General features: G+C 38.1%; 5 protein-coding genes and 1 long non-coding RNA gene across 13 annotated transcripts; 2 read left to right on the plus strand and 4 right to left on the minus strand.

Moving 5' to 3' along the window:
- The first annotated feature begins 345 nt into the window (after positions 1-345).
- LOC127503313 (uncharacterized) lies at positions 346-7,797 on the plus strand. 3 transcript variants are annotated; one of them, XR_007927068.1, is made up of 5 exons: positions 360-477; positions 1,118-1,142; positions 5,770-5,850; positions 6,158-6,241; positions 7,649-7,797. It is a non-coding gene; the product is annotated as an uncharacterized LOC127503313 (long non-coding RNA). The 3 variants fall into 3 exon arrangements; XR_007927067.1 differs by lacking the exon at positions 5,770-5,850 and having other exon boundaries at positions 351-477; XR_007927066.1 differs by lacking the exons at positions 1,118-1,142; positions 5,770-5,850 and having other exon boundaries at positions 346-477.
- Positions 1,144-42,495, minus strand: mylk4a (myosin light chain kinase family, member 4a). Of its 4 annotated transcripts, XM_051876353.1 has the most exons (15): positions 42,381-42,495; positions 32,838-33,063; positions 9,356-9,443; positions 8,830-9,271; positions 7,605-7,861; positions 6,448-6,553; positions 5,750-5,843; positions 5,548-5,657; positions 4,980-5,121; positions 4,766-4,836; positions 4,534-4,662; positions 4,179-4,331; positions 2,737-2,815; positions 2,566-2,620; positions 1,144-2,439 (listed from the first exon to the last, which is right to left on the minus strand). In XM_051876353.1, the coding sequence occupies exons 1-14, from the start codon at positions 42,431-42,433 to the stop codon at positions 2,567-2,569; spliced, it is 2,004 nt and encodes a 667-aa protein (XP_051732313.1). In that variant the 5' UTR covers positions 42,434-42,495; the 3' UTR covers positions 1,144-2,439; position 2,566. The 4 variants fall into 4 exon arrangements, with proteins under 4 accessions (XP_051732313.1, XP_051732323.1, XP_051732303.1 ...); XM_051876363.1 differs by lacking the exons at positions 32,838-33,063; positions 42,381-42,495 and adding an exon at positions 20,121-20,356; XM_051876343.1 differs by lacking the exons at positions 32,838-33,063; positions 42,381-42,495 and adding an exon at positions 10,603-11,457 and having other exon boundaries at positions 7,605-7,858.
- On the plus strand, positions 35,382-63,481 carry wrnip1 (WRN helicase interacting protein 1). Of its 2 annotated transcripts, none has more exons than XR_007926966.1 (7): positions 35,382-36,029; positions 37,848-38,042; positions 42,475-42,707; positions 57,929-58,152; positions 59,232-59,387; positions 59,529-59,636; positions 62,548-62,563. XR_007926966.1 is itself a non-coding variant. In XM_051876410.1 (7 exons), the coding sequence occupies exons 1-7, from the start codon at positions 35,496-35,498 to the stop codon at positions 62,827-62,829; spliced, it is 1,704 nt and encodes a 567-aa protein (XP_051732370.1). In that variant the 5' UTR covers positions 35,382-35,495; the 3' UTR covers positions 62,830-63,481. The 2 variants fall into 2 exon arrangements, 1 of the variants encoding a protein (XP_051732370.1); XM_051876410.1 differs by having other exon boundaries at positions 59,557-59,636; positions 62,548-63,481.
- Positions 63,482-66,577: 3,096 nt separating this feature from the next.
- LOC127502927 (gastrula zinc finger protein XlCGF57.1-like) lies at positions 66,578-78,195 on the minus strand. The gene is made up of 4 exons (XM_051876396.1): positions 75,298-78,195; positions 72,797-72,870; positions 72,141-72,345; positions 66,578-69,738 (listed from the first exon to the last, which is right to left on the minus strand). Exons 3-4 carry the CDS (start codon positions 72,223-72,225, stop codon positions 68,111-68,113), a joined length of 1,713 nt encoding a protein of 570 aa, XP_051732356.1. The 5' UTR covers positions 72,226-72,345; positions 72,797-72,870; positions 75,298-78,195; the 3' UTR covers positions 66,578-68,110.
- Positions 78,196-82,962: 4,767 nt separating this feature from the next.
- LOC127503212 (gastrula zinc finger protein XlCGF8.2DB-like) lies at positions 82,963-85,282 on the minus strand. The gene is made up of 2 exons (XM_051876745.1): positions 85,109-85,282; positions 82,963-84,464 (listed from the first exon to the last, which is right to left on the minus strand). Exons 1-2 carry the CDS (start codon positions 85,137-85,139, stop codon positions 83,344-83,346), a joined length of 1,152 nt encoding a protein of 383 aa, XP_051732705.1. The 5' UTR covers positions 85,140-85,282; the 3' UTR covers positions 82,963-83,343.
- A 6,822-nt stretch (positions 85,283-92,104) lies between these two features.
- Positions 92,105-107,806, minus strand: si:ch211-241e1.3 (laminin subunit alpha-3). 2 transcript variants are annotated; one of them, XM_051876245.1, is made up of 31 exons: positions 107,464-107,806; positions 105,402-105,512; positions 105,187-105,305; positions 103,886-103,966; positions 103,602-103,696; positions 102,947-103,000; positions 102,689-102,840; positions 101,628-101,738; positions 101,346-101,457; positions 100,682-100,849; positions 100,360-100,553; positions 100,156-100,272; positions 99,801-99,955; positions 99,406-99,547; positions 98,969-99,068; positions 98,747-98,863; positions 98,267-98,437; positions 98,005-98,147; positions 97,201-97,404; positions 96,936-97,084; positions 95,493-95,664; positions 95,257-95,384; positions 94,882-95,035; positions 94,688-94,798; positions 94,460-94,602; positions 94,232-94,349; positions 93,948-94,085; positions 93,251-93,390; positions 92,859-92,990; positions 92,574-92,694; positions 92,105-92,478 (listed from the first exon to the last, which is right to left on the minus strand). In XM_051876245.1, exons 1-30 carry the CDS (start codon positions 107,797-107,799, stop codon positions 92,601-92,603), a joined length of 4,161 nt encoding a protein of 1,386 aa, XP_051732205.1. In that variant the 5' UTR covers positions 107,800-107,806; the 3' UTR covers positions 92,105-92,478; positions 92,574-92,600. The 2 variants fall into 2 exon arrangements, with proteins under 2 accessions (XP_051732205.1, XP_051732199.1); XM_051876239.1 differs by having other exon boundaries at positions 92,570-92,694; positions 107,464-107,805.
- Positions 107,807-134,129: the final 26,323 nt, after the last annotated feature.

The raw sequence follows: 134,129 nt of genomic DNA on the forward strand, positions 1-134,129 counted from the left end.
CAGGCTCCCATGGCCCATATTATAAACATTCTCTTACTAATCTGAATACATGACCACTTCTGTATGACCTGTCAACAGAGGAACAGACTTTTGCACACAGAAAGGTGCAGCATCTAACTGGGCTATTATTCATGCTAACCAGCCAAACCTTAATCCATCAGGACTGAGGTATGAATTTTGATGTTTGAAGAGCAACTGATTATTTGTATCGTTTTGATTGAAACTATAACTTTAAAGGAAGAACATTCTGCATACAGCTCTGTAATAAATGACAAAACAAACCACATAACTATGGTGGAAAAGTGTCTTCTGTCCTGCCCTCTGCTGGACACAAATGAGCGCTGTGAAATGGGTTGTGGAGTGACTGCTTCATTATGGAGTCAGTGCCTCTGAAAGCTTCGGTTACAATCCGACATGGAAGCAACTCACATTAGACCATCCAGATGTCTTCACTGGAAGTCCATGTTCAGCTCTTTGGTAGGTCTTGCTTTTATTTAGCATGCTTTCGTATGCTGTATTACATTCTTAAAACACCTAATGTAATACCTCAGTTCATGGAGAATTTTTGTCTCATTGTAAAAGTAAGTGTCAAATCCAAATCTCAGTCATTCAGCATGTTTCTACATTGGGCCTATTAACAAATATACAGACATTAAACATATAGGTACTATACATGAACTAACCATGAGCAATACATTTGTTACTGTATTTGCTAATCTTTGTTAATGTTAGTTAATGAAAATACGGTTGTTCATTATTTGTTCATGTTAGTTTACAGTGCATTAACTAATGTTAACAAGATTTTAATAATGTATTAGTAAATGTTGAAATTAACATTAACAAAGATTAACAAAAACTGTAGAAGTGCAGTTTATTATTAGTTCATGTTAACTAATGTAGTGAACTAATGTTAACTAATGAACCTTGAAAGTAAAAAATAAATAAATAATTCATTTAAATTATTTTATTCCCTGACTGTACAGTCTAAGGTTTGAATAATTTAATCAGCAAACAAAATACAATTTTAATTGAGATTTAAATCCAAAATAAGTTCACTGCCTAACCTGAAAGAGACGTAATCTTAATTAAATTATATTTGTCTCATCTCATTTACAAGATCAGCTGAATAAAGGACAAGAAAGGTAAGATTTGTTTTTTTATTTTATTCTTTTTTTATTCTATGATATTTTTCATTTATGTTTACATGAAAAATACATTGTTATAAAATAAATTCTCTAAAACTAGACTTGCTTTTAAGATTGTTTTCATGTTATTTTCAAAATAAATAATGTTCTAAAGTGCATATAATGCAATATTACATACTCCACATTCAAAACATAAAGTGAAAAAAAAAACTATATTCATATATTTTAGCTTTAGCATGATCAGTTTTCCATCAAAACTCAGCTTGTATCCCTTTGCATTCCTGTAGAACATGTAAAACCTAAAAACAACATTTGTGACAACAATATTGAGTCAATAATCTCTCATATTCCCTTATAATTCAGGTATATTCCAATTATAATATTACGTATATTCAAAAATCAGCATACCACCAAGGAGACTTGAAAACTATAATGTTCTAGAGACAGAACTTATTGAAGCACTATTGTGTTTTTTTTTTTTGGGGGGGGGAAGAGGAGGTAAAGTGTGCTGGTCATAGAATGTTTACGTAAACTGCTGAAATTCACAAGGTATGAACACCATAATAAACAATTGCGTGTTGTTGAACTTAGGCTACATTTATAATAGTCAAAAGCCCATGTTGTCTTTATATGTCCTTTATCAAACTTTCCTCTGGTTTCACAGAAAAGGCTTAAGCTAACCTTAGACTAATATGCATGTTTGAGCTGTTTTAACTGAAAGCAACTTGTACTGACATATCTTAAAATATGTCAGTGCCATTGTTTTGTCTCAAGATGCACATCAATAATGTTATTTTCAAGTGTACATTTATAAAAGTTACTTAAATATCCTAATTGAACTAAGGCCTAATCCTGGCTAAACCCTGTCTGTGAAACCTGGCCTTTATGATTTAGATTGCTTTATATATATATATATATATATATATATATATACATATATATTATGAGGGCTTTTGAACTTAACTGCCCAGTGCCTTAAAACAAGTGAATGGGCAAATTTTGCTTTCTACATCATTTTAAAATCTGCATATGAACTTGGAATCAAGGTTCAGTAAGATTCAAGTAAGATTATGAAGCCTGATTAAGATCTGCAAAATTCCACAAGGTAATTCCACCTTCTCTTCATTTCAAATTCTGGGGTAGCATCAATTTTATGTGACACATAGTTTAAGAATTTCCTTCAACTAACAACAAGGTAATGTGAAACATATAGTCAAATGACAGTTTATGAAATACATCTGTATATAATATAACATCTAGTAATCCTCATGGTTCTACAGCAGGCTTGGTCCCTCTAAAAGGGGAAACAGAAAAAAAATGGTCAAATATCATAATGTCGCTTGCGGACACAAAAATAGCAAACAAAGTTCCTTAGATGCTATTTATTCTCTAGACTACGGCATAATGACAGTGTACTCACATTAATTTTCTGGTGGAGGCAGACAAGAGTTTCTGCGCGAACGGCACATATTTTTCTGTTAAGAAAACCAAGTCACTCTTAGAAGCCCAAAGAAATCCCATAATTCACAGATCTTGGTGTACAACAGAACAATGTGACATTACAATGTCTTCAATGAAACACAGACTGTACCTTCTGATGCAAGCGGAAATGGACGGCTGGATCAGACAGCCAGGGGTGCTTCAACGCTTCTGTTGCTCCTATCCTCCAACTACACAAACACACAGAAAGAACATCCATGGAACATAAAAACAAGGGTTTAGGTTTCAATCCATGAACTACTGTCATTATCTTATGAGAGAGTAATTCTAAACTAGCTGAATGCAATCCAAAATGGGTCACATGTATGTTCTATGTTCATGTTCTAACATGATTGGAGGGAATACCGATGCAACTGAATGCAACTAACCTAATAATCACGCATAGTTAAGATGTGGTCACATGTAGCGAAACTAGAAAAAAGTTCAGTTCTAGTTTTGCTAGTGTTCAAGTTGGTCATACAAATATTGTACGCTGCCCAACAGAAAGCTTCTAGGTTTGTAAGTGACGTCTGTGTGAGCAGTGCTTCATACATCCCTATGCTATGCAAATATTGCTAATGTGAAAACACCATTAGGATAGAAAAACAATGCAAATCCAGTTGACTGTCTCTTTAAAGGGGCAACATGTAGAATTCATAAACCCTTGTAATTAGCGACACCAGTGGCCATTAAGTGAACTGCAGCCAGCAACTTCTTACTCTCATGCTCATATTTGAGCACATGTAACATACAAGAGACTGATTCAATGCCCTGATATACTCACGGCAAAGTTCTTTTTCATTATTTTCTTAGAGATAAAAAAGAAGTTGGAAATACCTTTGCAGTGATATAGCCTACTGTACTGTTAACCCATTTAAGCCCACGGGCAACTATAGTTGCCACAGTCTATAGTTGTCTTTTTTTATATATATATATGTTATTCATGTTTTATGTCTCAATGACATGCAAGCAAACAACCAAATAAAGGATTTCAAGAAAAAAACAAAAAAAACAAAAAGGTATTCACTTCCTTCCTGTCACATGAGGCTGTCAACTTCCTACCCCAAATTCCAGGAAGCATGGCGAAGGCAAACCCTCTCAAAGAAAGGCAATTTTCATGTTACTAATAATGCAGCTTTTTTGGGTTCTCATTGAATGTTCTTCGACTTTTATACATTATAAATTTGTTTATGAATAAAGATTGTTCTGCTAAAAGCAGTTATTTTGAGTTAGATGCCAAATGTTCTCTTCCTATTCAAATTTGACATTGAAGGGGTGCATACAAAATAAAAATAAATGCAGAACATTTTCACATTGAACGGAAAAGAGACTCTTGAGTCAGGAGTGTGCATAACTGTCACATCCTTTGAATTTTCCTGGTGAAACCGAGTCCTTCACAGGCTTTTATAGACAACCTAGGAAGTCGGGAAAGGAAGTCGGGTCTCGTTTTTTAAGTTTCGTTGCAAGCTGTTCACACATTGACAATACAAAATTTATTGATACATGAAAATTCTTACATATAGCCCCTTTAATACATCTGTTACTCTCTTGTACCTTTTATCTACAACGAGCAGTTTGGAAATGAAATCCTTTGCTTCTTTCGAGACTTCTGAGAATTCATCCTCCTCAAAGTTCCACTGGCAGGACAAAATGTTATTTAGCGTCTCGTTCTCATCGTCCCCGAGGAAAGGTGACAAACCACTGAGCCTATAAAACATAATTTATACACTGAAAAAAGAAAAATGGTCTAGGATGTACTTTGAGACACTTTACACTTAATTTACTTTTTTTTTTTTTTTTTTTTTTTTTTTACAACTTACTTATTTACAACTTACTTTTTTTGTTAAAATGCTAATTTTAATTGCGCTAGAATATTTTCAAAGTGTACCTGACAACACATGCAACTTACAGCATGTATGTGATAACACCCAGACTCCACATGTCTGTGTTGAATGACACAAAGTCATAGTTGACCACCTCAGGCGAGAGAAACTCCGGCGTACCGAAATTCACTCGTAACTTCTCCCTGGGCTGATACCTAAAGAGAATGAAGGTTTCCCAATTCAAATGCACTCTACATACTATCCATGATGTTGCAGATATTTTTGTAACAAAGACAACAGTGCCGTGACCATACTTACTTCCTTGCAAGTCCAAAGTCGATGATCTTGACTTTATTAGTTACTCTGCTGACACAAAGAATGTTCTCTGGCTGCCGGCCACAAGAAACAACAAGGTTACTGTGGTTATTTGTTTTAAAACTAAGAGGAATGTCGGCTGGTTCCCTCCTGCGAGGGCCATATTTTAAGATTTAAGTGTTTTTATTGTTGTATTGCTTTGGATCTCTGGTTGTACCTTTAGGTCTAGATGGAGGATGTACATTTTGTGCATGTAGCGCAAGCCTTCACAGATCTGCCTGATGAACATCACTGTGTCGAGCTCCGTCAACTTGTAGTTCTCGTCAATGATTCTGTCAAAGAGTTCTCCTCCATCAACACTGTTCAGGAGAAGGATCAACACAGAATTAACTTTCCAGTACTTACTTTTCTAAACAACTGTAGTTTGCCGAGCTACTCAGCATTAGTTAAAGTATTAAGCTATTCATTCTTCATCATTACAACAGTACATTACATTAAAAAGTGATTAAAACTCTAAATAACACAAATGAAAGTGGATGAAGATGAAACTAAGTAGGATCTCTACTTTTAGTAGGTCACTCTACAACACTGGTAACACTATATATGTGTAATTACCCACAGCTCAAAATCATATTACAGACTAGCAAAGGTCTCCAGCTGATACTGTCTTATGATTGACACATAGCATTCAGACCAGGGAAAATAAAACAAAAACAATTGCATTCTGTTTTAATTACATTTAATGAGAACCAGCCAATAAGAATGCACCAATAAAAAGTACATACTATTCAAGTACAAGGATAATGTCGTTCCTGGACTCATAGGCTGCGTAAAGCTGGATCAAGTTGGCGTGGTCAAGCTGGTTCATAACCTGAATCTCATTCTTCACCACATCCTGTCAGATAAAGCACATTAACCTATTATTTTACAACTGAGCCTTTACATTACCTTTACATTTGGAAAAAAATGCTGGTTGGTTTATTGTACCTTTTCTTTTTGACTCCTAGCTTTGATTATCTTGGCAGCCAAAGTAAGTCCAGAAGAATTTTCAATGCATCTATGCACCTGACCGAATCGACCTCTGCAAGGTGATAAAAGCAGTTATAAATGACAATTAACACACCTAGAAAAGTCCAAATTATCCCTCCATTTATATATATATATATATATATATATATATATATATTTTTTATATATATATATATATATATATATATATATATGTTCAAATATACCTCTGCAATGACATTTGCACATGTATAAGTGTGGCTTAAGTGTCCAAATACTTTTTGGAGCCACTATATATGCAAAACGACATTTTAAAAGACTTAGAGGCGCAGACCAGTAAAGACTTCAGGGACACTGTTTTAATGCAGCAGGTGTCATATTTTTCAGATACTATTCCATTAACAACAAGAAGAACATTCCCTTTGAAGAGATGGATTAACACCTAGTGATTAGTGTCCAGCTGGTGTGGAGGTACAATTTCACATACTCTGAAATTGCTATGTAAAAATAACTGTCTTGACTCTGAAGTTATGAATCGGGTGAGTGGAGAATGACTGTGATGTTACGCAATTAGCCTTTGAGGGGATTAGCAGACTACACTGTCTGAATTTACACCGTCTCTAAAACATTCTGTTCTGAGAAATTGGTTCCAACTGCAAGAAAATACTTCCACAGACCCTCCGAGAACCTCCTGTCGGTTGATAGTGTAGAAGTTGTTAATCTGGTTGGGTTTGGCAGACACAACACGGTGTTTGAAGGGTGCTGGTGGAGGTGGGGTGCAATCTGCAGGACAATAGAAGATGGAGAAGGATGAATAAAAATTTTTCAAAAAGCATGGAGGTTAAACAGTTGGCATGCCTGTTGACCAGACACATATGTTGTGTTTTTGGAAGCAGCTCCCCAACATGAGATGCTCAACTGCTTAACTAGTTTTCAAGACTTTCTTGGTCAAACAGTGCTAACCGTTATTTGTGATTATTACCGATTGACAGAAATGTTGGGACCCCTTTGTGACAGACTTATGTATATACATACAGTCAAAGGTTTAGACATACTTAACTCAAAATGTTTCACTGAGAAGTGTTTAAATTAGGGCTGCCCCTAATAGTCGACTAAATGTTAATCGATGAGTAAAGCCTTAGTCGACTAAAATTTTATTAGTCGGTTAGTCACAGGAAAAAAAATTCCAGAGGAAGTGGCGAAGTCACGGAGTCCATAAGGGACAGAACGTTAACCTAGATAAATGTGCACTATTATTAGCCGCATATCCAAGTATTTGTGCGGAGTGTGGAAGCTAAAGTATTAGCGTGCTTACTGCATGACATGGAGGTGACAGCACAATCACATTTTTTCCTGATAATAGCAGAAACAACTTAAAATACTCAATCATTTTTCAGTCAAATTCATATACATGTGAATTTCCTTAAAATCTGGATGCTTGAAAGATGGTTGAAAATGTGGAAAAAAATTGGAAAATAGTCAGCATAAAGAATGTGTGTCCAAGCATTTGAATGTCATTAACCATTGAAAAAGCCATATTGGTTGACCACAGCTAGTTGCAGTTAGTATTTTCGGTAGAGATATTACTATGATTTCTTAAATCATTAAAACATGATATGACAGTGTGTTTTATATATATCAACCCAATATTGTTAATTGCAGGGTAATTTTAGTATCATTGATATACTATTATAATTTTAGTTAATGATAATAACCATGGTAATTGTTTTAGCAAACCGGTTAATAGGAAATGAATGGTGGATTATGTGATTATAAGATATATATTCCATTATTATTTTTATCAATTATACAAATGAACCACTGAGAATCTTACCAATGAAGAAGTTATCATTGTGATCTTCATCTTCATCCTCATAGGTCTCCTTCTTCAGTTTGCTGAAATCCAACTTGATTTCCACACCATCAGCTTTGAAAACACCACGGAGATCTTCGGGTTCCTGTAGCTCCTGCTCGCCCTGGTCTTGCCCCTCCTCAACCCTGCTCTTCTTGTGGTCCTCCAAACCCAGATCTTCTTCTGTTACGTGTCGTTTACTGATGGTAGTCACCTCATCCACCTGCTCAGACTCACTGCTGAAACAACAGAAACATAAAAGAGGGTGAAGACATCAGGTCTCACTAATTATAGCCGTGCAGTGTGTGCCTAAAACCTGTATGAATGTTTTTACACAGAAATAATTCTTAAACACTTTTTCTCAATCAAAGACTGGTAATCTTAGGAACATGTTCCCCCGGTTTCACAGACAAGACTTAAGATGGTCCCAGACTAAAATGCAAGTTTGAGCTGTTTTAACTGAAAGCAACTCACACTGACATATCTTAAGATAATTCAGTGTCATTGTTTTGTCTCAAGATGCACACCAGTAATGTTTTTTCTGGAGTACGTTTATAAAAGCTACTTAAATATCCTAATTGAACAAAGGCCTAATCCTGGTTTAGGCTAAGCCCTGTCTGTGAAACTGGGCCCTAATGTGTTCATTTTTATTTTTTTTTATTTTATTTAAATACTAATATCAACTAAATAAGTGACCAACACTTTGAGAGTAACACTGCATAAACATACAGTACAGCCAATCACATGTAGCCTACTGTATATTAAAGGTGTTTTGAGAATGGCACCATTAAAAAAATCTTCTTGTTGTCAGAACCATAGTCTCGTAGGCAATGCTTTGACACTCTTATTTGCAAGAACATCACTGACGTTGGGTGATGGAGTCTGACTCACAGTAAGTTTTCTAATTCATCTAAAAAGGTGTTCGATAAAGGTTCAGGCCTGGGACATGTGCAGGCCAATCAATTTCTGAGTAAACCATATATGGACCTCCCCTCGTACACAGAGGCATAGTCATGCCAAGATAGAAAAGGGTTCCCTTAAAACTGGAAGCACACAATTCTCTAGAATGCAGTAGGATTGAGGTTTGTAATTATTGGAATAGCCAAACCTCTTACGTAGAAGTGGGGTTTCACATACTTTTGGTCATGTGGTGTATGACATAAAAAAAAATAAAAAATAAAAAAAACCCACCAGATTCACAACTCACTTTTGTGCTGAGGTTTCAGTTGGTGTAGTAATGTCAGATTCTGAAGGACCCTCAATAGTTGTCTGGTCATCCGTACCCACATCCTCCTGATCTTTGAGTATGTCAGTGGCCTTTAGAGGCATCTCCTTAGTCTCTTCTTCTGCTAATTTTTGTGTTTCACCTTGGATCTCCTCTATCTTTGGCTCTGTGTCTTTCATCTCATCTTCTTTCAGGTCCAGAGTGACCTCCGTCTCTTCTTTTGAGATCTTCTCTTGTTCAGGTTCAAGCATCTTGGCTTCCTCCAGGATAAGGTCCTGCAGAATGGGAGTAACCGAGCCATCCTCTGATATGTGCATGCCATTTTCCTGATGTTGGGACGCTTCAGAGCGTTCTACATTCTCTTGATTCAGTTTCTGAACCTCTTCAAGCAACAGTGTCTGTTTACTCAAAGAGACTGTAACAACTGCAATAAGAACATAATAAAGAAAGAGTGAAAATGGTGTTAAATGTGTCACATTATTTTACTTGTTTTTTCTGCTGTATTTACCAGTTGAATCAGGTGGTTTCTTCTTCTGTGCCTTGAGGCCTTTAAAGCTCAGATGAAACTTCCCATCTTTACTTTTGTGATCTTTTTGCTTTGGAGCAAAATGAAAATATAGCAAAGAAATAAGATGAGAGAGTTAGTTTGAAGTGAAAAAGTATTTGTTTTTCTCTTCAACAAAATAAACTTAAAAACATTAATGTGTACCGAATTTGTGCAATTCTTTCAGGGTTGCTAATAATTTGTGTAAAATGCATGGTTCATGAACCTACAAAGTTAGTACATTTGAAGCAAATATTTTTAAAATAAGAAATAATTTGATCCAAGATGCTTGAGCTTGTAAGTAAACTCAGGATGTTGGGCTCACATTCCAGAGCCCCTTTAGAGCCTTTAGTAGATGTAGTTTACTGTTACAGACACAATATAAGTGAGATGGGTTGTTAGGAAGCACAGTTAGCCTGGGATAGCGAAATGTTACATGACAATAAACTTTTGGCTTCTCTTCTCGCAGTGATGCAGGAAGCAACTATACAGCTATGAATACAACAAAACACAGTGGGTAAATGAACGCTAAAATTAATTTATGATGAAACAATCAATAAATATATTATTCGAAATAATTCGAAATGTAACATTTATGCACAACATGTCATTTAAACAGTAGTTATTCTAAAAGTGTTAGGGCATAAAAGTGCCACATGATCTCACTTGACTGTCATATTAAATACTAATAAGGAATGCATAAATGACATGGTTCCCCTAATGTGGCACCATCAGTTGAAGTCTTTCCCTTACATAGCTTATGTAGGCTGATGATGTGTGGGATATCTACAATAACACAACACATGGTATGTTGAAGGCCAAACAGTTGGGGGTGGGGGAGTAATGCAGATTCTAGTTGAAATTATAGCCCAACAAACAATTCCAACTGACTGTACATCATTTACATCGTGAAGACCAATTTAGTCATGTGCTTCAAAGTTAATCTAACTTCAGTGACTGGTATAATGGCCATATGAGTGTCTACGTTTTAAAGACCTTTCAAAATGGCACCATATCTTCTATGTCTACTTGAGAAAGCTTCCATGTAATAAATTGAAATGTTTGAATCACAACAAATGCTTCTTTCACTATAATGATGATGATGATGATTATGATGACATTTTCTTCATGGAACACAACTATTTTACCTCTTTGCTTATAGCCAGACAATCAAGCATTGTCTAACCTTCTTTACTGGAGATTTAACTCACCTTGGTAAGGACAGGCTCACTGTTATCTGAGGCCTGGTATTTAGAGATCAGTTTGATTTTACTATCCTTGGATTTGAGGGCTGAAGCCATTTTGCTTTTTCGAGAAGCTGGCCCTTTGAACATAATATCCATGATTTTGGAAGTTTTCACTGTTTCTCCAATAAAGCTTACAACCTGCTGAATGCTCATCACCAGTCTCTCCATTCCTTCCAGCTTTTGGGTTTGCTGTTCTGAGCGTTGATTTACTGCCAACATGATGCTGTTCATTTCTTGACACATTTCCTTCATCTCATTGGCTGGTCTTTTATGGATAACTGGAGGAAAATGGATCTCCTCCTTTTCCACTTTCAGAGTTTCTACATCTTTCTCAATTCCATCAATGTCCTGAGACATGCCATCGAGTCGGCTAAGCACTTTTTCCTGGATACTTATGAGCCTGTCCACTTTGCTGCTCAAGGACTCAATCCTGACATGGAGCAGGTCAATACCTGTGCTAGAGTCAGCAGAACTCATGGTAGCATTAAGAATCTCAACTAAAACCAACCAAGGAAAACCTAACAAAGATTCACTTCCAGTAGATGAAGATAGCTCAGTCTGGGTATTCAAAAAGACATCAATAATCCAACAATAAACCAAGTAGAATATTCAGATGAGACCAAGGCCGGACAAAAACAACACATTTTAAATCCCCCAATAACAAATTGATCCTTCCATCTCTTCCTTTCCATTGAACACTCTATGTACCTCTGCAAAGTGGAGGTCACATTAAGAATGGAATGAGCCGGTCTCAGTAAATGTAACTGGTGTGGGGGCTTTTACGTCAGCAGTTCCCGAGGAGGGGCTATGTTTGGCTCAGGAATTGCTGTGTGACATCTTAGAAGCTTTGAGTGCTAAAGCCATGTCAGATTCCTCCCTGCCAGGTGTCAAAGGGGCCCCAGAGACACTCAGTTTCCAGAAAGGGCTGCTCAGAAAATGAATGGAAAGAAACTTGAGAACTGACTTCTCTTTCACCTTGAGAGGTTCGATCAGAGACGTCATGTTATTTAAGATTTCACGTTGATGGAACTTCCCAGAAATTCCAGGGGCTCGTATTCTGCAATCTGCAGGAATGAAGCCAGGAGTTGGGGAAGCCAAGAGCACATGAAGAGGTCAATCAAAAAATGATGGGAAAAACTGAACAAAAATACAGAGCTCCTAAGGGGACATAGTTATGGAAAAAATATGAGATGGGAGGTAAAAATGCTTTTGCATTCTCTCGCAAAAGTATTGCGTTCTGAGAAACTTTTTTTTCTCGCAAAAGAGTTCCTCCGAGAAATTTTGCAGTCTCTCTCAAAAGTATTGCAATCCCCCAATTGCGTTTGCATACATTTGCATTCTCTCACAAAAGTATTGCGTTCCTCTGAGAAATGTTGTGTTCCCTCACAAAAGCACTGAAATATAGTTTTTCCTCCCACATCATATTATTTCAGTCACAAAAGTTTTGTGAGAGAATTTCTTGGGGAAAGCAAAAGTTTTCCAAAAGAGCACAAAACCACTGAAATAATAAATATATATGTATGTATGTATGTATATATGTATGTATGTATGTATATATATATATATGACCCTCTTTTTATTGAATAAGATCATGTATCCTCTTATGTACAGACAAACTGGTGAATGTTGACACTATTGGAAAAGAAGAGTCTGTGGAAGACTTTTAACCCTCTCTCAACTGAAATTAGAGCTAGTGCCAGTGTTCTGACTCTCTGACTCTGATACACCCTCTCTCAAGCTAGCCAGGTCTGTGCAACAAAACTAGCCCAATGGCCAATCAAAAATAGCCCAAAAATAGTGCAAATCAATAGTGAATTTTCTCCGTCAGTGGGTGGGTCGGAGCGCCAAATTTGTACGGAAACCCCAGGGTTTTAAAAAAGTAACTCATCCACAGTTAAGACAGTTACAGATCAATTTTAACTTAGATGATGAAATATGAAGCCCCTCTCCACCCTCCCAAACTCTGCCCCATAATACAGTTCACTTGACCTAGTTGTAGCGTAGTAGTCCCGTGTGTATTTCAAATCAGTGTTCATTTTCTATATTTCTCAAATGCCAATCTTACCAGACTAAAATGTCTCTTCCCAGAATAGCATTAGAACACTCAGAGGTGCCGCTCCAACACCAGAGTCATCGTCTCATAGCGACAGGCATCATTTGACCCAATGCCCCCTAATAGATGCCGCCATAGGACATCCAAAAGCCTAACAAGCACAATTAAATTTGTAGTCTATGAGGCATACACAAATATGCTGAAATTAACAGATATTTACACACTATTTACTCAAAATTCAATAAATATTTGATAAAAGAAAATATGCATTGGCCATTGACAAGTCTGTTGTTATTTTGGAACTAATACAAGGGGAGTCAACATTTTTGTTAAGCGGCAAAGCAGCCACAGTTATTGATAAATTATATTTCTGATATTTGACTACTCTTTATAGTTCACTTTGCAACTCTCCAGGGTGTATGTTTGAACCAGGGTTGGGCAAGTCTCAAGAGAAGGAGACTTCTGTTGTCTTTTTCATAATATACTGGCAGTGGACATCTGACACTGACGGTGCTGTGAAAAATGGGATCAAAGTGAGACCTCATTTGCAACAGGGTGTGCATCACCTGTCCTTGGACGCCAACAGATGATAGAGTAGAAATGCAGACGGCAGTCATTCCATGTTGTCTAAGACAAAATAGACTCTGTGTGACAAGGCAGCACAAATGTGTTCAAGGACAAATTGAGGAATCAAAATGCAATCAGTCAACATCTGCTTTATAAAAATGATTAGATTAATGCATCCTTGTATAGGAACATGGAAACATTGTTAGGGCCAGCTATCTCACCACTGAATTAAAAGGGGAAAAAATATGTTTAGCATAATTAGTAGACTGACTCCATAATTAAATGACAGACTGCTCATTGAATCATGGGAAAGACAAACATGGCAAGGGATAAGTCACCCACAGTTTTCAAAAATATTTATTGACAAATTTGATCATTACTGACTTTCTGTACATGATTCAGAAATGATACAGAATTTAAATCTAAATGTTGGTGCTGTCAGGGTACGTAATGTGTGTGAGTTAGATTGACAGCAAAGTATTTGATATGTCCAGTCTATCAGCACATCCAAGAAAAAAACGCATCAGCTATCTTAGCCAGAATATAAATTTGGACAGTCGGAGTCAGAGTAACACAACACTGCAGAGGCCCATACCATTTCAAGACAACAAACCGTGAGGCTGAGGAGTAAACAGGAACTAGTACAAGACCTCTCTTGAGTTTATATTACTAGCAGTTTACAATGAAACCTGATAGATGGGAGGTAATACAGCCATACTGAGAATTAAGCCAAGTCTTACTGTGCTGTGCTGCGGTGAGCAAGTGACGAACACGGCTGCGCTGCTAGTTATGGCAGCATGGAAAAAAAGCTGCACAGCTGCCCAAGCTGACATAAACTACATTCAGGCCATTCATTTACTGATATGAAAGCTAAATAACACATGTTGTGCAGTAATGAATACGCAGCTACATAAATTGAGGCGTACTGTGTCACCTCTTGGACAAGGTGAGCCAATTATTTTGAAGCCTGAACTAGTTCAACGAATGGGCTGAAATCCCCAATGTCCAAGCACAAATTGTTCTTTTGGCAAGAGGAAAAGTTGAAGTTGGGTAAATAGATACACACAAGAGGGCTATCGCTACAGGACGTTGGAAGCACATGAAGACCCTGTGTTGGGGAAAAAAAAACAAAAAAAACAATCCCATGCAAACTTGGATTTGAGTATCTGTTTTGTATGTCACCCATTAGACAACGTCTATGTTAAATATCTATCTGTTAAAAACCTGATTAAGATGACCATTAATGTTTTGACCATTAACGTTATTGTACAGACTATGCACTAATTTGGTATACTGTAAAACAAAAAGAATACTGTACACAATAAAACACCAATTACAATATATTTACAATGAAAGCTTCCAAGGTATACCAAGGCAGGTGCAGTCCTGAAATACAGATTAAAATAATAGTGAACCGATATTTGATCTTAACTTGTTACAGACAACTTAAAGGTGCAGTGCGTATCTAGCGGTGAGGTTGCGAACTGCAACTAACGGCGCACACCCCTCACACTCCTCCCTTTCGGAGAAGGTACGGTGGCTGTCTGGCCGACATGTCGTTGTCTGAGAGAGCAGAGAGTAGCTTGTGTGAAGCAATGAGGTTTCTTCTTACTTCTAACAAAGAACAGTCTCTGCTTCTAATAAACCAGATGACTACTACTACTACTCTGTGCGTATTCAATGTAGTGACGATGCAAGCTGCCTCTAAAAACACAATTTATAGGAAGAAAAACATAGTGACGAAACACGCTCTGTAGAGTGTTTGTCCGTTTAGGGCTGCTGTAGAAACATGCCAGCGCATAATGGTGACCTGACATGGAGGGTGGACCCGCGGTGTATGTGATAGAAATGCACTCTATACCCAAAACCTATTGCTAAGTTAGACAGTACTTTGTCGATGTCAATTAGTGGTACATGTTAATTGTGGAGTGGGCATGTTTGGCTAGAAACCCTAGTGTTCCTACACCATATAATGATGTTCTTTCTTCTGTAAAATACAAAATATTTTCAGTTGTTTTGTCCATACAATGAAAATCAATGGGGTACAAATGTTTCTAGCTCCAAAAGGTACATAAAAGTAGAAAAAAAAAATTAATTATACAACTCCAGTGGTTTAATCTTAGTCTTCTGAAGTCATACAATCACTTTTCACGATGAAAACAGGTAAATTTAAGTGGTTATCCACTCTAAAATGTAATATTCACTCTCAAATCTGAATACTAATCTAGCTTATACTTCAAACGTATAAGCTAGATTAAAAAAGTGTGACGTCACGACACCCATTCAGCAGGGGTGCCTTGGCAGGGCAGCGCCCTCCATCCAGCCAGAACACTTTGTCCCAGGACATTTGGGGGTGGTTTGCAACCCCCTGGCCCTCGGTTCCAATATCAATTTGCCTGGAAACCACCCAACTTTCCAGTGACAGAACCAAGACATGACACGTGCTTAGAGGATATGTAACATATGAGCTGTGCTCAGTGCTAGTGTAGTGCTCTGAAGCTCATGTGGATATAGTACACATACAACCTCTGTATGCTTTTCTACAGTATAGAAGAATGGAATTTAATATCAAATAAGGGAAGAAGAACTGTCTTTGCATATCATCACATCCTTTAAATAGCACAGGAGTTAAACAGCTTGAGCAATGGTTGACTTTTAGTGCCTCAGCACATTTGTGCTGTCGTGATTTCGAGTGTACTTTTTTTCAGCAGAAAATATCTAAAATTTGGATGCAAACCCCCAAGATTTGATGAGTAGCTAATATAAGGACCACAAATGGCTTGTAACTGCTGTGCCTACGAACAGTATGTAATGATTCTGAATATTAAATTTTATTAGACTGTTCAGTTATTGCTTCAACTGTCCAGTTTATAATAGTTTTATTTTAGCTAAAGCTTAACTAATCCTTTATCTAAGCAAAATCTGAAACAGATGCTACCACATATGAACAACACCACATAAAATTTTACTATTGTGTTTAATCTATATTAAAGTGCCCCTATTATGCTATTTTAAAGGTTCATATTTTTGTTTTGGAGGTCTCCTAGAACAGGTTTACATGCATCAAGGTCAAAAACTTTAATTTTCTCATAATATACATTGTACATCGCCACATTTTTCAATGATTCTCAAACGACTCGTCAGATGATTCAGTCTCTCTAAATCTCTCCTTTTCGCGAGCCTACTCTATTGCAATTTGTGATTGGTCTACCACTACAGCGCCTGTCAGAAATGAAATTCCCATTACCATAGCTGAACTTAAGCTCCGGAGGCTTCCTAAATCTCAGCGATTGTACACGCTGTAAAGACAGTAATGATGGTATCGATTTTACCATATCAATCCAATGATGAAACATTGGAAGAACTAGTCATTCAACCCGAGCATCCATCACAAGGAGGATTTGAGCAGGACATTTCTTTTGAGTCGGTTTCAGTGATTTCGTGTGTACGCAGATATTTCTTGAGACGACGCTGTGTTTACGGAATTTTTTTTTTAGAATGAGGAAAAAAAAATGATTGGATAGGTAAAGCTCTGGCTTCGTGTGGATGTGGCCTTAGTTTGTCTTAGAATACTTGAAGGCACATAATGTAATATTGTTATGTTACATTTGAGTTTTGTTTTCACTCTGTTTGCTGCTGTTTTCCTTAGTTCCCTAGTTAGTCTCCTTGGCTGTTAATTAGTTCGATCACACCTGTTCTGTTTCATGCTAATTAATCCCCATGTATTTAAGCTTTGAGTTTTCCTTAGTTCTTGTTTGTATTAAAGTGGTTGTTCTATTTATCTCCTGAGTATTCTGTTTAGAGTTATTAAAGACTATTCTGATTTCCATTTCTTCATCATGCACATTCTCTACAAGATCAACAGTTACAATTTCATTTCTGACAGACTGGAAATAATAGGCTTGTTTGAGATGAGCAAAATCTGCGCAGAACCAATCACCGGTGATCACCGCGAGATGCATGCCGGTTAGAAATGTGTCCGAGTGTGGACTGCCTTGCTCTGATGTCATGCCAATGTGTGTCAAAAAACTCTCGCGACAGCGAAGCAGCCCCATCGGTTTCTGCAGTCAGACGCAGACTGTGCTGATCAAAAGCATGATGGGAAATGACTTGCTGACGACACAGCTTAATGCTTATTGGTTTAAACAGCTGTGATGCATTGTCCTGAAGACCTTGATTAGCTGGATCAGGTGTGTTTGATTAGGGTTGGAGCAAAACTGTGCAGAACTGTGGCCCTGCAGGAATTGAGTTTGAGACCACTGCTCTAAGGGTTACGTGATTGTTGTCATATTTATAAAATACATATAAAAACATCTGTAATTCAAAGTAAAAATGATTGATAAACATGTTTTTCGAATGGAAATAAATAACAAGTACTTTGGGCTTCTTGTTCAATATATTTATTTTCATATGAAAGCAACAGAACTTAAATTACATCCAGTTTATCAGCAACACAGCGCATGAGTGTGAATCCAGCGATATCCACATTTGATCTCGTAGGTGTCTGATTCACTATGAGAAGAGAGAACTGTCCATCTTGCCTGCACTTTTTTTCACTCCTCCCCTCACTGCAGCTGCCTACTATCGCCTACATTTCAGACGAGGCGCATCTCAAACGAGCCTAATGTCAAATGTGAGAAAAATAATGTATTTTTTGACCATTCAAGCATGAAAACCTACTTTAGTAGAGCCCAAAAACAAAATCAAGACTTTGAAAAAGGGCATAATAGGTCCCCTTTAAGGATATAAGCCATTTAACTGCTATTGGTTGCCTCAAACACAACTCTTGAATATCTTTCAAAGATTCACAGACCCGAACCAGGCAAACTTTAGACAATCCAATGACTGGTTCAATCTGAGGAGAGTTAATCATAGTAGCCATGTAATTGGTAACAAAACTTCCTGGTGCCTAATACAAACTTACATACTCTGACTCCTGCAAACTGCATAAAGCCATCCATGAACCTGTTGTTTTTTGCCAGCTGTTTCCATTTTTGTGTGCAATATGTTTTATATTCCAAGTATTATTGCGAGCACAAGTTATATTACAAAAGAGGGTTTTAAAGACATTCCGTTGTTATTTCTTATTTACTTACACACTTGTGCCATCAAACTGTTGTATAAACGCAATATCACACTCGTAGCCGTGCGATATGGCTGTATATCAGCATGCTGTGATTACCTACGGCCGAGCCACAGCCGTGCTGATTTACAGCCATATCGCACAGCTTTATATATATATATATATATATATATATATATATATATATATATAAAATAAAGGATGATTGATGGTGCAACTATTTGTGAACATATAGGGGACTATTTCAAATTCAGCCTCATGACAATATAGGGTGGTCATTCCATTTATCCTAGTTGCAGACAATGAGCATACCAACTGTTTGGCAGCACTAAATCACCTGACACTACATAGTTCAGCCTCCCTTTGGTGGCCCTGGGAGAAAAAATACAATGGCATTCGCCATGCAAGCTAAATATGACAACTCAACAAAATTAGTTTAGAACAAACTGATAAATAATTAAAAAACTATTCAAACACTATTCATATAGCAACAATAAGTGGCAAATGAAACATGGAACAGCACTGTTCTTCAAAATAACATAACAGAAGTGTTTATGGCTTAATTCTTGGAGCACAGGTTGAGTTTCCAGTAAAAAAGCAGAACTTTTAATTTAGGTTTTTTGACATTAAAAATAAAATTAAATCTAAGAAAGTAATATATTTACAGACAAATATGTTTACATAAGTCATATGATGCTGTGTGATGTGTAACTACCGTGAGTAACTGATTGAGTAATCATACCAAACAATAGTTTGCAAATCCACTTTTCGTGTAAGTAAGGTACATTCAGGAAATTAACTCAAATTTTGACTTCAGTAAGCAAAGAAAGTCTTCATTTGTACTGTAACTGTTTACTGATTGAGGCAGATGTTAACTGATGAATGTACATGAAAAAAGTCACTAACAAATGGACTATCAGATACTCAGATCTCAAGGATCAATGGATTACACACGACAGTTCATGCTCATATGAAACGAGAGACTATTCCAACCTCATTATATGGCATCTGTCAACATGTTGTAAAGTCTTAAGGCTACGTGACTCACTGCATCAGGTGCTGATAATGTCTTTACGTCACTGCTGTTCAACTCTGAATCTATCTGTAGAACAGGTGAATGAGTTTATGTGACTATTACGCATCTAGTCTGTGATGAATTGACATATAGCATTACATCAGGTTGGTGTGCACTGCCAAATGCTTACATTGTTTCCAGAGGCATGACTACACTTGATATGTTTAAATATAGCATTGTATAATTTAGAATTATTTAGAATTTTGTACTTCTGTTAATAAATCAAATACTGTAAAAATTAATGAAAAAAAGTCTGTACTTGAAAAATTAAGTCTTTGAATGACATGCATTAAAAACTGTGTATCTGCACTCACTGTTTATCGCTCACTCAATTATCACTGCATCACACTGAATAAGCATTAAGTTTTTTTTTTTTGTTTTTTTTTTAAGGTACTATTCTCATCTGCCCAATGGCACAATGTTTATAAAGCAGAGTTATGAACTCCTTGAAAGGAACATATCAGTTCCTAACTTGAGCAACCGTTGAATCTATAAAAATCCAGCTGGCAGATTGAATTGTCCACCTTACTTACCCTGATAATGATTTGCTTAAGCAGCTGCAAATACATCAGATTGCAAATTGAAGGTATAAAATGAACAGAAAACATAGTTGTTCTTCTTACCACTTTTCAGCTTTTAGAGATTGACATCAATGGTAAACATACATACATACATATGTAGTACGTACATAAACAAAAATGTACCTGTTCGTTGATGGAAGAGGAAGATCTGGCTTTTCTCCGGTATGAGAGAAAGTCCCAGATTTTATGCCAAATATACGATGCCATAAAACACACACTGCCAACAATCCAAATGTCTCTGCCCTTGAAGAAACAATCCATTGTCACTGACTACTTGTTATTTCTTCTCATATGACTACAATGGGAAACTCTGGGTGGCTAGGATAAACACAGAATGTTCACATGCCTTTGCATTCTCTAAGCCCCTACCTTTTGTGACTACTGGAAGGACCAAAGGAACAAACCCATCTGTCTCTAGTGACATTGGAGTGACAGGTGTAGAGATAAGGCTATTTGAATGGTCTGCTCTCTTTTCACTCTCACTCACCATCCTTGTGATATCTAAACAACTGTTATGCAATGAGATCATGCTCGACAAGGCAGCCATTTTTCCTCTACTTGAGACACCAATGCACTTAATAAAAACAGTGCCTATGAAATGATAAAATATGATAAAAATATGTTTCTGTTGAAGGAGCATCGTATTTTAGCTCCTTCAACAGAAGCATATTTTTATCATTCACATAGTATGCTCTCAATATCATTCTGTGAACGCCAAATATATACAGAATGCAGTTCTTTGTTTGGACACCTGTCTGGCCATGATATTTTAATGTCATAAAGATACAAATAGTACATAGACATCCTTCAGGTTGAGCTATAATAAGTTGTTTTTATCTTTTGGTTGTTTGTGGGCAACACTTATTACATAAAACAGACATATAGTCCCAATCAGACTCTCAAATTAAGCTCATAGACCATCTAATGCATTTTGGACACTGGTGTCTTTACTGAACATTAGGGAATTCAGTGGTGCACAGGGATTTATTAGTCTTCACAGGTGTTTATAAACCCCCAGCTGGACTGGAAGGGGGTAAGAGGTGTCAGGCTGAGTTTTGTGCATACTCAGACCAAGGAAAGTAATGACTTCAGTGATGTTGATGACGCTGAATATATTGATGGTGTTGAGGATGCAGCCGATCTCCTGGAACTTTATTTCTGCCTGTCTGTTTGTCTGCAGGTAATATCTTTATAAGAAGCTGACAGATGCACCAGGGAGTGAGAAGACTTTCCACCTACGAAATAAACTGGGGGCCACAGACACTAAGTTTTCAGGGAGGCCAAATTTCCTGAAAACATGGTGGTACTGTGTCTCCACAGTCTCAAAAGCAATGATTAATAAGATAAAATAAGATAATTAATAAAAAATAATTAAGTAGATATATTACTACATTCATTGAACTGTAAGATTAAGTTGTGGGAGTCTTTGAGGTCCATCCAAGATTGAACAGTAGAGTGCAGGTAGACGTACTGTCCATCTGGGAGCAGCAGCAATTCATCCTCGGTTATGCAAGATAGAAGAGACACAGACATTTAATCACTGAGATGCCCCATGCTGGTTGCATGGCACAGATTGTGATTTGTAGACCCATCAGATAACAGAGTGCCTGGCATCAGCTCAATCGCACAATCCCAGGGACGGTGGGGAGGAAGCTGAGCAGCATTTTGTGAACTGAATACATCATGGAAGTTCTCATGTTTTGGAGGAATGGAGACAGAGCAATCACTGTAAGGACTTCCCACAGAAGTGGCATAGATGGAAACATTGGCTGGTAAAGAAGAAACAAGACTAGGAGGAAAAAAATGGTGTGGCAGGGCCAGACATCCTTTCAGCACTGCTCTCCCCATGCTAAGATCTCACCAGAAGATCAGGATACAGTGGAAATACAGGCGAATGCAGAACCGGCCAAGGTCTACATTGGACGTGGATGCTTCAAGAACAAGGAGTCGGAGGCTCTCAGTATGGTAGGTAGGCACCCACCCACAGGATTACAGGGTTGGTCTGGTGCAGGTTTTTCTATAATCCTGAAGACCTTGAATAGCTGGTTTAGGTGTGTTTAATTAGGGCTGGAGCTTAATTCTGCTTGAAGGTGGCCCTCCAAAAACAGGATTGGACCCCCCTGGTCTGGTGAGTTACGATGCATTTACCAAGTAGTTATCTCATGAATTATCATTGTGTGATTTATCTGCAGGCCTTGGCAAAGGAAGTCATGGACTTTTCTCACATAGTGACACTGGTGGTCAAACTGATAAACTCGATGTGAGTAAAAGCACTTCAGAATTGCCTTTTCAAGTCATTACTGGATGACTTCGATGCAGCGTACGGAGACCTACTAATTCATGTTGATGTCTGGTGTTTTTGGTGAGTTAGACATTATGGAATGTATTGTTGCATTTGTCTCAAACCCATTCATGCTCATTAATATAGAACAGGTTGCAGCCAAAAATCCAAGTTTTTGCTTTGTCAAGTGGAGTTGACATGGAGATAGTTGATTTGCAAAATGAAATAGAGCTGAAAGCCAGATAAAGGGACAATGACTTTTGGGATCTTTTCAACAGAGAAAAGTTTCCTCTCCTCACCGCATGTGCAATAAAAGTGAGTACCTACTTTGGATTCACTTACCTCTGTAAAATGGTGTTTTCACAGATGAAAATAATCAAATCAAAGTACAGGAGCCGCCTTACTGACAGACACCTCACAGACTGCCTCAGACTGTCTGTCTCTAGCCATGAGCCAGACAGACAGTATTCAGTCACAGCCATCACACTGACTTGAGTGAGTAACATTACTGCAGCAGGCATATTGTGCTAAAATAAGCATTTTACTGTTAACAATGGCACTTTTTACAGTTAACAATGACACTTCATATGATCTGCTCACTGCACTGTTATAGTGTTGTTACATTGTTTTCTTGGTTGCATCAGATTTAAAGAATAAAACCAAAGAATTTAATGTAATTCAAACAGGGCCGGCCCTGATCAATTTGCTGCCCTAGGCAAGATTCTGTCTGGTGTTCCTTGCACTGCAGCCAATTCCACCACTGATAATTGTGTTCATACACTCACACAGAAACTGCATATACTGGATTATATGTGACCATTGGATTATATTATATTATATTATATTATTAAAAAAAAATAAAAATGATGATGATGGTGAAACTATACAAAATAGCACCTAAGCCACATTATAGCCTAAATTCAAGAGTAATTACATCCAGTATTGGGTGTAATGCATTACTAAGTAATTAGTTACTGTAATTTAATTACTTTCCTTTGAAAAAGTAAAATATTACTCCTAATTTTTCTGTATTTAATTAGTTTACTTCTGATCAAATTGCATTAAATACTATATACACTATAGAACAATTCTTTATATATAAAATAATAATAATGAATTTAAGATCAAAATTTTACATCTAATGTTGTTTATAATGCAACCTCCCTTTAAATACTTTGGTCACTTCAATATATGCAATTTTATATTACTTTCATATTATTAAAAGAGCAGTTTCATGTCTATCCTTGTATTGTTCAACTGATCAAGGTTGATATGGGATTTAGAAAGTAATTAGTAATAAGTAATGCAATACTTTTTAGAGAGAGTAATTAGTACAGTAATCTAATTACACTGTTAAATATGTAATTAGTAGATAGCAATTGATTACTTTTTTAGAGTAACTTACCCAACACTGCTTACATCTAGCATTCATGCACAAAACATGCATTCACTGAGCACTTCTCTAGCATAATTTTCAAAATTAATTTTAAAAGTGTTTGTTTTCCAGTAGATGGAAGCAATCTTTCACTAAACTATGGCACATTTTACATGTTATCACCATGAATGAAAATGAGAAATGTATATCTTTTTTAAACTGAACTTTACATAAAGTGTAGCTATTTTAAGAACTGTTAAAACTGTTGTTGTAGTATTCCTATCGTTGTGTGCTTTATTCACCACAGTCACACGTGACAGAAGAACTAATTAAAAGATGTACCTACCGGCAGTCCAACTGCTGTGCCAGGACCAGAAGCAGCAGACCCTCGAGGCCCACACCCGGAAATTTCAACAACTGGCGTGCCTCACAAACTTCCTAGACTGATCGCTATGCACTTTCTATCTGACCAGCCTAAACACAGAAATGCCCGGCGTGGGTCCTTAGGGGATTTCACGAGTTTGTGGAGTAGGGTAGGTGCTGGGAAACAGTAGAGCAGCCAACACTGTCTGCCCAGAGGAGGATTCCAGCCCCACTCCCACAGATCCAGAGCCCAGCCAGCAATCATCCTACCGCACGGATAAGATGCCTGAGCCTGCCACAATGCACGAGCCAGCACCAGGAAAAGGGAATGAGCTGAACATCACCGCAGAGCATGAGCCTCCACAAACATCTGACCATGCGTGTGAGCTGGCAACACCGTGTGATGTCTTGGGAGCATTAGTGAAGTTCAAGGGAATGGAAGAAGATCCCGCCCACACTCCCACCGGTGAGGGTGATATGCTGCTGACCACTGCAATTAATTTTTGTGATGAACTAGAAGTAGATTTTACCTTGATTTCACAACCCCGATAGTCATATTTAGTAGGAAATCTCCTGTGTTAATGCTGTTTCCACCCAGTTCAGAGTCTCCTGTGCCCACACTAGTTCTGCTCAGCATGAATTCTCCAGAGTTCCCACCCAGCCTCCCTTTACCACCTCCTCTTCAAACTTCAGCCAGTTCCTCTGCCCAATTTCCCTTTGGTCACTTGGCTCCTCCTCCTCTGCCTCCCCTCTGTAGCATGGATCCACCTCTGGCCTTCCGGCATCCAGCTGCTCCTGGACAAAGATGTCCCCTGGCTCCGCCTCCAACCACTGATCCTGTCACTCCACCTCAGCCCGTAGTCCAGACTCCTCCACCTTGGCTCCTCCCTCCTTTGGATCCACCTGGGACCATCAGCTTTATGGCTCCACCGGGCTCCCTCGATCCTCCGGCTCCACCTCGGTCAGATGTCGCCTCACCTGTGCCATGGACTTGTAAGCCGTCCGCTGCGCTCCATCTCTCCACCCCTAAGGCTCCGTCTGGCTCCGAGAGTTCTCTCTCTCAACGATGGCCCAACGGTTCAAACACACTGGAAAAATGCCTCAGGTTACGACTGTATCCCTTGTTCCCTGAGAAGGGAACAAAACACTGCATGTAACGACACTTTGGGGAACGCCCTCAGCATAGCGTGTCTGAAGCATGAATGAAACTATTCCAATCCTGATTGGTGTTGCGTCGTGACGTAACATGTGACGGCATACACGGAAGCTACAAAGGGACGCTGGCACACAACAGAGTCAGCTTTTGCGATGAAGCAAGTCGCTCCCAGACATGAGGAGGTGTGGCAAAAGGACGCAGTGTCTCGTTCCTTTCTCAGGGAACAAGGGTTACAGTCGTAACCCGAGACGTTCCCTTTCGAGGGAACTCGCACTGTGTCGGTAACGACACTTTGGGGAATGAATACCCACTATGCCACACTGAAACACATCTGTCCTAGTGTAAGACAGAGACCGGGCACAACTTAGGACGAGAGCACGTGTGCGCCTGGCGTTGAAGGGAGGTGCAGACTAAAAAATCTAATGAAAGTGTGATTTCATCATAGATCTTCTGAAGGGGGACTCCTGAGAGGAGGGCTCTAGAGGATGCCATGCTTCTAGTAGAATGAGCCCTCAAGGCCAAAGGTGAAGGCAGATTGTGCATCTGATAGGCTGAGGCAATAGCCTGAACGATCCAATTACTAATCGTCTGCTTAGAAGCAGTAAGCCCTTTCTTAGGTGACCCAAAGCACACCAACATCTGATCTGATTCCCTCCATTGAGAAGACCTCTGTATATACACTTTCAATGCTCTGACAGGGCAGAGCAGATGAAGCCTCTCTGCTTCCGCCGACACATGTGGTGGAGGATGGAAGGCCTGCAGAACCGTAGACCGTGCTAAATTGTACGGCACCTTAGGCATGTAGCCCGGCCTAGGATACAGGATGGCTTAAACTCCCCCAGGGGCAAACTCCAGGCACAAAAGAGATATAGGTAGGGCCTGGAGATCTCCCACTCTCTTAAGAGGCATAATAGCGAGGAGAAAAGCCATCTTAAGCGTCAGGTTCTTTACTGATGCTGACTCAAGAGGTTCAGAGGGGGGCAGCGACAACCCATCGAGCACCGGGCAGTTAACTGGGTCCAACCCACGCTCTCTACACCAAGTGGCAAACACATTTTACTTTAGGCTGTACAATCACCTTGTGGAAGGAGCCCTGGAGTATGGTCTTGACAACTCCAGCTGACAAGCCAGCCTCTAGGTACTGAGCCCCCTCAGGAGCCAGACCCACAATTTCCAAAGCTCTGGTTGAGGGTGAAATAGCATGCCCCCTGCCTGAGACAGCAGGTTCCTCCTCAGAGGGATCTGCCATGGCTGGCCTGCCAGGAGTGACATAATGTCTGAGAACCATACTCAGGCCGGCCAGAATGGGGCTACCAGCAATAGACTGACCCCTTCTTTCCGGACCCTCTTCAGAACTCCTGGGAGCAGAGCGATCAGGGGGAAAAGCATACAGGCGTAGCCTCGGCCACGTCTGTACCATGGCATCCAACCCCACTGCCATGAGCTCCAGCAGTCTTTGAAACTGCTTTACAGTGATGTTGTGGCCTAGCTTCACCCTGGAGACCAGGCCAATATGGACTTGAAACGTGCAGGAGACATTTGTGCCCACATCGTAGTCGAGTCCCATACCAGTCCCAGGAACGTAGTTTTCTGTGTTGCATCTCAACCCCAAGTTTGAATGTGGCCAAGGACAACATCTTGATGCCGAACTGCCATTTCTCAAGACTGGGCCAGTATAAGCCAGTCGTTGATATAATTTAGCACATGAATGCCCTGAAGCGTCAGCGGTGCCAGGGCTGCATCCATGCACTTGGTAAATGTGCGAGGGGAGAGTGCTAGGCCGAACAGAAGAACCCGATTTTGGAATGCTTCACCCCCCGATAGCGAACCTCAGGAACTCCCTGTGAGAAGGAAGGATGGATATGAGGAAGTATGCGTCCTTTAGATCTATCGTGACAAACCAGTCCTCAGACCTAATTTGACTCACAATAATGGGAATAGTGAGAATCTTGAACCTGAAACTCCTCAGAGAACGGTTGTGCCTCATCTAAAATCGGACACAACCCCCCATCCTTCTTGGAACAATGAAGTACCGCCTGTAGAACCCAGACTCCCAGTCTGGAGGAGCAACACATTCTATGGCCTCCATTACCAGCAGGGAGTGAACTTCCTGTTCCGACACCCGACCCTGCAGTACGCAGGACCCCTGGAGATATATTCAGGAGGCATTGCCATGCCCTGAAAACATCTACTAAGGGAACCAGCCTCTCGAGGCTGATCTTAGGTGTTCTTGGAGTGTCATTCTCGACACCCTGAAGCGGATGACTGGCAGGGATTAATCGAAAGCAACTTTTGGGTGTGCGTGCGGACGCAAGTACTGCTTGGCCGCAAGCCTTTGGGGCAGACACTGCATTGTGCATTCGCTGGAAACCGATGCGTCCCGAAGTGTGTTGAACGGTGGGAAGCAAACATCGATTTCCTGGGGGCTTCCTGAAGGGAAACTTTTGTTCTCGATCCCCTGAAGCAGAATACTGGCAGGAAGAAATCAAAAACAATTTCCGTTGTGCAGATGCGAGCACTGCTTGGCCAGAAGCCTTTGGGGCGGACACTGCAGCGTGAGTTCGCTGGAAACCTTCCTGAAGGCCCCGTGAGGAAACAGATCTCAATCCCTCTCTCCCAGAGGGGACGGCCCTCAGAGGCCCAACCAGAGTTAGGACCTCTTTTCCGAAGCTTTCTTAGCCTGAAGTATGGTCCTCAGAATCGTCTTCCGGTCTGCAGGCTTCGGGCGAAAACGCTGCTTATGCTCCCAAGCTTTCTGAGGGGGAGGTCTAGAGGCAACGCTCTCCTGAATGCCAGCTGCACACAATGCACGCAGGCAGCCGCCTCAAGAACTGCCCGTGCATGCTTTCCAGCCACCTTTTTTAATTCATAAGAATTAAATACAGCCATAAAAACACCATACAAGTGAAGCACTGTCTGAATGATAGGCTGAATATAGTATATTAATTAGACATCTGAACTTCTCAAAGTAAGATGATAATTCCACATTTTTATTCATCAAAATTAAATGCAGCCATTGAATATAATATATTAGTATTTATTTATTTATTTATTTATTTATAAGCACTCGTAATCTACACGTTGCCTCTACAACATGAGATTCGAGCCATTCACATTACATAAGGCTTTTTTTTCCTTCAACAGCGTCAACAGAAAAGTCAACAGGCACAAGGCTGAAACACCCGAAAGCGCATGGCTGTACGCGTTGAGATATTTCTGAATGAACACAGCGAGCCCCCTCAAGAGCAGACTGTGCATGCCCCGCACCTAAACAGTAATATACACCGATCACGTGTGTCACCTCCTGCAATTTCATATGCGAGGTTTCCCCCGTGGCAACACTGAGCATATCCACATCCTCAGATGCAAACAGCTCAGCATCGGGCTCCCACACCTGCCGGAACGGAAGCGTAGGAGTCGGCCGATGAGGGCTGAGAAAGCACCGAAGCGGTCTCAAGCTCCTCTGCGATCCCCATAGCAACAGACGCCGCACTGCCTCGGAGGACATGGGACTGAGCCTTGGGGAGCACGAGCAGGAAGACACACACTTTCAAATGTGCTTATTACTAACATTTCAAGTTAATACAGGACAAACAACACCAAATAGGACAGACACAGAGCGCTTGCTGAAGAGCAAAAAGCTGACTCTGTTGTGTGCCGACATCCCTTTGTATCTTCCGTGTATACCGTCACGTTATGTCATGACGCAACACCAATCAGGATTGGAATAGTTTCGTTCATGCTTCAGACGCGCTACGCTAAGGGCGTTCCCCAAAGTGTCGTTACTGATGCAGTGCGATCAAGTCATTTGACGCTCAAAAATGGCCCGACATTGCCTGACGACTGACCATCAACTTGGGGTGTCCATGGCTTAATACGTGTGCCTTGATAACCAATCACAATACAGCCTTGATGTCACTGAATTTCGTTCAGAGTTGTGCGACAGTTAATAACTGTTTGCGGTTATCATAGAAATGAATAAGAAGTGCCGTAACTGAACCATGCCTATTGTGCAATTGTCCGTGGCTTCTCTTATAAAACAGCATTTTTTTCGGTGTAAACTTAATGAATGTTTAAGAGCAAACATGTTGAAGATTAGTCTATTGGTTATCGATTCATTAAATGATAAGCTATTTCTTTAGAAAAGTGGCTAGCTCCTTGTGGCTAAGCGAGGAAAGATTGATCCCTCTGACCGGGTGAGTCGGGTGAATAAGCAATGTAGTTATGTTTTATTAAAGTTTTTCACTTTTTTTTAAATATTTAGAATAAATAGTATTAAAATAGTATTAGTAAAAAAAAAAATAATAATAATAATAATAATTAAAAAAAACACTTATTTGGGCACCGATAGCATTTGCCTAGTCCACCTATGAGATGGTGCATCACTCACACTGGATTGCAGATGGTGATTCTGCAACAAAGGGACAAACAAAGGAGTTCAGTAAAGTGCGTCATCATATATAGCATGTTAAGGAGAGCAGTGAGGAGAGCAGTTTTGTTCCAACCACCGACTGCAGCCAGAGTGCGGAAAGTAGTGGCACATTTGGAAATGGAGCACTTTCCCTGTCACAGGTGGTGAAGCAGTCCCTAGCGGGATGTGAGAAGACCTATTTAAAATGAAAGACGAAGCACTGGTGGAATGAGAAACAGGGCCGTTTTAACTTTAATTGTGGTGGTCCATTGTAGAGCTCTGTGAAAAATTGTGATTAATGCGATTTTTGATCTTTATATGGAAAACTGCATTGCAGAAGGAACACACTTCACTCCTCTGCCGAACCAGAGTAGGCTGCTGGAGTCACCAGAGGACAAGAGGGGTGGTTAATGAGCTTTGAGGAAGTGACCAGAGAGAAGGAAGTACATACTGGCATGGAAGCAGGTGTTGGTGGTGTCAAGGATTTCTGCTGAGTTTGGGTTGGGGTGGCAATGAGGGTAAAGGATAAGGTTGAAGTGAGAGAACAGAGTTGAACGAGTGCCTTGAGTATGTCAGTGGCGCCTGAGAGGTCCATGTCATTGAAATGCAGAAATGCACACAAGGATGGAGTTAAGGACTCAGATGCAGGGATCTTTTTTGAGACGCAGGCATATGGCAGAGAAATATGACAGTGATGAATAACGCATTCAGTGAAAGACAGACAGTGATGAATAACGCATCAACGAATGAACAGGATGATTGTTTGCAGGTGCGGACGATTGTAATTTAGGGAATGTAAGCAGAACTTGGATGGCGGTGGTGAGCCTGATGGAGGAACGACAGCTGTTGTATCACAATTATTCATGAGACTGCTTGGCCTTATCCTATAAGAAAGATGTGGCACTTTTTTATGATAGATGCTTCAAACTGAAGTTAGAAATTGGTTTGCTGGATTGTTTGTTGCTGTGGTTTAAAGGCTTATTTACATTGCACTGACAGACGCTGACCAACGCTGACAATCACCAGATTACAATACATCATTTGTCATATATTACACAACCTGACAAATGCAGACTGAACATGTTCAGTGATGAAAACAAGCACTGACCAATGGCAACAGATTCTGATGGGACAAAACAATGAAACACTGATCTGACAAAACAATGAAAGTCTCTGTTGTCATTGCAGTGTGAATTAGATGCATAGCTCATTCCTATGTAATGATTTGATTTTAGCTTGCATTTCTGCACTTCAACTTTGTTTTAACAAGATACATATAAATCAGTTGAAATTACTTTATTCATTTATTACTTGTTAATCTATTAATTCATTTCTCATATATTTTATATATTTTTTAAGGATGGAATATTAACTATTTGTTCATAATTATTGATTAAAAATTACATGAATTGATTAAATAAAACTAAACAACTGGGTTATTCTCTTTCATTTGGCCTTTTTAGGTGGGTAAGCCACTGTGCCTCAGTGTCCCTCTGAACGACTTCCTTTATAGGTCAGATGGATGAGAGCTGGGATAAATAAAAAAGTTATGAACAACAGAAATACTCATTTTAAGCATAAAAGGCAGTGCTAAATATTTTGTCCAGTGCAGATGTTCAATTCAGGTAGGAATATGGAGGGTAAATAAACACATTATTGCAGGAACTTTAAGTTGTTGTTTTTTTTTAGACAAAAAGCAGCTACTGTAATACTGGGACTTATATGGCCTATATAGAAAGTGGGACAGGTAAAATGGCTTTTTCACTAGAGATTAGTATGGATTTAAAAGTTAGCCAGAAAGTTAAAAGGTTTTAAATTTGAAATAGTTTTACGTTTTAGTTTAGTAGCTAGCTAGCTAGCTAGCTAGATAGATAGATAGATAGATCTGCATTTGTGCATTTGAAGTGATTGTCTCACAGATTTAACCTTATAGAACCAAGTCAGAGTTCGACTTTGTAGATAGAACCTTTTTGTTTTTTAAATAAAAAGTCCAAAAATTTACACAACTTAAAAAAACAAAACAAAACAAAACAAAAAAAAAACACATCACATAATGTAAACAAGTTGTCACAGAATACAAATATGTGAATAACTCAATTTTGACAAAAATGTCATAAAAAACCTCTATAATTCCAAGGTGACGATTTGTGCAGATGTCCTACAATGCATTAGTGCAGTCTACAAAGTTAATTTAAACAATTATTTAATTTTCTCTCATTATTACAAAACATTTAGCTTAATGTGCTTAATGTAAGGCCCTGTTTACACCTGGTATTAAGATGAATTTTGGTCACTTGGATCACAAGTGGACGACACTAACTACAGGTTTAAATGGGATCTAAAACGTTTTAAGCTTGTCTACTTTCGACCACTTCCAAAGGTAGTCGAAAACGCATTCGTAGCTTTCGTAGTGTAAACGCTCACGTTGATGAATGTGTTCGAGCAGCCACAAAAGACTGCCTACTCTCCGCCTACTGACCTAATGTGTAAACATTATGGGAAGCGTGCTAGGCAGACGGGATTTAAACTTTGTCGGCTGAAGACCCAAGTTTGATTTGAAGATGAAAAATGTACCAAGCACAATGTTCTCTCAACATTTCTGATTTCTAACACACACTCACCGCATTCGGCGTGTTCTTGCGGCTATCAGAATAGAATCGAAAGCTGATGCTCTCCATATGTTTTTCCATCGTCTCTGTGTGCATTCATATGTAAATTGCATTAGCTTATTTCGTCCATTATATCAAAAGATCTGAAAAACCCTATACATTTACCCGCCCATAGACCCTCCCCTGAAATAAATCAGCACAGAAGTGGATGAAAGTGGACAAAAGAGACAAATTAAAACACCAGGTGTTAACGGGTGTGTCTCCCTTGGTTACTTGACCCAATCGACCAAAATGCATCTTAATACCAGGTGTAAACAGGGCCTAAGTATAGTCATTAAAGTTGCACAAGCCACTCCACTAGATGGCAGCCGTGTACCTGCCATCTAGTGGAGTATACACATTACACATTTATGAATGGGCAGATGCTTGTATCTGAAGCTAATTGCATTGAAGCTAAACATTTTATAAGATTCAAACCAGTAATCTTACTGTTAATAGTGCCATGCTATAGCAGTTCTGTGAGTATTGCTACAGGAACACAGGGCATGACTGGCATGGAATTCAAAAGCTTAAACCACATATAAATAATATGTATTTCAACTTTGTCTGAGGTAAACAGTCTTTGTGTGTGCATAGTATGTATACCTGTTCACCCTTGTGCTCAGTATGTTTTAGCTCCCAGAAGCGGCGCATGGTCTCTACCCTCTCCAAATAGTGGAAAAAGGCCAGTTTTCCCAAACTTATGCTTTGGCACTGATGCACAACTTTCAGTCTGGCCTGTTTGAATCGAGGAGATTCATCTGGAGTCTCTGTGTTTTTGAGCAGGGTTACTTCAATCACTGGCCTTTCATGGCTTGGTTTCTTTTTAGGGCTCGATGTGTGAAGAAAAAAAAAAGTGAAATGAATTAGTCCATCAGTAAAATTCTGCAGCAGAAAGTAAAGAAATTAAGAAAGTAAGAAATTAAATAGTATTATGAATGTTCTTAGGCCCAGTTGTTAGACACGAGCCATGTTATATATGAAAACAGTTAACACTTTGGAATGGACTGACTTGCATTCAGTTGTTTTAAATCAGTGCACAGCATAAGAACTTATAGTTGATTGACAGGCCAGTTTACGGTGACAGGATGCGACAGAGAGCAAAGACGCAATTGTATGACGTGATAGTATATCCCAAAGCTTCGGTGCGTTCCAAACGGGATATATCGCCCTCCGAAGGGCACGAATTCGGAGTGAAAATATGGCCGCCAAATTGAAGGGTCGTTCCAAACCGAAGTGCTCAAAACTGGCCACTTCAAAGGGCCCTTTGGAATGAAGGATTTCGAAGGGTACAACGGATGTACACTTCAGGTCCCCATGATCCTTTGCACAGGGAAGTTGTTTGTTGTCACAGAATGGGTACAGGAGCCTCGGAGTTCGATTTTATGTTATGTTCGAAATGTATGTATAGTATTTTTCTATACTACCGTAATATATATACGAGTTAGATTTGGTACAATATTATGGTCAAAACGACATTGTACAAAAATACTTTAGCTCCCTTTATCAGTCCATTCAAATGTTTCAAATACATAGACACAATATACAATATGGTGTGATAAACCAAAAATAAATAAATAAATAAACTAACGTTAAACAAAAGGCGCAGCTTTTACGATCTACTCCTTGATTGTCTCATTAAAATGACGCAGAAGTGCATTCCAAAAAAAGAGTTTTTTTGACCCCTAACATTACACCCTTCATCCCTTCGAAGCTCTCACTCCGGAGGGTAAAGACTTTAAAGGGATTAGGGCGTAGGGATGAGCCCTTCCGAATGGCACGCAGGGTATGTCTACTCTTTTGCTACACACTCAAAAGCATGTACTTTTTGTTCACAAAAAGAGTACATACTTTTAGGGCGTAGTAAAAGTAGGCGAATTGGGACGCAGCATATGCTCCCTTAACGGAAGTTCTGAAGCGCGAAACTTGAATCACGTGAGCCAACTTACCACACATAACGACGCACGATAGATGTTTTTAAAAACACAAACCATTATTTTATTATATTTCAGCATAAACATGCATCGCTAGACAGGCAATGAACATAATCTAGCTAACATTTATAAATTATTTACGGCTGAAATGTTCCACGTATATGTACCAAGCAAATAATTTATCAGAATGTACTTTAAATAACATTACAAGTAATGTCAGAAAATATCAGCTCTGCTGTTGTTCATAAATACCAGTAATGATGTTGTACATGTTGTCGCGTCGCCGGAAATAGAGTCATAAGTGTCCCAACGTGTAGTGAACCAGCATCCTTTACTGTCCTTACCAGTGCCCGAATTCGTGTAACGTTACACGATATACTGATTCACGAGCTCGGGAGCTAGGGAGCTGATTGAGACACACCCTTTGAAACACACCCGGATTCTACTGTTGCTATAGTAACGAACACAACTTTCACGCGCATCAGATCGACGGATAAATCATGCGCTCTTATATCTTGTGGATATTTCAGCAAAATGTTTACTTCGCTTAATAATAAAGTTTACAATAAATAACTACATATAGGCTAATCAATCACTGTTTAATAAATGTACGCTAAACATTTTGTTTGTGTAATTAACATGTTTAATGATAAGCATTCAACATCTCAAGTGCAGACGGAGTGCCTTCAGAAAGATGACAGATTATTCTATAATTCTAAAAACTTTTAAAGCTGCTTGGATGCCATTGAAAAAAAGTCTATCTCACAGCCTCCTTTTCATACCTGTCATGGTGTTGCTAGTTCTGGGGACCTCCCTGACATCAAAGAAAGTCAATGTGCAGTCGAAAATGCAATAATACAAATATACACAGAAGAACATAAAGCCAGGGTGGGAAGGCTAAACACGTAAAAAGGACTCACAAACGTGATAATTGCTTTCTTATAAGGCTATGTGAATGAAACATTGATGTATATATTTGAATTTCTTTTTCAAGAACCAAAACAAAGGTTGGGATTTACTGTACTTACCTTACATTTATGTAGTATATGATATTTAACAAAAATACAATTATAACATAATATTATTTCCTTTTATTTGAGGGGATATTAGTAAACCCAAATATAACGTTTTCTAAATACAAAGAGAAAATGGGCGTGGAACTCAACTTTGCTGTCACTAAAGAATCTCGCGAGACGAGATTACCATTCTCCCGCGTCATAACCTCTCGGAAAAGCGCTTTTTTTTCTACACGTGGGTAAATGTCAACAAGACGCGACAGGCGATTTTTTACACCCGTGTCGGGAAATAAGCAAAGGAATTTAGTGTGGACATGGCGGAGAATGTATCAGATACAGTAAAGTGTCCGGTTTGCGCGGGTGACTTTGAACCGGGCAGAATTAATGCGCACTTGGATGAGTGTTTACAAAGCAATGATGTTCATCATCACACAGCTGATCAGGAACCATCTGGACCACCCTCCAAAAAACCTCGCACTAGCACTACTAACACCCGTCCTTCTACTGTATTCTCCGTGTTTCAAACCAGATCTAAAGCGACTGATCAGAAACAGAAGCTCGCATCATTGGTCACATGTAAAGAGAGTACAGAAGTTAACGTCAGTCCAGACATGAAAGTTACGAGGAAACTTGAGTGTCCAGATGTACCAGCTGCATCTGCTGCGTCTTCACCAAAAGCATTAAGACTGAATAATGACAAACCCCTGGCAGAAGTCATGAGACCCAGCACTCTGGAGGAGTATTTCGGCCAGAATAAACTGATTGGAGAGCAGACCCTGCTGAGATCCCTGCTGCAGTCACAGGAGATCCCTTCTCTGATACTCTGGGGACCCCCAGGCTGTGGAAAGGTCTCTGGTTTGTAGTTAATTCACTCATTTGCACTAGATACCTTCAAACCGCTATATTAAAGTCACCATGAAATCAAAATTGACAATTCTTCTTCTTCTTCTTCTTCTTTTTTTTTTTTTTTTTATGAAATATTGAGGTATTTATCCTTGTTTGGTGCTTTTGTTGTGAAAATACTGTATACTGCCTAGTTGTGATGGTCTTGTTATGTTTAAGAATACTGCACACGTGATAGTCACTATACAAATGTGTACCTGTCTCAGGAAGTAATATTCAGATATTATACAACATATGTGGGTAAATCTCACAGAGGAATTAAAATGAAAATAAAAGGAAAATTTTATTCAGTTATAAATAATAAATAAGCACTATTCCCCCCCAATCCTCATTCCAGTTAGAAAAGAAATAATGTATGTGCATTAATATTTTGGCCATAATAGACCATTTAATGTCTTCTGTACAGATCTTTTCATTGTAGACAATTGATGCGAGCCTATTTCAGTAATGTTACGATTAGAAAAATTGATTTTGGTCAAAAGTAATAACAACTGTGACCCTGGACCACAAAACCAGTCATAAGGGTCAATTTTCAATTTCAAATTGAGATTTATACATCATCTGAAAGCTGAATAAATACGCTTTCCATTGATGTATGATTTGTTAGGACAATATTTGGCTGAGATACAACTATTTGAAAATCTGGAATCTGAGGGTGCAAAAAAATACAAAATATTGAGAAAATTGCCTTTAAAGTTGTCCAAATGAAGTCCTTAGCAGTGCGTATCCACTCACAAAAATACATTTTTGATATATTTACGGTAGGAAATATCTTCATGGAACATGATCTTTACTTAATATTCTAATGATTTTTGGCATAAAAGGTAAATCGATAATTTAGTATTGTTGGCTATAGCTACAAATATACCCGTGCGACTTAAGACTGAAAGTTTTGTGGTCCAGGGTCACAATTGAGATATGAAAAAATGAAAAGTTGTTGGTTTGTTTTTAGCTAGTTGACCCAATTGTATGCTGTTCTAAAGTATCTTGTTAAGCCGTGTAAAAATGGTCAAATTAACTGTTGACGGGCATGTGCTAGAACAATGTCCCTAAAGGTCATTAAATGATCCTACTATTTTAAAAAAGATAGTGGTGGGACAAGATGGTTTTCAGTACGGCATTACAGTAATGTGAATGTAATGTGCTTAACTGCCATGGAAATAATGGCACAGTGCAAGCAAGCGTAATGGTCCTGAAATAGGCTTTGGTTTTCTTTTTGCAAAATGTATTTTCTTTTTTTTTTCCCCCTTTTGATTTTTGAGTGTCTCAGACATTTCTTTATGACATTCACCCTGTTATCATCTTGCCTTCAATACTTTTACTTTTTAGATGTACTCTTTTCAGTGTAAACTAGAAGCTTATTTTCGATTGCTGTGATGGATAGTTCACTTTGTGATGTGTTAGTAACCCACTGTAATGGAACAGGGGACAAACTAACCAGGAGGATTCAGAAAAGTATCTGGTTTCACTCATTTATTTTGGTATTTTATAAATTGTCACATGGATCTACAGCAGAGGAGTATCACATGTTTGGGGGTCTGCTTCCCTCTACATGAGTTCACTCATATCGAATTTTGCCTTTCTCACTTTTTCAAATGGAAGCAATAAGTTGCAAACAACAAACATGTATTGAACTTGAACTTGAGTCAAAAGTGATCACATTTGATGAGCCACTTAGGAAAAAAGAAGAAAAAAAATCAAGAAGATCTAAAGATTCTCGTAAATATCACCATCCCATTTTGTTTTTCTGTTTTTGTTTACAGACCACCTTGGCCCATATTATTGCCAGTTCCATTAAGAAGAAAGGTACAGGACGCTTCATCACACTCTCCGCCACCAGTGCGTCAACCAGTGATGTGCGTGAGGTGATCAAACAGGCCCAGAATGAGCTTCGTCTGTGCAAAAGAAAGACTGTTCTGTTCATCGATGAGATACACCGTTTTAACAAATCCCAGCAGGTCAGTTACATTACGTTAGACGTACAGTGACCCCAAAGTATTTAGATGTCAGCTCATTAGGTGAACATTAGAAACACTAGAAAATCAAAAACAATAGATTAGTGTTGTCAAAAGTACCAGTACTTCGGTACCAAGTCGGTACTGAAATTTTGAAAATGTGACGATACCAGCATTTCTGTAGTACTGGGAGTACCGAGTATCCGGGTATATTCGGTACCCACTGATAGGGCTGTGCCAGTATTTACGTGAATATGACACAAAGCTTTGTTTACAAAAGAAATAATAAGTTAGCAATTAAATGTGACATCGCAGCCATGGAAACATTTTGGTTCATGCCGAATGAGAGGTACGTGAGTCTATAAATTTTAGCTTTGTCGGCTTTGTATTCTGTTTTATGAATCGTGATCTGGCCACCCGATTATCAGAGAATTTAACAATATTCCATTAGTTATTCCACTGAACATGGAATCTCTGTTTATTTTCCCAAATCTTCACTCACGCAGGGGATTATAAAAGTTTCTTCCTTTCGTTCGCTTTTAGGCCTATTATATTCGCAAATTTCACATTCTTTACTGTGGTAAAGTAGAAAAAGCACTGTAGGACAGAAACCTTTTTGCTTGCACGTCAATTTTTATTTAACACAGTTTGTGCTTGTTGTTAGACTTTATAAGGCGTGTCAAGTTTATTTGTATAGCGCGTTTCACACACGCCGGTGATTTTTAACTTCACTTTCTCTGGCAGCGCAAAATCAAACATAGCCTAAATGTCTTGCCCCTGCTGACGATAAAACTAGCTCTTCAGACATTTTAAAACAAGTGTCAGTTGCTTGTAACATCAGGAGATAACATGAAGATATTATAAAAGAGATGCTCTCTTTCCTGCTCATGCACATCCCTCTCAAAATGCAGAGCAGTAGGCTATATGATGCATCTTTGTGTGGAAATAAACTAATGTTTTTTTTTTTTAATAATATTTAACTTTCTTATTATTTAGGTTACCATTATTTACTGATATTTATTTCATAGTTTTACTGGCTGTAGTGTGTTGTTTCATTGACGGAATAGCTAAAATAAACACGCACGTCTGTTACAAAATGGATTGAGCATTTGTTTATTTATTTATTTATATTTCAAAATTTATTTCATTGAGGTATATATACACCCACAAACATATACACACTGTGTGAACTTGAGGAGAACTGACTTCATACGGTATATCAAAAAAACAAACAAACAAACAAACAAAACAGCTGATTCTTATAGCATTTTAGATATAGACACTTAATTTAAAAATTCAGATGTTTTTGTATGCAACTTTGGTCTCCAAATATTTTTTGCAACCACTGTATGTCAGTAAATGAAAATGTATTTTTATAAAATTAGTTGTGTAGGTACAGCTGGCACAAGATCACCCTGGAAGCATGTTTATTTGTGTATGCCAGGCAGCCAGTATAGTTTATCCTTAACAACAGTTCCAGTGGCCTTAAAATACACCGACAATTATATTTGTAAATGCAGTGGACAATAGGCCAGCCAAGAGGATACCATTCTCATTCTTTCTCATTTAGCTTGGATTCAAAGAACCTGAACCATATTTCGAGACAGAGAGAGAGAGAGAGAGAGAGAGAGAGAGATATTTATACTGGAATTTATTGTGCCCCTTTAATCTTTGCTGCCAAAATACCAAAGTGTCCTCATTGAGGCTCTTTAGCTCTTAAGCTGGAAACTATTAGACAGAAAACATGTGGTATAAAGATGGTCAACAGGAAGATAAAAATACTTTTGTACCCCAACTGCAGCACTCTGCCAAGTGCAAATGTCCAATTAATCAAACAAACAGCTCCTTTAAATACAACTCTCTTTCTTTAAAGCATTTTTTTATTTATTCATTGACTCAAATTAAGTGTGTAATACCTATATCCATTTATTTCCATTTATCTCAAATGGCTGGCAAAGACACCCCTCAATGGACCAAAGTTCCAGAAACATCCAGAGCCATTAATATCACAAGCAACTGTCTTGAAGCAATTTTGGATGCCCGTTAAGGGACATTCAGACTTTTTGCCCGCACACCACTTCAGAATCTATCAGCAAGGCTTAACTGACGAACATATGTACTCATAAATAATCATCAAAAGCTGTTCTTATTCCTATTCTGATAATAAAAATGTCAAATGCATGATTTCTAAATGTACGGTTCATTGTCAATTAGGGCTGGTTAAAAAACATTGATTTCTCGATTTTAATTGATTCTCTTATTGAAGAACCGATATTGATTCTTAAATCCCAAGAATCGATCTTTCAGTCTATGTCGTTTTTTGAATGAACATCTTAAGCACCTGAACTTTGTAGTGTGCCTCCCATCCAATAAATCGCAAATAAGCTTTGTGCTTTATTACTTCTGATAGGAAACAACACTTTAGCTTTCAAATTCTGTCAATTTTATAACGAAATTCAAACAATAAATACAGTTTTGGCGCTCTTTAATGTTAAGATCAGCAATCTTCAGTTCAAGCAAAGTGGTAGCGTGAAGTGCACGTGAACCGATCATCTCTTCTGTGCTTTATTGCTAGTTACAGCATGAAATAAACTTGAATGAACATCAGAAGATATGTTGAAAGATACAGTATAACTTACTGAAATCCCTAACATGTCTCATGTAATCACTCAATCAGTGTTTCAACCCCGGAAAGACATCTTGTAAACAATTATATTTACCACAGAAAAGCCAGTGTCCTTGTTAGGACACTGGCTAACAAAAACTTGTTAGTCAGCTAGAAAAAATTAACTTAGAGAGCAGCATTTTGATAAATATAAACTATATTGCATATTCATTGTATTTCTACTCAACCTGTTCTTCAATATTTAATGTATTTTTGAATAAATCGTCCTGTTTTAAGACAGTCACCATTTAAATGTTTGTATTTAAAAAAAACAAAAAAAAAACAACAAACGAGTAGGAACGTAATTGTCATTAAAAATGTATTACAACATTATTTTTTATTATAAAAACTTCCTTATGTGTAATTTAAATGTGAGTAGCCTACAAATTATAACCTTTAATATCATAGTGATGTACCAATTGGGGTTCCATGTAAAGTTTAGCTTTAGTTAAGAGATTTTTTTTTTTTTTTTTTTTTTTTTTTTTTTTTTTTTTTGCTTTGTGCTGATAGTCTCCAATTAATCAATATCAAATCGAATCGCAAGCTTGTGAATCAAGATTCAATCGAATCGTGAAATTTGTGTCAATGCCCAGCCCTATTGTCAATGTTCATTGTGTATGGTCAATAGTGTAGCGATGTATGAAGCAAAACTCACACAGAAGTCACTTTCAAATCAAGTAGCCTTCAGTGAATGTGCATGACTAACTCGAATCCAATACGAAATCTGCATGGGCAAATCTATTGCGCTAAAATTCCCGAACGACCAGAAATGACTGGATTTCGACCACGAAAATGAGCTGAAAAACACTAAATGTGACTTCACCTTGATGCAGTGTTGAGTTCTGCATAATTCTTTTAGGACGTTTTCTTACCTGGCTAGTTTGGAACATTTGTTTTTGGAAAATGGCACATTTTCTCCCTTAGTTTGCATCATTTAGGCATAAAAGAACAAGGCAATCACACTCTGATTTGCACCATAACAATCACTCCGAGATTTACTGAACAAGGTGGTCTCGGCCTGATTGAAACCAAACTCTGGAGCGGTTCGCTTGTGGTGAGAGAGCAATCCGACCCAACACACCAGTGAACCAAGTGGTATTATAATTCATAATTCAGAAATGTGTTATGTAAAAAGCAGCAGTCTCTGATTTTGTGGGTGAGCATATTAGTTATCACAGTTGAAAACCAAAGAGCACCTCTTCATCTTAAATGTCATGTAATTGCAATTCTCCGAAACCATTGCATTATAATAATGCTGTCCAGACAAAGCCTTGATTCCTGCAGATACATCAGGTTGAGAAGGAGTGAAGGCTTATACTGTACATTTGTATAAGTGAGTGTAACGACAGCTACAGATAAAGCCACAATAAAACCTACAGCTAACTTGTCAATCCATCTTGACGGATGATGCTATAAGGAACATAAACAGGTGCACTCTGACCGATGATAGCGCAGTTTTACTCACATCACCTGCATAAACCCATGTTGGTGCTCTTTGAAATGTTGCCTTGTAAAATCGAAACAAACCAAGAAAAAAAATGCAACATTGCAAAAATGTAAGTCCTGGTTTCGGAACAAAGCAAACAATCAACAAATCTGAAAACACCCTTAGCCTATTATGCTTTTCCAAGACAGAGATATCAACACTGTCATTCTTACTTCTAGAACATACTCACCTTTGATATTTAGCCATTTTTGGAATGCTTGGTATCTTCTCTTTCCCCCCCATGTTACCTTACTTCAATATTTCTCTTCCCGTTCTTGTGTCAGGACACCTTTCTGCCTCACGTGGAGTGTGGGACGATCACTCTTATTGGGGCAACCACAGAAAACCCGTCCTTCCAGGTCAACAGCGCGTTGCTCAGTCGGTGCAGGGTTCTGGTCCTGGAAAGGTTGTCGGTGGAAGCGATGGGCTTGATTCTGCGTCGGGCTGTAGACTTTCTCGGACTGCAGGTGTTGAATGGGGATGCAGTGGAACAGGACTCTTCTGAGAACTGCTCAGAGTAAGTGTCAGTTGTGCCCTTTTTATCACAGCGTATCACCCGAACAGAAGTGGCTCTTCCACCCACCTTAACGCCTCATTTTGATAATTTATTAGCTTGTTAGTCATTCAGATTGGTAAGTTGGACAAACAGTTGTCTCTAACCCTGAGCTAAACTGGACCAGCTGTGAACTGCTCCGGATCAGATTTTAGGGCCCTCAAGAGTCATGGAAGCATCTGCAGTAAATCCAAAATGCTTGGAGCTGGTGTTGAGTTTCAATGAACCGAATGTTCTCATTGTTTTATGAGACTCCGTCTGTAGAACAGCCTGTGACTTGGATCTTACTGATGAGTATAAAACATAGTTGATGAGTAGCACCACTAGTAGGGATGGAAAAGAAAGATGTGAGGGTATTTTATGACAGCTACACTATATTGCCAAAAGTATTGGGACACCCCTCCAAAGCATTGAGTTCTGGTGTTCCAATCACTTCCATGGCCACAGGTGTATAAAATCAAGCACCTAGGCATGCAGACTGCTTCTACAAACATTTATGAAAGAATGGGTCGCTCTCAGGAGCTCAGTGAATTCAAGTGTGGTACCGTGATAGGTTGCCACCTGTGCAATAAGTCCATTTGTGAAATTTCCTCACTACTAAATATTCCACGGTCAACTGTTAGTGGTATCATAACAAAGTGGAAGCAATTGGGAACAACAGCAACCCAGCCACAAAGTGGTAGGCCACGTAAAATCACAGAGCGGGGTCAGCGCATGCTGAGACGCACAGTGCGCAGAAGTCGCCAACTTTACAACAGACCACCAAAATTTGTGCAGCCTTCAGATTAGCTCAAGAACAGTGCGTAGAGAGCTTCATGGAATGGGTTTCCATGGCCAAGCAGCTACATCCAAGCCTTACATCACCAAGTGCAATGCAAAGCGTCGGATGCAGTGGTGTAAAGCACGCCACCACTGGACTCTAGAGCAGTGGAGACGTGTTCTCTGGAGTGACGAATCACGCTTCTCTGTCTGGCAATCCAATGGATGAGTCTGGGTTTGGCGGTTGCCAGGAGAATGGTACTTGCCTGACTGCATTGTGCCAAGTATAAAGATTGGTGGAGGGAGGACCATGGTGTGATGTTGTTTTTCATGGGTTGTTTTTCAGGGGTTGGGCTTGGCCCCTTAGTTCCAGTGAAAGGAACACTTAATGCTTCAGCATACCAAGACATTTTGGACAATATTATGCTCCCAACTTTGTGGGAACAGTTTGGGGATGGCCCCTTCCTGTTCCAACATGACTGCACACCAGTGCACAAAGCAAGGTCCATAAAGACATGGATGAGCGAGTTTGATGTGGAGGAACTTGACTGGCCTGCACAGAGTCCTGACCTCAATTAAACCTTGGGATGAATTAGAGCGGAGACTGCGAGCCAGGCTTTCTCGCCAACATCACTACCTGACCTCACAAATGCACTTCTAGAAGCATGGTCAAAAATTCCCATAAACACACTCCTAAACCTTGTGGAAAGCCTTCCCAGAAGAGTTGAGGCTGTTATAGCTGTAATGGGTGGGCCAACTCCATATTAAACCCTACGGATTAAGAATGGAATGTCATTAAAGTTCATGTGCACGTAAAGGCAGGCATCCCAAAACTTTTGGCAATATAGTGTATGCAGTATTGTTTAATCGCTGTTATATCACATGAAAACACTCCAGATTCAGCTGGTTTCTACTCCCCGTCAAGCCTAAGAACAACCCCTTCTAGTATTTTCACAAAAAAAAAAAAAGTTTTAAGCCAGTTATATCTTTTGCTGTAGTGTGTCAGTAAGAAATATCAGTTTACATTTCCAAACTTTCCTTTTGCCATTATGGATTAGTTCACTTTCAAATGAAAATTAGCCCAAGCTTTACTCACCCTCAAGCCCTCCTAGGTGTATATGACTTTCTTCTTTCTGATGAACACAATCGCAGAAATATTAATAAATATCCTGACGCATCTGAGCTTTATGATGGCAGTGATAGGGTTCAATGAGTATGAGCTGAAGAAAGTGCTTCCATCCACATCCACTCATCATAAATATTTGCTCCACATGGCCCTAGATGGTTAATAAAGGCCTTCTGAAGCGAAACGATGCGTTTGTCTAAAAAAAATATGTGTATATAACAAGTTATAAAGTAAAATATCTCGCTTCTGCACGAGCCGCCTTCCGTATTACGAAGAAAGTGTAAACTGGCGTCACGTCGGTTACACATTTTCCGTATGTTGAATAGGGAAGGCGCATGACGTAGCGTAAGCTTTGCGAACTGCAAGAGTTTTATACTTTCTGCGTACGTTGAATACGGAAGGCGGCTCATGCGGAAGCAAAATATTTTGCTTTGTAACATGTTCGGATGCGTAAGGATATTTATTAATATTTCTGCGATTATGTTCATCAGAAAGAAGAAAGTCATATACACATAGGATGGCTTGAGGGTGAGTAAAACTTAAGCTAATTTTCATTTCAAAGTGAACTAATCCTTTAATTGTATTAATCCAGTGACATTTTTGTATGCACAAGCAGTCTGAATTATGAAAATTTCTACTTTATGGCCTTTATATAATATGTTTTAGACGGTTGTAATAATGCATATTTTATCTCTGTCATATGAAGGATCACCCCACAATAGTATTGACATTTCAAAATAAGAGTCCCTGTGTATTTCAGGCTTGTTTATAATTAAAAGTAACACGCTAAGTTTTTTTTTTTTTTTTTTTTTTTTGTCCTTCTGGGCACTGGTATTTTGGTTACACAAATTGTATTTAATTTAATTTCCATTTTATTCTTAGCAAACTATTGTAGTCTCTGGCTGGGATGCTCTCCCACAGGAAGAAAAGCCTAAGAACATTTGACACATATTATTCAATATATAGATTTTACTAGTATCAGTAAAATCTGTGTCCCATTCACTAAGAGAGACACTGTATGACAAAGCAAGGAGAACTCTGCCATTTAAATGCTGTAATTTTGCATAATTTAAAATGCATAATGCATAATATTAGTATGTAATTAAACGTAATAGTAGCCTATGTAATTAAAATTAATTTCAATAAATAAAAATATTGTTAAAAATCACACATTTGTTGTTTGTCAGCAGACCATTTTTGTGCCGTGAGTAATAGGGGGATTTTCCACCCGGCTACCACTGCAAGTATATTTTAAACCTGTGGGAAGCATAACCTGATATTTGGTGTGACCACCCTTTGCATTTAAAACAGCTTTTGTCCTAGGTACACTTGCACATAGTTTTTCAGGTAGATTTGCAGGAAGGTTTCTTCAAGCATATTGGAGACGTTGCCGCAGTACTTCTGGATTTATTCTGTCTCAGTTTTTTCTGTTTCTTCATGTAATCCCAGACAGACTCGATGATGGTGAGATCAGATCTTCATGTGGAGAAAAAGGATGGCAAAAGGAATGTTTGGGAATGTGTGTGTGTGTGTGTGTGTGTGTGTGTGTGTGTGTGTATAAATATAAATTAAGCATACACCATTTATCTTGTTTAACACGTCCATTTTGCCATCATTGCCTATATTCAGCAAAGTAAACCATCAGATTGAAGTGTGATTTTCACAAAACTGTATTTTTCAGCTTTTTTCAAGGTAAATTTAGATGTCTTTCCAAAAAAGGACACCAAATAACCAAATGATATGATTTCATATAATTCATACATTTATGTACACCAAAGCACCCATAAAAAAAAAAAGAGCAAAGAGCTTGTTTACATTTTAGACAAGTCAAGTTGCGATACTGAACAGGACCACATGGAGATGCCAAAAAAACCTAAACCAACCACCTTGACCTGCATATATACTAAAGTACACAGCAACATACACAGGACAAATCCAAACATTATCCTGAATGTGTGTGAAAACAACATGAATGTACTGAAATGTGTCTGTGCATAAATACAATGTGCCATCAGTGCATCGAGAGCGCTCATACATGATTTGTTTGCGCATTAATATAACAAACTCACGCGTGCTTAATGTACGACTCCTGTACGTCACCGCAATTATCTTTACTTTGATTGCAATCCTCATCCAGCAAAACTTTCACAGTTTTTGCTTTTCTTTAACTGGCAATAGTCCATACCACACAGTCATATTAAAACATATAACACTCTCGACAAGATTCTTATAAACCATCTCTAAAATACGCTGACTCACACCAAAATGTTGTAACCTCCTAATAAGATATAATCTCTGCATTGCTTTTTTAAAAACATACTCAACATTTCCAGCAAATGTCAATTTGCTATCAATAAATGTTCCTAAATATTTTAAACTTCCAAACGTCTCTATTTGTTATCCATCAAGTATCAAAGGTTCTAACCCTTCAATAAAATCTACTTTATTCCTACTAATGATCAGTTCCTTGGTTTTATTCACATTTATCTCCAGTAAACTCAATTTACACCAGTTTTGAAGCAAATTTATGTAACTATAATACAGCGTATCTTACGGCTTACAAGTGCCATATCGTCCACATATTTAAATAAGTTAAAATATGAATCCTGGATCTTAAATTCATTTGTATACAACGAAAAAAGTAAGGGTGTTAAAATAGTTCCTTGTGGAACTCCTGTATTTACAATGATTGTCTTTGACACTATATCATTAACAACTACTCTTTGAGGATGATTTAAAAGAAAGTCTTTAAACCACCAAATAAGATCACCATTCACTCCTAAGTTAATTAATCTTTGCAAAAGAATATCAATCCGAATCGAATTAAAAGCTGAGCTAAAATCTATGAACAAAATCCTAACATAATTTGTAGTATGCTGAATGTGTTCAGCTACAAAATCATATAAGGTTATAATAGCATCATCAGTGTCCCTCTTTCCCCTATAGGCAAACTGAAGGGGGTCTAAATCTTTAACCACATTGTTCCAAATACGCATTGTTAATACTCGTTCCATACATTTACCCAGCATGGATGTTAGAGCCATCGGTCTAAAATTTTGTAACTGATTGGCATTAGATATTTTAGGTACTGGAACAATCTTTGTTTCTTTCCATGAATTTGGAACCACCTTACAAGACCTTAAGAAGAGCTGGAACAATCGTGTAAGGACACCAGTTAGTTGAAAAGCAGTCTTTTAACACACGACCCTTTAGCCCGTCTGGGCCAGGTGCTTTATTTGGCTTAATTCTAGCAAGACTGGCTGCTGTTTCATACTCCTTAAGCTTAATAGGCTCATATGCCGGAATATTAAGACATATTCTCTCACATTCGGTAGTACATTCCCCCCTATCAAACCTAGTAAAGAAAACATTTAAATCTTCTACAGAAAGTGCACCTTGTAAGGAACACACCTGTTTCCTCTTCTCTCTTCCCATAATACTATTAAGCCCTTCCCATGCCTTCTTAGCATTGCCTTTATATAACCTATTTTCAATCTTGTCCTTATATGCTAGTTTAACTTTCTTAATTCAACCCCTAAATTCCTTCCTTTTATCTCTAACCAGTTCCCTATCACTATTTAAAAAGGCAGTTTTTTTTTCATTTAAACACCTTTTGAGATCTTTAGTAAACCATAGCCTATTATTCAAATACATTTGAATTGTTTTAGTTTTAACACAATTGCTTTCACAAAAACGAATGTAAGATGTAATGATGTCAGTGATCTTATGAACATCTTCACATGCATCAAAGAACAGTTGCCACTCTGTGTCCTCAAAGCAGTCTCTAAGTTCTTCTTTGCTCTGATCTGTCCACAGTTGTATCTCTTTAATCACTGGTTTCTCTTGTTTAAACTTAGCTCGATATTTGGGTAGCAAATGTATAATATTACGATCTGACCTCCCCAAAGGAGAGCGACACACAGCCTTATATCCATCTACTATGTTGCCAAAACATTTATCCAATATGCATGTTGATCGAGTGGGGCAGTCCACATACTGATGAAGGGTAGGCAAATAGCTTGATAAATCACATAAGTTCATATCTCCAGGAATTAAAATTGGTTGATCAGATGAGCAAGTCAAGTCTAAAAGACACTGACAGGAGTTCATAGTCCGTAGTACATACTTGTTCATTAATCCGAAAATGTGTTGCCCATTTGTTGTGTACAAAAAAGCACAAACCTCCTCCCACAGACTTACGAGATGCAACATTCAGTACGTTTACATGGACAACAATATTCCGATATTAACACGATTAAGACAATACTCTGATTAAGAAACTACCATGTAAACAGAATTTTTTGATTACCTTAATCCGGCTAAAGTCATACTCGAAGTAAACACAAATCAAATTAAGACAGGTGGAGTATTCCTATTTTAGTCACATTATCGGAGTGCATTATACACATGTACACACCTTAATCACGCTATTAACGTCATGTGGGAATTTTCGCCGCATTTTGTGACAGGACACATAATATACACACGGCAGTGGCCAACCGTTTGACGGCAAACAAGAGAGCAAGCTTCAAGCAAGAAGCCACAAATCAAATTCCTCTCACCTCATCTCTCATCCAGTACCTCTGAGTTTGTCGCGTTGGCATGAATGAAATGTTGCCAAATAAAAGTACATAGGAGGCCTGTTGCTGGAGAATTTGTATCCACCGTCGTCTATTTACAGAGCCCGCACATGAGAGGGAAAATAAATAGTAGGATAAATTGTGCGCACAATTTACTAATTTGTTCCCTTCATTTACTAAATCGTGTGCACAGTTTACCAATTCGTACCCTCGATTTATAAATCATACGCATGATTTATAAATGGAGGGAACGAATTAGTAAATCGTGCGCACAATTTATTTATTTTTTCTTGCATGTCATATGCGGGGCTCCGTATCTATTTGCATGTATGGCATGTCAAATAATTAACTGCACTTGAAGCTTTCGTAAAAATGAAACACCCAAAATTGTATATGGTACCATAACGAAGACGAACTGTGTGGTGATATGTGAAATTCTGTAGAGAACGTCGGACGGCTTGCCGTGGGGACGTAATGACGTTTGCCATTAATCGATCTATGTTCTATAACATGTAAAACGGGAACATGAAAGGAATATTCTAAAAGCAACTCATGCAAACACCTTGATCATAATATTGTCTTATTCAGAATAAGGTCAGTAATTAGATTACTGCTGTCCATGTTAACATAGTCAGTGTCTCTGTCAGCTCTAATCATTGTATAGCCATTTAAAGCAATGTCCTGTATGTCTTCTCTCAACCAAGTCTCTGTAAAACATGACAGATGACTTTGCCTGAAGTCTCTGTCATAGTTGATTTTAGCTACCAATTCATCCATTTTATTCTTCAGGGACCGTACATTTGATAAGGTAATTACCAGTAGAGGAGGTTTAAAACTTCTTCTTTTAAGCCTTTGGCGGACCCCTCCTCTCGATCCTCGTTTCTTAGAAAAGCGCCTTTGTTCATTTATCCTCGAATTCCTCACCAGTTCTTAGCAGTCTTCTGGTAAATCCATTCGTGAATTGCAGAATCGACACCGGGATAGAAGTAATAAAATTTCCTCCAGTGTGTAGCTGAGGACGCCAGTCACCACACTCATTCCCCAGCCGGCCGCGATCACAAACACAGCCAGGCACAAGCCAGAAACCAGCAAGTGTTCATGTTTAAAAAGCAATAATGTTTAAAAAAGCAATAAAAGCAAAATAAAAACAACTGCAAACAAGACAAAATGATGAATAATAACGACACGTGAAGCACTGGGTCTGCAGCAGAGCCGCGCCCCGGGAATATATATTATGTGTAATCTCTCAACCAGTGTTTCAACAGTGGAAAGACATCAATAAAACAGCTTAAGAATAATATCTCACATAGCATCACATTTACCTCAGGCAAGTCATTTAGTGTCTACAGCATGTTAGTTCACTGGAGAAATGAACTGTAGAGGGGAGCATTTTAACTGTTAATAATGTCTTAATTATTTAATATGTTTAAATACAACCCCATTTCCAGAAAAGTTGCAGCATTTTGTAAAATGCAATAAAATCAAGAATCTGTGGTTTGTTAATTCTCTTTAACCTTTATTTAACTGACAAATGTACAAAGAAAATATTTCCAATGTTTTCACTGACCAACTTAATTTTGATTTTGTTGGCTGCAACACAGTCCAAAAAAGTTGGAACAGAGGCATGTTTACCACTGTGTCACATCACCTTTCCTTTTAATTACACTTTTTAATTGTTTGGGAATTGAGGATACTAATTGTTGCATTTTTTGCAAATGGAATTTTTGCTCAATTTTGCCTGATACAAGTCAGCAACAGTCTGTGGTCATCGTTGTCTGATTCTCCTTTTTATGATGCGCCATACATTTTCAATAGCAGACAGATCTAGACTGCAGTCAGGCACATCCTCTCTATGGTGTAGAGTGTCTACAAAACCACTCCGTTGTAGCACATGCAGAATGAGGCCTGGCATTGTCTTGCTTCCCAGGAAAGATGTCATCTTGATGGCAGTATAAGTCTCTGTACATTCCCAATATATGCCTCACTGTCAATGGTTCCTTCACACATATGTAAGTCACCCATGCCGTTTGCACTGATGCACCCCCATACCATGACAGATGTTTGCTTTTGCACCTGTTGCTGATGAAAGTCTGGATGGGACTTTCGTTTTTAGGACTGAGAACTCGATGTCCATTTTTCCCCAAAACAAGCTGAAACGTGGACTCCTCTGACCACAGCACACATTTCTCTGCGAACTCTGCGTCATCTCTGCATAGAATTGATGTATAGCTTTCTCCTTGCGTAACAGAGATTCGAGTTGCATTTCTTGATGCAGCGTCAGACTGTTAAGTGTCAACGGTTTTCCAAAGTATTTCCAAGCCAATGTGGCAATTTTTAATACAGTAGCATGAAGTTTTCTCATGTAATGTCGCCTGAGGGCTCGAAGATCAAGCACATTCAACAGAGGTCTCCTGCCTTGCCCAACACAGCCTGAGATTTCTCTGGATTCCCCGAATCTTTCCACAATATTATGTATGCTTGATGCTGAAAGACCTAAATTCTTTGCAATCTTGCATTGAGAAATGTGATTTTTTTAATTGTCTGACAATTCTCACATGATATTTGGCACAAAGTGTTGAACTAATACCCATCTTTGCTTGCATTGGCCGAGATGCTGCTTTTATACCCAATCAAGATACCCTCAAAAATTACCAATTTACCTGCTTATTGTAGACTGTTTTAAAACAGTTCAACTTGGATATTCTGTAGCTTTTTTACTTTTATTTTGCCTCTGCCCCAACGTTTTTGGAGTGTGTTGCAGCCATGAAAATCAATTTGTTTATATTTACAAAATGCAATTAATTTGGTCTCTGGAAACAAAGGAAATATTTTCTTTGTAATTTTGTCAGTTAAATAAAGGTTAAAGAGAATTAACAAATCACAGATTCTTGATTTTTATTGCATTTTACAAAATGTCACAACTTTTCTGGAAATGTGGTTGTAAATTTGTCATGAAAACAAGTTATGATAGTAACTGTGTAAATGATTAATATTTATCACACACAGTTTCTGCCAATCTCATGTTAATCTTGAGTACCTATAGAGTAATATTGCATCCTTCATATCTCCGAAAAGTCTTTAGTTTTATCATATTTATAAAAGATAGATATGTTGTACTAGGGCTGGGCGATATGGCAAAAAAATAAAATCTCGATTTTTTTTTTTTTTTTTTTACTGTTTAACTAGTCAACTTAAAAACTTAACTACAATATGAATTAAGTAACATTCTCTTTATTAACAATCTGGTTAAAAAATGTTCTATTCCAAGTGCACCACACATTAAAGGGTTAGTTCACCCAAAAATGAAAATAATGTCATTTATTACTCACCCTCATGCCGTTCCACACCCGTAAGACCTTTGTTAATCTTCGGAACGCAAATTGAGGCCTGCATAGGGAGCAATGACATTTCCTCTCTCAAGATCCATAAAGGTACTAAAAACATATTTAAATCAGCTCATGTGAGTACAGTGGTTCAATATTAATATTATTAAGTGACGAGAATATTTTTGGCGCGCCAAAAAAAACCCAAAATAACGACTTATATAGTGATGGCCGATTTCAAAACACTGCTTCAGGAAGCTTCGGAGTATAATGAATCAGCGTGTCGAATCAGCGGTTGTCACGTGATTTCAACAGTTTGGCGGATTGACACGCGATCCGAATCATGATTCGATACGCTGATTCATGGGAGAAGCTTATCTGGGAGATCATCAGGGAGAAGTGCCTATACAAGGAAATCCGCCCTTTATTACGTAATAAAGGCCATAATCGAAAAAAAATTCGGCAAAACATATATAACATCTGTTTAACTTATAACATGAAAGTAAGGTTAATAATATAACTTGGAGAACAAAATTTTCAGTTTTACTCAAATTAGGGTGATGCAAAAATGAGTACACCCCACTGAAAGTCTCTGGAGCAAAGTTCACTGCAGTTATCAAAAGAAGTAGAAAGCCAAACTGGGATGACTATTTCCCGTGACACAATACGACGTACACTGCAGAGGAATGGCATGCATGGGTGCCGTCCACGAAAGAAGCCTTTCCTAAAGCCCAGGCACAAAAAAGCCCACCTAGAGTTTGCCAGGGCCCGTGCTGACAAAGATGAAGACTACTGGGACTCTATACTCTAGAGTGATGAGACCAAGATAAATGTTTTTGGAACTGATGGCTTCAAAACTGTATGGCGTCACAAAGGTGAGGAATACAAAGAAAAATGCATGGTGCCTACAGTGAAACATGGTGGTGGCAGTGTCCTTATGTGGGGCTGCATGAGTGCTGCTGGTGTCGGGGAGCTGCATTTCATTGATGGCATCATGAATTCACAGATGTACTGCTCTATACTGAAAAAGAAGATGCTACCATCACTCCGTGCCCTTGGTCGTGTGCTTTTTTCTAACATGACAATGATCCTAAACACACATCTAAGGCCACTGTTGGATTTCTGAAGAACAACAGGGTGAAAGTGATTCAATGGCTCCTGATCTGAACCCAATCGAACACCTATGGGGAATTCTGAAGAGACAAGTTGAGCATCACTCTCCATCCAGCATCCAGTCTCTAAAAGAGGTCATTCTTGAAGAATGGAAAAAGATAGATGTTGCAAAATGTCACCAACTTGTTCATTCCATGCCTAGAAGACTTGGTGCTGTCATTAAAAATAATGGAGGCCATACAAAGTACTAGATGTAGTAGTTTTTGTTGTGGGGTGTACTCATTTTTGCATGAGTTTGAGTAATTTGAGTAAAACTGAAAAATGTGTAATCATGTTATAAGTTAAACAGATATTATATAAAATTTAGTCTTGTCAGCATTTTAAAAAATTGTTTTTGTGTTCATTGAGATATTGTTTAAAATGTTACTTTTCAAAGGGGGTGTACTCATTTGCGCTGAGCACTGTAGCAACTTAATTTAATTGTTTGGGCTCTGTTGTTAATTGTAACCTTTAATATTATAGTAATGTGCAAGAAAGGGCTCTCTTACAGCATTAGCTGAGATAGTTTTTTATCCTTAAGAAAATGTTAATATAAACCACTGTTTATATATATATATATAAACACATTTTTATCTAATTAATTACACAATATGTGGTGATTACTAATCAAATTAATTGCACATCAAATTTGGCTCAAATTTACGTCTGAACGCCGACTCAGTATTGGCCGACGCTGTACAAGTGAGCAGCACTACGCATGCGTGTGATGCTGATGCAGAAGGCCTTATATATCAGCCAGCTGAGATTTGCTATACGGTATTACTAAAGAACACTTAGATTAGCTACGTGCACATTAATCAGAACTAGGGGTGTCGCAATATACCGGTATTGACGATAACCACGATATTTAAAATATGAAAAATCGATATCGTGTTAATTACAGGTCTGACAATATATCGTGATAACCATAAAATTAAAAATAAATATAAAACACATGATAATATGACATGAAAATAATCCAGCGCCAGTACAATAGGTGGAAGTATTGCACCTTAACGCTGCCATCTGACATAAAACAGAAAGTGCATGCGCAGCTGCTACTGCCATGCAAAATCATGTTATCTGATAAGATAGAGGAGATTCTCTACACAGCAGAGCATGTGAGTGAAAACGTTTTTATTTTCATAATTATCTCTAAATATTATGTTATTTTTTAATTTATGTTGATTATGAAAAGTGAACAGCACGAGTAAGATAAGATAGCTACATCATAAGATGCACAATATTTCGGGAGACATGGAGTGGGTCAGACATGATTTTTGTCCACTTCACTTAAGTTTTGTTTTGTAGAAAGCCTTTTGTTTAAGTGATTTTCATTTGTATAAATTGTATCTTATTTTTAATCAATGTTTCATCAACTAATTGCCTGGATTTAATAAATAAGAAGCAAATAAAGCAGACAATATAATGGAGGCGCCGGCGCGATCACATGCTTTGCACGTGAACTGGAGCGCGTCTCATAAATGAACCGAAACTCAGCTTATAGGCTACTTGCCTCACAGACATTAGAAATATATCTATAGAAAGCTTGAAATGACTACTTTTAAATGAAACAGTTCAAAACAAAAAGAAATAGGCTACTCTCTGATTATGTAATCCATATGAATTGTGCATTTAAAATGCAGATAGAGACGCTTTGAATGATTTAACATGAAGAGAATTAAACACACCATTTTGACAGTATATGGTTTGTCTGTGTTCAAGCCATCTTGGTTATTGGCGTGCTATGCATAGCCTTTATCACTGTATAGAATACTATAAAATAATAAAATGTCTGCCTCTAAATAAAATTATGCAGCATGGTCTTTAAAATGTGCATCAGAAAGTCTTTTCAGTTCTTCAGGATGCATTCAGGCAGCGTTTTTTACTCCAGCTTGAAATCAGATAAACTAAATGCTTGTCTTCCTGCTTGACTGATAACATTAGGTTTTTTTCAAGGTTTCTATAGATATCGCGATATATCGATATTGTGATTTCTTTTGGCCACGATAACCATGGTGTGAAAAATCTGATATCGTGACAGCCCTAATAAGAACAGGAATTTTTAATGAAAGTCATAGATTTACTTGATGAACTTTCATATTCCCATTCAAGTTCCCAGTAGCCCTGCATGCCAAGTCAGATGTTTTAAGAATTGATGTCAGATGTCTACTTCAGATGTCAGTTTTATTTTTTATTCACTGTCATAAATGTAGGTATGATGAGGCCAGAGTCCATTTAAACATTAGGGCAGAATTCCAGACTCTCTCTCTCGTCTACACGCGTTTCATGAGATCAATATCCATTTCGCCTGGTAGGACGCTCTGTTCTTGTACTTGTATATATTTAAATGATCGAACTGTCATAACTGCCCAAAAGAAACCATCGCAGCAGTGAATTATGATCTGCTGAAGCCCAGGGTATGATTGAGTGTTACAGTGTCTGTGTTCCAGTGAAACCCAACCGGCCCAGCAATGCTAAATCTTGTATACCAATAGACCAGAGTGTAGTGTGGTACAAGGTGAGTCCCTTCTTTCACTCCTGCTGGTACATGCTTTAAGGATGGACAGCTTCATCTTTAAGACACAAAGTTATGTAGTATTAATGAAAACAAACCAAAATTGTAATAGCAATGTTTCAGATCTTAAGTGGCAGCATGCAGAATTAAATAGATCCACCATCACCGGAGCCAAGGCTTTGCTATGTTGTTTCAGTGGTGATCTGGGTTGTTGTTGGGTTTTTGCTTCCTGGCCCAAATTTAAAGGGGTTTGGGATCTGGAAAAGCCACTGATGAGTTAACAAAGCTTGACAACACAGCGAGTAAATGCAAATGTGTTTTCACCTTATTCTCATTGATACTGTGATAAAACCATTGTACCTTTGAGCAAAACATTTTACCTCCAGAAATGTGGAGTAAATGTAGGTTCTTAAAAGCACTCGATATTCGAAACAATTGAAAATGCAGTCTACACATATTTAATTGATTGATGAATGACAAATATTAATATATAAAATCAATAATAGAGCTCAGGTAAGAGCTTGAGCTCCTTAAGTGATTTCCAAGGTGTCTTTGGAAAGATTTTGATTTGGGGGTAGTTTGTCCCTTTGTTAAAGGGGTAGTTCATTCAAAAAATTAAAATTCTGTCATCATTTACTCACCCCTGATGTTGTTCCAAACAATGACTTTCTTCTGTGGAACACAAAAGAAGATATCCTGAGGAATGTTGGTAAACGCTTTTAGTGACCACTGACTTCCATTGATTGGACCAAAAAAAAAAAAAAAGCACACTTCTTAAATAGACACTCCACAGAAGAAATTCATGCAAGTTTGGAATGACATGAGGGTGAGTAAATTATGACAATTTTATTTTTGGGGGGTGAACTATACCTTTAAACTTGTAAGAAAGAAATTATAACTTAATATTATAACTAATCAAGTATTTTTTAAATATGCCTGAATCAGGTGTGTTTAATTAGGGTTGAAGCTAAACTCTGCAGGGCTGTGGCCCTCCAGGAACTGAGTTTGACACCCCTGCTCTTAACCCATAAAGACCAGTTCACACCGCACAAACAGATAGCAACAGACACTTCGTCGGATCAGTGTGTTACCCCCGTCGGTGTCGTTGGCTGTTGTCGCTCGTTCTCATTTGTCGGGTTGTGGAATGTCTGAGAAGTGATCTAGTGATTGCCTGTGTTTGTTGCCATCTGTTGGTGCAGTGCGAATTGGCCTTAAGACATGTGTCATCTTCAGAACACAAATGAAGAAGTATTCAAGCAAGCTTGCTCGAAGAACTGAAAGCAGTGAAGTTTGTTCTTGTGTTCAAGCACATTTGAGCTGCCAATTACGTGTCTTGTATCCTGATCAATGTTTATGTGGGAATAAAAGCTTATATTATGACCTGTTCATCGTATAAAGCAACTGTGCCTCTTCAGAAGACTTAGATTAAACCGCTCGATTCATATGGTACTTTTTGAAGCTGAAAATGTTGCTTACCTTGACTTCCAATGGATGGGCAAAAATGATGAGAGAATATTAAAAATATCTCACATGAGGGTGAGTAAATGATGACAGATTTTTCATTTTTGGGTGAATTACTCCTTTGAGAAAAGTGTATTTAAATTATAATTATATTGTATCTTTTGATATTTGATTTGATCTTTCAAATTTCTTAACATAAGACAAAAAGGATTGGGAAACACTGGTTTGTTGAAGAGGCCTGAACTCAATGTGCTGTTTGTCTTCAGTTTTCAGGTGTGTATTGAGCAGAAAGCCCTGGACACTGTGGCGCACCTCTGTGATGGTGATGCCCGAGCTGCCCTGAACGGCCTTCAGCTGGCAGTGCAGGCGTGTGTTGTGCAGGTGCGCACGACTTCCTCCAAACCCAGTGGCGGCCCTCAGCAAATAATCGTGCGTGAGCAACACATTAAAGAGGGACTTCAGAGATCCCACATTCTTTATGATAAAGCAGGTATGTCCTGTTTGTACTAAAGCCACTGTCCAAGAATCAGTCCAGTCCATCTAGTGCAATTATTGTTATAGTTAAACAGCTTTTTAAGCTCTATTGTACTTTCCACAAATTAGGCTACCACAAATTTGCAACTGTTTCCCATTGTGGTATGCTTTTAGGGTCTTTTCAGGTGTGTCATATATTTTAAGCTTATTAAAGTATTTTGGGTTACACTTTATTTTAAGGTGTCCTTGTTACAGTGTAACAATACATTTAAGTACTGAGTAATATTAATTAACAGCATGTACTTACTATATGATTAGGGTTTGGTTTAGGGTTAGTTGCATGTAGTTATGCTTAACGTACTGTTATTACTGGATTAAGTACATGTAACATATGGACACTGTAAAATAAAGGGTAACCGTATTTTGTCATTAGCAACCTACTAATGTAAACTTTTTTATTTATATAGTTTAATATATTTTGCATGCTCACTATGTTTTAGAGCTATGTCAAAAAATAGATTTGAATTTATTGCTTTAATCCCTCAGAAATGTGTAGTTGCAAGAATTAAAGCAAGTTCAACCAATCCCAGATTCCTACTTTACTTCAATAGTTTTCAGTTAGAGAGTTTTTTCTGCACATTTTTATGAAAAAGAATAAATTCCAGGTAAGTGAGCATCACTATGAATGAATATATTCTAGGGATATATAAACACAAAATGTATATCATTAGGACTGTTTCATGAGAGCAGTTGAGTGTTTGTACTCCCATGTTATATCTTAAGTAAATTACTGCCAAAAACTGCTATAATAAAGGTAATTGTCCTCAGTCAGTTTGAATAAATCATTGTAACTTTGTGTTCATAGATGAATCATGTTATAAAATCAGTGCTTTTCTCTTTTTTTTTCTTTTTTTTCTTGCAGTATTAATTACAGGATATACTGTATTTATATTGCATAAGTGCAGTTTTGAGTTAATGTTTTCATGTTTACTGCATATTCTCATTATGCCCATAAGGTAATTGTACTCTCGCTGACACTTGATACATTGAGTCAGATCCACAGACCACTAGAAATGTAAAATCTGTGACACACAGGTGAGGAGCACTATAACTGTATATCAGCCCTGCACAAGTCAATGAGAGGATCAGAACCAAATGCTGCCCTCTATTGGCTGGGAAGAATGCTGGAGGGAGGTGAAGACCCCCTGTATGTGGCTCGCAGACTGGTCCGGTTTGCCAGTGAGGATATTGGTAAGTAGCTGGTCGTTTTCAACTTTCCCCCCCCCTTGAGGTCCATTTCATTCCAGTTCAATGTTTTCCAAAACCTGTGTTGTTTTACCAAAATAGTAACTTCATAATTAGTGTGTAATCCAAAAGTTAACATCTTGACAGACTGGATCTATTGTGGACTCTTCTAAAGGTCTGGCGGACCCTGTGGCACTCACTCAGGCTGTATCAGCATTCCAGGCCTGTCACTTCATCGGCATGCCCGAATGTGAGGTACAACACAGACAAATACACTGCATTTGCTGCTGGAAGTGGGAATCTCATGATTCAATCTGATTTCAATTCTGGGAGTCACAATCAGATTCTAAAACAATTCTTGATCTACATATATTTATACAATTTTATTACATATTAATAATAAATTAAAAGTTGCATGCCAAGTAATTTTCAATTAAAGGCACAATATGTAAGATTTTTGGATTGAAATCCACTAGAAATCCACCAAAAACCACTAGAACAGTGTTATATATTTTGTTGACTTGTGTACTTGCATTATCCCAGATGTTTCCAAGAATGTTTAAATCCAGAGAAATAAGCAATTTTAACCAGGACACGGACTGTATCCGTGCATCGCCTATCAATGACATCATTCCTGCGTTACCCTCGATTTCAAGAAACCATGGAAACACCAAAGACGCTTTAATATATTATATGTTTTATTAGACAAGGGAACAACTGTTTGGATACATTTATACACGAACGCACCGAGTAACGTTATAACAGTGGTTCCCAAACTTTTTAGAGTGGAGTACCCCCTGAGGCATTTACCATCCTTCTGCATAGCCCCCTCTCTTCCACTTAGACTGCACCTTTTCCATTAAGGGACAATATTTGCCCCCTAAATTGACTTTACAGTGCATTTATTATATTTCTAAATACCTTTACATCATTAAGAATTTTTTTAATAAAAAAAAAAAAAAAAAAGTTCAATAGTAAAATATGCAATGATGATAAAACATGAAAAGTGATTCTTTTACATACTAAAGCCGCCAGTAGGTGGCGATAAGTCTTAATGCATGAGTCACAGAGTCATTCGTTCATTCAGTAACGAAGCAAGTGGCTGTATTTATGAATGAATCATTGAATCAAGACTTTCACAAACGATTCATTCACGATACACCGTTGTGTCTGTTGTAGTTCTGCTGTGGCTTTCATTGGAACTATTATTTTGTTGCAAAATAGAGTAAATACTGACAATATTGTGAAGAACATCACTTAATATTACCCGTTTATTTGTTGAACTGTTCTATAAAATCAATGTCACATTTGCAAACGTGTGGATATTTGGATGTGCATTCTTGCTCGTATAATATTATCAACATTAAAAACTAGAACTCACAAAAGGTATGTTTTGTATCAAGAATTTGAATCTTAAATTGATTTCTATGCACCTTCTGTGCCAGGCTATTTGTTTTTCATGCTAGTAAGTGCTAAATCTACAGTACATTGTCGAGAACGGCAGTAATGTAGCGCGATCTGCTAAGGCAGCAGACTCGTAACCTACAGTATCAGTATCCATATGCACGCTGCTTATATGGAAATAGTTTTAGTCAGTTTGACCGCAAAAGATGTGGTATTTTGATGTGATGTCATGTATCTACGGCATTGTGCCCTGAAATACAAGCTCGGTTTTAATGTTATTTCAAGGTGGGGAATAATTAAATGAACGACAAAACTCAGCTTTTTGTTCGCGTACCCCCTCTGTCACGTCACGTACACCTGTTTGGGAACCACTGCGTTATAAAATAATTTTCAACACATTCAAATATATCTAATATGATAAAACAGCACTGCTTTACCCTACATACGCTTGACTGGAAGAAGCGGAAGCAGCGTTTTATTATGCTGTGGCATAATAAAAGTTCCGCTGCTCTCGAGCCATGTGTCGTGTGCATCTCTCATTATCAATCGCTCTTGCGGCCTCGTTCCACTCCCACAGCACTCAGCCCTGCTCTGCTTCATACTACAGTAACATTAATAATCTCATCCATGAACATGATTTCTGCCCGAGTCCCATTGGATTATTTTCTACCGGCTGTGAGGTGAAGACGACATCTTCCATGATTCCGGGCTCAATCTCGATTTTTCTCTTTTTCTCAGCGTTATTTTAGTTTGATTATAATTGATGACATAGACATCTTCTAGGCTGCATTCACACTCTACTAATGTACTTTTTTTGACACATCATATGTTTTGTCTGTTTAATAATTTAAGACATAACTGACTGTTTATATTAATTTCCCATCTCAAAAACAATCCAAGGGCATTTAAGTGCTCTTATGCAGTAGCGCACAGCCGTATGCCTTGATCACTCTTTAAAGTGAACAAATACAGTATAAAGTGCACATGAATGTTTAAAAGCAGCTGTCTGTCAGTAAATGATTGTTGTGGATAAAATTACTAGATTTTGACTCTGGAAATTTGCCAAACATCGAACAAAAGCCTGAGTTTCTCAAAACCTGCAGTTGCCCTTGTAATTCGCTTTGGCCCTTTCCGAACTTTATGGAGGCTTGTTTCCGCCACAGAAAAAGAAAAAGTCACAATTACCTTTTGTATTTTTATCTCATAATTCTGACTTTTTTTTTTCTTTTTTTTACAGAATTGTGAGATATAAACTCTCAAAAGTCCAATTCTGAGAAAAAAGTCAGCTCACAATTCTGACACTTTTGCAATTGTGAGATTATATCTCACAATTCTGACTTTATAACTTGCAATTGCAGTTTGTCTTGCAGTTCTGAGAAAAAAGTCAGCTTAAGCCAAGATAACTTGCATTGCGAGAAAAAGTCAGAATAGCTATTTTTTTAGAATTGAATTTTTTTTTCACATAATTGCTACTTTCTCCGAATTTAGTTTATATCTCGCAATTTGGACTTCAACTTGCAATTACAAGTTTTTATCTTGCAAATCTGAGAAGAAAAAAAAGTCCGAATTGTGAGATGTAAACTCGCAATTGCGAGAAAAAAGTGAGATAAAAAGTAGCGATTACAATTACTTTTTTTTATTTAGTGGCAGAAACAAGCTTATATAATGTTTAGATAATTGTTGATCATAATTGATATCCCTGATCTTTCTCATTAACATTTCATCTCCAATCTCACCTACATCTCCTCTTGAATTGTTTTAGGTCATTTTAGCCCAGTGTGTGGTTTATATGGCCAGAGCGCCCAAGTCTGTGGAGGTGTACAAAGCCTATAATAACGTCAAGGCCTGTCTGAGAAACCATCAGGGCCCGTTACCGTCCGTTCCGCTCCACTTACGCAACGCCCCCACCAAACTAATGAAGAATCTGGGCTATGCTAAAGGATACAAATACAACCCAGACTTCAATGGGCCAGTGGACCAAGAATATCTTCCTGAGGAGCTTCATGGTGTCAACTTTTTTACCTGGACGCCCTCCAATCAATGACTGTTCCCCTTTTGGGTTCATGAGAAATGGACTTTTAAGTTTGCAGTTTTGCTGTTTGCTTTGTTATTGTTGTTGCTTCTTCCACTTATCACAGCCAGATTTCACACCTTTGGTCCATATCATGAAAAAATCTGCATTTGCTTATGCTGCTAATAACTGTTTAATATTATACAGTTATATAATAATAAAAAAAAAAGGTATATAATAATAAAAAAAAAAAGGTAAATATAAAATTAACAAAGGTTGAAGAGACAGATTTCCATTTTTATCTCAGGCAAGTAAGAAATGAACATATTGAAACAATGACATGAAACAATACAAACCAAAGGTTAATCAATAAGAGATTTTTGAATATTTATACGTGTTCTCCACATCCCAGACAGTTCATGTTTTAGCTTCATTAGATGATTACAAAGTTGTTCTACATTCTTTTCTACAAGCAACCAATATTATATATGTTGTATATTACACTTAACATACTCAAACCAAGTCTTACCTTGTTTTTGTACATTGCAATTTTTTTCACTTTGAAATTATTTTACGTTTCAAGTCATGTTGATTCAGACTTGAACTTGACTGAACATGATGAGAGTCAGAGTGTAATTTCCACCAGTTTGAGTCATTAAAGGTATGGTTCACCCAAAAATAAAAATCTGTCGTCATTTACTAACCATCATGTCATTCCAAACCTCTGACAGTCAACATTTAGATGAAAGATTAATCTTTGACATTAATATACAGTTTATTGAGGGGCTATTCAGATGTCTATAAGAAAAATGTAAAACTGAGATTTTCTTAGGCTTAATGATACCCAATTTGTCTACCTGTGTCACAGGCCACAATTTCAATATTAAAAAAATCAATCATTCCAATCGAATAATCTTTTGCAATTTGGGTAGCATAAAATAACAAAAACTATGAAGAAAGCTGCAGAAAATGTTGTCCACTGGAATAAATGCAGAGTCTGAAAGAGTTATTATATTGATTGTCACTGTATTAAGTTTGATAGCATGTTTTAATGAAAAGCTACAGCATTTATGATGCTTTTTTTACTTTTTGTTGGACCTTGGATGCCTCAAAGAGACGTTAACTAGAATAAAGACTGCAGGTCTAACTAACAAGCCTAACAAAGGTGCCTTAGCCAGTATAGAGTCCCAGTATCTAGGGCAGTCCTGGAGGGCCAGTGTCCTGCTGAGTTTAGCTCTAACCCTAAACAAACACACCAAACAGGCTAATCACTGTGTTCAGAATAATGCTGCCTTCATGTGCTATCTGAATTATCATAAATAGTTTCCTAGAATTTGGACATGAACACCTTCTGAAGTTTTTTTTACTACCGGGAAATTCTCAGATCATTTTGATCATTTCAGAGTTGGGCGGCCCATAAACTATAAAGATAGCAGAGGAGAGAAAGATTGCTGCTGTGACTGGTATTTTTTAGTTTTTTTCTACAACAGCTACATCGCTTTGTCTAGTGCATATTTACATATTATATTTACATATATGAATAACCATTTGAAGCATTGTGTTTTATACACAGCAAAAATGGTATGTATTTGACCGAAATTCTAGAATAGTATGCAAGCTGATTATCTAGATAGTGCGGTGAATATTTATATGGTTGTCAATTAATGGGATGCTACATTTTTTAAAAAATTCAATACATTTTGGCTTTCATAAACAGGCTACAATAACCTGGGGCCTGTTTCAATAAGGAGGTTCAACCAACTCTGAGTTAAAACTTGAACTCTGAGTTGACTTACTCTGAGATGGGAGTTTTCGGTTTCAGAACAGATAAATTGAGCTAGTTCAATCAACTCTGAGTAGGTTGACTCTGAGTTAAGCGCGTGCACCACGATTATGAAAAGCCATGATCAACTGAGCTCCGATATTATGATTCACCATAGCAACAGCACCCAACAAAATTACGTCCGCATACTTCAGAGTCAATAGAAGTTTAATTCTTATCATTGTTATAATATCAGATGTGACAACTGGCAGAACGGTAAGTTATTAAACTAATATTCATTTTAATAGTATCCCACATGCAAAAAAAAAATTAAATAAATAAAAAAAAAAGTCCATTTTTTTTTATTTTGCAAGTTATCTGCCAATGGGGTTAGAAAAAATGACACTAAGTGTAAATAGCATATTTTCTTAGCGATAGATGCTATTTTCAGTAAGTGCAAATCTGTAGATGCTAAAAAAAATAAATAGTGATATATTCTGTTTACCATGTAAAAGTAGCAGTTCTTTGCAATAAGTGTAAATAGTAATTAGATGCTATTTATACTTTATACTGGCAGATACATACTATTTGCACCTCAGTACTGTTGTACATTAAAATTATAAATACTCATTATTAATAAATAATCACTCGTTAGGCACTTTACTTCCACTTTTAGAACATTTTCTTAATTTTTATTGAAAATAAATGCCTTTCTGATATGTGATTGGAAAAGGGAGAAGAGCGAGCTCGGCAAAAGGCTGATTCAAACCCAGGTCAATCGCATCACTAGCCAGTTTTACACACCTTACATGCTACTGCTTACACCACTGAAGCCATTAAATCACACGTCATTTTTATCCATGTGTGACATTGGTGGGCGGAGCTAGTGTGAATTTGCACTTAGTGGTAGACACTCCGAATAAACTTGTTTTCCCTTTGCATTAAGATTATTTTCCCTCATTTCAGGGTTAACATACTCCGAGTTTTCACTTAACCTCCTTTCTGAAAAGGGCCCCAGGTGTCTTCCATGATCCCTCTTTCCGACAACAAAGAACTTGAACACGACAATTTTGTAATCATGACCTCAGAAGTAGGAAGTAGAAAATTTCCAATGGCACGCATCCAGCATAACTTGCAAATTAGACTCAGGTGTTTAATTAGGGGTGGAACTAAAGTCTGCAGGACATCAGCTCTCCAGGCCAGGAGTTGAAAAGCCCTGATCTAGGGTTTGTGGCATGACCATAGTCTGTAAAAAAAAAATATATGGACGTAGTGTCCGTGAAGTTACCCGTAGGTTTCTGAAGAGCATTTTTGAAACCTAAAGCCAGCCGTTGCCATCTTGGCAGCACGTCACCGCACGTCACTCCCAAATAACAAAAAATGGGCAAAGAGGCGGGACGTGGGTGGAGCTGAGGTGATGTGACTGCAGCAGACAAACGGCTAGTGGTGACAGCAGCAGCAATCCACCTGTCACTCAAGAGGCCGCGCCCTTAATTATGCGGAACTTCAAGGCTTAATATAAAAAAATACAAAAACATCACCACCCTCACAGTTGTCATGAAGGGCAAAATTAGCTATATAGACTAAAACCACAATTTGTACCAGCCTATAAACACGTTTTTTTCTGCTGTAAAGTTGGCCATTTTAACATGGGGCTCAATGAGATTTTTGCTCTCTTTTGGAGCCTGTCCCTAGCGGCCAGTTGATGAATTGCAGTTTAAGTCACTTCCGTATTGGCTTAAAGAGAAACGGGGAGGTTGCCGCTTGGTCACGACATGGGGTGGTCAGGCCACAAACTGGGAAGGTCAAGGACATTGAGAATGCTAAACAGTCAAGACAAACACACAGAATTGGGCTTACACAAAAGACAATGTGGGCTGCAGCAGGTTGAGAGCATTCCTGCTTCTGAAACTGTAATTGCTGCAGCAGGCTCTGCAGCTGCAATAAAAGGAAAATCAAGGTCGGCCACAATGACTGTTGATGAAACTTTGTGTGCAAGCTCTGGGATGGATACTGGGCTTTTTTATTAAATTTAATTTTAATTTAAATGCACATCACAACAAATACCCAATTTTCAGTTAATTGACCGGTTCAAGTTATTGGCATCAATAATTTTTAAGAAGCAAAGAGCAGAAAATTATTGATTTTGATGCACCCACAAGTTTTTAGTGATCCTTAATGAAGTAGATGTTAACATTTCAAGTTCATTAATTTTTTTTTTTTTTTTTTTTTTTTTTTATTAATTTTATGACATACAAATTAGATCACTGTAAATGCACATTACTGGCCTTGGTTGCAAAATATATATGCACCCATAAACTAATAGGAGCTCAATTAAGGTTACTGGTTTGTGAACAAAATACTCCATAGATATAAAGAAATGCACTAAAAATGCCTTATTTTAAAATACCTTATTTTCATATCCACACTAAGAGTTATTGACTGGTTAAAAGGGTTAGTTCACCCAAGAAAGAAATTTCTGTCATTAATTACTCACCCTCATGTCGTTCCACACCCGTAAGACCTTTGTTCATCTTCAGAACACAAATTAAGATATTTTTGATCAAATCTGATGGCTTAGTGAGGCCTGCACTGCCAGCAAGATAATTGACACTTTCAGATGCCCAGAAAGGTACTAAAAACATATTTAACACTGTTCATGTGAGTACAGTGGTTCAAACGTAATATTATAAAGCGACGAGAATACTTTTTGTGCGCCAAAAAAAAAAAAAAAAAAAGACTTCTCAACAATATCTAGTGATGGCCGATTTCAAAACACTGCTTCGAAGCTTTACGAATCTTTTGTTTCGAATCAGTGGTTCGGATTGCATATCAAACTGCTAAAGTCACATGAACTATTGAAACTGCGAAACACTTATGACGTAACGAAGCCTTGTTTACTGAAATCACGTGACTTTGGCACTCCGAACCACTGATTCAAAACAAAAGATCTGTAAAGCTTCGAAGCAGTGTTTTGAAATCGGCCATTACTAGATACTGGTGAAAAGTCATTATTTATTTATTTTATTTTTTTGGTGCACAAAAAGTATTCTCGTCATAACCACTGTAGTCACATGAACTGTTTTAAATATGTTTTTAGTACCTTTTTGGACATCTGAAAGTGTTAATTATCTTGCTGGCAATGGAGGCCTCACTGAGCCATCGGATTTCATCAAAAATATCTTAATTTGTGTTACGAAGATGAAAGAAGGTGTTACGGGTGTGAAACGACCTGAGGGGAGTAATAAATGACAGAATTTTAATTTTTGGATGAGCTAACCCTTTAAGCTTCTTACAACACAACACTCTTCTATTCTTTTATCTACCATGCAAAATCAAAATGTCATATTTTAACTACTGTATTAAAAAAAAAATGTAGCATTTCACAGAAACAGCAATTTTCTGAAATACTACTTCAACATCAAATACACTGAAACTTTTTTCACTAAGAAGTGAAAATCTATGAAGTGACCTGTGGAATTGAAACAAACCAAAGATTACAGTGGCAACTTGGAGCAATGCTTTTTTTTTTTTTTTTTTTTTTAATACAAGTCAGCAGAGCATGTAACTGTGCAAAACTCTTCCCACATGGAGATGAGGGGCATCTCCAGAATGCACTTTCTCATGTTGTTTTAGCTTTCCAGTCTCAGTAAAACCCTTTCCACAATGTGAACATGTGTATGGTTTTTCTCCAGTATGGATTCTTTTGTGTATTTTCAAGCTGCCAGCTCTAGTAAAAGCTTTACCACACACAGTGCACAAATGAGCTTTCACACCAGTATGAATTTTCTGATGATGTGTAAAATTACTAAGCCATAAAAAAGTCTTGCCACAAAAAGAACACAAGTAGGGCCTCTCGTTTGTATGAATTTTAAGGTGGGTCTTCAATTGTCTTGGCAAAATAAATTTTTGACTGCACTGATCACAGTTAAACAGCCTTTCTCCAGAGTGAGAACGCAGATGATTTTCGAGATATGTTGCCCGGGTAAAACTCTTCCCACACTGATGGCATGTGAAGGGCTTCTCTCCAGTGTGAATCCGTATGTGAGCATTAAGGTGTCCTTTCTGTGTGAAACTCTTTCCACACTGAGAGCATGTGAAAGGGCTCCCGCCAGTGTGAATTCTCATGTGATCTTTAAAGTATCCTTTATGTGTGAAACTCTTTCCACACTGAAGACATGCAAAAGGCTTCTTTCCAGAGTTGACTTTAATGTGATCCCTAAAGCATCCTTCATGTGTAAAAGTCTTTCCACCCTGAGGGCAAGCGAAAGGCATTCCTCCAGTATGAATTCTTGTGTGATACTTAAGGGTTCCTTTACGTGAGAATCTTTTTCCACACTGAGGGCATGTATAAGGCTTCTCTCCTGTGTGAATTCTCATGTGGTCTTTTAGATTGTCTTTACATGTGAAACCCTTTCCACAGAGAGGGCATGCAAAACGACTCTCTCCAGTGTGAACTCTCATGTGATCCTTACAGTATCCTTCACGTGTGAAACTCTTTCCACACTGAGGGCATGTGAAAGGCTTCTCTCCAGAGTGAACTCGTATGTGATCTTTCAGATTTCCTTTACGTGCGAAACTTTTACCACATTGAGGGCATATGAATGGTTTCTCTCCAGCGTGAATTTTCATGTGATCCTTAAGATTTCCTATACGTGAAAACCTCTTTTCACACTGATGGCATGCATAAGGCTTCTCTCCAGTGTGAATCCGTATGTGGTCTTTAAGATGGTCCTTACATGTGAAACTCTTTCCACACTGGGGACATGCAAAACGACTCTCTCCGGTGTGAACTCTCATGTGATCCTTACAGTATCTTTCACGTGTGAAACTCTTTCCACATTGAGGGCATGTGAATGGCTTCTCTCCAGAGTGAACTCGAATGTGATCCTTAAGATTTCCTTTACGCGTGAAACTTTTGCCACACTGAATGCATGCGAAAGGCTTCTCACCGGTGTGTATTCTTAAATGATTCTCAAGGTTTCCTTTGTTTGTGAACATTCTTCCACACTGATGGCAGGTGAAAGGCTTTGTGGCTTCTATTCTTTTTTGTGAGGAACTTTTGACAACCTCTGAGCAACTAGAATTTTCTCCAGTTATAAAATTATGGGTTTTTTTATAGTGATGATTCTCCTCCACTTCATTCTGATCTTGACTTTCCTCTTTCACTCCCATCAGGTCTAAAATGAACATATTAAACTGTTAAAAATTCAGTTAAAAAGGGACAGCTGTGAAATAAAGGTGAAACACTTTAATTGCAGAATTGCAGACAGAAATGGTCAAATTTCTAATTTTATGTAATTTTTTTTAAAGTCAGGACTCTTCAGCCTTCAGTTCAAAAATCTACTCAAGGTCATCAAGATCCAGAAATGACAGGTCAGGTGTGTGAGAGCAGGGTAAGAACTAAACTTAAAGAAAAAGTTCACCCAAAAATGAAAATTATCCCATGATTTACTCACCCTCAAGCCATCCTAGGTGTATGGTCACCGTGATTTTGCCAAGTAAGATCATGTTCCTGGATCAACATCTTTGTTGATCCTGGAACAACATTCCAATCAACCAATCAGATTTGAGGGACAAGTTTACCATTTATGTCCAGTTTAGGCTTGCAACCAGGGTTAGGTACTTCTACATCAATGTTATTCACCTATCTTTCCCCTCTGATTTTAGGGATAAGTTATGGGTAGGATTAGGTTTAGGGGTAGGAATAGGGTTAAGACTAAATTTTCACACTGGAATGTTGTTTTAGGATCAACAAAATATGTTGATCCAGGAACACGTCTTACTTGGCAAAATCACGGTGACCCTAGGTGTATATGACCATCTTCTTTCAGAAGAACACAATTGGAGTTATATTAAAACACATCCTGGCTATTCCACGCTTTATAATGGTAGTGAAGGGAGCGTCAGATTTTGAAGCCCAAAAAAGTCATCTATACAGCTCCAGGGGGTTAATAAATATAATAACTTGCTTCAGCAGATGGACTTACGCATCGATTTACGGGCGAAAGAGTAACTTCTGACGCGATGTTGGAGTAGCATAAGCTTAGACGCCTCTCGCGGTCCAAACAAATAGGGCTAGGCAACAAACTCAAGCTCCTCTTCTCTTATACCGAAATTCTCCGACATTTCTCTTTAAAAATTCTTATTTTAGACTTCTAATTTGTGACTGGTGTTTTGTTTTGCTCTATCCTTTGTATTCGCCAATACATAACGCATCGCCGTAAATTGATGCCATACGGCCGTCTGCTGGAAGCTAGTTATTATAGTTTAGAAAGTTTTAAATATGGATATTTTTCTTACAAAAACCAATTGCTTCACTTCAGAAGGCCTTTATTAACCCCCTGGAGCCATATGGATTACTTTTATGATGGATGGACACACTTTTTTTGGGCTTCAAAAGCTCATGCCCCCTTCACTACCATTATGAACCTGGAAAGAGTGAGAAAATTATTTAATATAACTCTGATTGTGTTCAACTGAAAGAAGATAGTCGTATACCTAGGATGGCTTGAGGGTGAGTAAATCATAGGACAATTTTCATTTTTAGGTGAACTATCATGGTCCTCCAGAGTTTGGTTGCAGACTGCAGTTAGATTAAAAAGTTACAAAACATTAAAATGTGACCAAGATTCAATTTGTTTGTTCATTATAAAACTTTGCATAGATCTTATCATAAAAGTGTGTGTATGTACAAAAAGCATATTTTGCGTATGCACAAAAGTACAATAAAAATACTGGTCAGTGGAAGATAGCATCCTGGGTTTGCAATTGACCCCTGCCACATGCGGGTGAAAATCCACCGTTGCGGATAACGCATATCAACACACTAACCAATTTGGTGGGTTATGATTCATAAATTATGTTCTATCACTTTGCATGGCATCGCTATCAAAGACCTTCCCCTAAAAAGAGCATTAAACATTAGCAAAACACCGCTAATTTATGCAAAAAGTTGAGATATATTTTAGGATGTTTTGATTTTTTTTTTCTTTTTTTTTTTTCTGTAAAACTGAATCTACACTTTTTTTTGACATTAGTGCATCATTGATTAAAAATAAAATGTGGAAATATTCTAGTTTCCTTCAAATTCTATCTTTCAAATACAAATGGTATTTTTCATAATGTTGGGAAGACCACAGAAGGGCTTATCATTAAGATACTACCTATAGCAGCTAATCCAACCTTTCTGACTTCGAGGCACCCTGTTGTCAAAGACAATGTTTGAAGGCCCCCCAATTTATTACTGGTATAGTGCTTATTTTAATGTATATTTTGTCTTATTTTAAATCATTTTAAGATATCTTGAGGCCCCCTTATAGTCGGCCTCCGACCCCCTGGTTGAGAGCCACTAATATATATGTAGTAATTTGAAGGGGAGGACTGGAAAAGATGTGGACTATTCAATTAATGAATTAAATAATAATAATAATAATCATTTTAAATCCATGATTGATTAAAAAAAAAAAAAGATTCACCATAAGATTGCATAGTGTACAATTAAGTTTCACCTCAAAAGATGAAGGACAAATGGATTCTCCATGATATGACAACTTTAAAGAAGAATCAAGAATGGACCAACCTCTTTGTTCCTCAATATCTTCATATTCCACTCTGGATGGTTCTTGATCACTCATGTCCCCAATTTCCATTTTAATAAACTCCATGTTTACAACAGCTTGTCATGTAGATTCCTATGGTTACATATGAGGTAATTCCTTCTGCTTCTTTACATGCTTTTCACTTGTAGAATGATGGAATATTTCCAAGCCTTTATCAGTGAATTTCTGTGGGGGGAAGAAAAAAAAAAATCAATTTATACATTCTTATTTAAACATTGTGCACTCTGATAAGGAAAAGGTCTCAAAAATTTTCGGTGGCCAAATTCATCTTTCAAAGCCTCTTGCATCACAAGAGTTAATATTTTTACAGGTTTTAGTTATACACTGATGAGCCTAAACATTATGACCAGTCACAGGTAAAGCGAATATCGTTGATTATCTCCTAACAAGGCCACATATTAAGGTCATCAAATATAATGTTGTGCTTTTTTTTATTTATTTACTGTCTTTAAATTAAATTATGTGATATCGGCACTGGACATTAAAAACATAAAACAAAAAATTCTGTATTATTATTATATCTTATTATTAAAGCCCTCAAACAGCAAACATATCCTCACACACACTTTAACCAGTCTATTAGACAGAGATACATGAATAAGTAGAAAATACTCACATCTTTACTTGATTTCTTGCAATACTCCATATCTTCAGATATCACAGTGGAACTCGTCAATACCATGGTGGAAACTGATGCAAATACACACAAAGATATTTTGTTATACTTATTTGATAAAGTAAGAGAGGAGAAAGTAGTATACTCTTTAAACAAAGCAATAGAGTGTGCAACTCTGTATGCAGTGTCCAAAATGCCAAATTCGAGTAGAACTGACTTAGTCGTGGTCAGAATTATTGGCACCCTTGTTAAATATGATCAAAGAAGGCTGTGAAACTAAATCTGCATTGTTTATCCTTTTTTATCTTTCATTAAAAAAAATGGCAATATAATGTTGCAATATGTCTTAACTAAGATACTGCAACATTATATAGGTTTACAATGAAATGAAACTGTAATCAGAGATACACTGATCGATCAGCCATGAATCAATGTTGGTCAATATTCATCTTAATCATGTGATCGGCCGATCACGCTTAAAGTCGATTGCCAATCTTACATTTAATTTCCACTGTAGGGTGAAATACTAGCAACTGAAATAATTGAGAGATGCCTATTCAGATGACTGTTCTGGTTTGTTTTAAAAAAAAAAAAAAAAATTTGATTTGTATGCATTGTAAGGTGCCTATTTTCAACCAACATTATAAAATCATTATAAACCAAATCATTATAAACGGCTGTGGGGAGAAGTTTGCGCTTAACTGGTTTGGGGGGGAAAATTGCAGTGGAAAAGCATAGAATTGTTCCAGATCAGGCAACTGCTCCACTGAGTATGTCTCCAACACTGGTTTCCCTATGTTTGTAAGAAGCATATGGAAACAGCTAAATAATTAAAGGGTTAGTTCACCCAAAAATGAAAATAATGTCATTTATTACTCACCCTTATATCATTCTACACCCGTAAGACCTTCGTTCATCTTCAGAACACAAATTAAGATATTTTTGATTAAATCCGACGGCTCAATGAGGCCTCTATTGCCAGCAATGCCACCAAACTTCTCAAGATCCAGAAAGGTACTCAAAACATATTTAAAACAGTTCATGATGGCCGATTTCAAAACACTGCTTTGAATCTTTTGTTTCGAATCAGTGATTCGGAGCGCCACAGTCACGTGATTTCAGCAGTTTGGCAGTTTGACACGCGATCCGAACCACTGATTCGAAACAAAAGATTTGAAGCAGTGTTTTGAAATCGGCCATCACTAGATATTGTTGAAAAGTCGTTATTTTGTTTTTTTGGTGCACAAAAAGTATTCGTCGCTTTATAATATTATGGTAGAACCATTGTACTCACATTAACTGTTTTAAATATGTTTTGAGTACCTTTCTCGATCTTGAGAAGTTCGGTGGCATTGCTGGCAATAGAGGCCTCACTGAGCCATTGGATTTCATCAAAAATACTTTGTTTTTGTGTTAGAACGACATGAGGGTAAGTAATAAATTACATTATTTTAATTTTTGGGTGAACTAACCCATTAAACTGTCTTAGTAACAAAAATATTTTAAAGGTACAGTAACTTTTGGTCCTCTAGCGGTTAAAAAAAAATAAAATGAAACTGCGTGTCTTGTGGAAGAAGATTGTTTTGGTTGCTCGAGGCACCGCAGGGTAAAAAGCATCTTATCAGACCAGATCCAAAAAAAAAAAAAAAAAAATACATAACAAAAGAAAAAAAAAAGAGAGAATAACGTCATCTGAGCAGTCATGTCTTATACTGTTGTTTTGACTTATTGGAAATTTTTAAATAAATGACGATACAAACGTTAAAACATTAGATATGACGACTGCTTGTATGACAAGGTTAAACGTAGTAAAGGTCAAGTAACGGCAGAATATTCTGGCCAAATAGACCACCGTGGTAGTAACTAATTTATAGATTGTCATTGTTACAAGCAAGCCTGGGAGTTATTTTTTTATATATAAATTGCTGCTGTTGTAAAGGACAATCCTTGTGCTATAGCAAGTGAAAAGTTCTGCAACAGTTTGCACAGGAGGCCGGGAAAAATCCTGCTGATGATAATTTTCATGTATGGAAAACAACGGTAACGTAACGTTATTGACTTTTTGATAACGCCGTTTGTGTTTCATGGGAAAAACCAACCCGAAATAAAAATATCTATTATTATTTATAAAGAAAATTTACTTAAGTTCAGGACTTGCTGACAAGTTGCTTAACACTCAGTGATATTACAGAAATCATGTCTTTTCCAATCCAAAGATTTTAACGTAATGTGATAACATATGCAACAATTCATCATATCAACCTTCATGTAAAAAACACAATGCATCAAATGCATCAATTTGCCAAGCAAAAAAAAAAAAAAAAAAAACTGCTGTATTATATTGAATAATAATGTACATTCGTGTCATATTACAATGCTAAATGGTATCAGTGACAGTATTAAGTTAGTAATGATGTTGTTGGAGTACATTTATACGACTTCTAACAGGTTATGAATATGAATGCATTATGTTTGTCAATACAGATGAAATAAAGACAAACCTTCTCGCAGCTGATCAGCCGTGGCGCAGCCCTGTGACGTCACGTCACATCATGACCTCGAGAGGCAAAATAAATGTCCGTGTACTCATCCGTATGAAATAAACTATCAGTGACTCAAGTCAAATATATTTCGGCGAAATGCAAAATGATTGCTAACACAATGCAATTACAATGCAATGAGCTCAGTAGGGGAAAAACACCGATATCCTGAACTACTTCTTTTTTTTCTCATTCATTTTGTATTATTAAATTGTTGATTAATTTCTTGAAGAGGCAAATGTGTACATTTTAATGTAATTGAATGACTTTTGATTAGCTGGGCTTGCTAGAGATAAAAATGCAAGTAAACAAATAAAAATTAAACATTTTTACAAATTACAAATAATATAACAATAACAATTCGGTATTCCTGCCAGATTTGGGGTTGTTCATTTCACTTTAATTTTGTAAAAAAAAAAAAAAAAATAGGCTAAATAAATAAATATTTAAAAGAAAAACATTCTGAATGCCTGTCATGTGATTCAAGCGCTGAATCTCTAAATTTCTATTTGAAGCCAACCTCTAAGAAAATTAAGATTTGCATTTTAGCATTATGAGAAGCAATTTTTATTCCATTACTGTAGTATTATAAAAAAAAAAATACTGCCCTACTCATTTTATTCAAATTTGACCATCATCTCAAAAAAAAAAAAAAAAAAAATGCAATGATATTCTTATAGTAATGAATGCAACTTGACAGATGAACTGCACACTCCTATTTCAGTGTTGTTAAGTTGTGGATACTTTCAGCAAACAGTTTGCTTCGTATATTCAGTTTAACAGCATTAGAGGGCAAATGTTATCATTCAAATGAATTGTGTATATGCATTATAAACACATATGTTCTTTGCCCATGCAATAAAAGCACGTTCAAGCCATCCTTAGAGGGGGTCAAGACTGTAGACAGGGCACGGCAAGAGTGAGGCGTGAAACAGTACAAACTGTAGAGTAGGGCAGACGATATGATGACAGGCAGGGAGGATGACCACTGAGACCAGTCCTGGGTCACAACAGGCTTTAAGACTGCGGAGGAAGAGGCAGCATCAGATGGGATGATGGTGAGGAAAACCAGGCAGGAACACAAGGAAGCAGAGGCTTGATGATCTCTAAGACAGAGAATCAGACAGCTACACCAGTCTTTCTGCCAGGCAGTGAGAGTCAGTGGCCAGGAAAACTCAGGATTCAGGGTACAGCAGGAACGAACACAAGACTAACAATGAAAAAGACAAAACACAACAAGATAACAAGGCAGGGCACAAGAGAGTAAACAAAAAAAAATACTAAGAATAAATGACTGGAACTTTCAAAAAAAAAAAAAAAAAAAAACTTACAGGGAACTAGATGAACTAGATACTTGAGTAGAAATAAATAGAGAGAGAGAGAGAGAGAGAGAGAGAGAGAGAAAGACTGGGATGCTAGTGATGTTATATGACACTGAATCTTCAAAGCTTGTATCGAGTATTCAGCGCAATTTCTCAGCTCAGTGCCTCAAACAACTCTTTTGGTATTACTGTTATTATTATTATTATTATTATTATAATATTACATTTATTGCCACAATTTAATATGTGAATTATATGATCAGAAAACTAAACACATGTAGCATTAAATACAGGCTTTTATTTATGCTGTGCACTCGGATTTATGGCTGCTATAAATTTGACCTTCCAGAAGATGGCACTGTTTTCGAAACTCCTGATGCTTTAAATCTTTTCCAGAACCAAAGGGAGAAAAACTTCAAAGTTTTAAGAGGCTTCATCTTTCTATTTCTATGGGATGCAAGAGCAATAACTAACTAGAACAAGACTAGGGAAAAAAGCAATTTAGCAACAAGGATACACTACTAGAACTAGAAACAAGATCAAATTCACGACTAGAACAAGAGCAATGATTAACTGCAGACACAGGCAAGTGAACAGAAACACAACACAAAGCATACAAAGGACCAGCAAAGACATGAAGGGAAGGAGCACAATATAAAAGGAGATGGGATGAGAGCCAATGCAAAACAAAGACAGAGTCATGTGCTCAAGCACAAGACAAACAAAGAAACATAAAACAGAGAGAAAACAGACAGGACTGTCAGGACAGGATCCTGACACTATATGCATGGACAAATCATTCAAAGTAAAATCAATAACATGCAATTAGAAAATAGATAACGTGGATTTTTATTTCATGTCAACTTTAAAGGGACTAAACACGAGTTGGACGTATGAGTATTTCTGTGCCAAATACACTACTTCCAGTTTCGGACCAACTTTCGGAGAGTTTTTTTTTTTTCGAGTATGGCCCTTTATCACGTAATAAAGTGTGGAATTCCTTGTATGGGCACTTCTCCCTGATAAGCATACAAACACATCACCCAGAGCAAGAGCACACCCATCAACGTGCTTCGTTTGGGTTACGGAAGCCGAGAGATTTTTAACAGTGGCTGTGTCCCAATTCATGGGCTGCACCCTTTAAAGGCTGCATACATCATCAACGGTTACTTTTCTTAAAGGGCGGTGTAATGCTATTTCTTGCATTCTGACTTATTTACACTGTTAAAGAGTTGCATTCTCATGCTAAACATGGCCAAAGTTTCAAAACACGAGTTGGACGTATGACGGAGTATTTCTGTGCCAAATACACTACTTCCGGTTTCAGACCAGGTTTTGGAGAGTTTTTTTTTTTCGAGTATGGCCTGTATGATGTCAAAAGAGAGCGGAATTCCTTGTATAGGCACTTCTTCCTGATAAGAATGCGAACACACATTACCCAGAGCAAGAGCAAGAGCACTCCCATCAACGTGATTCATTCGGGATATGGAAGCCGAGAGATTTTTCAACCATGGCTGTGTCCCAATTCAGGGGCTGCACCCTTTGAAGGTTGCATACATCATCGAGGCAGTCTCATTTAATAACCGTTAGATTGCAACATAAGAAAGAAATTACAGTATTTTACACCTCACAATAAATATCAGTCAATTTTATTATGGTTACTTTTCTTAAATATGACATCCTTGATGAAGTATTTAGCCTTCAAATGCGATCTCCGGAGGACGCAGCCTCCGAAATGAGACGCAGCTCCTGTCACCAAAGGAGTGTTTTTGGTTGTGAGGGAAAGATTACCTTTTTCAGCTTCCCAAAGAACCCAGCATCAAGGGAACAGTGGATGAAGTTTGTTTTTCTGGGGCAGCAACGGAGTTGTGCACGTATGTTTGTTTGTTCCCGGGATTTCGGTGACGAATACTTTGTAAACAAGTCCCAGTTCGATGCTGGATTTGCAGATCGCGGGTGGTGAGTAAAGCTGCATCAGATGTCTGTGTTTTGTTGGCAATCGGCACGCAAGCGCATAAAATATAAACAACACGAACGTTTTTGTTCCCTTTGTATTTATAATGATGTCGCAGCTAGCAGACAATCTCTATGCAAAAGCTGCGCGCACTCGTGACTCTTTAGCTCCGCCTAGCAATTTCTAGGAAAGGCTGTTGAAAGTGGATCGGACCGAACACCACAACAAACTTGTAGCCAATCAGCAGTAGGTGGCATGTTCATTCTTGATGGGGGAGGAGAGAGAGTGAGCAAGATTAATCCATATTAATATTAGAAAAGCTTTCCAGCGCTGGAAAGACCTAAGCAGGAAGGCCTGAATACGGATGTCGAGGTTGCGTTGTTTCTGCTCCATACATGAGTACCTTTGGTTTTACCATGTTTCACCAAACCAAGATATGCTTTTACTGTAATGTTAGCTATAGTAACAGGACAGTTGTGAGTGTCACTGAAGCATTATTTTGCTTCACTTCAGGGGAATGTTAATGCTAACTAGGAGGCTAAAGACCACAGTCTCTAGCGTGCCTCTTGAGGACAGGGGAGTGCGGTTTACATGCAGATTTACACGTACAGCACTTACTAGTTTGCCTCCGTTACCCTCACCCCCCCAAACCTCACTCCCATACGGGTCACGGCACCAAATGTAACCAGTCCTACTTGATCCGCTCCAAGTGGGATGCGAACCGGTGTCTCCGGCATGGGAGGTGGGCACACTAACAAGGACACTAAAGACCGCAGTCTCGAGCGTGCCTCTTGAGGTTTACACACACGGCTCTTACTAGCTTGCCTCTGTTACAAATGCTTTTCAGAGAGGAATAGACATAAAAACTGTCATTACATCATTGTAATGCTGTAATCACTACTGCACTGTGAGACAGAGTAAGGAGATTTTGTGAGGGAGGGGCACTGGTAGGGAGCCTTGTCCAGACATGTATGCTAAGGACCAAGAAGTAGAAGAGTAGCATCAGAACAAAATTTTAAAACTGTAAATATTTTACACCACCACCAAAAGATTTTGTTAAACAGATGTCAATCTTAAGGTAAGATGATTTTATTTATGAAAACATACAGTTTTTGGGTACTACTATGTAGTAGTAGTAGTAGTAGTAGCAGTAGTAGTAGTATTGTGTGTAATGCGTAAAAGTTACTGTAAAATATGTATTTTAGGTATGGGAGTGGAATATTTTGAGTTTTGGTATTTGAGCTAGTTTTGGGCTTGTTTTGATTGACCGATGGGCTAGTTTTGTTACTGAGATCTGGCAGCCCTGATAGGCACGTTCCTACTTAAAATATCAGGGGTTAGTACATATTTTAGGTCAAAGGAGTTCAAAGGTGTAACAGAAGTCCACTAAAGGCAAGATGCAGTAAGAACCCAAGTGCAGTATATATTAATCAAATAAAATCAATGAAACAAACACAAAATGAACAAAAGACATAGCAGAGCATGACTTGGAACATAAATTAAACACAAACATAAACTCACCAGACAGAACATGAGACATAATGCTGTGTTCCAGGCAGGTTTTTGAGCCTGTAAGTCACGACTTCAAACCATGACTCACGACTTTGTAGCGTTCCAGGCAAGTCGACACCAAACTGCCTGAGTGTAAACAAACCAGCATGGCGGACTGTACAGGGCTTATGCTCATTTACAATCATTTCTATCGCCAAAGGTGCTTACTCCTTGCTTATTTAAGGGAAACGGAGGAGGAAAAACTGCGCATAAGGCAAGAGAAGTTATACCTTTTATTTTACGTTATGTTACCGTGTACTTGCATAAACACCGCATCCGTAGGGGCTGCCATTGTTGTTTTGCGGGCTATGTGACGTCAGAGCGCGGAACTGGGAGTACATCGATCTAGTACGAGTTCACGGGTGGGAAGTCACTTTTCTTACTTTTTTTCTTACTTTTCTTTGTGGAAACTTCAGAAATCATTCAAAATTTTAAATCGTTTATGTGGTCTACCACAGAGTCTGATCTAATGCTTGCATTTGTCAAGATTACTGGCTGGTTTGGGGAAAGAACGAACAAAACTCCATTCACTAACCTCGTTGGATACCTACAGTATATCTGAATTACATGCACAATAACAACACCTTTTTACCATAATGTTGGGAATTTGGCAAAAAAAGAAAAAAAGTGATTTGTATAAACCAGAAAGCTCAGTAAGTTTGATGGACAATGATTACAAAAAAGACTGGGAGAGGTATTCATTGAAGTAGGCATGCATTAAATGGGTTGTCAAGGTCCACTTTCCTGCAGAGTTTAGCTCCAACCTTGATCAAACTAACATGTCTGTAAACTTTCTACGGGTACTTCTCAAATGGAAGGCTGCATCTTAAAGTGATGCTGTTTCCTTCCTAGTCCAGTCCTTCGGAGGCTTGTAGGTTAGAGTCCTCCTCAGTATTAAACACTAGAATGAGATGGTCTAGTAAGTGCGCATGGCTACATCACACATGTTCCTGCCCCCACAGTTACGGCACAAATATACTTTTGTATTAATTTTTTTTTTATATTAACTGGCTCACTATTAATGCAGAACAATGAATGACAACTATCTGTGGTCACCCAGTGGCTTATATTATTGGCAGTTTATTGTTAAGTGATTAATTTACACCAAAACAAAAGATAACACGTGTGCCTTCATCTCCAAAAACATTAGTTTTGCATTTCATAAGGAACTCAGACAAGCTCAGTGCCGACTCGTTTTCCATCAGTTCTTTTTCGTGAATTGGAATGTGCGCAAAGGATTGTGGGTGATTAAGATGCATTTGATGCATCCTTCAAAATGAGCTGAACAAAAGGACGCAAAAGAAAGGCTGTCCTCCAAGAATTCCCTAAATTGAGATGGCCTTGATGGCACTTGATGATGTGGCACCTGAGATATGCACCCTTACTAGGCATGCAGCCTTCCATTTGAGAAGCACCCTGCTTATCCTGAAGGCCTTGATTAGCTTGTTCATGTGTGTTTGATTAGGATTGGAGCTAAACTCTGGAGGAAAGTGGACCTTGAGGACCAGAGTTGAGAAACTCTGTCCTACAATATCTGTTAAAGAAGTGGTTCTCAAAATGTTGTTTCCATAATCAAACACACTTGATTCAGGTCTACAGCTTAGAAGATTCTCAAAGACCTGAAATGGGTTTGAAGATATTCAAAATGTGTAGTGTTGGTGGTCTCCAAGAACAGGGTTAAGAACACTGAGTTAAAGGTATTCTGCATGTATGAATGGGAAATAATTTCTCCTGGTCGAAAGGACTGGGACAATTTTAAGAAATGGCTTAAAGAATGTATTTCTAGTAGAGATGCACCAATACTAAATTTCTCCGTGGATACTGATAGAATGATATTCAGAATGATATCTTGCAATGACTATACCAGTAATGATGCTCTGCACTGCCGCTTAAACTAAGGCACTACAGAGATCTGTCACGTCACATTTATGAGCGTCAAAATAGTGAAAATAATAGCTTTTATCTGCCGATACATTTTTGCATCTCATTTATTGTTTGAATTTTATCATAAAATGGACAGAATTTGAAAGCTGAGACTTTGTCTTATCAGAACTAACAAAGTTCTTTGTGATTATTGGATGGGAGGCACACTACAAATAATGTTTGGAGTAGAGAAAAAACCTGGACCTGGCAACCCTGGCTTGAACTACAGGTGATTCATAGAGTCAAATAGAGCCTGCTTTTATGCAGCTATTTTTTTTAACTATTAATGCATTATTGTCATGTTAACTTGCCCTAAATTCAACATGACAGATTTTCTTCACAGTCTGACATGTTTTTCAGCACCCTTTTGATTAACAGGATATAATTTGATCATTTAAACTGGTACACTGAAACATTTAAAGCCAGAAAAGATACAAATGTGTTATATACACTATTTCAGTGGTTCTCAAGCCTGTCCTGGAGTACCACCAACCCTGCACATTTTGTATGTTTCCCTCATCTATCACACATGATTCAACTCATGAGCTCATTAGAAGAGACTGCAAGACCTGAAATGGGTGTGTCAGATATAGGGAGACATACAAAATGTGCAGGACGGGTCGTACTCCAGGACAGGTTTGAGAACCACTGCACTATTTCATTCATGTAGGGACAAACTAAACTTTTTTTGAGCCGGGAGTTCTTGCAGTCAAAAATCATTAGAACACAATGACACATGATTGCAACTAATAGCTTAGCATAAATTATGGAGGTTCAGACTTCAAAGTCCTTGATTCTGCTTTGTATTTGCCCCATTGAAAGCACTCCATAGTTACATTACAATAACTATTTATTTGTGAAGAAGGCTACTGCATCCACATGTAAAACCATGCATGGCTCTTTATTATCAGGATGAATTAAAGATTGTATTTCAGTTTTTAAACATGTATAAATACTATAAATACGTCTGCCACTTTTACAATATAAATGGGGTAGATTTGTAGTGTCTGACTTTCACAGGGGCTTTGTAATAGAATTTTGGGCAGACTTCACACTGCAGCACTTCACACTGTACATCACAATTTTATGTTTTGCGCATGGGTGTTTAAATAAATCATGCTGCATGGTCAAAACAAGTTTGAACCCTATCCAGTGAGTCACCGAAGGGGGAAAAAAAACTCTCTACCAAAATTGGTCACACAGCCTGGAAAAACACTCATATATCTGCATTCTGGAACCCCGATATTTGCTCTTTGCTCACAGTGACAACAGCTTTTGGCAACATGTTTTTCTATGTCTCAGTAAAGTACTTGATGCAGTGAAACTCCTCATGCATATAAGGCATTGGTATGGCTTTTCTCCAGTATGCACTCTCTCATGTTTTTTCAAAGTACTTGAATGAGTGAAATGCCTTCCGCAATGAGAACATGTGTAAGGTTTCTCTCCAGTATGGGTTCTTTGGTGCTCTTTCAAGAAAGTAATTGTAGAAAATATATTTCCACACTCAGAACACACATGAGCTTTCACACCAGTATGTATTTTCTCATGCTTTTTCAAATATTCAATCATTGAAAAAGTTTTCCCACAAAAAGAACATGGGTAAGACTTCTCATCTGCATGAATTTTCAAATGTCTTTTTAGCTGTAATGCTGAAAGAAATTTTTTTCCACAGTGATCACAGTCAAATGGCCTTTCTTTGGAATGAGAGTGCTGATGAATTCTGAGATATGCTGCTTTTGTGAAACTCTTTCCACAATTAAGGCAGATGAAGGGCTTCTCTCCAGAATGAATTCGCAGGTGATTCTTAAGGATGTCTTTACGTGTGAAACTCTTTCCACACTGAGGGCACATGAATAACCGCTCACCAGTGTGAATTCTTATGTGATCCTTAAGGGTTCCTTTATGTAAAAAGCTCTTTCCACACTGTAGGCAAATGAAAGGCCTCTCACCAGAGTGAATTTTCAAGTGGTTCTTAAGCTGCCCTTTTTGTGTGAAACTCCTTTCACACTGATGGCACATGTAAGGCTTCTCTCCAGTGTGAATCCGTATGTGATTCTTAAGTTGCCCTTTTTGGGTAAAACCCTTTCCACACAGATGGCATGTGAAAGGCTTCTCTCCAGTGTGAATTCTCATGTGTTCCTTAAGGTTTGTTTTTTGTGTGAAATCCTTTCCACAGTGATGACACGTGAAAGGCCTAGCTCCAATGTGAATTCGTATGTGATCCTTGAGGTGTGCTTTCTGTGTGAAACTCTTTCCGCACTGAGGGCAAGAGAAAAAAATATTGGTTTCGGTTTTGTGAAGTATTTTTGGTTCTTGATTTTGATGCATCTCTTCTAGTTCAGTCAGTTCTTCACTTTCTTCTTTCACTTCCATCAGTTCTGAAATTAAATTATATAAAATTGTATGCATAATTATATACAATGCATGCATAATTATATACAATTATCTAAAACTATGGCAACAATCTCAAAAATATTTCCCTTAAAGACTGTGTTAACAGTAATATAAATCATAAAATGAATCAAGATTACTTATATTTTTACATGCCTAGTTTATTTTATAAAAAGGTTTAGTGAAAAGGGGTTAGAAAACAAGTTTATAACTGTGAAGATAAATGTTAACGCAAAAATAAATATATGCAAAGAATGTATGTCTAACAGGGCGAAAGTGTGAATGCATGCCACATATTTTATGCAAACAGCTCGCTAGTCACGGGTTTTACACCTGTACGTATGGACCATATATTCTGCCGTCTAATCAAAGCTCTGTGGCGTCTGGTTTTGCATTACGATTTGGTACTAAAGTATTTCATGTGCTCCAGCATACGCTGCTAACAACAAATGCATTCGTGCATTTTAAAGTGCTTTTAACGACAGTGTTCAGGTAAATTTATTATTAATAGTTTCATTTAAGTTACTTAAAACAGTTGGATATGGATATTGGATATTTTAAATGATCAGGATAATACTATACAGACGTTACTCAATTTAAAACGCTATACTACAACATTTACAACTGTTACCTATTGGCTTGCTTTCTTCCTCGCCGTCCATGGTTATTATAGTTAGTGTTATAGAAAGACGACAAAAGACCTCGAGTTACTGGTGTGGAGGATAAACATACCCCACTATAACTTGTTTTTACTGGGCAAGCCAATCCAGCGAACTAGTGGCTCTTCTTCTAGTATTTTCTGTCAGACTGAACGCCATATAGCGCATTACCGCCATCTAGAGATTTTGACGTTTTAAAAACCCTCATCGAATTTTGATATTAAGCCAGAGAAAAATACGAATTCGAGGAGAAATCTCGAAATTCCAGCCTATCGAAAATCCGCACGCTGAGGACATCTGCTGGTTAAAGGCGTGTAATTGCAACGAGGACACAGCAAAACATTTTCAATGGTAGTAATTCAAGCCTGAATATAAATAAATAAATAAGTTAATTAATTCCTCATACGATTGAAACAAAACTTTATTATTCAACTGTAGATATTAAGTAATTTATTTAAGTGTCATGTTTGTGATTTTTATTTAGATCAAGAACAGGTCTTGTACATTGTAGGCTATGTGTTGTCTTTTTTTCTGTTTTATTAACTTTTATAAAAATGTAAATCGAAATAAAAACAATGATTATCATATTATTTGACAGTGACTAATTTGAAAGACATCAAATCAATGTGTAATCAAGAAAAATAGTTGATAAAATTACTAAAATAGGAATCAATGATGTTTGACAGGTATCCTCTTACCATAGCATAGCCATCTAGGGTTAGTTCACCCCAAAATGAAAATTCTGTGATTAATTACTCACCCTGTCGTTCCAAACCCATAAGACTTTCGTTCATCTTCAGAACACAAATGAAGATCTTTTTGATGACAGAATGCTGTCAGATTTTCTTCCATAGACTGCCTTTGTACTACCACTTTGATGCTTCAAAACTTCATAAAGAAATCAGAAAACTAATCCATATGAATTGAGCGGTTTAGTCCAAATTTTCTGAAGAGAATCAAACATAAGCAGAAGCTCAACCTAACCTGAATAACACACAAGAACAAACCTCTTCCGGAAGCTCAAACATGCTGCGTAACCTCGTTCTCATGTGTTACACAGCACATTTGAGCTTCCGGAAGATGCACTGTGTATTCTGACACCTTTCTATCAGAACCAGCATTAACTTCTTGAGCAATATGAGCTACAGTAGCCAGGGCTGGCCCAAGCTTTTATGGGGCCCTAAGCAGAATTTTATTTGGGGGCCCCTCGGTTAAAATAGCCTAACTTATGATAAACAGTATCTTCTTACATAAAAAATAAATGTAAATGTACAAAGTGGACAATATTAAATTACTTAAATAATGACATAAAATGAACAGTTCAGATGGACCTGTAGGAAGATAACAATAATAAATGTAATAACATTAAAGGAATAGTTCACCCAAAAATGAAAATGCTCTCATCATTTACTCACTCTCAAGTTGTTTTAAACCTGAATGAATTTCTTTCTTCTGCTGAACACAAAATAAGATATTTTGAAGAACATTCTTTAAAATATCTTATTTTGTGTTCAGCAGAAGAAAGAAATTAATACAGATTTGGAACAATATGAGAGTGAGTAAATAATGACATAACTGTCCCTTTAAGGACAAGGGCAGCATGTTTACTATTGGCTGTTACTTTAAAGGAACACTCCACTTTTTTTGAAAATAGGCTCATTTTCCAACTCCCCTAGAGTTAAACAGTTGAGGTTTACCGTTTTCGAATCCATTCAGCTGATCTCCGGGTCTGGCGGTACCACTTTTAGCATAGCTTAGCATAGTTCATTGAATCTGATTAGACCGTTAGCATCTCGTTAAAAAATTACCAAGAGTTTCAATATTTTTCCTATTTAAAACTTGACTCTTCTGTAGTTACATTGTGTACTAAGACCGAAGGAAAATTAAAAGTTGTGAATTTCTAGGCCGATATGACTAGGAACTATACTCTCATTCCAGGCGTAATGATCAAGGAACTTTGCTGCCATACCATGGCTGCAGCAGGCGCAATGATATTACGCAGCGTCTCTCACAAATGTCTCCATGGTTGCAAGGCACACTCCCTGTGCAAGCAGGGGGTCACAGGCGCTGCAGCCATGGTACGGCAGCAAAGTTCCTCGATTATTACGCCGGAATGAGATTATTACGCCGGAATCTTCTAACACATCAACTTTGAGGACAAAATGTTCACTTGCTGCCTAATATATCCCACCCACTAACAGGTGCCATGATGAAGAGATAATCAGTGTTATTCACTTTTCCTGTCAGTGCTTATAATGTTATGCCTGATCTGTGTATGTTTCATGAGTTTACACATACATGAAATCAAATATAGTAATTTATGCATATTCTGTCTTTAAATGAACCTGTTTGCTGCGCTCATGTCTGTTAAAATCTTCTAACTGATTGCTGCAGGATCTAATGCTATAGTAACAAAGGGTTTGTAGTGTAAACAGATCAATGGCACAACACAATTGTTAGATTCAAATGACATTATGCTATTTCATGATGATAATAAAACCATCAACAGACCACCATCATTACCTGATGTCATTTTGTTTTAGCTTCCTTCGCTACTGCAAACACACTTTCACAGCAGCCAAAAAAGACAAGCATTTAATAAGAGTTAAGAGGCCAACTAATGGAATCACTAATCACCATTGTGGTGACTTCAAATGAAACACGTTAGAGTTAAACCCCTGTTCATTCTCAGAAAGAACTGTAAACGTCAAACAAAAATAAATCAAACTGGTTAGTAATAAGTGAAACTGATAATGCTGTTTATGGAATCCTCCTCTGCTGAGATCTTGAGAGATTTAATGTCTTCTTTTATCTTCAGTTGATTTCATCTAAGGCTGAGGCCTGAAGTCAGTTGTAGTTCTTGTGTTTCTGCTCATCTCTTTTTCTGTTCTCTTCTTTCCTTCAGTAATTCTGTTTGATAACAGGCTTATTAAGGCTGAGATGACTCTATACTTAATATACACAGATTTTGTGGCTCAGATAAGGTCCAGTTTAGGTTTATTTCTTTGCTCTTTGCTGACATGTGGCATTGTTATGACCTGCTTGTGGCCCAGATCTGGCAAACAGAAGAGGCCCACACAAGGGCCGTCGTTCCACGCAGCATGTGGGCCAGATCATCATGCCACATGTGCCAGATGTGGGCCGGATCTGGGCTGACACAATGTTGCCATCTGGGGTTGTGATTAGTAATTAATTAGTAAATTATTTACTTCCTGCATAGTTACTTATTAATGATGGACCATTGTTCTAAAGTGTTACCGATCTTCCTACAGAACGTGTAGAGGCTTCCCCACCATTTGTGTATTGTGGTATGGATTGCTTTGGTCCTTTCATGACTAAAGAAGGGAGAAAACAGCACAAAAGGTATGGTCTGCTTCTAACTTGATTTTGTTCAAGAGCCATTCATATAGAAATGTTAGAAGATATGTCCACAGATGCATTTATCAACAGTCTACGGCGCTTTATTGCAATTAGAGGCACAGTAGGGCAGATCAGATGTGACCAAGGTACCAATTTTGTAGGCACAAAGAACAAACTGAATTCAGCATTACGGGAACTTGACCCAGAAATGCTTACTACTTTTCTTGCAGATAAACAGTGTGATTTTGTTCTGAATACGCCTCATTCCAGTCATGCAGGCGGTGTATGAGAGCACCAAATCAAAACTGAATAGAGCGTTTTTTAATGCTACCATTGCCCTTTTATCAGGCAGGCTCAATGATACTTCATTGCACACTTTGTTTTATTAAGCCATGGCAATAGTCAATAGTCGCCCCCTTACAATGGATAACCTGAAAGACAGCTAAAGCTTAGAACTGCTCATGCCTAACCATCTGATTACAATGAAAGCCACCGCAACCTTACCTCCACCAGGAAAGCTAGGAGAGGACTTGTATGCGAAAAAGAGATAAAGACATGTACAGTACCTTACTGAACAGTTTTGGAGTAGATGGAAAAAGGACTATCTTCACAACATTGCTGCTAGACAATGCTGGCATGCTCTGAAAACAAATTTTCAAATTGGTGACATAGTCATAGATTCAGGGGCTTGGGCCCTTCATTGGGGTTTTTGTGCCCGTCATTGCTGCTTGCAGCTCAATTTTGTACTTATTTTTGTGGGTTTAATTATGTATGAAGTCTGCACTGTCTAAAAAACGGGGACTCTTATTTTGCTGGGTATTGTAATCTACATATTGATACTGACTCCCGCAGTATTGAACGGGAGAGCACGCTCATTGTTACGGTTCTTTGGAGTTTTCTAAAGTTTGCCAGTTTGTTAAGCACCCCCCAAAAGGCATAAGGTGAGTATATTTGTTAACTTTTATTTATAATGACTGTTTTGTGTAACTTGGTGTATGTGGATAATAATGCAACCAAGAGAGAGTTTAATATGTATTTTTTGTACTTTATTCAGCTCTTACGTTAAACAAAATGTTAATTTATTTTAAATTTAATACATTTTTAATCATAGAATAAGATCAGGCAAAAACCTGACATGACCGTCAGAAGGGCGGTAGGTGGAGATTTGTATTGGCCAAGCAGCCTATCAGTGTGCTTCTTGCAATTGCATGATTCATCAGTGATGGCTAGATAGGATGATCGATTAATACTACCATAACAGAAAATAAAAATGGATATCTGAAAATTTATGACAAATCGGTCCCGTAGTTTGCCACAACTGCAACCATCCAACAGCAACTCAGCAGACTTGCCAGGTGCCAACACACCAACACCGACTGATCCTCTGCCCTCGCCCTATGGCTCGAGCACACCTGAACACCCAAGAATACCTCTCAACCTTGGTGAGGATAAACTGAATCAGGTTAAGAAGTTTTCCTCTCACGACTTATGCTCATTTGTTGTGTCATGGTATAAGTCGTGGGAATACTCAGTGGAAGTAGATGCTGCATTTGTTTTTCGTGTAGAAAATACTTAATTTCATAATCAGACTTAGAATATATATAAAGTATGGCACTCTTGAAAGAGAGAGGAAAACAGACTCAAAGTGGGCAGGAAATTTCCACCCTGGTTAAAAGTAACCAGTTAGCTAGGGATCGCTACTATCTCTCCTCTATAGTGGACATGGTTGAATTTCTTGTAGTGAATAATTTGCCGCTCAGGGGAAGCACAGATGCATTTGATAGTCTAACAGAGGGTGGGAGTGGACTTTTATTTGAATATAGCCTCCGCAAAGACCCAGAGCTTAGGAGTGTTGTACAGATAATACCCGGCAATGAAATGTACACTTCTCACAACATTCAAAATGACATTATTGCAAACACGAACAGTCTGGTGACTGAAGAAATTGTTCGAGAAGTTGCAGACTCATGGTAGATGGGACACATGACCCAACCGGAAGGGAAAATCGTTCGTTTTGTCAAGGACAATTGTCAAGTTACAGAACGACTTCTTTCCATGACAACTGAAAAAGGGGAGCCCAAACCCTGACCAACAAAGTAATTGCAGAGCTTGAAAAGACTGGCCACAGTACTTCTAAAATAATGAGCCAGGTGTATGATGGGGCCTCCCTTATGTCTGGGAAAAACAGAGAAGTACAGAAAATTTTGCAGGACAAATTAGGACGAGTGGTTCTTTCCATGATTAAAGAAGTATCAGAGACAAGTGCTGTGAATCTGACTTCTTAGAGCTGTGGAGAAGGCCCGACAACACTGAAATGCCAAGACCTTCCAAGTGATTAACACACCATAAACAAAGGTGCAGATGTGCTTCTTGATTCAGTGCAAAATCGAAAGCCTAATTTTTGCGCAATAATGACGACATAATGATTGGAATTGTTTTGTAGTATAGGCAAAATTAAATGATACCGATGTAATTTCTAAAAGAGCCCCTGAAACTCATGTGCCCCCCCTGTTAAAATGTTTTGGCGCCGGGGCTGGTATTTGTTTGCCTATTACCCCTCTAGTATTTATATCTCAATGATTCATGTGTTCCTTGTCAAGTCTTGTCCTACACGGATATACGTTTGGTGCTGCTCATTCTGTTCCCTGGTTCGCTGGTCTCTGTTGTGGTTTTTGTTGTTTATTTTGTTAAACTCTTTGTGTTTGGATCCAGCTCTCCCTCATTTTTGAGTTAACCAAGCGTTCTGAGAACATTTCTTGATTGGTGGGAAGGCAGGCCTGTTCACAGAAGCTGAACATGAACTTTAGTTTAAATGGTGAAAGAGTGCAAGGTAAAATGTAAGTTGCCAAATATTTCATTTTTGACAACTGTTTTATGATAGAAATGTTAAACGACCATCAGTAATATCCAGTAATGCAAGCTTTTTTTGGTCAAATTTCGCCATTTTGAATTGAAAGTATACACTGTAATTTCCATGTAATTCATAACTGAATGTGAGACAAGAAACTGAGCCCTTTTTGACATATTAAGAGTGATTAAGAGTGAGTGTGTGCATATTTTAAAATAAAAACATTAATTGTGAAGAAACATTTGACAAAAAATTCCAGTGCAAGATCAATGCAAGTTATCTGCATGATATATTCTGAAACACCTGACGTAAAAATAATAAAATTCATGAATGCTAAAATTCATCCCACAGAAAGAATGTCAGGATCTGTGTAGATTTAGTTTCTGATCTATTACTGATATAAAAAAATGACATCTGCCAGTTCATCTCTCCAAATGATGCTGTTGCAGTTTTAAAGTTGTGTAATTCTAATCTTGTCTGATTTAACTCATATCTTAGATTTTGTGTATAAAGTATAATATTTGTAGTGTTAGTAGCCCTGTATAAAGTTTGTAGTTATTGTAGATATATTCTATTAGTTTTTTTTTTGTTGTTGTTGTTTTGTTTGTTTTTGAGCTTAATCAACTTCACAAATAATAGCAAAAAAGTTTTTGAAGACTAATATTACCTACCTTAATGTCACCTTGGTGGGAAACATTCATTCATTAAAATTTTAAGACAAAAAAAAGAAATATTGTTTTAATAATACTTAAGTACACAATTTAATTTTATGAATTTCATTTTATTCACAGCAAAAATGGGTCTCCCCATTGTTCAAGACATGGTTACAGCCTTACAATGGTATACTGTTTGCAAACATTTCAATGCCAACCAAGCTGCTGTGATCAGTGTTTAGATGAGCTGCAGCCTATCAATAACAGAACTAAAGTTTCCAATATTGCAAAATTGTAATTAGATTCTTTTACAATACAATTTTTATATAAATAATGGCACTTATGCAATACGATATGTAAGTATGACAATAAAACATATATTGCAGTAGCCAGTTAGGGCAGCTTGGTTATGCTGACAAAATAACAGCGCTGATTTTCATATATCTCCATGTAAAATGTTTGTGTCAGGTGCTCTTCATCTCTGGAAACAAAGGACACAAAACAGAACACTGAGTTTGCTGTCAAAACACAATGTTGTAATGTTGTTTTAATGATGATAAAAATAAACCAACCTACTAAAAGCTACGCCGTGGTTTGGAGCTCCTACATATTTTGTGAGGCACTGCATGTGTTCAACAGCACATCTCCTGTGGAAGAGTAAGTACTCAGGTCCTCTGCTCTATAAAGAGAATCAGGACTGCAAACACACACACAAACAAACATGTAAGAGTTGACACATAACACATTTTTACTGGTATAAACCCAGAGATAATGTAATTATATTTTATGTAAAAATGTAGGCAAGTGGGGAGACTTTCCAGTGCAGAAATAATAGGTTTAATAAATGTTAGAAATAGTGACCTCCTGAGATAAAGGTTGGTGATGCAGCCCTTAAAGTTGCCATTGCCCAGGAATGAGCTAGAGGAATACTGTCCAGATGAAGATTTTATCTTTGTCGGTCCAACAACTTCTTTGTCAATACGAAGTTCAATGCTAAAACAAAGGTGAACATTATAAAAAGAGAAGGCTTATTGACAATTTAAGAGACTTACATTTACTAGTATTTGCATGTACACAGGAACCATTCATTTGTATATTGTCACACTTCTCATAGGTAGAGGTGTCAGAAAATAACTTATAGCAAGTAAACTCTCCCTTAATAGGACAATAGGCTCAAGTTACAATAGCTAGGTTTCCATAAAACATATTTGTATACCGAAAGAATTGATAGAATCAAATCAAATGAATCTTACCTTTGATCCTGTCCAACAACAGTGAGATAATGCCATTCACCATCCTGGTACTGCTTAGTAGATTTCAACATGTTGTCTTGGAATTTCAGGACCACATAACCTTTCTCCATGTAAAGTTCAATGGGATTATCAATGGGATTCTATCACAGAAATAAAAATCACAATCAAAGTTCTGTGTGATATTTTTCTACAATTTGTAAATTACTAATGAAATGCCCAGTAAGAATGTGTCACTGAGCATGTGAACTTTGTACAAAAGGTCAGATTTTATTGCTTCCACTGAAGCACAAAACGCTCTTCTGAAGTTTCTCAAATAATTCTTAATATCACAATCAGGGCCAGTTGTATAAACTGCCAGGAATAGTCTTACAAGTTAGTCATCTTTTTTTTTTTTTTTCTTTGTATGACTGTTCATAACTTTTTATAGTCAGTTACATAATGTATATTGGTCTAATTTGATAACGAAAAGACTGATTGCCCTTTGGCTAAATGCTAGTTAGTTAGTCTAGTTCTTTAGACACACAATGGCTATGTTTATGCAACTGACCAAAGTTTTGTTAATGTTAGCTTTAGTTCTGCAGATTTTGGAGAACAAATCAAATGCTAAGACATTCTGAAAGCCAAACCCATTAATCAGAACAGTGTACACAAATGCTTTTGACCATATAGTGTATGTAATTGTGGAAAGGATGCATACATTTTTGCTGTTCTTCAGCAGGATGCCATCTGATTCTGTACTCCTGAAACCCAGTGAAAGGCTCAGACTGTCTACGCTGAAGTCTTCATGGGGTTTCTCCAATGCACTGCCTAGGTTGAATTCAGCTTTCCTGATCATCTGTAAAAAAAAAAAAAATATGATGGTTAAGATATTATATCATTCTGTTTCATTTGTCCATTTGGGTAATGTTGATGAAATACATATTTTATTTTCAGCATATTTTTATTTGAATGCACAATATAATAAAAGATTAACTTGATTACCACTAAGTTATCTGAGCAGCCTCTGCCAATCCCCACTTTCTCTTTAACAACTGGCACTGCACCACCAACAGTGCCGATTTTCACACACCCTTTCAGAGCAGGGATAGTGATATTGTATCTAGGGTAAAATAATTCTGAATTAGTAAACCATCATATGATTGCTCAGAAAAGGTCTAAATCATTTGTGCTTTGCATGACAGCTTAAAGGAATGATGTGAAGACACAGACCTCTCACGCAAAGTGTTGGGTATGCCACCGATGTAGAAGTCATTGAACGAAGTTAGACTGCCGTCCGTCATTTTGACCTCTGTGTTCCCTACTCTGACCCTAAACTCTTTCCCTACAATAAAGTATAATTTCACATCTGTTTCCTGAAATACAGAAGAAAAAGTTAATTTTCATTGCCATGAGTATGTAGAGTTTCTTAGAGAAAAAGTTAGCATCATTCTTCCTTACCAGAGATAGGCTTGGTTTATCTACACTTTTGATGGGCTCCAAAATATTATCTTTCTCTCGGCCACGTAGAACAACGTAACCTTTCTCAAGAGAGACACTGTAGTAAACGTCCTGATAGGATATGAAGAATAAAAAAATTATGAAAGGTCTCAAAACTGTATAAACTGTATCAATAGGTATGAACAAATTCTTACAGCAGTCTCATTAAATAAATACAGCAAAAGGGCATCCTTAGCTCGGGTTTCCATTTTCTGCTGGAACCATGGTTTGGTGGGGAATTTTTCAAGCACGATTCTGGCATAACCAGTGCCTTCAAAGTAATCTGAATCTGAGATCAGTGCGATTTGTCTGATCAAACAGAAAGAAAAAGAAACAGATTTTTTTCCTTCATTTTTATAAAGTGACAAAAATGATGCTCTGTTTTCACAATGTACAGTCTACAGTATTCTATTCATGCTGAATGCTGTACATACAAATATAGTGATGTGATTAACATGATTGCTGTTATTGTTAATATATTACTATTATTAGTACATAATCATCACACCATTCACACATTGAGAGCTTACCTCTTGCAAGGGGTTTCCAAGTTAATATTAACTGCTTTCTTAAAGTTGTAAAGACTGATAAATTTGTCATTGAAGGCGGTAAATTCAATGCAGCCCTTGTATTTGCCATAGTTGAGTGAGGCAGGTGGCTAAAATAAATAAATAATAAATAAATCCATATTAAACATTAACCAAGAATTAAAGAGCTCATCACACAAAATCCAGTGACACTAGGAGAAAAAAAAAAGCATATTTACTGTGAAGTCATCTGGATAACCTCCTACATAGAAGACCACATCATCTAGACTGAGATCCAGCAGGTTGTGTTTCAGATTTCTCAGGTTTCCCAGGTTTCCTTTTGTCTGCGGAGGCTTCGGATTGGTTGACGTGAACTGCTGTGTGTGATTGACTTGTGCATCTTGATAAATTCTAGATGGGTAACAAATAATATATTTTATATATATATATATATATATATATATATGCGCATATAGTGGATAAAATAAAAGGGTAAACCTTTACAATAAGGTTCCAACATTAGTTAACTACTTTAGTAACCATGAACTGGAAAAAGGGTTCTAAAGCATTTATTAATCTTATGGTTAATGTTATTTTCAACATTTACTAATACGTTATTAGAATAAATAGAATTTTTCTTCTCATTGTTAGTTAATGTTACTGCATTAACTAATGCTAACTAATAGGACCATGCCAATAAAATGCAAGCAAACCATTTGAGTTGTAATGGTATTTTTAGTAATTAAGTTTTGACTTTATAAACATATGGCTCAAGCAAACAAAGGCCCCAAGAAAGTACAAATCAACATACTTCATTCCTTTAAATAGACACAAAACTAGAGCATACTTAATGACAGCTATTTGTGACTCAAGATTTCACACAAACTCAGCTGTTTGCATATAAATGAATGATTGTTCAAAATTCAGCATAATGTTCGAACATTATGCATTCAGCACGTTGCCAAGATTGTACTGGAAATTGTTTGGAGATGTATAAGTAAAACCTTATAGATATACTGTAGGAGATAATAACTGATACATTTAAGGGGCTTTCGCACCGGGTAGCTATAAGAACTCATTTATAGAAACTGGCCACTAAATAGTACATTTTCTCCTAGGGCCATTTTCCCTTTTTGCATTCACAGCACAAGTAGGAAATCTGAAGTGACGTAAGCCGGCCGACAGCAACGTCATTTAAGCGTGGCATTTAGCAACGTCAACACCTGGAGGATGGAGGACACCGTGATCGGAACTGTGTTTTTGATGTGTGTCGTGGGTTTCATGATAAACGGGAATGTAATGTAATTGAGAGAGCAAAAAGGAGGGCTAAGAGATGAAATCTCAACAACTTGCAGTGCTACATATCAGAGAAGGCTGAGAAAAGAACATAAAGGTGACAGGTATATGAAGTAAGTATATGTAAACTGTGTGTTTACACGGCTTTTTAAAAATGGCCTATAACTAAAATCCTTCCCAGTTCCTGCAGTGTGAACACGCAAAAAAGTGGGTACTTCTGCCAGGAACTATGAAAATGTTCCTCTGTTGCAAAATCCTCTTTACATTGAGTCACAGCGTTGACTGGATTCAGACCAAACCACACTAATAATTGTTTCTGCCTAAAAGAAACAAACAGAATATATACCAATAGTTTTTTTTTTAATTGATACTGCATGTTACTATACCTGTAAAGGTCAATTTTGTCAAAGAAAGACATATCAGATGAGGACTCAGTGATGCTGGTTGTCTCGATATCATACTCCGTTCCATTGAGCTTATAAATGAAATGCAGGATATTATTTCGAAGAGCCATGCCGATGAAGTCTCCAGATGCCTGTGAGAACATTCAATGAATACAATTATGAAAGTAACAATTAGAAAGCTTAAAATTACCCTACCCGATGTAGCTTGTATCCTCACACAATTGATACAACAGGAAATCACACTCACAACTTTGTTTCCGAGGTACAGCACAAACATGTCTTTGTCCTTCTGTATCTCACGACGACGTCTAGTGCCATCCCCTCTAATGGGGGGTTTTTCGGGTCTCTGGAGGGACAGATTGAGAGAGGTGTACGCCCGCAGGTCATCTAAGTCTAGAGGGGGGCGCATCTCCACATATCCATTGCCAGTGAATTTCATAGGCACGACAATCTGCAACAGATTTGAAACATGAAGAGAACCATCCAACATTATGCAAAACTTTTCCATTAAAAAAAAAAAAAAAATGTTAGGAGCTATGGGTCATGAAAACTAGACAAGCCTTTATACAGTACAACCTTTCGAAGATGTATCCCTCACAGCCTCCTTATCATTTGTGACAAATTATACATGCAACTACTGTACATGTCAACTAACTCTTATTAGAGTATTAGTAGACTGTCTGCTTAATATCTGCTAACACTTTATTTTGATGCTCCCCTTCACATTCTAATGACTAAAAATAACTTTGCAACTACATGTCAACTTATTCCTAACCCAAACACCTAAACCTAACAGTCTACTACAGTCTACTAATACTCTAATGAGTTAGTTGACATGTAGTTGCAAAGTTACTTATAGTTAGTAGAATGTCTAAAGTGATCATCAAAAATAAAGTGTAACTAACATTTTTTTCCTCTCAATTTTTAAAAATTTCTTTGACTAATTAAATTCAAATGTGGTTGAAAAATGCTGCAGCCTATTTTATGTCTTTAATTACAGCAATTACACTTAAATTCAATGAATGTAGGATATGAAAATAAATAGTCTTACTCTGTTAGCAGCTTCACGTGCTTGCTCAATCAGTTCCTTTATCTTATTAATATTTTCAGACACATTATTCCCGGAGCCAATCTGAGAATTCAACTCTTCAATTTTATCCAGCAGGGACGGGATGGAGCCGCTCACATTTTTGACTGTCAAATGGAAATCGCAGAGAAAGTGAGATAATAATACAAAAGTGGAAGCTGTTGAAGAAACTGTAAAAACAACATCACATTATAACAGTACAGCCCATTAAACGTGCAGCACTTACCAGTCATTTCCACTTTATTGAGAACATTGTCCATATTTGAAACAGTAGGACTAATAGAGATATTGTTAACTTCTGCATTGATGTCATTTAGCTGGTCCATTATGTCACTTGTGGTGCGATTGGCTGCTGCTGCCACTTCCTTAGCCATGAGGATAATATTATCAATGTTATCTGTGATCAGACAGAATGAAAACATATTTTCAAGCATATTCATATCCCTGTTGAGAAAGTTTAAAGTGGTCTTAGATGACAGCTAAGCTGCGTCCACTGATCAGACTGACCTAACCCCCCACATCCCAGCAAAGTAAACTATATAATATACAATACATGAAAATCAAACATGCCAGCACCTGTCCTTTCATAAAGCCTCTGTAAACCAAACTTCTCAATGAACTCAGCTACCAAAAGCATCAGGTCTTTTGTATGGAATGGGCTTAATTGTTTCAAACAGTGCTCTAAACTGCAATGCTCTTTTCATACCTTTCTGAATTCCTTTCAAACCATCCTTAACAGTGAGCAGCTCCTTTTCTAGTTCTTTCTTTTTCCGCTCAGCATCTTGCAAACGATCCTTCTGATTTTTGAGGTCTTTGGTTGCTCCTGATAAAGATGTAATAACAGTTTTTAAGTAACCAATGTTTGATTTAATAAAAACAAGTTCAATATGTAGATTGATCTTTGTAGAGTTTTTTATTTTAAATTCACCTTTAAGATCTTTAGCTGCATTTTTGGCATCTTTATGTAGGTTATTGCCATTGTTTTTCAGATTTTCTGCCCTGTTGATTAAGTCCCCTTCACTGACATCCTGAAAAGAAAAATCAACAAAAGTCACACTTAAAAATGTATGACTGACAAAATATCGATATGAAGTCAGTTCTCAGAGTAACCACACATGTAATTTAAAAAGTTCAGTTGTCATTTTACAATAACACTTTTTGTCATTTTAAAACAATATATCTTTTGTTTTTAGCATTTTTACACGACAACGATGTACTAAAAACGAAAACGTGCATCTGATCTAATCTAATTCAGTGACATTCAAAAGTGTTCAAGCGTGACATAAGTGTCCTAATACTTTTTGGGGCAATGTACTGTATGTATCCTAACTTTGACATTTATGATCATTTGATTAAGTCTCTTACATTAAGTGCTTTGTCTGCCGCCTCTTTGGCCTTCTTAGCAGCCTCCTCTGCAGCATTGATAGCGTCTGTGATGTTTTTGTATGCCTCTATCCCAGAGAGAGCGGTCTGCACACCAGAGCGCCCACTCACATTCTGTACAGCCCTGGCCAAGAGAAAAAGATCAATTCTATTCATATCAACATCATCTTCCTTCTGAGGAAAAAAAAATGTGGAAGACTATACATGCATGAGGAATACTTCCATTAAATCATTTTTTAAGGGAAGGTGAAAAGGATCGTGAAAGTTTGGCATGATTTATCTGATTAGAGTTACATGGGAACATTTGTGGTAATATGAGAGGCACTCTGTGATACACATGATCTTACACAGGTGTCAATAAACTAATAAACTCTTACTCTTGGAGCTCTTTGGCTAGTTTGTACATGTTATCTGCATGTTCTTCTGCCTGTTTCACAATTTTCTCTTTGGCTGCTGCTTGTGAGATGACTTGGACTTTATCTTTGAGTTCAGTCTTTGCACCGTTAAGTTTCGCTGCAAGCTTTTCATACTCCTGTGGGAACATAAGAGGATTTGTCACCAGTGAAATCATTAAAACTGTAACTGCTATATAACTGATCTGTAACTGGTACTACTCAGTCAGTTAGAAAAGCAAATTAAAGAATACATTAATCTGACCTTAACCTGAAAATATTTCTGTTGGGTTTCATAACATTCACCCAAACCCAAAGGTGCATAAGTGTGAAAGTTTACCTTTTTACTGTCATTGAACATATTCAGGAGGCCCTCAGTGTCTTTCAGCTGGTTCACTGCAAGAGCAATCTGATCCCCAACAAGGTCTCTCTCGCTCTCCAAATCATTCACTCGTTTCTTTAAGAAAAAAAAAAAAAAAAAACTTAATGTACATTCCCTCTTGACAGAACATGTTTTGAGGATTGTAAAATTCTTGATACTTACCAGAATGTCTTTAAAGCTTTCAGTATTAATGTTATTTTGATTGCTGGTTTTCTTCACCATATTATCAGCCTGTTTTAGCAAATCCTCCAATTCTTTCAGCTTGGCCTCATAGTTGCTCAGCAGGCTATCAACACGCTTGGATGCCACTTCATTCTCATCGCATTGCTTTATGATGTTTTTAACATGCTCTAAGACTGCAATGAAAACATAAAAGTGATATCACCACACATTAATACAGCAGCTGCCAGTAATTATTACATGTTGGCATAAGAAGCTTAGATTTTCACAGGCCAAATCGATAGTTTGATCTGGGTATATTTACATTTGTTTGCTTCAGCTTGCTCTTTCTTGGCTGCATCTTTGTGGTTCGTGAAGCTTCGCTTTTCCATATCTTTCACCATGTTCTCGGACTGTTCCAGAAGTTTTGCTAAATCCGCGGAGGGCAGAACTGCTCCACTGCTGTTAGAGTCCATGAGCTGTTTCAGGAGCTCTGAAGAACAAATTGTGTATGTATTTCAAATACGTTACATATTCGATTACTTAATAATTATAGTACACTTAAGAAGAGTTTTTGAATGGATATAAATTCTAAAATCTAAAATTTCTTCAAAAAATCTTACAGTTTGAATATAAAAAAGACAACTACCAATGGGTGTTTAAAATAAATCATGTCCCTAAGGAGCTGTGGCTGGAAACAACTAGGGTCAGTGTATTATGGCATTGTTTACAGGATCTGTTAGGGCAGGCCTGCTACACAAGAGGCATCACTGATTCAGATTCTTCAACAGCAAAAAAAAAAAAAAAAAAAAAAAAAAAAACGCACACCTGTGGTGATTTTTTCAACTCAGAACACCAAAGGAGTGCTGCTAACCCAGTTTGCCAAGTAACTTCTTGTAAACTAAGGTTTATTAACTAAACTGCTGTCCTCATTACAGCCCAGAATTACAGGTTAATTCTTATTAACAAAAACTTATTTGTGTTTTTACCTTTTATTTTTGTAAGGAGGTTCTGTGCCTCAGTGTCCAGATCTTTTGCCCTTTGATGGCTGTTTTCAGCAATAGCAAGAGCTTTCTGAGAGTCTTCTGATCGCTTTCTGGCCTGGACAAACAAAAGCTTGGTGAAATATTTGATTCCCGCAGCAGGTGCAATGAAAATAGATTTAGAAACACTAAAATGTTTGTCAATCCAGCAATACTAACTTGTTTATAAACGGTATTCTACATGAAATCTGCATCTGTTTTAAATATTAGAGAAAAGTCTTCTAGTACCTGTTCTTTTAGATTGTCCATATCATCAGCCAGATTAATAACATCTCGTTCAAGTTGGTTAATTTTAGGCATCTGATTGTTGACTGTGAAGCTGAATGTATTCACCAGATTCTGAAAGAAAAAAAAAAAAAACATGAATATAAAGAAAGTTAATTACATTTGTGTCTATTATCCTGTTCATGTTATTATATACTAATGTTCTTTGAAATATTGGATGTCAGCAGTTTTTCAGGATCTGCTTGTTTGATTTCAAAATACCCTATTTTAAATAACCAAAAACTAATAAAATTAGAATTTGCTTTGTTTTTGCCTTAGTGGTTGAAACAAACTTCCAAGTACTGTGACTGTTTTCAGACAGTCATGTCTGGAAATTTAGCTGACTCACCAAATTACCCGCAGAATGTTCCAGACTACATCCAACCACAGCCGACAATGCATTTTAATGTAATAGTGCATTATGTTCATTATGATCATTAAGTTGGATGCGGATGTGGATTCTGAGGTAAATGATAATCACTATGATACTTTGAGCCACCTACTTATTTCACACAATAGCCTTTCAGCAAAGAACAGCTGTGTGTGTGTGTGTGTGTCTGTCTGTCTGTCTGTGTCTGTGTGTGTGTGTGTGGTCCTGGTAAACCCTACGTTATGGGGACAAAATGTCCTCACAAAGATGGCAATATCCGAAATCCTTGTCCTTGTAGGGAAATGTTTTGGTCCCTATGAAGAATGTATGTCAAGAATGTACTGTCCCCATGACGGTATTTCAAGTAAAACATGTAAAACATGAAAACCCAACATATGGTGTGTCTGTGTGTTTGTGTTTGTGTGTGTGTGCACGCACACGTGCGTGTATGTGATAGACTATTAAAGTTAACATGATCACACTTTTTCTATGTGCAGTAATAACTTTTGAGTTACTATTGTATAACTTATATTGTTATATTACAATAATATAATGAATTTGGCTTTACCCCATTGTTTTATAGACCCACAGGACAGAATACTGAGGAATAAAAGAGGAGGAATCAGGAAAACTACAGAATGAGATTAAGAAATACCGTTGTGGCAGTTATGGCTTCTTCAAGCTTTCTCAGATGTTCTTTTGATGAAGGTCTGAGAGTGTCTAAATTCAGCTGATTTTTGATTCTTCTCAGCTCAACATCAAGCTTTTCCAGATCGCTCAGCAATGTCTGTGCACAGTTATCACACTCTGAAAAAAAATGACATAAAACGTTACAAAATAATATAGTACACAAAAATAAATATTGAAAATAATGTAACCCTGTGATTTGTGTGATGCCAGTAATATCCTTTACCTTCACACTGTTCTTCTGTGTTTGTGTCTTGGAGCTCAAGAGAATTCCTGCACACTGTGAAAGAACAAGATATGTTTTGAATGAAGATATTTACAGAGTTCACAGAACATATTTTTTAAACAACTATTACACTACTACATTACAAATCTACTGCAGACAAACATATCTTGGCTCTGCTGGGAGAAAAGCTCTATGGGTGAATTTTACAGAATCTGTCAAGAAAATGTCCAGGTCTTATTTTACAATTACAACCTATATTAGGACCTATATTATAATATTCTTTAGAACGTTTTTTTTTTTTTTTTTTTCATGGCAAATAACAATTATGCACAATTTCAACCAATGTTCATTTATGTACAAACAAGTAGTATTTGTTTACTGCCATTAATTTATTCTGGTTTAAATAAATTTAAAATAACTAAAAGATTATTAAGAATAAAATATAAAGTATCCAAATGCATTTCGATGTTTTGGGGAAAAAACATGTTTGTAGTATGGTAATGAGAAAAGGAGTGTGTTGGAGGGTGGGAGGGGAAGATATATTTAAAAAAAACTTAATGGTGCTTTTTTTTTATTTTATTTTTTTTATTATTTTAAGCTTAAATGTGACATTCACCCTTGAAGAACTAAATATAATACAAAAACAAATCCACACCTCCAGTCTTAGAGTCACACAAGTTTCCAGGACAGTTGCACAAACGACAGCGCCCACCATAGACCAGAGGATCGCCATAATATCCCGTGGCACATCTGAGGAAACATGTTCAGAAAAGCTTGTATTTTCAGCAGTGATGATGTACAGTCATACTGTATATGGCATCAGTGGGTTTGAGTTTTTACATAAATACTGCATTGAGTATGTGAAGCACAGAGGGATATTTTATGGAAATATTGATTTTAGGAAATTGAAGTTGTAGCATTTCATCCTGCACCACTCACCGCTCACATCTTTCACCTGTGTGACCCTCTTTACACAGACACTGGAATCTGCCATTCATTTCAGTGCAGCCCACTGCAAAACTGCAGAAAGATATGCCAAATCATAAGTTAACATCATAAATGCATTAAACCATTAGGGTAAAATTTAAAGAAAAAGAAGGCACAATATCCACATAACACTGTCAGCAAACCTAAAGAGGCCATATTATGCCGATTACAAGGTCTTGATTTTGTTTTTGGCCTCTTCTAGAATAGGTTTTCATGCTTGGATGTTCAAAACCACATTAATGTCCCCCATATTTTACATTGCTGCAGCTCCTCTCTTCCCAGTCTGTCAGTAATGCTGTGTGTAGTTCCTGTTTCTATGAAGCCCCTCCTTCTGAAAAGCACAGTGCTTTGATTGGTTGGCTGGACCATTGTGTTGTGATTGGTCAAGCTCTTCTAGCATGTTTGGGAAATGTCACGCTCCTTACCATAACCTTACCATTATCATAACACTAGTACTACTAACTAATTCAACCAGGCCTTGCCCCTTTATTTTGCATATGCATTGGGCAGGAATTATTTAAATGAGGAATACTGTGATGGAAGAAAACTCAAGACTACAACTGAAGCGTTTCAGGGAGTTCAAGAAACAGTTCTTACTGATATAGAGAATAAATCCCTTTGGAGTGACTGTGTGCTTATTAACTTTGCAAACCCTTTTCATGCTCAACAACAACATTACACACTAAAGAAAGCTGTACGTAAAAAGCATATAGGTCCTCTTTAATGTACAACAATGTTGAACTTCATTATAAAAATCTGATAAACTGAACTATTTGCACAAGCCTTTGTTACTCAGAAAACGCTCCTTAAGATTGGTTAAATTCGTTTTGTCAAACAATGAGTTTCAATCTCAATAGCTTTTTCAATCATCCACTTCTACAGTTATCTTTCTCTTCAGCTTCATTCACTGATTTTCCAAAGTCAATTTGAATGTTAAATTGTCAGTACAACTGAAATTTGAGTTATTTCCCTAAAATCTTTTGTTTGAAGTTTGAAGGGGTTCAACCTTGTTACACTTGTGGTGTTACCAGTCAAAAAATGACCAGCCTACAAAAAAACGTACTTAAAATCTCTAAGATGGCTGAGCTAATGTCAACTTGACAAACTGAGTTAAGAATACAAACACACAACTTATCTATACAAAGTTGTATTAAGTTTATCAACTCAAAAATACTACTTGCAAATTTTAAGGCAGGTTTTCTAAGCGAAGTCAATTAACATTGTACTTTTTCCATCACACATGTGAGACTTACTTGTTGGCTTCATTGCTGAGAGGACATGGGCACACCCTGCATTTTCTCTGAGCTGCATTAGAGTAATATCCCTCTCTGCAGCGCTCACAGTGCTCACCCACAGTATCATCCTGGCAGTTCTGTTAAACAGAGCATTTGTGTTATACTACAAACAAACAAACAAATAAATAATAAAAATGTAAATGTGCACAGGTAAAGGTCAGTGTGGCACTTACAAGACATCGGCCCGTGTTCTGCTCACACTCATTTGAGTGGCCGTTGCAGGAGCAGGGAACACAGCGAGCAAACTGACCACTTCTGTCTAGATAGTAACCAGCAGCACATCTCTGAAAAGAGAGAAACACATATACTGTATACTGTAGAACAAGGAGGGTTTAACTAAGCAATAAGGTACGAGAGGCTGTACTGTATCACGAATAAGTCACGGCTGAAGGGCGTTGTTAGGCATGACGTGAAGCGGAGTGCCTGCAACCCCTTCAGCCGTGACTTATTCACGATACATCACTAGCCTCGAGTACCTTATTGCTTTTATAAAACAGTTACCACACAATACAAATATTAAAGCCAAAAAAATATGTATCAATGCAACTTTCAATGAAGTAAAATCACTAAATGCCTTCCTTCCGCCGGAAAAAAATAGTCCCTGACTGTGAACAGCAAAGGAAGTCACATTATTACGCCATTAGATGGCGGCAAAGACTGTCTTTATGAGTGATTCACTCAGTCGCAAAGACTTTTATATTGAAAAGAATGAATTGCTGTGAACACGGAACAAGACGCAACTGACAAATGCTTTGAATAGCGCTGTTACGGGAAAACACCTTAACTGTTATTGCAGGACATTTAAACAGATTTTTTTTTTTTTTTTTTTTTATGAATATAGGACTGATCTGAAGGAAAATGCTAAATCTGAATGCAGGTAATAAACTCGCTCAATCGATCTCTTTCTCACAAAACTCTTTTACATAATACAGCAAGCTTCAATGAACAATATAAATTAAGAACAGTTTACGTTGCTAAGAGTGGTTGCTAAATGGTATTGTGTAGTGATACACAGAACCATTGGGTGAAGCGGTCATAGCCATGTTTTATCGTGAATAAAACACAGCTACTGACCAATCAGAATCAAGGACAGGAACTAACCGTTTTATAAAAAAAATACATAAATGTATAAATAAATAAATATGAATAAAAATTATCCTCTTTTAAAACTTTGAATCACAGGTAAAACAACACACACAAAAAAAGAAAAAGTGAAAATGAAAAACAATGTCTTACATTATATACAGTGAGATTATATAAAAGATTATAGACTCAAAGCAGAAATGTATTCCTTAACTCATATTTTACTGATATCTTTCAGCATTGTCATTCATTTTATTAAAGTGGTCATTATTACAATACTTCACAAAAGCAATAGATAGTGTTGGTGAAAAAGTAATGAGAAAAAGTAATTTTACGGACACACTATTGACTTCACCAACATTTGTAGCAGACACGTGATAAAATTATCAAAGTTTGAGATAAATAGCTTTACAGATGTTACAACCACAAATGTTGTTTTCCTCATCAAAATGGTGCACAAATGCTGCATATTGTCAAAAAAAAAAAAAAAAAAAACTTTAATGAAAGTAAAATAAATGAATAATAAATAATAAAAGTTTCCACTTTTAATTGTAGCTTTTACACTAAATATTAAAACTGATATCTTAGTCCTGAAACCATTTACCTGAAATTGTAAAGCTTTTAATCTGGCTATAGATGATTTTACTTGGAATTTTGAAATATAGTTGTTCATAGAATAATCACCAACTGTAACATTCAGCAATGTCTATAACTACAACCTATTGCTATAGTGACCGTTGAAATATCTCTTTTTTTGACCATACTTGTATCCAAATACAATTTATTCTGAAATGAATGTCACCGGCTATAAAAGTTCAGCTATGAGTGTAATTTGATTTAAAACTCGGTGAAAAAAATAGGATATATTTTATGTCATGACTTTGGTTCTCTAGAATTCTAAATGGAAGACTAACAAATATCTATCATGTAATGTACAGGTTGTTGTTGTAGTAAGTACTTCACTCCCCTGGATACAGTATATAGGTTAAAAAAAAAAAAAAAAAAAAAAAAAAACCTTTTCTGGCAATTATGAAAACTGAAACAAAATTTTGAACAAAAACACTATTCATCCATAATCAAATTCAATTACCTGTTTTTGTTCGCACACATACATAAAAAGCAATACTTGTAAACAATAATATTTTTCTTTACCTGCCCATCATCCACTGAAGGAAACTGGACCTGCTGTGTGTCATGGAGGGAAGGGTACTGAACGCGCTGAACATCATTTAATGCTGGATACTGAACTCTTTGATTCCACTCTGCCTGTTCTCTCTGAGGATGGTCTGGGATCCTGTGTTCTGGTCGGGGCCCTCCAGAAACCAGTGCTAGCAGGGCCGCATACAGAATAGCCCTCAATGCTGCACTCCTCCATGCGATTGACTCTGACATTCCTGTCCGTTTGATGCGTGTAAAATAACTCCTATCACGCTCAGGTATGGTCTTCTTAAAGAGGCAGAAAAACGCCCCAGACAGATGCTCATACATGAATCAGTTATGGACATGTTACCGCAAATGAACCAGGAAATTGAGTCACACTTAGGTATGCGAGTGAGGATAGATGTGTACCGTCCTCAACACCTGGAGAAATAACTGAGCTACACACATTCACTCAAAAGTAAACAAGACATGAACTAAAAAAATGACACAGCACTTTATCACTACATGGCAGTACATGGTTGTTTTGGCATTCATTTATTATTAATATTTTCTCTCATCTCTCAAGAACCTCTTATGTTTGCTATTATGATGTTATTTCACCATTTTTTTCATCCATAAGTTGTTTTACCATGTCATTGTTTGTAACTATGACAAACAGTGACTGTTTAAAAGACAGCTACACATTTATTAGAATGATTCACAGCAACAGTTTGTTTTGTCAGCTTCCACACCCAGTCTAGAGAAGTCCGCACACGCCCCATGCGTAAGAAAACATGCCCTCTGGTTATAGACTTCACAGTTCTTCCCTTCCCTTTATAGGCATGTCATGAAAACAAAATGTATTTAGGGTGTGGTGGGAAGGATACAGCTACAGAAAAGCTTCTGAAATGCAATAGAAAAGAGAATAAATTCTTTTAATTCTAAAATATGTCAAATTGAAGAATATTGAAATGGAATTGTTCCACTCATTTTTAATTAACTATAATTTTTTAATGAAATTAAATATTTTTGTGAAAATGAAATATGTGTGGAATGAAATATATTCTATCTTCAAAATGATATTAATTTTAAATAAAAATGAATCGATTGATATGTGTTCAACAACTAGTAGGTCTTTCATTTAGTTAAAAAATGGGTAAAAATATGATTCATGTGTGCATGCCTGTGTAAAAATATGATTCATATAGGTGTCGCATGAAACAAATGGTGTACAATTCATGAAGGTGAATACTTCCTAAAAGCAATATAACAACGTTAAAGTCATCAGTCTCACTTAATGGTTGTATTAAACATGTATTTAAAATAAAGTATTTAAAAGAGGTCTATTTCATGTATTCTGACTTATTTACACTGTTAAAGAGTTGGATTCTCATGCTAAACATGGCCAAAGTTTCAAAACATGAGTTTGACGTATGACGGAGTATTTCTGTGCCAAAAATTCTCTTCCAAATCCTCACAGGATTCGGAATGTTTTTTTCGAGTATGTGCCTGAGTGATGTCAACAAGGTCGGCGTGACAGATATTGTGTACGTTAAACTGGTTTTCACTTTCCAGCCATGCTCTTCCATTAAAAAGAGGTGCAATTGTCCAGAGGTCCAAAGAACAAAACTTTAATCCGGTTGACAGAAGTATACAAATATATGGGTGTCTGTGTGGTTTCCTACAAATATAAAAATGTAGAAATACAATGTATGTTACAATATTATAACATTGCTGAATTAGGATATACATCTTTGCATATATAAGTCACTGTTCTTATAAATGTTCTTTTATATTTTGTAACACAGTGATAACACACGTACATCTCGGAGACGTCTATTTGAGGTGTGTGTTTAAGTCCGAAAGACGTATTTTTTAGAGTGTTTGCTCATCTGCAATACGTCTATAGGACGTTTCCTGTCAGATGTCAAATAGACGTTTAGAAGATGCCTTTAAGATGTTTATGATTTAGAATGTATGTAAAACCGACATCTAAAAGATGTCTATCAGATGTTTGTAAACAGCAGATGTTTTCCAGATGAAGTGATCATTAACAAACATCTTGCAGATGTATGTGTGCTATCTGGTTACAATAAAATTGCGCTGGTCAAAATGGCGTCGTTAAAGCACGCATTAGATAAACACCATAATATGCTTACTGACAATCAGGTACTTTAAGAAAATACAAATAAAGATATTACAAATGGCATTCTAAAATGTGACATCAACATTAGTTTCATTAAGTTTATGGTATCACATCAAATACGACTGCAATAGTGAAACTGTTGCGTCATACAGATTGTAGCAATAAAGTAACGATAACAACAACAAAAACACACTTCTAGCAAAATAATCATAACGATGTAAGTATTTAACATTTAGAAATTACTTACTTTCAATGACGCACACAATATTGCCCAAATTATACCAGTAACAAAGAACTATCTTCACTCCGTTTTAAACGTACGGAAGTCCTAAACGGCCATGGATTATTATTTTTTTCTATCTTGTTTTGTCGTGATCACGACTTAATTTTCTCGTGATCTCGAGATAACAAAAGTTGTTTTCTCGTCATCTCGACATAAACGTTCTTTTTACAGTGACTGATTCTGAAACACACTGTACCCGGATTCTACTGTTGCTATAGTAACGAACACAACTTTCACGCGCATCTGATCGACGGATAAATCATGCGCTCTTATATCTTGTAGATATTTCAGCAAAATGTTTACTTCACTTAATAATAAAGTTTACAATAAATAAATACATATAGGCTAATCAATCACTGTTCAATAAATGTACGCTAAACATTTTATTTGTGTAATTAACATGTTTAATGATCAACAGAGCATTCAACATCTCAAGCGCAGCCAGAGTACCTTCAGAAAGATGCCAGATTATTCTATAATTCTATAAATTATTCGATTAAACCCACTTTATTTTCCTCATTCGTTTGAAATAAAATGATATTACATAATGTGTTTGTTATTTTTATTCGTCATGTAGGATAGGCTGTGATATCATTAAACTGTCTTCCTCCAGTTTCCATTAAAAAGAGGTGCAATACTCCAGATTTCCAAAAAACAAAACTTTAATCCAGTTGATATAGGCTAAAACAATCTTGGGATGCTGTTTGAGAAGAGTGTTTATGTATGTGTGTTGTTTCCAACAAAGAAATGTAGAAAATAGGTTACACACTATCACTGAATTAAATGACATAGGCTATAAATCATATTTCTTATCAATATACATTGAGTGAGTGAAACGAACACTGAAAATGCGATGATTAAATTGGCGTCTTAAAGATACACAATAAGGTGTAAACTATACAGTGACATCAATATTAGTTTTAATAAGCAATAAGTTTAGTATCACACCGAACTATTGCGGACGTGAAACTGTGGTGAGTCATGCACTAGTCAGAACGATACACTTTCAAGCAAAATAATCATATTCAAGCATTTAACAGATAAGTTAATTACTTCGCACACAGTACTGCACAAAATAAAGCGATCACGAAGACTCTCTCTGTCCGAAACTCGTACAATCTGGGCCAATATGAACTAATACAGTAAAGTGGAAATTTACTGCACATCATCAGTTATATTTGGTAATATACTGACACCTGTTGGCACATTTGTGTAATTTACAGAGATTAAGTCGTGATCACGACAAAACAACTTTTGTTATCTCGAGATCACGAGAAAATGAGTCGTGATCACGACAAAACAAGATAGAAAAAAATAATAATCCATGGCCGTGGCGCAGTTGTGTAACAGAGAACTTTGTACAGTCGGAATTCCTTGTACGGACACTTCTTCCGGAAGGTCGCGCGCGCACACGTTGACCAGAGCGAGAGAGCAAGAGCACGCCCATCAACGCGTGTTCTGGTTTACGGAAGTCGTCGGCAGCGCCGCACAGGTCACAGGACTTGAAACGAAATCAACAATGTCACCAAAGAAGTGTGTTTTTGGTTGTGAGGGAAAGATAACATTGCTTTCCAAAGAACCCAGCATTAAGTAGAGCTGAGAATTTTGTGCTCACGCATTACACTGATGCGCTCTCGATATTTGTTATTAAAATAACCATAGAAACTGATGGTTGCAAATTACTTTTTTATTGATTAAAATGAATGGAGAGTATCTCGTGTTTTTCCGTGGCTCAGGATCGGCGCTTATGGTTTCATAAACAAGGCCCAGTTCTACGCTGGAAATACAGATCATTTGAAACTGAAAGATGGAGCGGTCACAGAGATAATGATCCCGGTCATGAGTCGGAACTGCAGGTGGTGAGTAAAACTGCTTCAAATGTCTGTTTTGACAGACATGCCTAAGTGCATGTAATGTAAACAACACGAACGTAGTGAATTCATAAATTCATTATTCATCATTCACTATACAGTATATTCATTATAGTGATTCAAACGTTATCCAGGGATAATGCGATGGTGTATTGTGTGTGTTTAAATACAGTTGTTTAGCTGACCATTGATAACTTGCAGACGATCTCTACACAAAAGCCCAACCTAAATGAAAATTAGCCCAACCTTTACTCGCCCTCAAGCCATCCTAGGTGTATATGACTTTCTTGTTTCTGACGAAGACAATCAGAGAAATATTAATAAATATCCTGACACATCCGAGCTTTATAATGGCAGTGATAGGGTTCAACGAGTATGAGCAGAACAAAGTGCTTCCATCCACATCATAAATATGTGCTCCACACGGCTCCGGAGTATTAATAAAGGCCTTCTGAAGCGAAGCTATGCGTTTATGTAAAAAAAAAAAATCCATATTTAAACAAGTTCAATATCGAGCTTCTGCCAGACCGCCTTCCGTATTCAACATACGCAGAAAGTATAAACCTCTTGCAGTTCACAAAGCTTACGCTACGTCCTACGCCTTCCCTATTCAACTTATGGAAAAAGTGTAATTGACGCGACACAAGTTTACACTTTCTTCGTAACTTGTATACGGAAGGCGGTCTGGCGGAAGCTTGATATTTGACTTAATAACTTGTTAAATATGGATATTTATTTTACATAAACACATCGTTGTTTTTTCATAGTTACAAATCCTTTAATACAATGTATTTATTGCATATACTTGTTGTTCTGAAAAAAAAAAAGAAAAAAAAAAAAACCATAAGCATTTGCTGTTATTTAGGTTGTGATACGGGTGTAGGTTTAGGGGGTAGGTTTAAGATATGTAATACATTGTAATGGGGTTTAATGGGGTTGTTTATTATTATTTTAATATTATTTAATATTATTATTACTTTAATATTATTTAGTATATTAAAGGGGACCTATTATGCCCCTTTTAACAAGATGTAATACAAGTCTCAGGTGTCCCCAGAATGTATCTGTGAAGTTTCAGCTCAAAATACCCCACATATAATTTATTACCATGTTGTAAATACCCATTTTTGAGTGGAAGGAAAAACATGCTGTTTTTGTGCATACTGTATCTTTATAAGCAAATCAGCTGCTGCTCCCCACCACGCTTTCCAGAAGAGGGTGGAGTCTTTATAGCTCTTGCATCGGAATAATACCCTGCCAAAAACTAAAACATCTGTTTTTTGATTATCATGAATGATTATCTGGTTTTGATTATCATCTCTATCGCTGTCACCCTCATGTGACATTGCAGTTTTCATCATCATTATTATCTGCATGCGTTTTAAAGTCAGCAGTCCAGACTTCTGATATATGGTTTTCTGAGCACACACACCCGAAGCACGCGCACAGAGAGCTCGATGTCAGATGGCACATCCAGTGAGTATTAAACTTTCACGTGAATTCTCTTTCACGTGTTATTGCGCTTAAACTGTCAAATACACACAAGGTTATGTCAAAAACAGACACAGTGGAAGTGGAAGTCACTTATTTACTTTAAAAACTGTTTTTGGCTTGTCAAAGTAAAATTTTAACATTACAGATGTAATGGCTGTTTCATCAAAGCAAATTTGTCCAGGTCTAAAACTATTTATGATGCATATTGGTGATTTAGCAACGTATAAAACCATGCAAGTCATTTAGCTAAATATTATTCTGAATTGGTAAGCTAGCTAGCTTTTCCTAAATTGGCAGCTATGGGGCAAAGTGAGCCAAATGCTGTGGGGTAATCTGAGCCAGCGTTTTAACTTACCCCACCATAAGGCATTGAATTTAAGTTAAATCTGAAGTATAAACTGGTGTCATTTCAATGTAATATTACGCAACTGGTTTAGTTTATCTTTATTTTCGAGTTTATTTGATAGGAATCGTGTACAAGTACACCAAATCCTTCTCTGATATGAACCAGAGGATGTTTAATCATATATATCTTTCCACCTGTAGTCTCTAATGGCCTAACATGGTCGACATTGCAGAAAAACTACCATGTCAAGAACCTTTTGACTAAAATGTTTATTAATTTCAGTGACGTGTATTCATTCTTATTTAGTTTTTATTTAATTTTACTCAACAAACTCTCTGTTTAGTCTGTTTATGAAGGTTACAACTTTGATGTTCAACATATTGTTTCAGAAATGCAAACAATTAAAGATACTGAAATTTCAACTTCATTTGGTTGTTTAATTTAGCTTTAAAAAAAGAAATATTTGTAAAATATTTTTTACAAAGAATATTTGTAAAAGGAAATTTGATTATTAAATTAGTTTTTAAAATAGGTACATTATCTTTAAAATTTCACATTAGTTTGATTCAGATTCAGTTGGTCAGTTTACACCCACCTACCGACTCAACTTACCCCTAACCTAACACTTTTTTATAAGAAGCCATATTTTTAGAACCCTTTGTCATAGATGTATTCTGATCATTTATAATGATAGGAAACATCCTGAAATTACTTTAAATACTTTCATTGTACTTCTGCTTCATTTTCCCTTATCTTGAGGACCACATAAGTAAAAAATGGCTCATCTTACCCCACTCTCCCCTACTGTATGTTGTTAATGTGAATCAAACAACAAAAGAAAAACAAAATCACTCACTACTCTTGTTTAAACTAACTTTAGTTAGTTTACATTTCTTACTTGAATGCTGTTTTTAAATGCTCTGGTGAGGAGATAAACACGACGGACTGTTTACCGCTCACTGAGGACGTCACAAAAGGCGTTACAAAAGGTAGAATCTGCAAACGCTTGTTCTGAGACATGTTCTTAATGTTAATTAATAACAAAAATAATTAAATTTTGTTACATTTTATGGAGAAATTAGTCATATTGTAATGTCCCTGCTATGCTTCACAAAATTCTATGAATCTTGAATGTGTCCCTAGGAAAAAGAAAGAAATATTTGCTTGTTTATCTCTCTCTCTCTCTCTCTCTCTCTCTCTCTCTGTTTTTTTTTTTTTTTTTTTTTTTCTCTTTCTTATCCTTATTCTTCAGAATGTTTGTGGCTGTTATATCTATCTCTTGAAGCATTCTTTCTTAATTGTAAATGTGTTATGTTTCATTTGGTTCAATTATAAAAAACAAAAACAAAAAACAAAAAAAAAACAACCTTGTTCTGAGACACTGCTTATGATTTATGGGGATTTTAAAAAGTATGGATAGATTTTTACCATTATAGGGTGGTTGTGTACACACACTGCCAACTCACATTTATGTTCAAACACCATGTAAAAGTGAATTTTGCATAATAGATCCCCTTTAAAGGAAAGTGCAATGGAACAACATGTACATGCACAATAAGAGCATTGCATAAAATCCATAGGTCCTTTATTGTAAGTATAAAGTCAAAGACACTAATACAAGTGGATCCAAGTGGGATGGACTTCATTGTGTATGTTACTGCTTTCTTCTAACTTGACTGTACATCCATTTGTGTGTAATTCAGGTAAATGTTGTACTCTATATCTAAAAAGGTGATATTAGTGTTCTTGGGTGTGATTGGGCATGTCAGTACAGCAGACCATAATTACCAAACCATAACCTGCAATTTCATTAAAAAAAAAAATTCAATGTAATTTGATCTCTTATCACTCCCTTTACCATTCTCACCTTATACGAAAAAAATTATTCAGACATTCCCTAGCTTTTAGGATATTAAGATATATAATATAAACCAGAGTACCCACAGACCTTTAAAAAGTCTTAAATATGTTCAGTTGCAATAAAAAGCTGTAAGTTGAGAAAATCTTAAACTTTGGGAAAGAACGTCACAAGATGCTTGTAATAAAAATGTTTGACTTATGGGTTACCACAGATATTTTTTTTGTATGCTAACTGCCTTTATGAGTGGCACAGATACAGCAAACAAAACACAAAGATAATCTAAACAGCTTACAAACTCACACCAGCGTTGACTCCAGCACAGCTACAGTAGGTGCTGGAGTATATATACTGTATATATATACTCAAGTAAAAGTACAGATACCTTCAAAAAAATGTAGTGTGAGTAGAGTAAAAATAGTAGGGCCTACTTGTCCAAAAAACTACTTGTGTAAGAGTGAAAGAGTACCTTATCGTGAGTAGTAAGTCTGCAGATTCTACCACCCTTATAATAAACAACATACATTGCAATTTGAGAATTAAGAAAACACTGAACATACTGTACTCTTCTGTTCTCTTTTGCTGTTTGTCAGAAAGAATGAAGAATATCTATATCCTCCAACTTTTTAAAATACATCAGTGATCAAATGTATCTATTTCCAAAACAATAAGGAAAGACTATTACTGAGATGAAAATATAAAAAAAAGTTATTTTCAGTACACTCTTCACCATTTTAAATCATAATGCATGAAAAGATTAGATTTAAAATATATTTAGAAACACTCTCGTGTATAGCATGTTCAGCCAGTTTTAGGTCACATAATCCGAGGTTTAAGGTTTAATAGGACAATGGCGGAACAGCTGCCATTGTGACCATGCATCAGTGAGACTGGGACAGGCACTTGCCATTTATCTTGATGGTGGGCCGATCCACTGTGCAAGATTTAACCTCTTGCACATCTGCCCTTCTTGTGTTGGGGCGGGAGATCAAAACACCTGAGGAAATGGCTTTTGGTAGGCCACCTGATGTACCTTCTGTGCCCCTAGGCCCCTCCCTGAGTTAGCTAAAAAAAAATAAATAAAAAAATAAAAAAAAAAACTTTTGGACTCATTGGAATCTGCTCATAACTTTGCAAGAAATCGGTGGTTGAAAGCAGTGACCCGGCAGAAGAAAAATTGTGACCTGAAAGCCAAAGAGTGACATTTCACAACAGGTGAAATGTGTGGCTGTACAGACCACAGAGAAAGAAGGGCAGGTGCCCTAAACTTGACTGCCAGTGGAGTGGGCCATGCAGTATTCTGGAGAGAACCGGAAAAGTTGTTTATCGGGTACAGTTAACTCCTAGGGATATAAAGGTGGCTATGTGCAGAGATAGACTGGCACCATACCATGTTATAGTATCTTTTTGTTAACAACACATATAGTGAGCGTTTCTAACTAGATAAGCTTGAGCCATAATGGGTCTAGATTAGGTCATTAGTTAAATAAAAAGGGTTGGCACCCAAGTACACCTTGCTAAGCCACTAGTTAAATCAATCTGAACTTTGCTAGCCCAGATACACATTATAAGCCACTAGATTTAGGATCTGGTCAGGAGACCAGGTATACACAGCAATAGTTCACTAGCTTTACACCATGCGGACAAGAATAAATAAATAAATAAACTCTTCTTACTTTAGTGGCACACATGCACTGGTATGTAAGCACATACAGTATGTAGTCAACACCACACTTGTTGATCACTAGGAACACCCCTTTAAAAATATTATTATTATTATTATTATTAATGATAAAAGATTGCCCTGATATAAAGTAGATTGGATCTGTTTCACATGGAGTCATACTGTGAGGTCAAAGACTGTCACTTTTGGTTCTGGCCACACCCCCAGGAGAAGTCACAGATCCTTTATCCCCAGAGGCCTTGAGTCTCCAACTTCAACCACTAGATGGAGTCAACTCACATAACATTACATGAGATACTGAATTATTTAACATACAGTATCTCACAGAAGTGAGTACACCCCTTACATTTTTGTAAATATTTTATTATATCTTTTCATATGACAACACTGTAGAAATGACATTTTGCTACAATGTAAAGTAGTGAGTATACAGCTTGTATAGCAGTGTAAATTTGCTGTCCCCTCAAAATAACTCAACACACAGCCATTAATGTCTAAACCGCTGGCCACAAAAGTGAGTACACCCCTAAGTGAAAATGTCCAAATTGGGCCCAAAGTGTCAATATTTTGTGTGGCCACCATTATTTTCCAGCACTGCCTTAACCCTCTTGGGCATGGAGTTCACCAGAGCTTCACAGGTTGCCACTGGAGTCCTCTTCCACTCCCCCATAACGACATCACAGAGCTGGTGGATGTTAGAGACCTTGCGCTCCTCCACCTTCTGTTTGAGGATGCCCCACAGATGCTCAATAGGGTTTAGGTCTGGAGACATTCTTTAACAAGGCAGTGGTCGTCTTGGAGGTGTGTTTGGGGTCCTGCGGCCCAGTCTCCGAAGGGAGGGGATCATGCTCTGCTTCAGTATGTCACAGTACATGTTGGCATTCATATTTCCCTCAATGAACTGTAGCTCCCCAGTGCCGGCAGCACTCATGCAGCCCCAGACCATGACACTCCCACCACCATGCTTGACTGTAGGCAAGACACACTTGTCTTTGTACACCTCACCTGGTTGCCGCCACACATGCTTGACACCATCTGAACCAAATAAGTTTATCTTGGTCTCATCAGACCACAGGTTCCAGTAATCCATGTTCTTAGTCTGCTTGTCTTCAGCAAACTGTTTGCGGGCTTTCTTGTGCATCATCTTTAGAAGAGGCTGCCTTCTGGGACGACAGCCATGCAGACCAATTTGATGTAGTGTGTGGCGTATGGTCTGAGCACTGACAGGCTGACCCCCCACCCCTTCAACCTCTGCAGCAATGCTGGCAGCACTCATACGTCTATTTCCCAAACACAACCTCTGGATATGACGCTAAACACGTGCACTCAACTTCTTTGGTCGACCATGGCGAGGCCTGTTCTGAGTGGAACCTGTCCTGTTAAACCGCTTTATGGTCTTGGCCACCGTGCTGCAGCTCAGTTTCAGGGCCTTGGCAATCTTCTTATAGCCTACGTCATCTTTATGTAGAGCAACAATTCTTTTTTTCAGATCCTCAGAGAGACCAGTATGAGAGAGTGAGAGCGATAACACCAAATTTAACACACCTGCTTCCCATTCACACCTGAGACCTTGTAACACTAACGAGTCACATGACACAGGGAAGAGAAAATGGCTAATTGGACCCAATTTGGACATTTTCACTCAGGGGTGTACTTACTTTTGTGGCCAGCAGTTTAGACATTAATGGCTATGTGTTGAGTTATTTTGAGGGGACAGCAAATTTACACTGTTAAACAAGCTGTACACTTACTACTTTACATTGTAGCAAAGTGTCATTTCTTCAGTGTTGTCACATGAAAAGATATAATAAAATATTTACAAAAATGTGAGGGGTGTACTCACTTCTGTGAGATACTGTACATAAGTTAATACTTTTTTAGCTCTTAGACTCATATCAGCACGTACATATTGGCTTGATATATTGATATGTCACGCCTCCACCCAGACAAATGCTACCCATTTCTGAAGCGCCAAGGGCCTTGACCCAATCTAGAGCTGGACCCTATGCAGCCGAAGCAGTCCTGATGCCTCAGGATGGAGGAGGAAAGGGTTATGTCCCACCGAGGCCGAACCACCCTCAAAGCACACCTGTCTTCTAGTCCCCTCTTCAGTTCAGGGCACTGGACATGATGTGTTTGCTTGCCGGTTCTGGGTCCACCCCACCAGTTTCCACAACCAAACCCCTTCTCACTGTTATAGTGAACCAAACAAAATTTTTATATTTTCTCTTCCTCTTAATGCTGTACCAGGTGTCTTCTTCCGCATCAGCACGAGACACAGCCTCTAGTACTCCAACCATTTGCCACTCGACTCCGGGCAAGCCATCCCCAGAGTGTCGAGCTGGATTTTGGGGATAATAGAATGAGGTTATTCGCTCTAATTCGCTCGCAGATTGCCCCACTTTAGGGGTGTGATTCACTCTTCAGTCTCAGACGACAGTTCTCACGTCCTCAGAGCCAGAGTCCAGTCTCTGCTGGAAAAAGGCACAGTGGAGAAAGTTCCCATGGAACGCAGCGAGTCAGGCTTTTACAGCCCCTACTTCCTCGTCCCCAAAAAGGATGGCGGCCTCAGGCCCATCCTCAATCTGAGATTTCTGAATCGTTCCCTCATGAAATGGCCTTTCAGAATGTTAACTATGAATTCATCCTCATGCAAATTCACCCCGGGGACTGGTTTATATTAGTGGTTCTGAAAGACGCCTACTTTCATATCCAGATAACCCCCCATCACAGACCTTTCTTGAGATTCACGTTTGAGCGGGTGGCATACCAATATACAGTCCTTCCGTTCTGACTCTCTCTAGCTCTGCGTACTTTTACGAAGTTTGTAGATGCAGCTTTCTCCCCTCTGAGACAGACGAGGATCTGCATTCTCAACCACCTCGACGATTGCCTGCTTATAGCCCAATGCGAATGGAAGCTTTGTGCCCACAGATCCCTGCTCCTCAGCTATGTAGAATACCTGGGCTTCAGGGTCAACTCTCCACCAGTGGTCACCCTGAATTCCACCACCATTGAAAATCCTGAGACTGAGAGAAGGAGAAAATTCCTCCAGAGTACCAGGCTTTCCAGGATGTGTTCAGCAAGCGGTTGGCTACCCAATTACCACCTCATTGGCCATGGGACTGTGCAATCGACATGCTGCCTGGGGCTATTCTGCCCAAAGGTAGAGTTTACCCATTGTCCATCCCGGAGCAGAAGGCCATGGAGGAGTACATCCAGGAGGCACTACAACAGCAATTCATTCAACCTTCCACATCCCCTGCTGCTTCCAGCCTCTTGTTTGTCACCAAAAAGGACAGAGGCTCGTGGCCATGTATAGATTACCGCGCCCTTAACTCCCAGACGGTGAAGTACAGTTATCCTTTTCCTCTGGTCCCTGCAGTATAAGAACAGCTGTGTGGGGCTCACATCTTCTCCAAGCTGGACCTGCGGAGCGCATACAACTTCATTTACATTTGCAAGGAAGATGAATGGAAAACTGCCTTCATGAGGTCACTATGAATATTGAGTTATGCCCTATGGTCTGTCCAATTCATCCTCCGTCTTCCAGGGCTATATGAATGAGGTGTTCCGGGAGTTCCTCCAATGATATATCATCACCTATATGGACGATATCCTGATTTACTCCCGGAACCTGGCCGAACTTCGCCAACACGTGACGCAGGTCCTCAAGAAGCTGAGAGAACACCATATATACCTCAAGTTGGAGAAGTGCAAGTTCCACACCACCTCTGTTCATTTTCTGGATTACGTCATTGACCAACGTGGCATCCAGATGGACCAGAGGAAGGTGGAAACCATCCAGAACTGGCCCCAACCCATCACTGTTCAGGAACTGCAGCGATTCCTTGGGTTTGTCAACTTTTATTGGCGCTTCATCCACAACTACAGTCTCCTCAGCTCTCCTCTCACCTTACTCCTCAAGAACCGGCCCAAGTCTCTGTCCTGGAACCCACCTATCCATGCCTTCCAGAACCTCAAAGAAGCCGTCTCAGGTTACGTATGTAACCATAGTTCCCTGAGAAGGGGAACGAGACGCTGCATCCGATAGGTCGCTTTGGGAACGCCGTCAGCGTGATTGCGTCTGATGCACGTCTGTCAACTAGTCCAATGGCGAGAGTGAACGTCACGGGCGGGTGACGTCACGACCAGGAAAGGATAAATATACATCCGGCGAGACCGGCTTCAGCTAAAACTGCCGAAGCAAATCGATCACAGGGATGCAGGGAGTATGGCAACACGACGCAGCGTCTAGTTCCCTTTCTTAGGGAACTATGGTTATATACGTAACCTGAGACGTTCCCTTTCGAGGGACCTCACGCTGCGTCCGATAGGGCGCTTTGGGAACGATATACCAAAATGGCATAATCAAACAAATATCTGTCTGTGTGAAACTGTGGCACACTTAAGACAGCAAAACCGATGACCCTGGAGCCACGTCCAGGTCAAGGTCATAATACCTCACAAACGTGAGAGGCGAGGACCACCCGGCCGCATCGCAAATCTCTTTGAGGGAAACCCCCGAAATTAAGACCTTGGAGGCCGCCATACTCCTAGTCGAGTGAGCTCTGACAGCTAAAGGACACTGCTGACCAGAGACCTCGTAGGCGAGTGAAATAGCCTTGACTATTCACTTGCTTACAGTGTGTTTGGATGCAGGACGACCCCTGTTATGCGGTCCAAAGCACACAAATAACTGGTCCGCTTTCCTCCACGGGGCAGCTCTGTGGACATATGTGTCCAGTGCTCGCACAGCACAGCAGATTCAGTTTCTCCTGGTCTGGGGTTACAAATGGAGGAGGACAAAAGGCTTGCAGCACTATAGGCCTAGGAACATTAGTCAAAACCTTTGGAATATACCCAGGTTTAAGGTAAAGGTAAACTCAAGGCAATTTGGGGACACTGAAAGGGCCTGATGGTTTCCTACTCTCTTAAGGGATGAGATGGCGAGAAGGAAGACAGCTTTAAGTGTCAGGAACTAATCTGAGACTGACTCAAGTGGCTCAAATGGAGCTGTAGATTGGCCTTCTGTGTGCCACGAAGGAAACGAGTCATTAATGGGTTCTTCCCCACAGTAGTACCATCCACAGGGGCATGGTAAGCAGAAATAGATGAAACATACACCTTTAGTGTAGATGGGGTTAACCCAGATGAGAAGCAACTCTGTAGGAACTCAAGTACTGAACCTATCGGGCAGTAGACTGGATCCAACTGTCATTCATGACACCAGGAAGTGAAAAGTTTCCACTTCAGGGCATATAGTTTCCTCGTGGAAGGAGCTCTGGAGTGAAGAATGGTCTCTACAACCTCAGTTGAGACACCAGACTCTATGAGTTGGGCCCCCTCAGAGGCCAAACCCACAGGTTCCACATTTCCGGATGGGGATGATGAGACAGGAGGTCCCTCCTGATTGGAATCTTCCAAGGTGAGCCATCGAGAAGAGCTATCAGGTCTGAAAACCATATCCGGCTCGGCCAGTAAGGTGCTACTAGCAGTAGACTTATTCCTTCCCGGCGAATTTTCTCCAGAACTCCCGGGAACAGAACAACTGGGGGAAATGCATACAGACGCAGCCTCGGCCACGTCTGTACCATGGCATCCAGTCCAAGAGGAGCTGGATTTGTGAGGGAGAACCAAAGTGGGCAGTGCGTCATATCCTGAGACGCAAACAGATCCACTTCCGCTTGGCCATAAATCTCCCATATGAGCTTCACCACCTCTGGGTGAAGTCTCCACTCTCCTGGCCTCAGCCCCTGCCTCGACAGGATGTCTGCTCCTATATTCTGGGTCCCTGGAATATAGATTGCTCTCAAGGAGAGCATCTTCCCCAGGGACCACCGGAGGATCTGGTGCGCCAGTTTGCATAGTGGACGCGACCGCAGACCCCTCTGTTAATTTATATAAGAGACCACCAATGTGTTGTATGTCCTGACAAGCACACGATGGCCCATCAGGTTTGGGAGAAAGAACTTCAACGCATTGAAGACCGCCATCATCTCCAGGCGATATATGTGCCACAAGAGCTGATGACTCCTCCAAAGACCCTGAGCTGAGCGGCCTTCCATTACCGCTCCCCAGCCTGTGAGAGAAGCGTCTGTCGTCAGAGTGACACGACGACACTGAGCTCCTAACACAGGGCCCTGGGACAGGAACCAATTTTTCTTCCATATGATCAAGGCATGGAGACAGCGCTGCGTGATCTTGATCATACAAAGTGGGTTGCCCCTTGGGGAAAACCCTCTGGTCCTGAGCCACCGCTGTAAGGGTCTCATGTACAGCAGGCCAAAAGGTATCACGTTGGACGCAGCTGCCATCAGACCCAACAGTCTCTGAAACTGTTTTACAGTGCGTGACTGGCCTAGCTTCAATTCTTTTACGGCTGATAGAATAGTAGTGATGCGAACTGGTGAGAGACATGCCCGCATTGTCACTGAATCCCACACCACACCCAGAAAAGTCGTCCTCTGTCGTGGAGTAAGCACGCTTTTCTTGGCATTCAGTCTCAACCCCAATTTCTGAATATAAGCGAGGACTACATCTCAATGCCGAACCGTCATCTCCTCTGACTGTGCTAATATTAACCAGTCGTCGATATAATTCAAAATGCATATGCCCTGCAGCCTGAGCGGGGCCAGTGCTGCATCTACGCATTTCATGAATGTGCGGGGTGAAAGAGCTAGGCCGAACGGACGAACCCGAAATTGGTACGCTTCACCCCCAAAAGCGAACCTGAGGAACTTCCTGTGCTGGGGAAGGATGGAGACATGGAAGTATGCGTCCTTGAGATCTATTGTGACAAACCAATCCTCGGATTTGATTTGAGTCACGACTTGACTTATCGTCAGCATCTTGAACTTTAGCTTTTGTACTGCTCGATTCAGATGGCGTAGATCTAAAATAGGGCGCAACCCCCCCATCCTTTTATGGAACCAAGAAATACCGGCTGTAAAACCCCAACTCCCTGTCGGCAACCGGAACCCTCTCTATAGCCTCCTTCGCTAACAAGGTTTTTATTTCTTGCTCCAACACCAGAGCCTGCTGTGGAAGTACTGTTGTCTGCAGCACTCCTTTGTATAGAGGTGGGCGGCACCAAAACTGGATTTTGTAACCTTTCTCTATAATTTGCAGGACCCACCGTGAGATATTTTGAAGAGATTTCCACTCTGCCAGAAAATCTACTAAGGGAACCAGCCTCTCGAGGCTGGATTCTGGTGTATTGACAGCACATATTTGATGTAAATTTATCCTCCTCAGAGGATGCTAATGTGACGCAGCGTCGTGTTTGTCTTCTGAGCTCTGCATCACTAATTCGCTGGGAACCGCTGCGTCCCGAAGCACCAAGGGTGGCGGGGTTGGCAGAACGGCCCCCTGAGGGCCACGAGGTGGGACGGGCACCGTATACTGAGGTGAACACCGCTCCACCACGTGTGGGGCTGTCCTCAGAAGTCTGACACCACTGGCGTCAGGACTTCTTCTGCCCAGCCTTCTTCGCCTGAAGCAAGACCCCCAGGTCTGTCTTCGGCTTAGAAGGTTTGGGCTGAGAGTGTCTCTGAGGTGGAGAACGAGAGGCAAAACTCTCCTTCTACTGTGCTCTGTATGAGGAGCTATACGGCTGGGGTTGCTCACGCCCAGCAACCCCAGAGGATGGATGGCGGCGTGGAAGATATTTTTTGAATGCCTCCGCTTGCTTCTTAGCTTCCTGAAACCTGTTGACGACTGATGTGACAGCGTCGCCAAAACAGGCCAGATGGCGCAAGCGGGGCGTCGAGGAGAAAGGCCCTGTCCTTATCTTTTAAATCAGACAAATTGAGCCACAGGTGCCTCTCCGTTGCCACCAAGGCTGCCATAGACCGCCCAACTCTTAGAGACAGATCTGTGGCTTGATGGGCCAATCCCCTCCCCGCCATTCAAATCCTTCAGCAGGTCGTCTTGGTACGCTTGCAAGATAGCCATCGTGTGCAAGCACGCACCAGCCTGACCTGCCGCCATATACGCTTTACCCACTAGCCCTGAAGTAGCTTTTAGTGGCTTTGTGGGAAGTGTGGGGGCCTTCTGGGACGATGCTGAGCCCAGGGACAGATAGCTTGCGAGTGTCTGTTCAACCCGGGGCATCGCCCCATAGCCATACTCTTTAGGCCCTCTTATTTCAGAGTAGTGTTTGACATGAGGGCTGAATAAACAGGATGAGTATGGCTTTCTCCATGATCTCGCTAAGGAAGGCCCCTTGGTGGAGGTGATTTATTTGACGTAAGGAAACGCTCGTCTAATTTGCTTTTAGGATGAGTGCCCTGTTTCTCGGCTGGCCATTCGATATTCAGCTTAGACACAGCACGAGTTAACACCTCCACCAGCTCCTCGTACTCTGGGGAAAGAGATGGCGAGTCATCTTCCCCCATATCGACGCACAACACATCCACCTCCTCAGAACTGGAGTGTTGAAGTGACGAGCCCTCTCCCTGGGTGGAAGAAGCCGCTGGGCGGGCTTCCGACACCAGAAAGGGGGCGACAGATCTGCCAGGTGAGGGCTGAGAAAGGGCACTCACACCCGTCTCAAGCCCCGCTGACAGATCCATCTGCGAACCCCATGACATCTTTCTCCATGCTGCCTCAGCAGCAGCAGGTCCAGAGCCATGGAGAACGCTTGCCTGCGCACTTTCCTCGAAAAGTGCGAGGCGGGAGCGGAGCGTTCTCAGAGGAAGCTTCACGCAGTGCTCGCATTCAGCCCCCTCGAAGGCTGAAAGAGCATTCTCCGCTCCCAAACACATCATACATAAATCTAGGAAACGAGGGCAGGGAGGAGTACACGATTTAAACGCTTTAGTCGCCATAATAATACTGATATATTGAGTTGCACAATTTCGGGACAGACAACAATAAATAGACAGAGACAGTTTGACACAGAGCGCTTTGCTGAGGCAGAAAAGCTGACGCTGGTCGTGACGTCACCCGCCCGTGACGTTCACTCTTGCCATTGTACTAGTTGACAGACGTGCATCAGACGCAGTCACGCTGACGGTGTTCCCAAAGCGACCTATCGGACGCAGCGCTTGAAAGGGAACTTTCTGTCTGCTCCCTTCCTGGTTCATCCCAAACCTGACCTCCCTTTCATCATGGAAGTGGACGCTTCCACCACCGGCATAGGAGCCGTACTGTCACAGCGGCATGGTGATCCTCCACACCTCCATTCATGTGCCTTCTACTCCAAAAAGCTGTCCCCGGTGGAACAGAACTACAATATCGGCAATCGAGAGCTCAAGTTTGCCCTTGAGGAGAGGAGACATTGGTCGGAGGGAGCAAACCATCGTTTTGAGGTCATCACCGACCATAGAAACCTGTAATACCTGTGAGATGCTCAACGTCTGAATCCACGTCAAGCCAGATGGGCTCTGTTCTTCACTAGATTCGACTTTGTCATCATTTACAGACCCAGCCACAAGAACTGCAAGGCAGATGCCCTCTCTCGACTACATCATCCTGATCCAGAGTCTTGTCCTCCAGATCCCATCCTCCAGCCACGATAGTCAGTCCCATCCAGTGGTCCTCCGACAATCAAATCCTTTTAGCCACACGCTATGAACCTGCTCCGCCGGGAGGTCCTGTGGGACGGATCTATATTCCATTCGCTTGCCGCTTGTCCCTCATGGACTCTGCTCACAGCTCACACCTCTCTGGGCTCTGGACACCCAGGTAGTCAGCGAACCCTCTCGCTCCTCCGTCACTGCTACTGGTGGCCCACGATGACCCAGGATATCTCCTGATATGTCAAGGGATGATCAGTCTGTGCCGTCACCAACACTCCATTGAAACTCCCAGAGGGGAAGCTGGTACTGTTATAAATTCTGTCCCTGGTCCCACGTGGGTATAGACTTCATTACTGATCTACCTCCCTCTGATTCTCATACCTGTGTGTTCGTCATCGTAGACCGCTTCTCCAAAGCATGTAAACTAATCCCCTTGAAGGGATTATTTGGCTATCTACCCGTGACATCCATCTTTGCCTGCCCTGCCATAAGCTGAGTCCCTGTCACATAGGTCCTTTCACTCTGCAGAGGCAGATAAACGAAGTCACATACCGGCTCAACCTACCCTCGCACTACAAAATCTCTCCATCGTTCCATCGTCTCACTCCTCAAACCCCACACTGAACCTTTGTTGTCTCCCCACACAGGATCCATTCAAGTTTTTAATATATTTTTATATTGAAATAATTTCAGATTTAATCTCCAAATTAACGTATAAACAACATAAAGACAGTATATTTTAATTATTTGATCTAACACAGAGTATACAGAAATGGAATAAAGTTATCAAACACTTCACAGCCTTCACTGCATGAATTGTAAATTAAACTTAGATTAATCCTTTTTGTCTTTGTCTTTGATTAACATTAATGACAGACATCACAGCAGAAGGTTTATTAGGCTGCAGACTAGACGCACATGAGGCGGATCTGACAGACTGACACACATTCAATGTCCTCACAACTCTTTACGGTCATTTAAAAGTTTATTTAACTCATTTAAGACTGTGCTTATGAGGATACTCAACAAAGCGGGCATTTTGGCATAATTTTGTGTGTTTTTGTCTGTTGAAGCGCAAAAGACTCAATGCGGCCGCCGCATGGAGCGGCTTTCTGTGCTCATGAGTCGTGTGTCTGTCAACTTTATTTCAGCTACTGTTTTTCTTATGTTTTTTTTTTTAAATTCTGATTATATTTCTTACCATAAAGCACTTTGGATAAACTATGTTTTTTTTTTAAATTTGTGCGCTATAAATAAAATTTGACTTGATCATAAGAAGACTTTCCATAGGCTGAAACACATAGTAATATACAGAAGGTGCACACAGTGTCATACACACAAATACAAAACACCACTATGGTAACACACATGAAACTAAAATAATGCCATCAAGTGTCATGCAGGGAATTGTGGGAATGTCAATTTACATTTTTTTTTTTTTTTTTCCTCAGTGCACATTATAAAATTACTTCAAAAATCTGTGCATTTAACAGCATTGTGCTTGTCTAAGCTGCTAACATGTGCTCATGGAAGCATGAAGAGACTGTAACGGTGGTCTACCCAAAAATTTAATTATTCAGATTGGGCACCAGACAGATGAAATAAACTGACAAACAATTTTTATTTTTTTGATAACCACCTTTACAGGAAACAACAACAAAAAAAAATGCAGAAATGCTTCACAACAGTCTTACTGATTTCATTCTTCAAGTTGGTTCACATTTTACACCAACAAACAACAACAACAAAAATAATAAATATTCATATATTCAATCACTCAGTGTCCAGAAGTAGGCCATCAAATAGAGCAAATAAATAATTCGATTACCGGTGCATTTGCACACAGACTGTCAAAGTTCAATAGAGGGTATGCACGTGACGTCACCATCGGCCGTTATGACTGCGGTTACACCCAATAAGTGGCAAAAAGACTGAGTGGCAGCATTGGTTTTCAGCCTGAATGCCGCGTTAAACACACAAAACACATCCAAAACGGGAATGAGCTTTGCGATTGACTGTACAAATAGCATTGACACAAAATCTGAGGTATATTTTTACAGACTGCTGAAAGCTACAGAAAAAAAGAAGCAAATGGATCGCTGCAATTCACAGAAACAACTGGACTCCATTTTGGGGTAAAATCATACCCTATATATTGTATTGTTATATATTGTGTTGACAACTCATCCATTAAATATTTACCATCTTATTCTGCATAATTTTAGGGCTGGACGATATGATGATATATATAACATTGATATAAGTGATCACTCCGATTTAGACCTACCTATATTGTATTTATATAAAGCGTTCACAGGCAGATTTGCTTTATGTATTTTCCCGACGTCGAAATCAGGCACATAAAAATCTCAGGAAACACGATTCCTGGCTGCATGTCAATATGGATTAGGTTTCTTTGACATGTTATAAGGAACACTTTCAAGCCCAACCTTTAGTGTAATTGTTTGCTTTACTCATGTTTTCGCAGTTTCCCCTATTAAATCCAGTCATGCAGCAGGTTCTTTTGCCACTCAGTCCAGCTGAGGGAGCGTGTTCTGGCGGGAAAGTGACGTCAATGCATACCCTCTATAGTAGGCCTTTTCAAAAGCAAACAGCAAAAAAGAGTCAAAAAAAAAAAAAAAAAAAATTTCCAAAATAAAAGTAAATATATAATGAAAACAGAATTAAATCAAACAATACATTTAGTAACAGGAAAGAGAATAATAATCATGTTTGTGATTAAGGAGGTCTTTTGATGTTTGCGGAAAGCTTTAGAGAATGTGTTTAGAGGCAGGAAACTTGGAGAGCGTGGGGAAAGACTAAATCCACCTTTTATATTTTGGTGAACACACGTCAGAAGGTGGCAGAACAACTCACTGGTTCAAACTTCCGATTCTGCAATTCTGTAGTTTCCCAAACCCTTTAGGTGCTGTGTTTCACAGGCGGTGTCCAGATTTCAGCTCATTCAGTCACTCTTAATCATTCATGCACATCCATGCACCATATTTCCACAACGCAGACATTCAGACTGTATCCACACGAAAATAATCCAACAGAGCATCACAACATGCTGAAACAATGGCCTCGCTTTTCCTTCTGACTTTCCAAACGCTGCTCCAAAATTCCCAACCAGGCTCTCACTTCCACTTCTCTGCTTCCTCTTTTCCTCTTTTCTTTTCCCCCTCAATCAACCAAACCACACCTTTTTTTGTTACCATATTTAGTTTTTCATTTGTACAAATGTAATAACTATTGTAACTATTAGTTATTCAAATATGAACTTGTTTCTTTTAATTTAGACAAACTTAAATTTATCTGAAACTGGGCTGGGATTTCTATTTCCCAGCATGCTTTGCCATAACACTCGAAAGGGAGAATAAATGCTAAAATTAAGTGCAAGATTAATGTTAAGTGGGGGATTTAGTAATGTTTTGCCATCCCAAATTAGAAGAGTTTCTGTTATGTGGATTTTTTGGTGGGTTACCATCATGATGACGAGTTGAGCTTAGGCTTAGTTTGAAAACCGGAATTTCATAAACATTATATTTTGCCGTACTCTTTCAGCAATTGCTATGCTATGCTAATGTTATCAAAGCATTGTATTACCAATTAGCATTTGTTGAATTAGCTAGTTATAACTAGCTAAATTTCCACTACAAAATATAATTTAAGTGTTGGCGCTGATAGCCTCTTGGGCAGTTAAGTTAGATTACATGATAATTTTAAGTTTAATGTATGAACTAACTTACTCAAAAATTTCAAGTTAAGAGGAATTAAAATGTATGAGTGCAAAACTGAAATCTGCCAGTTCTGCTTACTTAAACTTTGAATTTATTAAAAAAAAAAATTACGTAACTGATTGGCAAAACTCAAAAAATTTGAGGTAACTTATTTGGGTTTACAGTGAATGGTAAATCTTGATTTTCACCACAGGGCATCTTTAACTAATACGCTGTAGTTATGTAGTTTTTATTTATGTTTTGTATTACAGCCGGTACAAATAAAACCATATTATGCCATCCCCAGTGTTATGTTTAATCCTTTGCCTATGCTTTGACCAGTGGGCTACTCTGGTAGTTTAAAAGGAGGCAAGTAACTGTGTATGGTTGGTTGATACTCCCTGTGCCGACATCTGTTCCCTCTTTGACAGGCAAGCAGATCTGGAGACTTTGCATGGCACACAGTCATCCACAAGAAAACATTTATCAACCAAAATGGCTATGTTAGGATTCAGCAGAGACACACTCCTTCAAAAGCTCCTCATAGAGCCTGCATATATAGAGATGGCAAAGGTTTAATAGTAATGGACATATTTCACAGGCTTTCAGAAATGACAAATCTGCAGCCAATCATCCACATTTGGAGTAAAGTCACAACTTAACATGGTCACCATTTAAACCGTAACACTGGGACGAATGTGGCTCGGGCTCCGGGACAGACCTTTCCACTGGCGGAGGGTCTGTGGTGGGCATGGGCTCTGTTTGGTGGGGCACATGAACCATTTATGTGCATCAATGCCCAGATAATGTGCCTTCTTTTCTAAGAATGTCCCCTTAACCTAAATCACTCCTTCAATTCTGAAAATAGGCTAACATACTTTTCATAGTATGTGATACAGCTATGCAACAGACTAACATGTATTTTTTAATTGCTGAATAGCTTTGCGCTTAGAAAATGTAGTGTGCATCAGACATGTCCTTAAATGGTTCAGTGTAAAATTGTGTATAAATTATGTATCATGTGTATAATTTTAAGACAATAGTTTTTTGGGGGATTGGTTATTAGGAATGTGTCAGTATGATTCAGACAACCAGTTAACTGTAAACAAAATAAATACAATACTAAATATAGTACTTAATATAAAAGTACACCTTCTAAATACCACAAAGGTAAATGAAAAATACTTATTGAACTTTTATGAATTCATACTTTTCCGTATAATATCAATTCTTGCATGCCTGTATTTATACTGAACAAGAGATATTGTCGGCAATTATCATTTCTATACTGGCCATACAGGCATATCAATACTGAAAGAGAAAGACAACGTTTGCTGTTCTTTTCCAATGTAAAAATGAGACTGCTAAACATAACATAAGGCCTAAGCAGTTTCACTAAGATAAATCTTGGGAATGTCCTACAGTAATATTTCAATGAATCTGTTAATGTGAATTACATGTAAGTTATGGTCAATTTTGTACTACAACTAATACTACTGTTTTAATTTTTGCTTTTACTAGATCCGTTGGAAAGGACTAACATGGCAGTGAAAAGGCCAACTAAGTTGTGAGTTATTCTGAATCCTGATGACACCAGGAATTTAATTCTGCCTGATGGAATTTCAGAGACAATGAAGCAGCTTATGGCTGAAGTCAGGAAAGTGTGAGGTTTAAATGGAAAATTTAGACTGCAGTACCAAGAGACTAGTAAACACTAGTAAACTTGACCATGTACTGCAGCCAAGGATTTAATCTCAATGTTTGTGATGATTTTGTGTCTGTTTATTTTACTGAGAATTACAACCTTAAACCATGATTCCTGGCTTCCTTGGATAGGCACCACAGCAAGCTGATCGAGATCATCAGAAACAAAGGAGAAACTGGCAGAGAGGTCTTAATATTAAGTCAAATAGCTCTCAGCCTCATCAAAATGCACTTCTGCTCTAACATATTACGACAAAGTAAATTGTGGAACATATCATACTAAAGCATAGGCCAGCCAACATGTTGTTTGCTCATTGTAATAAAACCAAATTGAATTCATGTTAATCACGAGTCTCACAATTTCCCCTGCTGCCAACAGATGTCCTCGTTGTTCTGGTTCATTCAGTTATTATTTAATAATCAGTTTCCATGGTAAACAATACTGGTCTAAACTACATACTTGGTTGAATGGACTCTCTAGACATGTTTTTTTTTTTGCAAAGTATTATACATTAATAATGTCAGATCGCACATCATGAGATGATATATATCACACACCCCTATAGCACTTGCTGTGACAATGGATTGTGAGACAGACAAGAAGAAGAATAAAAAAATAAATACACAAAATGGAAAAGGAAGCCACACGATGTATTGTACATATTAAGATAGTTCATGTTTGACAATTAATGTTGCATCATACAACGAAGAATGCGAAAAGGAACATCATTCTAAATGACTGAGGTCTTCTCCAGAAGATCACCATTCAGCGGTGTTCAGAATTTCTCTGATGCACAACAAAATTCTTATGTTACCTGAAGAAGAAAAAAAAGAATGATATATAATAAATAATATAATATTGACATCTGTCAGACATGGACTGATCGTGCTGCTAAGGTCAGTGCTAAGATTTTTAATGAGGAAACTACTTTAGCGAGGAGGTCTTTCTGTGTCAAGTCTGCATGTTTTCTTCGTGTTGGTGTGGATTTCCTCAGGGTACTCCAGTTTCCCCCACAATCCAAAGCATACAGCATAGGTGAACTGGAGACACTAAAAACTATCAAAATACACATTTTTTTTCTTCTTTCAGATTTTTGAAAAAACAGTTACTCTTTTATGAGATATAACCATTAAAAAAGGTCTGTTCATGTCCGATTTGGGTATGAACTTTTTTTTTATCTAGTTATATTTGTCTCAAAAATACTTTTAAAAATACATTTAGCATCTTTCCCATTGTCACAGTCTCCATTCACCATGCCTGTCACCACTGTCACAATCTCCATTCATCATGCCTCAACCATTCATCATACCACAACACACTACATCTCCCATAATCCTCTCGCTACCACTTGTGCACACTCCTCAATCACCACAACTGTCTGCCATCAGCCTCAATAATTATCTAATATAAGCAAGCACCAAACACACAAGCTTTGTCTGGTCTTGTCTAGCTATAAGGACATTGCTACTAGGACTGTTATCGCCTTTGCCCAAGTACTACTTTCCTACGTAGTTCCATATGGAAGGACTTACCCAAAAGTGATGGAAAGTCCGGCTCTTTTCAAAGATTCAGCTCTTTTGGCTCGGCTCCCTTAGAAGAGCTGGCTCTTATGGTTCTCAAATGGCTCTTCATTTAGTATCACTCGGAGCCTTCTATTTTAGCCCAATTAAGCAATTGTGAATGGTTTGTGTTAGTAAGCAATTTTTTATTCAGTGTTTTCATAAAAGCCTTATTTTTATGCATTTCATTACCAAAAAAAAAACAAAAAAACAGTTACTATTATTTAACATTTTAATAAAACTTTAATTGAACAATTGAACACAGAACCACAGCAAACAAATTAAGGTATATAAGGCAAATAAATGCAGCCAGATGCTGCTTCTTTTTCGGTTTTCACTCATTTCTTCACTTTCTCCCAACACGCTTGCATTTAAATCTGGCGGGGTTGTTGATCTAGATCCAACTCCTCCCACTTTACATATCACTAAACTTAATTGTTCTAATAAAACATTTATTTTCAATTGTTATTCAAAACTATCACTCTCTGG

This window comes from Ctenopharyngodon idella, chromosome 2, assembly GCF_019924925.1.
Source record: "Ctenopharyngodon idella isolate HZGC_01 chromosome 2, HZGC01, whole genome shotgun sequence".
Taxonomy (NCBI): Eukaryota; Metazoa; Chordata; class Actinopteri; order Cypriniformes; family Xenocyprididae; genus Ctenopharyngodon; species Ctenopharyngodon idella.

Coding starts and splice junctions, on each gene's coding strand:
- mylk4a (XM_051876335.1), bottom strand. CDS start 11,115: ATGAGTTCTGCTGACTCTAGCACAGGTATTGACCTGCTCCATGTCAGG. Junction 7,862..8,829: donor ACTGAAACCTCAGCACAAAA/GTGAGTTGTGAA, acceptor CTGTTGTTTCAG/CAGTGAGTCTGAGCAGGTGG. Junction 4,332..4,533: donor GGTGTTATCACATACATGCT/GTAAGTTGCATG, acceptor TATGTTTTATAG/GCTCAGTGGTTTGTCACCTT.
- wrnip1 (XM_051876410.1), top strand. CDS start 35,496: ATGGCGGAGAATGTATCAGATACAGTAAAGTGTCCGGTTTGCGCGGGT. Junction 36,030..37,847: donor GACCCCCAGGCTGTGGAAAG/GTCTCTGGTTTG, acceptor TTTTGTTTACAG/ACCACCTTGGCCCATATTAT. Junction 42,708..57,928: donor TCTTCTGAGAACTGCTCAGA/GTAAGTGTCAGT, acceptor GTTTGTCTTCAG/TTTTCAGGTGTGTATTGAGC.
- LOC127502927 (XM_051876396.1), bottom strand. CDS start 72,225: ATGGAGTTTATTAAAATGGAAATTGGGGACATGAGTGATCAAGAACCA. Junction 69,739..72,140: donor AGATATTGAGGAACAAAGAG/GTTGGTCCATTC, acceptor TGTTCATTTTAG/ACCTGATGGGAGTGAAAGAG.
- LOC127503212 (XM_051876745.1), bottom strand. CDS start 85,139: ATGGACGGCGAGGAAGAAAGCAAGCCAATAG. Junction 84,465..85,108: donor GGAAGAAAGCAAGCCAATAG/GTAACAGTTGTA, acceptor ATTTAATTTCAG/AACTGATGGAAGTGAAAGAA.
- si:ch211-241e1.3 (XM_051876245.1), bottom strand. CDS start 107,799: ATGTATGAGCATCTGTCTGGGGCGTTTTTCTGCCTCTTTAAGAAGACC. Junction 100,273..100,359: donor AAAGCTTTAAAGACATTCTG/GTAAGTATCAAG, acceptor TTTTTCTTAAAG/AAACGAGTGAATGATTTGGA. Junction 99,956..100,155: donor TGTTCAATGACAGTAAAAAG/GTAAACTTTCAC, acceptor ATGTTCCCACAG/GAGTATGAAAAGCTTGCAGC.